Below are 144,179 nucleotides of genomic sequence, written 5' to 3'. Positions count from 1 at the left end.
ACACCTCATTTTCAAACTCAACAGTTGAATCACGCTACTCTAGCAACATCCTTATGTGTGGAAATTCTATTTCCATCATTAGGCAATTTTAAAGCCGTGGCTATCAGTTCAACAGAAACACTATATGTATTTGTATTCAAAATTACTTCAAATCGATCCTCATCATCAACAGTTCGCATGGTTTTATAAAACTCTTGGACAAGCCTAGGGTAGTACTCATTCGCACATTCACATACATCCAACCATCCTTGAAACTCAAAAAGCTCTTTAAATTGAAAGTTTACCTGATTAAAGTTCTCCCATTTGATGAATTTGCAATCCAACAGTGCTTTATCCACTGAACCCGAAAGTTTTTCGATACCCATTTTTCTTTTGGCACCCATCCCTTGCTTCTGTACTGTCTTTTTCATTTCTGGCGTCGATTTAGGGGATTCGACACCCTTGGACGAGTGAGAAGACTCACTAGCTGATTTTGATTTCGGCACGTTTTGCTTTCCTCTCATTTTCTTCCGCAATGCCGCGACAGGAACATCGTCGGAGGCTGACGAGGAAGATGAAGCAGCTGCAACAACAGGGGATTTTCGTTTGGTGCGAGCCATTGAAACAAAAATGAAGTTGGGTAATGGTGGTTCGGTGAGTGAAGAGAGGAAGAGGAAAGGAAACTTGAGATTTTTGGTGAGTTAGGGTATGTTTCGCCGGATAGAGGTATCGGGTATGGTTTGGGAGGTATCGGAAATCGAAACAGAGGAGAGAGAGAAAGCGTGGAGGTTTCGTGTGGCAGAGGGTTTAAGTCCTCTTGAGTCCCGCGCTTTTCATTTTCACTGTACTTTCAACTGAACCAGTTTTCTTACTTTTTATTTTATTTTATTTTTATATTTCAAACAAATTTATCTGTCTCTATATGCACACATAAACATTTCTACATGTCTGACACAATACTGAGAATGTGATATCAAATGTGAAAAGATAAATGCATTGCTGGACATGCAGAAAAATTTCAAGAACAATCACCTTTCGGTTTGAAATTTGAACAGTATAAGATATAGCAAACTAATTTTAGTCACGCAAAATTAGCATACAACTTAGTAAACTAAGTTCACGAGTACACAAACAAGTTAGCTAATATTCTTTAAAGATTTCTTAGCAAACCTTATATCGCAGCAGATCACTCACATATTTAACAAAGTGTAAAACATGAAATTATTATAAATTGGATTTCAAACAACTAGTTCACACATACCAATTTCCCTTCTAATTCTGCAAAATGTTTCTTCATTAAGAGGTTTTGTAAAAATGTCAGCAAGTTGATTCTCAGAGGCAACAAACTCGATTTTGATATTTCCATTTTGAACATGATCTCTAATAAAATGATGTCTGATCTCAATGTGTTTAGTTCTTGAATGTTGGACTGGATTTTTGACCAAGTTTATGGCACTTGTGTTGTCACACCTAATTGGAACAAGATTATATTTTAAACCAAAATCTTCCAATTGTTGTTTCATCCATAAAATTTGAGCAACACAACTACCAGCAGCTATATATTCTGCCTCAGCTGTAGATAAAGCTACTGAAGTTTGTTTCTTACTGTGCCAAGAAACTAGTGCAAGACCAAGAAATTGACAAGTACCTGAAGTACTTTTTCTGTCCAGTCTACTTCCAGCAAAATCAGAGTCACTATAGCCAACAAGATTAAATGATTCGCATTTTGGATACCATAAACCAATTGATTGTGAGCCTATGAGATATCTAAAAATCCTTTTAACTGCACTTAGATGGGATTCTTTTGGACATGATTGAAATCTTGCACACAAGCAAACACTAAAGTGTATGTCTGGCCTAGATGCAGTAAGATACAAAAGAGAGCCAATCATACCTCTATAAAGCTTGGTATCTACTTCTTTACCTTTTTCATCACTGTCCATTTTAATTGTTGAATTCATAGGAGTGCTCATGCTCTTCAAATTTTCCATCTTAAATTTCTTTAGCATATCCTTGATGTACTTTGATTGATTTATGAAGATGCCATCTTTCATTTGTTTAATTTGAAGTCCAAGGAAGAATGTGAGCTCACCCATCATACTCATCTCAAATTCATTCTGCATAATCTTAGAAAATTTCTTGCAAAGAGATTCGTTAGTAGCACCAAAAATTATATCATCAACATAAATTTGCACAATGAGCATATCATTATGATGCTTCTTAACAAAAAGTGTTGTATCCACTTTGCCTCTTTGAAAATCATTTTGTAAAAGAAATTTACTAAGCCTTTCATACCATGCTCTAGGAGCTTGCTTTAAACCATATAAGGCTTTAGTAAGTTTATAAACATGATTTGGATGCTCATGATTTTCAAAGCCTGGAGGTTGTGCAACATACACTTCCTCATCTATATAACCATTTAAAAATGTACTCTTGACATCCATTTGATAAAGCATAAAGTCCTTGAAACATGCAAAGGCACACAACATTCTAATAGCTTCAATTCTAGCAACCGGAGCAAAGGTTTCATCAAAATCAATCCCTTCCTCTTGGTTGTAGCCTTGAGCCACTAGTCTAGCTTTGTTCCTAACAACATTGCCTTTTTCATCCATTTTGTTTCTAAAAACCCATTTAGTGCCAATAATTGAATGATCTTTTGGTCTAGACACTAAATTCCAAACTTTATTTCTCTCAAATTGATTTAGTTCTTCTTGCATAGCAAGAATCCAACTTTCATCATTTTGAGCATCTTCAAAACATTTAGGTTCAATTTGTGAAACAAAAGCAACATTACCAAAATATCTTCTCAATTGTGCTCTAGTCATCATCCTCTGAGATGGATCATCAATAATGTCTTCTTGAGGATGGTTTCTATGGAATCTCCATTCTTTAGGTAAATCTTCATGTTGGGGCTCATTTATTTGTAATTCCTTCAAATTTGGCATTTCTTCATTAATTTGATCTTCATTGGCATTATGGACATCTATTGTAGTTTCTCCTTGAGTTTCCTCATCTTTGTCATCAACTTGTTCCATTTCTTGACTTGATATTATATTTTCTTTTTCAAAAACCTGCTCAATATTATCATCACAAGCATTTTTCCTTCTAATAGAAGGGTTAGTCTCATCAAACAAAACATGAATAATTTCCTCAATAACCAAAGTTCTTCTATTGAACACTCTATAGGCTTTACTTTTTGTTGAATACCCAAGAAAGATTCCTTCATCGGATTTAGCATCAAATTTCTTTAAGTTATCCTTCTTGTTATTTAAAATATAGCACTTACAACCGAATGCTTTGAAATATGAGATACTTGGTTTTCTTCCTTTCCAAAGCTCATAGGGAGTCTTTTTCAAAATTGGTCTAATCAAAACTCTATTCAACACATAGCAAGATGTATTAACACCTTCAGCCCAAAAGTACTTTGGCAAATTATTTTCACTCAACATATTTCTAGTCATTTCTTGCAAAGTCCTATTTTTCCTTTCTACTACCCCATTTTGTTGTGGTGTTCTAGGAGCTGAAAAATTATGATTGATTCCATATTTATTACAATATTTCTCAAACAAATGATTTTCAAATTCAGTTCCATGGTCACTTCTTATAGATGAGATGCAAAAGCCTTTTTCATTTTGAACCATTTTACTAAACGAGGTGAATTTTTCAAAAGTTTCATCTTTGTGAGCAAGGAAAAATGTCCATGTATATCTTGAATAGTCATCAACAATAACTAAAGCATATGATTTTCCACCAAGACTAGTAGGAGTTACAGGTCCAAACAAATCAAGATGAAGCAATTCTAATGGCCTAGTGGTAGACACAATATTCTTAGATTTAAAAGATGCTCTAGTATGCTTTCCTAGTGCACATGCTCTACATTGAAATTCATTTTCATAATTAATCTTAGGAAGACCATTAACAAGTTCCTTCTTAGACAATTTTGAAAGTGTATGCATGCTTGCATGACCTAGTCTTCTATGCCACAAATAACTTGAGTTATCAAGAGATACTAGACATGTACCATGATTAGTTTCAAAATTTTTCATGTCAAGCAAGTAAACATTATTGGATCTATTTGCAATGAACAATGTGTCATTTTCTAAGTTATTGATTGTACATAGGGAAGAAGTAAATTTTACCTCAAAACCTTTATCACAAAGTTGGCTCACACTTAGCAAGTTGTATTTCAGTCCTTCAACGAGCGACACATCTTCAATACAAGGTTTGGTTCCAATTGTGCCATTTCCAATTATTTTTCCTTTTCCTTTATCTCCAAATTTTACATATCCTCCATCTTTCATTGCAATTTCTGAAAACTTGTCCTTTTCACCAGTCATGTGCTTTGAACAACCACTATCTATATACCATTTATCACTTTCCTTCATCCCTTTGCAACAAACCTGAAATTTAATCATTTAGCTTTAGGTACCCAAGCAACTTTGGGTCCTTGGAGGTTAGTGACCTTAGGTAAGGTTCCCTTTGGTACCCATACCTTTTTCACCTTAAAATGACCTTTCCTAAGTGCACAAGAGCTAATCATATGACCTTTTTTATTGCAATAATAACATGTAACATTAAGCAAGGAAGTTGTAGATGCTTTAAAGAAATGATTCTTATATTTGTCATAGTTCATGAAGCCATCAAAACCAATTCCATATTTTTCACTCGAAATTCTTTGGTTTCCAACAAGTACATCTAGAGTTTCTTTTCCTTTTGTAAATTTTGCCAAATCATTTGTCAAAGACTCTACTTTAGTTTCAAGAACTCTATTTTTCTCAATGAGCATTTCACAAGCATCTTTTGAGATTTTCAACTCTAAATCTAGTTCTTTAAACATGGCAATTTGTCCTTTGTAAAATTCATTTTCTTTATACACATTGGACATGGCAATATTTTGTGATCTCAATGATTCAATCTCTAAATTCATTTTAGTGCACTTTCTCTTATAATTTCTATACTCATCATATACTCTAGCAAATTCAAGTTTAAGTTCTTCTACATTAGGAGATTCATAAGAATTTACCTCATTGTCGCTTTCTTCTTCTTTTTGTGAGCTCTCGACTTTCTCTTCAAGTGCCATCATACAAAGAAGAGCAGCCTCTTTGTCACTTGATTCATCATTTGAAGATTCTTCACTGTTGCTCCATACTACTTTCATAGCTTTCTTGCTCCTATCTTCTTTTCCTTTCTTCTTTTTGAGCAATGGACATTTGGGCTTGATATGTCCAGGTTTGTGACACTCATAACATACAATTTCTTCTTTTGAATCTCTGAAGTGTTTATCCTTGGGAGTATACTTTTTCAAGAATTTCTTGTATTTGCTTCCTCCTTTCTTGAAAGCTCTTTTAAATTTTCTTGCAAGCACAGCCATTTCATCATCATCATCACTGGAAGCACTTGAGTTGTCACTAGAGTCAACTTTGAATGCAACTCCTTTCTTCTTATCTTCATCCTTGTTTAACTTGAGAGCAATGCTTTTCTTCTTCTTTTGCTCATTTTCAACTTCATCTTTCTTGTATACCATTTCATGTGCAATGAGAGAGCCAATGAGTTCATCATAGGTGAATGTTTTGAAATCTTTGGTATCTTGGATAACTGTTGTCTTTGCTTCCCAAGACTTTGGAAGTGATCTAAGAATTTTCTTCACAAGTTCAGCTTCCTCAAATCTTTTACCAAGTGCTTTGAGAAGATTTACAAGATCAGTAAACCTTGTACTCATATCCGCAATTGATTCTCCTGGCCTCATTTCAAACAACTCATAATCTCGAATCAGAAGGTTTGCTTTGGACTCTTTAATAACATCAGTTCCTTCATAAGTCACTTCAAGCTTATCCCAAATTTCCTTAGCAGATTGACATCCTGAAACACGATTGTATTCATTTAGGTCAAGTGAGCAATGCAAAATATTAATAGCTTTAGCATTTATAGAGATTTTCTTCCAATCATTGTCATCATATTCATCTTCATGTTTTGGAACTTTTGTAGTTCCAGTACCATTCTTTTGAGGAACATGTGGACCATTTTTAATAATTCTCCATGCATCAATATCTACAGATTGTATGAAATTTCTCATTCTTACTTTCCAAAATGAATAATTAGTGCCATTGAAAAGTGGTGGTCTAGTGATTGAGTAGCCTTCAACTAAAGGTGCAGGTATACCGGCAGTATTACTAGATGAACTAGCCATTATGGATCACTCTAAGGTTGTAATACCCTAAGCAAGAGAGTCGAGCTCTGATACCAATTTGTTGTCCCAAAATAGTCCAAGAGGGGGGTGAATTGGACTTTAACAATTTTTCGGCCCTTGCTTATAGCCTAATGAAAAATTGTGGCTTTGTTCAACTATGTGCTTCTCTATATAAAAAGAAAGTAATATGTGCTTCAACAATGTGTTCCTAAGTTGCAATTCAATTCTCAATCAATGTATATGGCAATATCTAACAAAGCATTCATCAACCAATTTTCTCAAGTCACTCAATATATCCACAAATTTATCAACTCAATCTATTTAACCAACATTCAATATCATGTATATGAGAACAATATTTAAATTGCACAAATGTAAAGAGGTAAAGGTTAGAGAGATCAAACACAATGATTTTTATAGTGGTTCGGCTTAACTAGCCTACATCCACTCTCTCAAAGAACCCTCTTTGAGTCTTCTCTCTACTATTTGCTCTTTTGAAGGCAAGAGACCAAAAGCCCTTACAATTTCTCAACACCAAGCTTTAACCAAGGTAGCTTGACACCTTCACAAGTGCTATCTCAAGCACTCACACTCCCAAGCTTCAATAGGTGCTTGTACAACCTCTCTTAAATGCAATTCAATATTTCAACACTCACTCTTACTCAATACAAATCAAACTATAAAGAAGAGATGAGTTGATTTGCCAATGGAAGCTCAAAATCTTTAAAGCTCTTGAATGAAAGCAATAAATGAAAAATCAATGTTGGAGTTCAAATGTAAGCTTTCATTAAGTGTAAATGAAGTGAAGAAGGTGTATTTATAGTCCCAAATCATTTTAGACCGTTTGAAACCCTTTTGGAACGTTATACACACTGCCCAAGACAAAATAGCCGTTATTTTGTCCTTTTGTGCGAAGTTGAGCAGCTCTGATAAATTAGCAAACTAATGAAATTTTAGGAGCAGTCAGCAAACTGGTTAGTAAACTAATGTTTTTAGCAAACACATTAGCAAACCGAAAATTTTAGCAAACCAGTTAGGAAACTAAGTCAACAGCTGCATGTCTCAACTTGCAATGTAAAATGATTTAGACCTTTAAAAAATGTTTCAATAGTTGTGTTCAAGGTCATGATGAGAAAAAGTAATCAGAAAATAAATTTTCAAATTTGAGCTCCATATGACTAAATTCTCATCTATTCTTTTTCACAAAAAGACCTAAGACTCTAACACTATGCTTTTCATACCTTTTCTTTGAGTCTTGGCTTCCATAGTCTTTTTCTCATTTTGGATTTGTCTTGGAATGCCTTTGAGTATCTTTTCTTCTTAGATGCAACTTCAAAGGTTCTTTATGCATAAGACAAAGAATCTACACATCACTTTAAGGTTAGGTTAGATAGATTCTCTTTGAGTTTTGTTATCATCAAAATCAATGCTCATTTTGAGCTACACGGGGTCAACATTTACAAAAAATTCAAAAAAAATTTGTGGAGTTTAAATATATTTTTAGATTTGATACATAATCTCTAAATTAATTTTTAAAAATCATTAAAATTTATTACCTTGAAAAATAAAAATCCAATTTTAAAAACCCAAAAAATTCAAATTAAATACCAGATTATTTAATACATTAAAATATCATAATTTATCCATAAAATAATTATTTAAAAATTATGTGTGTTACAGGAAAGGGAAGTTGCTTTCTTTTGCAATACGGGTAACTCTTGCGAAGCTTGTACTAAGCACCATTCTTGTTTGTACCATGAATTCTGCATGGATTCTGAGTTCCACATATTTTGAGATAGAACAGATAATCAGGAATTTTATCTAGAGCAGCTTCACTGTGAGATCAAAGGTTTCGTTGGTTAGATGTGATGTAGTATGTTCTCCTAAATCCATTGGAAGTCTGGGATTTCACAAATTAAAATTTGTTAACAATGCTTTTGTGATGAAATTGGCTTTTAACATCTTTTATGGGCAAGAGAGCTTATGGACAAAGGCTTTTCATGGTAAATATGCACAGAATTTGCTGGGCCTATCGTCTTTTCTCCCGGTTCATAGGTTCACATGCATGGAGAGCCATTGCTGCAGTATGGCCCCAAGTCTTTCATAATGTTCGCTGGCTAATAAGAAGAGGAAACATGGTGCACTTCTGGATTGATAAATGGGTTCCAGGTGTACCTCCTTTATCTTCGATGGTGTATCTTTGGATGAACTTCCTCTTCATGATGGTCTTGTTAATCAGTTTACAGACTATAATGGGTTCTGAAATTTATCCCTTATAAGTCAATTTCTAGACCAAGACACAATTGTTAAGATTGTCGCTATCCCTCCTCCTCATCCAGAAGCGATTTGTGATTCTTTAGTCTGGATCCCTTCGAAGGACGGTAAGTTTAGTGTGAAATTCTCTATTGCTTTGATGGAATCTTGCAACGCCCCTGGAGATAATTCACTGTGGGATCTTATATGGTCTTGGGAAGGGCCTAAACGCATTAAATTGTTTTTATGGCTAACTTACTGTAATACCCCTAATTTTTAAATTTATTATTTTGTGGGTAACTATTAATATTTTATTTTTTTTTAATTTTAGGAAATTATTTAAAATTTTTGGAATTTTAGAAATCGGGTTTGATTTTCCGAAAATATAAAACTTTGGCGATTTTTAAAAATTAATTTAAAGACCACGTGGCAAAACTAAAAATATGTTTGAACTCTACAAATTTTTCTGAGTTTTCTAGAATTTTTTTAAAATTTTGGGCATCGTTTTCAGTCCCAAGGGAGAGTAAAAATTCAAAATTTTGTATCTTGAATTGGACCAGACGAATCGAACCGGACTGAATCGGACCGATCGAATCAGACCGGCCTTCTCTTTTTCTTCTTCCTCCTCTCGTGCATGCCCGACGTCTCTCCGCTCTCTCCCGTTTTCTCTCTCCTCTCACCTCCCCTCACCGCGCCGCCGCCACCCCAGCCCTCCCCACTCGCCGGCACACCGCCCTAGTCCCTTCACGCCACCGATCGACACTTCAGGTGGCCGAAAACGACGCGCGAAGTTTCCCCTGCTCGCGCGTGACGTTTTGGCTTTCCGACCAAAATCTGGCAAATCTGGCCACCGTTTGGGCCAGGTCTTGTGCCAAAACACATCTACACCTCGATAGCTTTCCATAGACACTAAGAACATCAAAATCCATATAGTGGTTTACCCAATTTTTGTCTGAAAAGTTTTAGCCCATTTCGACTTTTGGGCTAGATTTCTCACAAACCTTGAACTCCACGAGAAAACCGAGAGTACCGGAGTGCTCCACTCGTCGAGAGTTTCACTATAAATTTCAAAATTTTCTGACACCGTTTTTCGGTGGATCCCATAAAACTTCGTAGTATTTTTCCAAGCACTAAATGAGCTTAGAAAATTTCGTAAAAATTATATACTTACCCCTGTGTTGTGAGCTTCATGTAGGTACCTTCAATTCGCGAAAATTCAACAATTGCCCAGGTCTATAAATTTCCGACCAAACAGACAGGCTACCGAAAAAGTCTTAGAATTGGGTCGAGATTTTGGCTACCCCACTGTTGTCAGATGTCCCGAGCGCGTTCCCGGGGTTGGAATCGGCATAGGTAAACCCGAACCTTACTTTTTCTTAATTATCTAGTGCTTGAATTGGATTAAAAATCCATAGAATATTCGTGGTAGCTTAGAAAATTATAATTCCTTTTGCATTAGCTTAGTAATATTGCTAAGGACAGCAGGGATAAGTTTTAGAATTTTTAGAGCTCATTTGGGTAGTTTTTGCAAAAGGGTTAATTATAATGACTAAACTGTAATTTTTCATATTATGATTGTTGACTGTTTGGATGGGCCCAGGAGGGGCTGTGTGATGTGATTGAGTTGTGGGTGTATGGTTTGTGGATATAGAAGTGCGTTTTAAGCCCTTTTGCAGGTTGGGTAGGTCCTAGGTATAGGGGAGACTCTGCCGGATTTTCGGCACGACTTAGGACATCTTTGGTCTTTTCTCAGTTTGTATTGAGTAAAATGTATTAAATAATTGTAATAAAATTGTCAGGTGAGCCGGGACAGCCTTCCTCCTCTGCCCAGCCGCCACAGTGACTGCGGTTAAGTCTGTGAGTAAAATATTAATTTTAATTATAATTTCAATATTATTATATGTTCAGGTATGCTCATGCATCACTTATATGTATATATCTATGTAGTTAAACACTAGGCACGTTTTATATTGCATTCTTAATTGATGAATTGCCATGGGTGTTGTTTATGGTAATTTGGAGCAGTGTGCGTGCGTTGGCGTGCGTGTGGTATGGTGTTCGATATGGACAAGATGGGTAGACACGGCTTGAGAGATTCACTAGGACCCGATCCTTCGGGGTAGACACGGCTTGAGATCTTCGCTGGGACCCCGTATTTGGTTTATTAAGTGAAAGTCCGGCTTGAGATATTCACTGGTAGAGGTTAGATTAAGGGGGCTGTATAGGGGATCAGCTCCCATATATGTATTGTTTGACATTATCGAGTGTGTGAGTGCTCCAAATTGCCTTTTTGATGTGATTTGTATGAAATTTATGACGATGTTGTATTTCACTCCACATGGTGCATTAGCTGTAGATAGCTATAGAGATTATGGCTAAAATTGATATTTTATTCTCTCAGTCGAACGCTCACTCCTGTTTACCTTATTTTTCTAGGATACAGGAGATTTCTTATTGAGTTCTAACCTGCCTCTCTCCCTCGCAGGTCGTCTATTAATGTCTGTAATGTTTGTATAATTCTGTTAACTCCTAGAATTTCGCATGTGTTAGAAATATTTATTTGATTTGGGTCTGTAATATATTTGCCATGTTGGACCTGTAAACTTATTAAAAGCATGTATGTTGGACTGGATGAGGGAGCCGAGCTCCCATTTATTTTTATGGCATCATGATTATATGGAGGGTGAGCTGAGCTCCCCAGATGATTATATATTGTGTTTACAAGTCGGGCGAGTCAAAAACTCCCCGTTAAATGGTCCATGTTATGGCTGGACTCTGTCCTATTGAATTCTTGAAATTGGACCCAAATGGGCCTTAGAGTTGGGTTGAGGAATAGTTAGGCTTACTACGGGCCTCGGGGGCTTTAGGCTGGCCCAGGTCCTAGTGCCAGTCCGGCCCATAGGTTGGGTCGTGACACTTACCAAGGCAGGATCCTTACCAACATGCAGCGTCGGTCTAGGGGGTTACCAAGGATGCTAGTTGCTTTTCTTGTGTTGATCTAGATGAAGATGTTATACACACTCTCCATGATTGTCCTAGTGTGAAACTCGTCTAGATGGGGCTTATTGAAAATTAAAAGTGGATTGCTTTTCTCAGGGGAGCTGTTTGGATTGGTTTCACTTTAATTTCATAACAAGGTTGATAGGTCGAACTACAACTGGAAAACTGTTTTTGGGTTTGCTTTGTGGATGATATTGAAGTGGAGAAATGCTATCATCTTTTTAGGAGTTGACCCTTCCGCAAATTCTATCTCTTTAATCCTTTCTAAAGTTCAGGAGTGTACGAATATCAGGGGGACGGGTGCTCTTGAATTTTTTCCTCAAGTTCAGCAAGAAGTGCTAGTCCAATGATTTTCTCCTCCATTGAATTGGATTGCACTTAATACGGATGGTAGTGTAATGCAAGATTCTAGGGCTGCTGGTGGTTTGATGAGAGACTCTAATGGAAAATGGATTATTGGCTATGGGTGTAATATTGGTCATTGTGCATTTTCAGTGTAGAGCTTTGGGGAGTTTGGAGGGGCCTTAGTCTCACCTAGGATTTGGGATATAAACAAGTTATTGTTGAAGTTGATGGTCTTACAGCCTGTAATGCTATTCTTGGTCAATCTATGCCTTTCAACTATCATGCGTCTCTTTTTTCTTTAATCTGTGGTTTGCTAAGGCGAAGATGGCGTGTACATCTAAGGCATATTTTTCGTGAAGCTAACAGTTGTGCAGACTAGATGGCTGGCTTTGCTTGCGGTCTTCCTTTTGGTTTCTCTTGTGTTCATTGTCCTTTGTCGGGGCTTTTGCCTTTGATTCGAGGAGATGCTGCTGAAGTTGTTTATCCTAGGAGGATGACTCGTTAGTTTTTGGTGTTTTTCCTTTGTTTCTGAAAAAAATTGAAAATAAAATAGAAATTTAAATATATTTAAAATTGATTTAAAATTAAATTTAATGCAATTTAATCATAAAAATTATATAATTTTTTTTTTAAACTTTTCAATATATAGAATAATTTTTTAACCTTTCAACTATAATCTTAAACAGAGTCTAAGTATAATTACCAAGCTAATCATGATTAGTAATTGCAAATACTAGTCATGGATCCCATATTAATAAAATAAGATTTAATTCTGAATACGAGTGCAATTAATTATTTTTAAAATTTTTAGATTAAATTATCAAAATAACATATTCATCTTTGTGGATTAATTAAGCCTGAATAAAAAAATGAAATAATAAATTTAATAATATGATAATATATATATCACTTGAATTTTTTCGGCCTAAACTTGATTTATCATGAATAAATACACAAAATATATAATGAGATTTACATATTAAAGTATAAGTCTCATATATTTGTATCTTAAATTTATGATAAACTGAGTTTAGACAAAAATTTTCCTATATCACATAAAATATTATAAAATTTTATTTTTTAAACAAAAAAAACTATCCTAATTCTCTTTATGTATAAACACAAGACTTAATCTGAAACAATTTGAATGAATTGAACCTTTCAATTCTACGAACAATTCAAGCCCTAAGTTTCAATTTTCAAATAAATATGACAAAGAAGTAAAATCCCTTTTGTCCTTGAAAGTCTAAATTCTTTTTCCATGGATTGCTGGCTTCCAATAACTTCAAATTTCATAGTCCACTCCTCTAATGGTTCCTTCTTTACCAAATCTTGCTTGAATTTTCAAAAAGCGTAATTCAATGATTTATATATGTCAAACTTAATAATAATAAAAAAAAATTTTCCAATTTCATTATCTACTCCACTAGATGCATGGTTCCTTCTTCACCAAATCTTGGTAGAATTTTCAAAAAGCCTAATTGAATGATTTATATAAGTTAAATTTAATAATAATAAAATATTTTTTATTTAGGAAGGTTATTTAAAAAATAATAATATTTTTATCTAAACATACATGAAAATTAATTAATTTTTCAAGCTTAGGTGGATTGGACCATCTTAACATTGTTTAAAAAGTTATGATTTATTGAAAAAATAAATTAACTAAAAAATGAAAAATTAACTTTTCATATGATCATTAAAAGTTATTCTTAAAGAAAAGTAACTATTAATAATGTCACTAAAGGACGTTTGCAATTGTATAATTGTTTGTATAAAATTAAAAGTATTTATCAATGGTAATTAGATATAACCACTAAAATCCCATTTGGGTTGAAATTAAGAGATAAAAAAAATTTTAAAAATTTATTTTAAATATTATTAAAAAATAATTGGAAAATATATTTTATTAATATTTTAAAATTTTATAATTAATTAAAACATATTAAATTTAATTTTAAATAAAATTTTAACATTCTTTAATTATAATATATAATAAGATGAATTTTTTTAAAGCAATTTTAATAATAATATCAAATAAATTTATTGAGCATGATGGCATTAGGGTTGTTCATCCCCAATTTATTCCTATTTTGTCTTTTGTAAGATTTTTTTTTTAAATTTAGTAATTAAGTTTTCATTGAGAATATAAATTTTAATGTTATTGTATTTTTTTTTAATAAATTACAATATTTTTTAATTCACTAAATTAAATCTACTCTTAAAAGGCTCATTACAAGAGTAAAGCATTGTCAATAACAATTTTCTCCTTCCATAAAAATCAACATATCATTATGTTTTTAATAATTTTATATCTAAACTTGATAATTGTCGATATAAATATTTCTAGAAGAATTGTCAGAAAATTCATAAAGCAATAATAGACTATTTTATAGGAGTGGTTTTGTATTATATATGATTTGACTTGTTTGAATGATTGCATAATGATACCTTAAGTCATTGTGTTTACATTGAAAACGTGTGAGTTGAGGAAAATTATAAAATATTAGTCCTATAGCATATAAAAATAATACCCACTTTCTCATTAAAAATATAAATTTTTTTATTGATAATAATTAATTTAATTAATAAAACTCAATAAGTATATTTATTAGATTAAAAATTTAAGTCTTATCAATTATTTTTCTATTAGATATTTATGTGAATTCTATTAAAATCTCTTAATGAGACTGACGTGTTCCCTAAACTGAAACTGAATTGAAAAATCTTTTTCCACTTAAACTTGTTTCAATGAAAAAAAAAATGTGAGTTCTCTTTATTTATGTAAAATGAATTTCATATATTTAATTCGTATAAAAAATATAAGTAATTTTTTGATATTTTTATTAATTAATAATTATATTTAAATATTTTAATTTACACATATTGCCGTATATGTCAACTTTTAAAGTTCGAAGCAATTATATCCAAATCTCATAATTTTATGAGTTATTTTATTAATTACAATAAAATGCATTGAGTGTAAATTATTTTTTATTTTTTTTGTCATTAATTACTATTTAAGGTATATAAAATTTAAAATTCTTCAAATTGATTTTAAGATTTTAATTATAATTATTTTTAATTTTAAATATTAAAATATATAATATAAATTAAAATATTTTAATATAATTGTCAATTAGGGAAACATTTGATTCCAACTTCATTTACAAGTATGTATTTTAAATGATAAAATTATTAATTGTACAAATACAAAGAAGGAATGGCAGCTTGCTACCTAATAATTCAGAAACCAACAAATCAATGGACGCGTTTTCTTGTCTTAATTATTATATATTATATGGTGGATCATTTGCTTATCTTCTGAGTCGACATCTTTGAATTTTTCTAAATATGAGATATACTCATCTCCATTTATTTATTTATTTATTCATGCAACTTGTTTTTATTTTCATTTCCTAATTACTATTAAATAACCAATTAGGCATCTTTGCCATTGGAATTTGACTATTTTAATTTATTTACTTATTTATTAAAATTAAACAAGAGGGATATTCTTTGAAAATCATATCGAATTGTTTAGAAATTGTTTAATATTATTTTATTTATTAGTTAAAGAAAATTTTACTTAAATAATATATTTATTTTTGAGATTTTAAAATAGAAAATCAGGCTTTTAATTTGCAACACACACGAATTGTTTTCTAAAAAATTGAATTTTATTAAATTAGACATTAAAAATATAAAAAAATGATCGTAAATAAATTTTTTTATTCATTTAGTTTATATGGAACCTTCAATTTAGACATTATACCCTTAAATTTCTTTAAAATTTGAAGAAACTAACAATAAATTTTTAGAATTTGAAGTGCTTGAATAAATGAACATTTCACAATAATAACAATAAGGGTGTTTTGCAATTTAGTTCTTTAGGTATGATAAAAAACTAAAGTTTAATTTTTTTATTTTTAATAAAAATAATTTAGTCTTTAATATATGTTTCTGTTAACATAATATTTCTTCTGTTAAAATTCACTGTTAACCATAAATTGAAGTAATCAACTCAAATTTGAGGGATTAAATTGTTATAAATATTAAAATTATATGATTAAATTGTTATAAAAATTAAAATGTAATGAAGTAAAATGTTATAGTTTTCAATCTATTTATGGTGAATTTTAATAGGATTACACAAAATATACATCGGAAACTAATTTATTTCTTATTAAAAATAGACAAAATATATTATAATTTTTATCATATCTTAATATTTAAGATAACAACAATAATAATAATAATAATAATAATGTTGGATGGTGACTTGAATTTATAATATACCCTAGCATATGTTATTAGCTTACATATGAAGCTTCCAAATTGAGAATTGTGAGGAAGGTGACAAGTTGCTTGCCGATATATGAGCTCATTAAGGTATGATGAGGTTAATAAAAAAAAATAATAAGTTATGATCAGGAAGGTGAAAAATTGATTGTTGGTATGTGTGGCCAAAATTATTGTTGGTATCGTAATAATTTAAGTTATTTTGGTACAAATAATTCCAAGCTCAATAATTAGATATTGTTGATAATTTTCAACATTTTTTATATCAAAGAATTTCACATAAGATCAAAGTATATCATAATTTGGGATTAAAAAAACATGATGGGTAATACCGCAATGAGTCAAATTCAAGTGAATCCATGGATTAGTAAGAAAAAAAAAGAAACTAAAGCCATGAGCTATGTAATAAGGAAAAGGTGGAACCTTAGATGGAGCCACCACATGCAGTACAAGTGATACAAACAGAGCTAGAGGATTGAGGGCTGTCATGATAACACAATTAATTTTACTTTAGCCCCCTTAAAAATAATTAGCTATGTCATTGACAAGTGATAACTAGAACTAAAACTAAAATTAATCCATTCCAATTACACTTTTAGAGGGCAATGTTGGAATCCTCCATCGATTAACTAAAAAAATTGAAAGAAAATACAAGTAAAGGAAAGCCAATTTGATGGAAGCAACTCCAAATTCAAAAATCGAATCTTGCCAACAATCTGCAGCACTCACTGACTCAGAAAATTTCACAACTATGTTTAAACATTTATTGTTAAAAGCACTTTAATGTACAAGCAATGATTACTTAGAAGGAAAGTCGATCTGATAACTCGATCTAATCTCTCAAATTCAAAATATATGTAGGTTCAACTATGTTGAATCCTTGTTGCTTCTTTATAATAAGAGAGAGATATGAAGAGTATTTCACAGGAGAGTCTCTAACAAGTGAGCTCTTTGAATGTATATTTGATATTTTAAGGTTTAAATATTATTCTCTGATTCTTGTTAAGATAGGCTTACGTTGAATCTCTTAAATTTAGTGTTCTCAATTTTACTTATTTATTTTATCATCACATTTATTTAGTTCAAACAAATATTCGATTTGCTAAATTGCTTTAATAATAATAATACAAGGATTAGGGAAGTCAATTTCAGCGCACACAGAATATACATGCAAGAGCTTATACACCTAATCACAGCTATCACTCGCTATAAATAGAGCTGAGCTCAAAGTCCATCTCATCATCGCTTGCCTTGTGCTCGCCACACGCATTCCCCCCACTCTCTCTCTCCCTTCCTCTCTCTCTCTCTCTCTCTCTCTTGAGGTACATGCTATGACAATATTGCATTCTTTCTTCTTTAATTTTCTTTTGTTTTTCATATTTTCCCATGTTAGATAATGATTTGCTAATCATTATCATTTATTTAGATGATTATTTAACCTCCTAACTATTAATTAAGAGTGTTTAAACAAGCTGTTTGTTTAAGATTGTCCTTTTCCTCAAGAAATCTTACCAACAACATTGATGGGTAGCTAGGAATATATTCTTGTAAGCTTTTAAGAAATGAAAATATCCCAATATCTATGCATAGAGATGGAACCTTCATGCCTGTTTAGCTAATGATCATGTATATTATTAATGGTTTTTTTTTTTGGGTTATTGTGAAGGTAGAAAATGAAGATGATCATGAAGATGGAGAAATCATCATGGGCAGTTCTACTCTTAATCATGGTAAGCTGTAGCATATCTATGGCACAACCTAGCCCAGTTACAGAAGCAACTCTGCATGAAATTGCTGCTTCTCTTCAAATGTACGTTGATGAACTTCCAGAGATGCCCAAGCTCTTTGGTTACACCACCAACAAATATGGATCTCCCAACCCAGCCAAACTCACTATTGGCATGTATCAGATCAAATGGGTATGAGTTTCTTCTGGCCCTTCCTTCCCTCTCTCTCTCTCTCTCTCTCCATTCAACTCTGTTAGATGCCATGAGTCTGCCTCAATATCCATTGAGTTTTGAGTTTCAAGTAAAAATTTATATAAAATCAAATAAATCATGTCTCTTTTTATTATCTGTTGTTTATATTTAAAATTTAATGGATTTGCAAGATATATAAACTCAAAAAATTTAATTAATTTTCTTATATTTTTAATATTTATTTAATGTTCTACAGCCTGCCACTTACCTGGAAGCAACTATATAATTGTCTAGCTTAAGTATTCAAGAGCCAAATATAATATTCATTGCGCGTACAATAAGTCATATATAATAATTCTTCAAAAAAAAAAAAGCCATATATAATAATTAACATGTGCAAATCATAATAATAAAATTAATTAAAAAATTAATTTATTGCTCCAGTCCTAATGGACAATAATTACATATCTTACAGACCACTTTATAAAGTATAAGTAAATAAACAATAAAATAATTTATTTTTTCTCTCTCTAATGAAAACAATATTATTTAATTTTTTTTTCCTAATTATTTTTATTAAAAGTATGTTATTTTTAATTTTTAACATTGAATCTTGGGGAGGTAACGTGTCTTGCAGGTCATATTCACTGTGAAAAATGAAAAAAAATGGTAGTTTTAAAATAAAATTAATAGTAAAATTTTATAATTAATTAATTGCAATCATAGGGAGGATTTGTTTTCAAAGTTCTAGAATATATTATGCTATATCAACTACGACACATCAACGACTTCGATAGGGATAATTGCATATATAATTACATAACAGTAAATTAGTTTAATAAAATATTTCATAAGTATATTTATCTAATATTAAAATTCTTTTTTATGGGTATAGAATGATTGATTTGTGTATTAGATCTGCAAGATAATAGAAAAAAAGTTAACTACCACTCTAATATTTAAATTAGTAATGAAAAATAGATTATAAATGAATAAAAATAATTTCATTAGCGTAACTGATAGCGTTTATTTAGATTTTAATGTATTTCTATTAATATTTTGAAACTCTAATTACGGTAGTTATCTCGAAATCCTTATCTTAATCTAAGTCTCCATTAATATACTTAGACGAGTAACTCTTTATTTAAATATCTAAATTTCTTTTCTAAGTACCTTACAATTATTTGAATTGGACTATGAACTTTGACATATGTTATTCGGTTGTTCATTACTCGTTTTCGTGTATTATTAACCTCAATAAATTATTTTATATATATATATATATATATATATATATATATATATATATAAAACACTTGTTTTTAATTATTTTAAAAATATAGTTATTTTGTGTAATTCATTTAAACGACATCGTTTTATTATTTCTTTCAGAAATTTCACCGCGATTTCCCAGCCACAACTGTATTTGCTTACGGAACATCGGCTGCAACCGCCACTGTACCTGGCCCCACTATAGAGGCAATTAAAGGAGTACCTACATCTGTGACGTGGCAAAATTTTCTCCCTCAATCTCACATACTCCCGTGGGATCCAACGGTCCCAACAGCCATCCCTAAGCACGGAGGTGTCCCCACTGTTGTTCATCTCCACGGTGGGGTCCATCCACCAACATCGGACGGTCATGCTTTAGCTTGGTTCACAGCAGGATTTCGTGAGACTGGGCCTACATGGTCTCAACCAACGTATACTTACCCTAACGTGCAACACTCTGGTAATCTCTGGTACCATGATCATGCAGTTGGTCTGACACGTGTCAATCTCCTAGCTGGTTTGATCGCAGCCTATGTAATTCGTGATCCATATCTCGACGCAAAATTAAACCTCCCAATGGGCCCAGAGTTTGATCGTCATTTAATGATCGTCGATCGAAGCTTTTACAAAGATGGTTCGTTGTACATGAATTACACTGGAATCAATCCAACAATACACCCACAATGGCAACCGGAATACTTCGGTGACGCTGTTATTGTCAACGGTAAAGCTTGGCCTTATCTTGACGTCAAACGAAGAAAATACAGATTCCGCATAATCAACGCCGCCAATGCAAGATACTTCCGTTTTTCCTTATCCAACGGCTTATCTTTTATCCAAGTAGGATCAGATGCATCATACCTACCTTATCCAATCTCTACACCCACCATACTCCTAGCTCCTTCGGAGATTGCTGACGTCATCATTGATTTCTCGAAAGCATCTGCCAAAGAATCCGTTTTGACCAATGATGCTCCATACCCGTACCCGACTGGTAATTCGGTTGACGAGCTGAACAGTAAGATCATGAAGTTCATCATTAACCCTAAATCACCGACAACGCCTGATACATCACGAGTCCCACCAAATTTGGTTGAATATCAGACGGCATCAACAGCAGGAGCAGCAGTTACAAGGTACATTGTGATGTACGAGTACCAAAGTCAAACAGGAGCTCCAACCCATTTATACATAAATGGGAAAAGATTTGAAGATCCGGTAACGGAGACGCCAAAATCCGGCAGCACAGAAGTATGGGAAGTGATAAACCTGACCGGCGATAATCACCCATTACACGTCCATCTCGGTACAATTCAAGCAATTAAAGCGCAGGAGCTGGTGGATTTATCTACATTCAGTGCGTGCATGAGTGTTAAGAACGATGCAATTGCATGCAACGTGAGTAAGCACGCAACTGGGAAGGTGATTAATACGCCGGAAAACGAGAAGACTTGGAAGAACACGGTGAAGATTGAACCTGGGTACCAGACGACGGTGGTGGTTAAGTTTAATTTGGTTGACAATGACAAAGCAAAGGCGTATCCTTTTGATGCAAGTGAAGAACCAGGTTATGTATATCACTGCCATGTAAGTTTAGATTCCATCTTAACGCTTTTTTTACTTCTTCTATTACATGATCATGATTCTGATTGATTGATTGATTCATCGATGATGTTCTTTTCATGCAGATTTTGGATCATGAAGATAATGCTATGATACGTCCACTGAAGCTTCTTCCTTGAAAAATACACATATATATATGAGAATTATATATGTGGAAATGTAAATTTATACTATATATCGAGTCATTTCTTTGTCTGTTGTTGTTGTTTTTTTTTTTTCGCATGTTTTGTTTTGTGGGGCTTTAAGTTTCCGTTTCCATGTTATTTTGCCAATTTTTCTTGTTGTAATTAAGGAATAAATTCAAATTTATTAAATGTTAACCTACCGGTATTAGAATAATGGTTTTTAAAATAGCATTTATATCCATATTTATGATTGAGATTGTTTGGTAGCATATTGCTTATACCAATATTTAAAGAATGAGTGAATAATTTATAAAAAGTTACTCTATCTTTTAAAAATTGAGAGAGTATTTTAATTTTGATCAATAAGATAATATCATTATTTTTACATTTAACACTACAATTATTTTTATTAAATACTACTATTTTAAATCATTATATAAACAGCTAGACAACTATTAAAATAATTATCAGCTACTAGAACGGTTAATATTATTGAACAGAACCTTAGAGTCGTAAAGTCTTTTTGTATAAACTTGATTAATTGCTTATTAAGATTTTATTAATTTGACTGATTTAATAAATTAAAAAGCAGATTAATTATATTTTAAAATAATATATATATTATTGATTATTAGAATAAAAATAAGAAAATAAAAAAAATTAATAAAAACAAATAAGACTGAACTAAATTAATTGATGGTTTTTGATGCGGGTCAGAAATACAAGAATAATTAATTTGAGGATTTAATTAACATGTAAAACCAGCTGTAAAATAGAAGAAAGTAACGATGAGGATGGTAGATTATCTATTGAAGAATCTCTAATGATTGAGTTATATATATATATATATATATATACTCAAAAGAAGAAGATTTTTAGTATCAAAGCCATAAATATTGGGATAGTGATGATTAGATATAATATATGTACAATGGAGTAGGCATATATAATTATGAAATTGCACTAAAGAGATGTCTCAATTTTTTATGTAGCTTTGACGCGACTAGCTATTTTATCCTCTGACATATGAAAAGGGGATTTTCGGTCGGTTGAATTGGATTAATGGGGAATAGAATAAGTGGCATGTATGATTTAAATGTTAAATCCTGAATTTCAAAGAATTGGATTAAATCAGTGTGAATCAGTCATATAATTAATAAATTAAAAATTCAGCCAATTTAAAATGGATATTTCAATAAATCAGATCAATCTATTCTAATGTAATAATAATAAAAAAAAAAACAACATTTAGAGAGAGACAATAAGATTGGATCCTCGCACCTCATAGAGCTTTTTTGTGCTAATAGCTATGTAATCTAAATTATTAACTCTTTACCTTAATAGGCTAAATTAATGGTCAGCATTCGGTTCGAACCGAACCGAACTGAATCAAATTAAATTAAATTATAAAAATCGAATTTTAAATTTTAGAAATCGAACTGAATCGAAATGAGTGAGAAATCGAATCGAATCGAATCGCTCTATTTCAGTTCGATTCAGTTTAAACTGATCGGTTTTAATTTTTGATTGATTTTTTAATTTAGATTTGATTTTCAAGTTATTTGGTCTAATTTTGACTTTGATTTGAACCTAATAACCATTAATAAATGAAATTAAACAATTAATATATATAAAATTAAATATAATTCATAAATTTCTCATAAAAATATATTAATTCAAAAATCGATTTGGTTCAATTTGAATATATAAATTACTATTCTATTCGGTTCGGTTTAATTGATTTTTTTCTCTTTAAAATCGACTCAAACCGAAATAACCGAAATTTTTATAATGTAAAATTGAACTGAACCGATTAAATTTTAAAATCAAACCGATTAAACCGCATATATTCGATTCGATTTTTTAATTTTAACTGAATTCTACTCAACTTTAGGCTAACCGATTGGAGGTGATTTTAAAGATTTAGATAATATCTCATCAAAGATTAATTATTAGATGTATCAGGAATATTAAAAAATAATATTTTTTATACATAATAAAATAATTTTACTTAATTATAAAAATACAAAACTCATATTTTCATAATGAAGATGTATGTATACTTAATATATCTAATAATTCCTCATTATTAAGATCATGTATCGGTGAGAATCGAGTTCGCAAATACTCACGTGAATTGTATTGGTCAGGTTTTGATATTTATGACCTTACACATAGATCATAGTCCATTAGGTTAGTCTCCAGGGTTCTTTCCCTCTTTCTCTGCCGGTGTCGCGACTCTCTCTGTTGCTTGCAAGTGGGTTCCACAACACCACCCCGCCCCTGCGCAATTTTCGATGTGGGTTTGTAAATAGTTCATTTTGGTTGTTTCTAAAGCAGATCGAGAATATTTGGTGAGGGTTTTTCATTGTTGTGCTTGCTAGTTCCCTGTCGATGGTGTGCCTTTGTGTGGGTTTGTCCTATTTTAACCTGCATGTCCTTGTGTAAGAGTGAATTGTAATTTAGAGAGAAAGGTGCTTCAATTTGTTGGAAAGGGGAGGAGCCATCCTGAGGATATAAGAGTTGACTGGAGTTCTCCCATCGCCGCCTCTTCTGACTAAATAAGATTGAGATGCCTTTTGAGTTCTATCTTCTTCTTGGCTATTTTCTTCTTCCATGGTTCAGTGGGTACAAATCAGTGGTGCTACCTTGTGGTTGATGGTCAGCAACACAGCGGCGGAAGGTTTGTCTGTAAGAATTCTTCTAGCTTATAAGGGGTATGGGTAGTGTTAGCTGCTGTTTACTGTATTTTAATCTATTGGCCTATTGGGCCAACTTTGTACCACGTTTTCTTATGAATGAAATTGACACCAATCTGTCGGTAAAAAAAAAAAAAATGATGAGGTGACTCGGTAAAATCTCAAAGTCAGATATTACGAATTCATTTAAATCAATGCATATCTTAACAGTTAATTTTTTTTGACAGTTAATTTATTTTAGCTCCTGTTTGATATTGCGATTAAAATTACTGTTTATAAATTATTTTTTTAATTATATTAATTAAAAAATATTAAAAAAATAAAAAATTAAATTTAATTAATTTTAATCATAAAAATATTAAAATAATAAAATAATTTTTTTAAATTATTTTTTTAATAATTTCTAAAATAATATTTTTATTTTAAAAAATAATTTTAAATTCTGAAACTCAATAACAAACAGAATTCATATCATGTATCAGTTTTCATCTTTAATTTAATCAATTTAAATAATTCATTAAATTTATTTTTATTAAATTTCAATTAATATTTAAATTCATAAATTTACAATCTTGAAAATATTTCAATATTATGTAACTAAAATCCATTAGTTTTATTGTTGAATTTAATGATAGTTATTGAAATTTATATAAAATTAATTAAAATGTGTATAATAAATATATAATTAAATATAAATATTTAATTTAATAATATTATATTTATTTTATATAAAATTAAAATTTTAATAATCGCACCTATATTTATATAATACGGCTGCAGAAAAAAATAATATCCAGACTATAGATTGACTCTTGTATCCATCAATTATAATTACTTGAATTCATTTACTTTTTTTTTATTTTTAAAAATTTTAAGAGTTCATTAATAAGAATAATAAAATACATATATTATAATAAAAAAATATAAATATAGATAATTAAAAATATAAGTAAAATAAAATAATCTTCTAAATAGTAATCGGTCATTTTTAATTTTGAACAATAAAAAAAATACAGATTCCGCATAATCAACGCCTTATCTTGAGGAGCAAACGAAGAAAATACAGATTCCGCATAATCAACGCCTCCAATGCAAGATACTTCCGTTTTTCCTTATCCAACGGCTTATCTTTTATCCAAGTAGGATCAGATGCATCATACCTACCTTATCCAATCTCTACACCCACCATACTCCTAGCTCCTTCGGAGATTGCTGACGTCATCATTGATTTCTCGAAAGCATCTGCCAAAGAATCCGTTTTGACCAATGATGCTCCATACCCGTACCCGACTGGTAATTCGGTTGACGAGCTGAACAGTAAGATCATGAAGTTCATCATTAACCCTAAATCACCGACACCGCCTGATACATCACGAGTCCCACCAAATTTGGTTGAATATCAGACGGCATCAACAGCAGGAGCAGCAGTTACAAGGTACATTGTGATGTACGAGTACCAAAGTCAAACCGGAACTCCAACCCATTTATACATAAATGGGAAAAGATTTGAAGATCCGGTAACGGAGACGCCAAAATCCGGCAGCACAGAAGTATGGGAAGTGATAAACCTGACCGGCGATAATCACCCATTACACGTCCATCTCGGTACAATTCAAGCACTTAAAGCGCAGGAGCTGGTGGATTTATCTACATTCAGTGCGTGCATGAGTGTTAAGAACGATGCAATTGCATGCAACGTGAGTAAGCACGCAACTGGGAAGGTGATTAATACGCCGGAAAACGAGAAGACTTGGAAGAACACGGTGAAGATTGAACCTGGGTACCAGACGACGGTGGTGGTTAAGTTTAATTTGGTTGAGAATAACAAAGCAAAGGCGTATCCTTTTGATGCAAGTGAAGAACCAGGTTATGTATATCACTGCCATGTAAGTTTAGATTCCATCTTAACGCTTTTTTTACTTCTTCTATTACATGATCATGATTCTGATTGATTGATTGATTCATCGATGATGTTCTTTTCATGCAGATTTTGGATCATGAAGATAATGCTATGATACGTCCACTGAAGCTTCTTCCTTGAAAAATACACATATATATATGAATTATATATGTGGAAATGTAAATTTATACTATATATCGAGTCATTTCTTTATGTGTTGTTGTTGTTTTTTTTTTTTTGTATGTTTTGTTTTGTGGGGCTTTAAGTTTCCGTTTCCATGTTATTTTGCCCATTTTTCTTGTTGTAATTAAGGAATAAATTCAAATTTATTAAATGTTAACCTACCGGTATTAGAATTCTATTTAGGCCTTATTCAGCTCTATTCCGTAATAGTTTTTAAAATAGCATTTATATCCATATTTATGATTGAGATTGTTTGGTAGCATAATGCTTATACCAGTATTTAAAGAATGAGAAAATAATTTATAAAAAGTTAATCTATCTTTTAAAAATTAAGAGAGTATTTTGACTTTGATCAATAAGATAATATCACTATTTTTACATTTAACAGTATAATTATTTTTATCAAATACTATTATTTTAAATCATTATATAAACAGCTAGATAACTAGACAACTATTAAAATAATTATCAGCTACTAGAATGGCTAATATTATTGAACAAAACTTTAGAGTCGTAAAGTCTTTTTATATAAACTTGATTAATTACTTATTAAGATTTTATTGATTTGACTGATTTAATAAATTAAAAAGCATATTAATTATATTTTAAATTTATATATATATATATATTATTGATTATTAGAATAAAAATAAGAGAATAAAAAAATTAATAAAAACAAATAAGACAGAACTAAATTAATTGATGGTTTTTGATGCGGGTCAGAAATACAAGAATAATTAATTTGAGGATTTAATTGACATGTAACACCAGCTGTGAGGATGGTAGATTATCTATTGAAGAATCTCTAATGATTGAGTTAGTTTTTAACAAAACTGAGAGAATAAAAAATTTCAAAGGGTTATGGCTTTGAGTATATATATATATATATATATATATATATATATATATATACTCAAAAGAAGAAGATTTTTAGTATCAAAGCCATAAATATTGGGATAGTGATGATTAGATATAATATATGTACAATGGAGTAGGCATATATAATTGTGAAATTGCACTAAAGAGATGTCTCAATTTTTTATGTAGCTTTGAAGCGACTAGCTATTTTATCCTCTAACATATGTAAAGGGGATTTTCGGTCGGTTGAATTGGATTAATGGGGAATAGAATAAGTGTCATGTATGATTTAAATGTTAAATCCTGAATTTCAAAGAATTGGATTAAATTACTGTGAACTAATTATATAATTAATAAATTAAAAATTCAGCCAAATTTAAAATGGGCATTTCAATAAATCAAATCAATCTATTCTAATGTAATAAAAAAAAAAAAAAAAGAAAACAACATTTAGAGAGAGACACTAGGATTCGATCCTCGCACCTCATAGAGCTTTTTTGTGCTAATAGCTATGTAATCTAAATTATTAACTCTTTACCTTAATAGGCTAAATTGGGGGTGAGCATTCGGTTCGAACCGAACCGAATCGAATCGAATCGAATTAAATTATAAAATTTGAATTTTAAATTTGAGAAATCGAATCTAATCGAAATGGGTGAAAAATCGAATCGAATCGAATCGTTATATTTCGGTTCGGTTTGGTTTAAACCGATCGATTTTGATTTTTTATTATTTTTTAATTTAAACTTGATTTTTAAGTTATTTTGTCTAATTTTGACTTCGGTTTGAACCTAATAACCATTAATAAATGAAATTAAACAATTAATATATATATATATAATTAAATATAATTCATAAATTTCTCATAAAAATATATCAATTCAAAAATCGATTTGGTTCGATTTGAATATATAAATAACTATTCAGTTCGGTTCGATTTTTTTAAATATATTAATTAAAAAATATTAAAAAAATTAAAAATTAAATTTGATTAGTTTAGTCATAAGAACATTAAAATAACAAAATAGTTTTTTTTAATTATTTTTTTCAATAACATCTAATATTTTTATTTTAAAAAATAATTTTAAACTTTGAAACTCAATGCCAAACAGAATTTTAGAGTTCATATCATGTATCAGTTTTCATCTTTAATTTAATCAATTTAAATAATTAAATTTATTTTTATTAAATTTTAATTAATATTTAAATTCATAAATTTACAATCTTAAAAATATTCCAATATTATGTAACTAAAATCCATTAGTTTTACTGTTGAATTTAATGATAGTTATTGAAATTTATATAAAATTAATTAAAATGTGTATAATAAATATATAATTAAATATAAATATTTAATTTAATAATATTTTAATTAGTAATTTATAAAAAAACTCTTTTTTTAAATAATATATAATTAAAAATTTTATAATCATATAAAATATATTTTAAAATTTTATTTATTTAAATATAATAAAGTTTATATTTAATTAATTGTATAAATATATTCAAATGACACTTATAAAAACTGAATTCAATATCAATATTATTCCATAAATTAAATTTGCCTTGAATTAAATTACATATTATCTAAATCTATCCCAATAAAATTCAATCAAAATTTATTTACATGAAAATATTTGACATGTTACCATTATTATAATATTAGTGATTAATAATTAATAGTTAAAATAATAAAAAATTAACCATTAAAAATCTTAAATTTTAACAATATAATTATAATTTTGAATGTTAACGATTGACTTTAAAAAATTAATCTAACAATTATATTTACCAAAAACCTCAAATAAACCATTAAAAGCCTTAAAAAAAAAGGGTGGTGGGGTTTTTAAACTTTCAACTAAAAAACATAGGTAATTTTTATAGTTGGTCCAAATTTATTTTTCACTTTTACCTTTAATTTTAATTTATTATTAAAAAATTTTTGAATTTTATTTTTTATAAAAACTCCTATGACATGCTATAATAGGTTTTACCTTTTTTTCTTTGATTTTCAAAATACACCGATTATTTCAGTCACTATTTAAATTTAATATAAAAATATTAAAATTATCATAACAATTTATTTCATAAAAAGATGAAAAATTTATCCTTTACCCAAAGGTGTTGAAATTATATTTATAAATGTTACATTATAATATAGAAAAATTTTTTAATTTTAAAACTTATTATTTCAAGTTAAAAGAATTTTTATGAAATAAAATTAAAATTTAAAAATTATTTAATAATAAATTAAAAATAAGAGATAAAAGTAAAATATAAGATGAAAATAAAAAACGGGCTATAAAATTTATTTAAAAAACTTCAAACATGAAACAATGCTTAATGTGAAATTCAATAAAATTTTTGGGGCTAAATAAACAAAACAAAGAAAATTGAGGGGCTGATATGTGTGTTTCAAATTTCTTAATTCAACGGCTTTGAAACTTTTCACCAGTGACAGGCTCAACTTGAGCTGGTCACCTTCTGCAATTATAAAAACTGAAAATCTTTCTCATTTTTCAATTTCTTCTTTCTCTTTCAAATCAAATCTCTACAAATGCTACACCCATCTGAAACCCATGCCTGTGTTCCCACCACCGAGCGCGGCCGAGGAATCTTAATCTGCGGCAATCCCAAATCCAATTCCATCCTCTTCACCAACAACCGATCAGTTCTTATCCTCAACCTCGATAACCCTCTCGACGTCTCCGTATATGGCGACCGTGCTTATCAGGCTACTGTCGCTCGCTACTCCCCTAACGGCGACTGGTACTGTCAGGATCTGGGGGGCTTATAATGATCACGTCTTGAAGAAGGAATTTAAGGTTTTGTCTGGACGGATCGATGATCTTCAGTGGTCTCCTGATGCATTGAGGATTGTTGCTTGTGGAGATGGCAAGGGCAAGTCGCTACTGCGTGCTTTCATGTAAGTGGAAACTGAGATTCTGTAGCTACTAGTTTAACTATGGCATTGTTGTTTATTTATTTTCCGCTTTCTTCTTCTTGAATAGGTGGGATTCAGGCACTAATGTAGGCGAATTTGATGGCCATTCGAGGCGAGTTCTTAGCTGTGCATTTAAGCCAACAAGACCATTTCGTATAGTGACTTGTGGGGGGGATTTTCTGGTGAATTTCTATGAAGGACCGCCATTTAAATGCAGGCTATCTAGCAGGTCTGTTACAACACTTGTTTCTTTTGGAAGTTTAGTTTGCCATGTCTTTCACTTATTACCTTTTGATAATGCACCACATGAAGCATGGGGTTAGAAATCAGTGGTTTTGGGATCGCATTGCCTGACCAGTGTGATGCTGTATTTACATTCACATCTTCTGGTATGCGTCTAGACTCTAGTGTCTATCAGGCTACCTGATCTTCGATCAAGATTAACCGGCCTCTCCAGAGTCTAGGTTGCTCTGATACTACATCTAAGTTGAAATGGTCTGCATTCTACAATTCTGTAGTTACCTCTAGGAATGTATCAATCTGGGGTCTTGCAATCTAGGTTCATGCTAATGTATTCACGTTTAGGTTTAGTTTAGGATGAGGATAAGTTTTTTTTATCTGGCTTACCTCATCTTCCATCCATTTTCTTCACATCAAAACTCTCGGTAATATTACTTGTTTGAAGACTAATAATCTTTCAAGCAGAAAAATGAAAAGACCTTTTTTTTAATGCAATTTTCCCTTGTGAAGCTCCCCTTGGTTTCTGATTGTTGCCAATTGTAAAGCACATGCACAAATAGTTTTCGTCAGTCATCACATAAACAGAGTGTAAAACTCCTTAGCAGACTGCACATCATGCTAGAGAAGAATTCTACAGTTATTTCATCTAGTATTGAAATTCCAGATTTTTGGAGATAAATAAACAAATTTAGAGAGTTATTTGATCCTGTCCTGGAATTCCACATTTATGGAGATGAGATGAAATTTGTTTTCACATGCGCCCGCACACACACACACACACAAAATTGTGAACACACACACGCACGCACACACACACACACAAAATTGTGAACATTTTAAAAATTGAAGATGATGAATCAGACTTTTCATGGAATCAGTTATGCAGTGGTCACTTAAAATATTGAATCTTTTGCATCACATGTTGATGCAATGCTTCTTTCAGAATAAGACAAATACATGTAAATGGGATATTACTGATGCATTGTCATGAAGAGAGTATATATGTGTTAATGAATGTTAGTAATCTCCCAAATGTAAAAGTATGTATGTGTATTTATTGGCATTTATTCGTATGGCGCTTGCTGACCAATATAATTACTATTTACTAGTATAGATAGAACAGGGGTGTATCTTCTCATGATAAAATATGTTTGCTGGCTACATGAGTAACCATGTCTTCTTACAACATAATACCATAGATGACAAGAGATCCATTTTATTTGTGCTTTCAGATTGTTTTCGAGGGCTAAATCATAACTCTGTAGTTGAGATTATGGTCAACCCAGAGCACAAGCACAAAAGATGTTGACACTAGTTTACCGGGCCATCTTTTTAGTTTCTTTCAAAAAGGAACTGCCTCTCTTTTATCCTCTTCATACCTCCCCAAAGACACACACACATACCCTTTCGATTCTTTCCTCTCTCCTTTATTGCCTATGTTTCTCAAATGGAGCCAGCAGCTCAGTTACCAGTATCTTAGATTTTCAAAGCGGTGTATCATCCTATCAGTTTGAAGGCAATCTGGACTTTTTTAATACTTTACAAGAATCTCTTGTGCATTTCTGAATGTTTTCATATTCTCTTCCTCCTCTTTTATCTTTCTGATGCTTTGCTTCACCTATTTGCCTTCCCTTTGCTTGCATCATTTTATACTTCAGAGCATGCATACTATGAATTGACGTAAAACAGATAGATCAAAGGAAAAAAAAATTACTAAGCAAAGAGAAAAATTCTCTAGAACAATGAGAAACAAAGTCTCAAAATTAAAAAAGAGAAACCAATTCTCAATAATTCCTATTAATTCTCAATAATAATCATAATCTGTCACAACCCAAAATTTTGAGCCGTGACTGGCGCATAATTTAAGTATTTTTAAATCATGCAAGCCTTATCAGAGTATCTTAAATAAATATAGTCATTTACTAATCCAAAAAAATTAGACAAAATCCAAATAAACAAAATACTGAATAAACATCATAAATATCCCATAAGTAAACTGCGGAGTCTCTACAGATTTCAAATAAAAACTTAAACTGTTCAATAAACTAAACTAATTATTAGCTTGAGGAAACATGAATTCGGGCATACCATGAGAACAAATCAAAGATTGTTCCTCTTCAGAAAATGGACTGAATATTTGGATCAGCTGCAGAATTCTACTGGTCTGAAACAGATAACAGACAGAGAAAACGTGATTTGAGCTAATGCTCAGTGAATGATAATTATAGCACACAACGGAACAGGAACAGGCAGACGCTTGATTAATTTCACAATAAATTTTCTATTCAATAAAATCATGATCATGCTATCTAATCATTAATAAAAATAATTTCATAAAACATATATATATAAGAAATTCATTCAATAAAATTTTATGGTACAGTACACCAGGGTGATGATACCCAACATCACCAAAGGCCAGATGGTAAGCGCGCTACCAGATATTAGATACCTTTCTCCTCCTTCACAGATATCAATGTCTCAACAATGCAACTTAATACCGTGATAGTCCACACGGCGGGGCTAGATAGCAGATACAGATACTGGGCACAAGTACCAATTTCAAACAGAAAATTAAATTGTACAAATCAATCAAAATCTACAAAAAATTTCAGATAGCAAATAATAACTGATAGTACAATTCTAACAGTTTATTTCAATAATTTCAGAGAGTCAATAAGATCAAATCACTCTAAAAAAAATTCAGTGTAACACATCGATAAATTTTATATTCAGATATCAATCAATATAAAGACATTAAAGGCTTATTCTCGGGATCCTAATGGCTCTAATACTTAGATAATTGATAAAATCAATTATTTAATCAAAATCTGAATAAAATTCAATAATAAAATAAAACTTTAGAACCTCACATGTAAAATAATTGTTAAAATACTGATTTAAAATTCATTTAATAACAATTTTAATGCTAAGGAATTTTAAAAGGGACTAAAACGGTACCATGTACTATAATTACCACTCACTTGGAACCTCCAAGACATTGGTTATTTTCAATGGAAGAGAGATAATTTCAACTGACAGATTGAATATTCGAATCTCCTACACACCCAAAATATAAAAGAAAAATATCAAATAATAATAAAACAAAATAACTTTAGTATATATATATATATATATATATATATATATATATATATATATATATATATATATATATACCGTCCCACCATGCGTCCTTGTCGTCCTACCATCCACTGAAATATATATATATTTCGGTGGATGGTGGAACGACAGGGACATGGAGTTGGTTTCGGTGGATGAACGGGACGCAAAGCCAACTCTTTTGTGTGCGTGTGTGTGTTTGTGTGTGTGTGTGTGTATATATTAATAAAAATCAGCTATTGTCCAACAGTAATCATAATCAACCCAATTCAATACCAATGATCAAAGAAAAAAAATGAATTTCTAGAGTAGTTGTAACAGATCAAGGAAAGAAAATAAAATCAGATTCACCCATTATTGAACAAAGAACGAGAATTTTTACCTTGAAAACAGAATTGAAGATGATGAATAGAGAAGTAAAAATTTAGGTATTCAGGGATTCTCTGAGCAAATCAGATTATAAATCGTATACACACACACACACACACACACACACACACACATACATATATAACAATAAATAAAAGATGATGAAAATACATGTCGAGAGTATTTGGTATAAAATGAGGTGATATATATATATATATATATATATATATTAGATAATTATATTAAATTATTATTAGCTAATTAAAATAAATAAATAAATAGATAAAATATTAGGTTTCCACATACTTCCTCCCTTAAAAGAAATTCGATTCCCGAATTTAAACAGATAAAATTCTAACCTGAAGAATCAAATAAGTGAGAATATTTGGCTAGCACTTCAGATTCTGTCTCCCATGTGACCTCACTACTTGAGTGATTATGCCACAAGACTTTGACCAAAGCCATGTCTTTAGACCGGAGTTTTCTAATTTGTCGATCTAAAATCTTTACTGGTTGCTCTTCATATGACATATCATCCTTAAATTGTATGGTCTGAGGTTGCAAAACATGAGATGGATCTGGTACATACTTCCTAAGTATAGAAATATGAAAAACTGGATGTACATGTGCAAAACCAGGTGGAAGGGCTAAACGGTAAGCAACTGCTCCTATTCTCTCCAAAATTTCAAATGGACCAAAAAAATGAGGGCTAAGCTTCCCTTTCTTCCCAAACCTCATGATTTATTTCATAGGTGAAACTCTCAGAAATACATGATCACTAACCATAAACTCTACATCTTTACGCTTAGGGTCAGCATAACTTCTCTGTCGACTTTGAGCAGTCAAAATTCTATCATGAATTAGTCGAACCTTCTCTGAAGTTAACTGTATCAACTCTGGTCTAGTAAGCCTTCTTTCTCCAACTTCATCCCAACAAATGGGTGACCTACACCTTTGACCATATAATGCCTCGTATGGAGCCATCTCTATACTTGCCTGATAATTATTATTATAAGCAAACTCCACTAAAGCCAAATGATGATCTCAACAGCCATCAAAATCCATAACACATGCACGAAGCATGTCCTTTAACGTCTGTATGGTCCTTTCTGACTGTCCATCTGTCTGAGGGTGAAAAGCAGTACTAAATTCTACTCATGTTCCTAAAGCTTCTTGGAATTTCTTTCAAAATCGAGAAGTAAACTGAGTACCACGATCAGAGACAATGGAAATTGAAACACCATGAAGACTAACAATCTTGTTTATATACAACTGTGCAAGTTTAGCAAAGTCATATGTAGTCTTCACAGGAAGGAAATGAGTAGATTTTATCAATCTGTCCACTATCACTCAGATTGCATTGTAACCACCTCGTGTACTAGGTAAACCCACAACAAAGTCCATAGCAATGTGCTCCCACTTCCACTCTGATGTTCTGCCTTAACCTGTTGACAAGTCAAACATTTAGCAACAAAGTCTGCAACATCCCTCTTCATGCCACCCCACCAATAATGCTCCCTTAAATCACGATACATCTTAGTTGAACCTGGGTGTACTGTGTAAGCAGAATGGTGTGCCTCGTCCATGATTTCTCTTCTCAACTCATCAATATTGGGGACACAAAGTCTAGTGCCATAACGAAGAACTCCATCATCATTTTTGTATTGAGTTTGAGGAAGCTAATAAATATGTGGCTGACCTCCTTAGCAGAATTCAATATCATAAGGATCATATCATGGTAGCTCAATCATTTATCGAGTTTTTACAAAATCAAATTTTATACAAAACCTTTACATCCAGAATTAGTCCATCAGATCCATCCACTTCTAACCAAAATCATCACCTTGAATTACAAAAACAGGAATTCGAAGGCCTAAAAGGGATTCTAGTGTAAAATTACCATTGGTCCCACTGGTCAATGTGAAAAATTATCACCACAGTGAAGTCCTTTTTACTTCACTTGGTGCCAATAGGTCCTTAGAACATTTCCAAACCCGTTGTCTTTCGAAGAAATTCAGGCAACAAGTTCTCAACGATCTTTCTCAAGAGATCCGCGAGCAGATATTACAAAATATCATCCAGTCCAGAATCAAAGAACAGCTAGATGTCCTCCAAAAATGTCTCAATTTTACAAAAAGCAATCAGTAAGGTCACAATGGATGGTAATGGGAATGGGAGTACCATTCAAAATCCCGTTTTCATTGCACTCAGGAACATCCTAACCGATATCCTCTGTGCTATCTAAATTGTGAACACAGCCTATATTTCAGCATCCCCCGCTTCAAAACAACTCAGATGTCTGGAACTCGATATCTAGATGCCAGAGAACTATTCAAATGGGATATGTTAGCTGGAGTCTGCGTCACAAAATCTGATTGTGAAATGACAAGGTTTTTGGGAAATAGAGTTCTTCAAGAAGTCAGAAGACTATTATTATGCCAAAAACCAGTCAACATACAAATCATTTCAACACCTCCAGAAGTATTAGCAAATGGAGAGCTGCAACAAGCGATCCATTACTTCTACCTGGATGCAAAACTTCCTCCTCTCTATCATCTTCGAGATTGGCCATGCAATCATGAGGATCACTTCGTCCAACTCAACAAATGGCGAGCAAAGACAGTCGTCGATAACTAGCAAAAATACCGATATCTAGAATATGTGCTAGTCCATACGGGTACATATTCTCGGATATATGTCCACTATGAATATTTGCCAAGTCCAAAACCCTTTCATATTGAAACACAGTACGAAAATTACATGGTTCAATATGGAAGTTATTACGACTTACCTTCTGTTTAATCAGATGATGAAACGAGTGACTATGAGGAGATATGGCACAACCTACAAAACATGATGGAAGGCTGACACGAATGGTCCCAGCTCCACTCCATAAAAAAAAAAAAAAAAAACCAGGAAAAGAAATTTATGGCTGCAAAATTATCCATTTTGCTTTTCATTCTCTTTATTTTTCATTCTGTTTTTAATTTTACTCTTGTAATTTTGCACTTTTACTTTTCTTTTTTATAAAAAATCTGACAGGGTACTGTTCACCTGTCACTATGCACTTTTACTGTACACATGTGAAGACAACAGGCAGAACTGTTCAAACATTGTTCAAGCACTATTCACCCGACAGGAAGAACTGTTTAGACACTGTTCAAGTATTGTTCACACGTGAAAAAAGTAAGTGGCAGATACTGTTCAAGATTCCAAAAAATTATAAAACTGCCCCTGGTCACTTCTATATAAGAAGACACCTATCCAAGGCAAAAGGGAGCTTCTTAAACCCAAGACTCTTCAATACAAGCTTCTCTCTTTTCAAGCTTCTTCCTTTCAAGCTTCTTAAGCCGAGAGAATCCGAAGTAGGTCCTGAAGAAGTTTCACCCCGAGGTGAAGAAAAGAGCAAGAAGGTCGATTCACTTTCTATCCTACCCACCTCTAGCTCACCTACAAACCTACAAACACTGTAACTCCCTTGTAGTAGATCTTAGGAAGCTCATGTGCTGAGTAACCTTTGTAAGTCCTACTCGGAATTACATCTGCAAAACCTTTGTACAAATCTTACAAAATTTATAAGATTTTGAAGTAAGTTTTCTTCAATTTCTTTTACAAAAATTTTAAATTTATTTTGCATGCATATGGTCGGTTCAACCACCTATCTTGCATAAATATACGTATATATATTCATAACGGACTGGCTCTGCCGCCTATTAAATATATATATGTATTCCGTTATGAATATATTCCGTGAAGAAAGGAGTTTCACCCCGAGGTGAAGATGTAATTCCGGGTAGGACTTATAAAGGTTGCTCAGCACATAAGCTTCCTAAGATCTACTACAAGGAAGTTATAGTGTTTGTAGGTTTGTAGGTGAGGTAGAGGTAGGGCAGGATGGGAAGTGAATCGACCTTCTTGCTCCTTTCTTCACCTCGGGGTGAAACTCCTTCAGGACCTACTTTGGATTTTCTCGGCTTAAGAAGTTTGAAAAGGGAGAAGCTTGTATTGAAGAGGCTTGGGTTTAAGAAGCTCCCTCTTTTGCCTTGGATAGGTGTTTCCTTATATAGAAGTGGCCAAGGCGCTTTGTAATTTTGGAATCTTGAATAAAGATTCACACTTACTTTTTCACGCGTGAACAAGATTTAAATGATTCTTCCCGGGTGAACGAGGCTCGATAGCTTTTGAAAGCTTCTTCCTGTTGTCTTCACATGTGAACAGTAAAAGTGAATAGTGACAGGTGAACAGTACATTGTCAGATTTTTTGTAAGAAAGAAAAGTAAAAGTGCAAAATTACAAGAGTAAAATTAAAAGCAGAATGGAAAATAAAGAGAATGAAAAGCAAAATGGATAATTTTGCTGCCATAAATTTCTTTTGCCGGTCTTTTCTCTTTTTTTTTTTTTTTTCAATGGAGTGGAGGTGGGACCACTCGTGTCAACCTTCCATCATGTTTTGTAAGTTGCGCCATGTTTCCTCATCGTCACTCGTTTCATCATCTAAGGAGACAGAAGGTAAGTCGTAATAACTTTCATATTGAACCATGTAATTTTCGTACTGTGTTTCAATATGAAAGGGTTTTGGACTTGGCAAATGTTCATAGTTGACATATATCCGAGAATATGTACTCGTATGGACTAGCGTATACTCTGGATATCTGTATTTTTGCCATTTATCGATGACTGTCTTTGCTCGCCATTTGTTGAGTTGGACGAAGTGATCCTCGTGATTGTATGGCCAATCTGGAAGATGATAGAGAGGAGGAAGTTTTGTATCCAGGTAGAAGTAATGGATCGCTTGTTGCAGCTCTCCATTTGCTAATACTTCTAGAGGTGTTGAAATGATTTGTATGTTGACTAGTCGGTTTTTGGCGTAATAATAGTCTTCTGACTTATTGAATGATTCTATTTTCCAAAAACCTTGTCATTTTACAATCAGATCTTGTGACTCGGAATCCAGCTAACATACCCCATTTGAATAGTTCTTTGGCATCTAGATATCGAGTTCTAAACATCTGAGTTGTTTTAAAGTGGGGGATGCTAAAATCTAGGCTGTGTTCACAATCTGGATAGCATAGAGTATATCAGTTAGAATGTTCCTAAGTGTAATGAAAACGGGGTTTTGAATGGTACTCCCATGACCATCCATTGTGACCTTGTTAATTGCTTTTTGTAAAATTGAGACATTTTTGGAGGACATTCAGCTGTTCTTTGGTTTTGGACTGGATGATGTTTTGTAATATCTGCTCGCGGATCTCTTGAATAAGACCGTTGGAAACTTGTTGCCTGAATTTCTTCGAAAGACAACGGGTTTGGAAATGTTCTAAGGACCTATTGGCACCAAGTGAAGCAAAAAGGACTTCACTGTAGTGATAATTTTTCACATTGACCAGTGGGGCCAATGGTAATTTTACACTAAAATCCAGTGGGATCTTAGGCCTTCAGTCCTTCGCTTTTGAATTTTTACACTAGAATCCAGTGGGGATCCTAGGCCTTCGAATTCCTGTTTTTGTAATTCAAGGTGATGATTTTGGTTAGAAGTGGATGGATCTGATGGACTAATTCTGGATGTAATGGTTTTGTATAAAATTTGGTTTTGTAAAAACTCGATGAATGATTGAGCTACCATGATATGATCCTCATGATATTGAATTCTGCTAAGGAGGTCAGCCACATATTTATTAGCTTCCTCAAACTCAATAAAAAGTGCATTGAGAGCTGTTACTCCCAACCGTTTCTTTTGTATTAAAGTTCAAAGATTGTTTAATAAACATTGGTGCCTTTCCGTGGGAACATATGTAGTTCTGGCTACATTAATTCTGAATTTTTGAGCAGGAGTTTTGGAGAGGACTATCGGTCTAAAGTGGACTAAATCATCATTGTTGGATGATTCTGCCATCTGCAAAAACTCACAAGGGTTGGTTTGTAATAAGCAGTAATCAAAAAATTGATTTTTGAAAACAAGCTCGTTTAAAGAAATTTCTTTTTGTAAATGCTGTCTTGTTTCCTGTTTCAAAACATTTATTTGATTATCAAAAATGGAATAAACCTTTATGATATTCAAATTCTTTGTTTTGGGTTTTTCAACAAAAGGAAAAACAAGATTTTGATTCTTTGTTTTAAAAGAAATACTATCATAGTTGACTCTATAGGGAGTAATCAAATTGATGAATGGCGTCCTTAAAATGACATTATGACTGATATCTTTTATTAAAACAAATGAAGTTTTTAGAAGAAGATTTGAATTAGCTATTGAAGCCTCTGTTTTGTAATTAATCTTAATTTTGGAATTATTTGCAGCTGAAAGTTTTTCAGTAGTATTTTTTTTGGAATTTTTCTGGAACAATGCCTTCTTTAATACAATTTAAAAAATCTGTACCTGTATCAAATAAGGCAATATACGATTTTGAAATCTTTTGAAAAAACTATCGAAATTCTAATCAAATATTTTCTGGAAGAAATCTCATTAAGAATGAAGAGAAAATCTTTTGTAGGTTTTTCAAGATTTTGAATTTCTAAAATATTTTTTTCATCTTCTTCTTCGAGTTCTTCATTGATTTGTTTTGAAAGTAATTTTTGAATTGTTTCTGAGTCCTATGCCTTTTTTCTTTAAGCTCATTAAGCTCAACCTTAACAGCTTTTATTTCTTCCTAGAGGCTTTGGACTGAAACAGTTGATTGTTTTGAAGTCTTCTTTCTACCCAATATGGCCGTAAGGTCATGTGTTTTTTGCAATAGAGGGCAGAATAAAAGGTTTTTGTATTGGTTGTTCTTCAAAGGTTTTTAAAAGTTTTTCTAAAAATTCCTTTTGTAGTTGAGAATCTTCAACCTGTGTAAGGATTTCTAAGAGTAACTTCTGGTCTTTAGAAAAAACATTGATTTTTAATTTTGGTTTTGTAAACAGTTCAGTTTCTGTATCAGAACTCGAACTGGATGATGAACTTGTGATCAATTCATCAATTTGTAATCCTTCTTCATTTTCCGTGAGTTCAGAAGAACTGGACTCACCTTTGGTTTCAACTAAAAGAATAGTTATTTTATTAATAACTTCTTCTAATTGTAACTCATGAAGTTTTCTGTTTAACTTGCAAAAATTTGTAGTGTGGCCTTTCTTTCCATATTTGTAGCAAGTTAAATCTTTGAATCTTGTTTTGGATTGAGGACTAGTTTTACTAGTATTTTTTGAAGGTTTTTTGTAATAGGAATCTTTTTCTGATTTTGGAGAGTTTTTGTATTTTTGAGATGATTTTTGGTAAAGTTTTCTGCTACAACTTCCTCCACAATCTGGAGTAGGATTCTTGATTCCTATTTCAAATTGTTTGTAGAAAGATCCTAACTCTTGGCGAGTTTTTCTCATTTCCCATTTCAGATATTTTTGTAATTTCAAATCCTGACAAATCTTTAAACCTTCTTTTTGAGTGAGACTGACTAGTTCACCATAGATTAATTTATCATACGGGATTTGATTTCCAAATGCTTCCTTGATTTTGTTCCTAACTTTTTCTTCTAGAAGGGTCAGAAGTCCAGTAAGGAATTTTTCTTTCCAAAAGGGCTTATTAGAATCTTCTCTAAGCATTACTCTAGTAAGAAAGGTGTTTTTGTAATACTGAAAATTACTTAATTTTTTGCATCTAAGGTTTGAAAGGAGTTCGGCATTCTTATCCTTAAGATGAGATGGGTCACCTATGAAATGTAAGAAAATTGTTATAATCAAGGTGGCTACTGCATCTGGGATTGATTGGCCTAACTCATCAAGAATTGGCACGCTATCTTCTTAAGTTTGTATGGATTCTAGAATCTCAGATTTTTGTAGGTTCGTGAGATGATAATCCCACCATCCTTTGAGTTGTCCTGAGAATCCTGCAATGAGGAGTTCAGCAATAGCTCTGTCTGGGGTTCTAGTTTGGGTTTTGTAAGCATTTGCTGCCATGGTCATTTGCTAGAGCAAATTCAAGATGTTGTATTCAGACATACTATCTATGTTCCATTCACAGACAGTAGAGGCATTGAATTTAGACTGGGTCAGAATTTCAGATTTATTTTCTATGCCTAGGTCTGGAGCTATTATTGGGAGGGGTGTTGCTACCCGCGGCCAATAAAGTCTATTGATTTGTAGAGGTTTGAAGACTGAATTTCTTCAGCTTGCATAAGCTGGTTTTCTTGGCTTTGGTCATCTGAATCTTCCTCAATCATATTGACACTTCTTTGGGAGGTTTGAGGTGTTTCAGGTGCTACTGGAGTAGAAGTTGAAGCTTGTAGCCTAGTCTTCATGTCTCTCAAAGCTTGGATAAATTCAGAATTGTTGTTGTTTTGTAAATCTTTTTGACTGTTTTTGAAAACTTGGAATGGTTTGAAGATTGAGTTTTTCAGTTTTGTATCCGGCTTAGTTTCAATTTGGGAAACTGTAGCTTGTTGGTTTTGTTTCATTTTTTGTAATTGCTTACCTATGGTATGCAAATGGGCATTTGTAAAATTATTCTGTAGAACAATGTTTTTTATATTCACAGAATCATTTTCATTTGGAATTTTGTAAGGGGTTGCTTCTACTGTATGTTCTAAGTGGAGAATTTTTACTTTCCTAAGAGGAGGATGTTCAGACTGTATTTTTCTACCATATGAAATTTTCCATTCAAGAACTTTATTTTTAACAGTGATAGGGTTAACAGACAGCTTTTCCTCTGTTTTCTTTAGAAGAGCTTTTAGAGCCGCAATGAACTCTGATTGATTATCTTCTAACTCCTGTTGTTTAGGTTTTGAAATTCGGGAAGGTTTTGAAAATGGATCTGATTTTTTGAAATTTTTTGGAATTTTGGAAAATGAATATGAAATGTTATGCTGTTTAGCATACATCTCAAACCAATCAAAAAAAAGAATATGAACTTTGTGTTGGTATATAAAGTCATGATATTCCTTTTGAATTTCTTTCCTTTGATCATTGAAATTTTTGAAAATCACATTTGCTTTTTATGATTTTTAGGAGAATAAAAATAATCATGCAAATATTGTTTGTCCACTTCAAATTCTTTTTCAAGCACATTAAGTTCATGGTTTACATTTTCTGTAATGGCTGAAAAGGTAGGAAAAGTAGGTTCTGACTCTGTTCGGGTTTCAACCGGAACAGACTCTTTTTGTAAATTTGTATAAACTGGATGTGGAACATTCATAGAGTAATCTACGTTTTGTAAAGTGGATCTAGGTATTTCTGAAGTAGAAAACCTAGAAGAGCTAGGTAAGTCTGAGGTAGAATACCTAGGCTGAATATTTTGTATTCCAATTGGTTTTGTAACAGACAAACTAATGACAGAAGGTATACAAGACACTCTTCCTATGTCTACAATACTAGATGTTGAGGAATCATCTGAAAACCTAAGGCTGACTCTTCCATCGTCATACTGGGTTATTTGCTTCAGTTGAACGTTTGGCTCAACTATTTTTGAAGATTCTGGTTCTACTGCACCTTCTAAAACCCATTCTTCTGGCAGGGTTATGTCCTTCCATTGGATAGATCTAGGGATTACAGTGTTGGATTTTGTAAGATCAGTTTGTAAAAGCAAAGTTTCTCCTCTTTTACTCTGAAACTTATGTTTTGTAGCAAAAGCAGAAACCATAGCTTTGTAATGGATTTTGTAAATCAGTGCGAGAGGAATAGATCCTTCAAGCATTTTGTAATTGTGAGTTTTGATTTGTAAAACAAGGGATTTTTTAATATTACTGTCGTTTAACGAAACAGTAAAATTTGGATAGCAATCAAAAGATATTGGTCCACTGCACAAACTATGCTCGACTAAACTAAGCAAGGAGTCCTGGAAGTTTATGAACCTAGTATCTCTGAGAACTGCTAGGATTGAGGTGTTCAATCCTTCTTTTGTAAGTGGTTTAATTCCAACTTGGACTAAACCTATATGAATGTATTTGTATTGTTTTTCACTGTGTTTTTGTAAGGATTTTTAAAACAGAAGAGAAATCGTCTCAAAGGGTTTTGTAATCTGAAGATCTCTTTCTTCAGTTTTGATTGTGAAATCAGTTTTGAAAAAATTGAGTTTTGTAGTATGATAAATCTGATCCTTTTGTACTTTTGGAATTTTCCAATTATCTATACATTTTTCAAAATTTTCGATTATTATTTTTGACTATTAACTATCTTTCTCTACTCAGAGGACGAAGTAGAAGAGTTTGAAGAAGAAACTGTCCTACAGAAAATTGTATTCATGCTTAAAGAATGTTTATAGGTTGATCTTTTGAGTTAAGTGAGGTAATTGCCAAAGGAATCACTGCCCTAAACACGCCCTCTCGGCTACAAAGACGGGACTTACAACCCAGGCCTGTTTACACCTCTAAAGAAGTCGTCTTATCACCTTAAGATCATCTTACCAACCTCTCAAAAATGTTTAAATGTAAATCCGAACCTTTCAACAATTTTACCTATCTCCTTTGCCTAAGATTAAAATCACGTTGGTCAAAGATGTATTTGAGACTTTTGTGGTCAGTGAAGATTTCACAAGTCTCACCATACAGATAGTGCCTCCAGATTTTAAAAGCAAAAATTATTGTAACCATTTCCAAATCATGAGTTGGATAATTCTGCTCGTGCCTTTTCAACTGACGAGAAGCATATGCAACAACCCGTCCATGCTGCATCAAAACATATCCTAAACCAATCCTAGAATCATCACAATACACTGCATAACCCCCTGATCCAGACAGAAGGGCTAACACTGGTGCTGTATTTAAACGAGTCTTAAGCTCCTGAAAACTTTTTTCACAAGCCTCAGACCACTGAAATTTCACATTATTCTGAATCAACTTAGTTAAAGGTGCTGCAATACGAGATTTCACAAGTCTTGAACAAACCGTTTATAATACCCTGCTAAACCCAAGAAACTACGAATCTCTGACACAGTTGTGGGTCTAGGCCAATGAAGCACTGCCTCAACTTTCTTCTTATCAACACACACCCCATCCTTAGATACTGTATGGCCTAGGAAAGTCACACTATCTAACTAGAACTCACATTTTGAGAACTTGGCATATAGCTTGTGTTCCTGTAAGGTCTGAAGGACAATTCTTAAATGCTGCCCATGCTCCTCTTTACTCTTTGAGTACACTAAAATATCATCGATGAACACTATAACAAATTGATCTAAGAAAGGCTTGAAAACTCTATTCATGAGATCCATAAAAGCAGCTGGAGCATTGGTAAGACCAAAAGACATTACAAGAAATTCATAGTGTCTATACCTAGTCCTAAAGGCCGTCTTGAGTATGTCTTCTTTCTTGACCCTCAATTGATGATACCCAGATCGAAGATCAATCTTGATAAAATACTTTGCACCTTGAAGTTGGTCAAACAGGCCATCTATGCATGGAAGATGATACTTATTACGCACAGTCACCTTATTCAACTGCCTATAATCAATGCACATTCTCAAAAATCCATCATTCTTCTACACAAATAACACAGGAGCACCCCATGGAGAAACACTAGGGCGAATAAACCCCTTATCTAATAGGTCCTGTAGCTGCTCCTTCAACTCCTTAAGTTCTGTGGGTGCCATACGATAAGGTGGCATAGATATGGGCTCAGTTCCAAGAACTAAGTCTATACCAAACTCTACCTTTCACTCTGGGAGTAAACCTGATAAATCTTATGAAAACACGTCAGGAAACTGCTTAACCACTGCAACATTCTCCAAACCTGCACCTTTTACCTGAATGTCTCTAACATAAGCTAGATACCCCTTACACCTCTTTCGCAATAATCGGCTAGTACTCACTACTAGAGGCTATGCTGCGATCTCTCTGAAATTGAAATTCTGTCTCCCTAAGAATTTTAAAGAGTACAACTGTATTATGATAATCCAATGAAACGTGATAAGTGGCTAACTAATCCATGCCTAAAATCACATCAAACTCAAACATATCCAAAAAAACAAGATCTGCAGCTAATTCCCTATCTCCAATGTGAACTGTACATCCCCTATACACCATATTAGTGTCTATTGCATTCTCCATAGGTGTTGATACAGATAAAGGATACTCTAACAAAGTAGGTGGTGTACTAAATCTCATGGAAAAGTATGGAGAAATAAAGGAATGAGTGGAACCGATATCAAATAGTACTCTAGCATCAAATTAACAAATAGAAAGTATACCTGTCACTACTACATTAGATGCCTGAGCATCCTGCTAAGTCAAAGCAAAAACCCTAGCTTGATCTCTACCACCAGATGTCTGTCCCTGAGTTTGAGCAAATCCTCTACCACCAGAACCTCTACCACCCTGACCACGACCACCAAAACCCTGACTTCTACCACTGTACTGTGAAACTAGCTGAACCTGAGAGGGAGCATAATGTGCTAGCCTGACCAGCAACCTAAGTTGTCCCACTAGTAGGACAGTCTTGTCTACGGTGTCCCCGCTTTCCACAACCAAAGCATGCTTCAGTGACCCAATGACAAGTGCCCTTATGCAGCTTACCACAATGCTGACAAGGAGTGGAAATAGGCCCAGTGCTAATCTGACTATACTGAGCATTCCCTGCATGAGTCTTCTGCTTATGTCCCTAACCAACTCCAGATTGATGTGCCCTATTGCCAACTGTAGACTGAGAACCCTGCTTATTACCCTGATAAGAACTCTGATGACTCTGTCCTCTGTTAAACTGATTACCTTGACTATCTTTCTTAAACCTCTTGTGTTGCTCATGAGCCCAACGTTCATCATCATACATCTCCATCTGTCTAGTCCGATCAACCACCTCCTCATATTTACGTATTCGTAAAAGAGCTACACGATCAATTAGCCTGTCTCGTAAGCCCCTTTCAAACCTGCAAGCCTTCTTTTCCTCATTTGGAATCAAGTGTTTACCAAAACGGGATAATTTAGTAAACTTCATCTCATACTCTGTAACTGTCATGTTGCCTTGCTTCAAGGTTTCAAACTCCAAAGCTTTAGCCTCTTGAACACTAGGAGGGAGAAATCGCTCTGAGAATAGAGAGTGAAACTCAGGACAGAGGATAGAACCTTCGAGTCGCCCATTCTTCTTAGAGAGATACCACTCACGAGCAACTCCCTTAAGCTGATTTCCTGCCAACATCACCATCCTAGCACTACTGCAACCCATAGTGTCATAACACCTCTCCATGTCATCTAGAAAATCTAAGGGATCAGCTAATGCATCCTCTCCAGTGAACTCCTTTGGTTTTAGCTTGAGAAAGTCTGTAGAGTCAAGGAATCAAGCCCTATCCTGAGCTGGTGCTGAAATAGGGCCAACCACTGGTTGCTGTGGTTGAGTTGTAAGGCACTCAGTTATAGTATTAACAGCATGATTCACTGCATGCGATCCCGCTACCAGATCTGCCACAGTAACCTGACCAGCTCTAGGTGCTTGAGTTGCAGTAGCTAATTGGAATGGTTGTACCCCAGTCTTAGCCATAGGCGTCTGCTCAGATGTCTGATTAATAGTTTGGATCAAGGTTTGCACCATTAAGACCCTTGGCCCTAGTTCTCCTCTTACGTCTAACAGACCCAGGCACCTATTCATTTTAATAAACAAGCACTAAATCTGAAAATGTGAGCCAAATTAAGATAGGAAAAAAAGTACGAAGGACGCAGACATCTAAAGTAATGATAAACTGAAAAGACATTAAGGATCCTATGCTCCGCAAGTTTACTAGAGCTCAACCGAGCTTTGATACCAACTTTGTCACGACCCAAAATTCTGAGCCGCGACCGGCGCATAATTTAAATATTCTTAAATCATGCAAGCCTTATCAGAGTATCTCGAATAAATATATTGTCGCTTACTAATCCCAAAAAATTAGACAAAATCCAAATAAACAAAATACTAAATAAACATCATAAATATCCCATAAGTAAACTGCGGAGTCTCTACAGATTTCAAATAAAAACTTAAACTGTTTAGTAAATTAAACTAATTATTAGCCAAGGAAATATAAATTCGGGCATACTATGAGAACAAATCAAAGATTGTCCCTCTTCAGAAAATGGACTGAATATTTGGATCAGTTGCAGAATTCTACTGATCTGAAACAGATAACAGACAGAGAAAACATGATTTGAGCTAATGCTCAGTGAATAATAATTATAGCACACAACGGAGCAGGAACAGGCAGACGCTTGATTAATTTTACAATAAATTTTCTATTTAATAAAATCATGCTCATGCTATCAAATCATTAATAAAAATAATTTTATAAAACATATATATATAAAAGAAATTCATTCAATAAAATTTTATGGTACAATACACCAGGATGATGATACCCCACATCATCAAAGGCCAGATGGTAATTGCGCTACCAGATATTAAATACCTTTCTCCTCTTTCACAGATATCAATGCATATGATACTAATGCAAATCATAAAGTGTAATGATGCATGACTCAACAATGCAATCTAATATTGTAATAGTCCACACGGCGGGGCCAGATAGCAGATACAGATACTGGGCACTGGTACCAATTTCAAACAGAAAATTAAATTGTACAAATCAATCAAAATCCACGAAAAATTTCAGATAGCAAATAATAACTGATAGTGCAATTCTAACAGTTTATTTCAATAATTTTAGAGAGTCAATAAGATCAAATCACTCTCAAATAAATTCAGTGTAACAAATCGATAAATTTTATATTCAGATATCAATCAATATAAAGACATTAAAGGCCTGTTCCCAGGATCCTAATGGCTCTAATGCAGAGATAAATGACAAAATCAATTATTTAATCAAAATCGGAATAAAATTCAATAATAAAATAAAACTCTAGAACCTCACATGTAAAATAATTATTAAAATACTGATTTAAAATTTCATTTAATAACAATTTTAATGCTAAGGAATTTTAAAAGGTACTAAAACGGTGTCATGTACTATAATTACCACTCACCTGGAACCTCCATGACAATGATTATTTTCAATGGAAGAGAGATAATTTCAACTGATAGATTGAATATTCGAATCTTCTACACACCCAAAATATAAAAGAAAAATATCAAATAATAATAAAACGAAATAACTTTAATATATATATATATATATATATATATATATATATATATATATATATATATATACATCCACCGAAACCAACTCCACGTCCCTGTTGTTCCACCATCCACCGAAATATATATATACACACCCAAAATATAAAAGAAAAATATCAAATAATAATAAAACGAAATAACTTTAATATATATATATATATATATATATATACATCCACCGAAACCAACTAACCAACTCCACGTCCCTGTTGTTCCACCATCCACCGAAATATATATATATATATATATATACATCCACCGAAACCAACTCACCAACTCCACGTCCCTGTTGTTCCACCATCCACCGAAATATATATATATATCCACGTCCCTGTTGTTCCACCATCCATATATATATATTTCGGTGGATGGTGGAACAACAGGGACGTGGATATATATATATATTTCGGTGGATGGTGGAACAACAGGGACGTGGAGTTGGTGAGTATATATTTCGGTGGATGGTGGAACAACAGGGACGTGGATATATATATATATTTCGGTGGATGGTGGAACAACAGGGACGTGGAGTTGGTGAGTTGGTTTCGGTGGATGTATATATATATATATATATATATATATATATACACACACACACACACAGACAAAAGAGTTGGCTCGTGGATGGTGGAACAATATATATATATATATATATATATTTTTGGATGTATATATATATATATATATATATATATATATACACACACACACACATATAAAAGAGTTGGCTCTGCGTCCCTGCATATATATATATATATATATATATATATATATATATATATATATATATATATATATATATATTTCGGTGGATGGTGGAACAACAGGGATGTGGAGTTGGTGAGTTGGTTTCGGTGGATGTATATATATATATATATATATATATATATATATATATATATATTTTTCGGTGTATGGTGTAGTTGGTTTCGGTTGATGTATATATATATATATATACACACACACACACACACACAGACAAAAGAGTTGGCTCAAGCGTCCCATTCATCCACCGAAATATATATATGGGACGTGGAGTTGGTTTCGATGGATGAACGGGACGCAGAGCCAACTCTTTTGTGTATATATATATATATATATATATATATATATGGTGGGACGACAGGGATGTGGAGTTGATTTCGGTGGATGAACGGGACGCAGAGCCAACTCTTGTGTGTGTGTATATATATATATATATATATATATATATATATATATATATATATATTTCAAATATCGGTAAAGAGGAAACCTTTTATATATTTTCTTCTTTTTTTTTAATAAAAATCAGCTATTGTCCAACAGTAATCATGATCAACCCAATTCAATACCAATGATCAAAGAAAAAAAATGAATTTCTAGAGTAGTTGTAACAGATCAAGGAAAGAAAATAAAATCAGATTCACCCATTATTAAACAAAGAACGAGAATTTTTACCTTGAAAACAAAATCGAAGGTGATGAATAGAGAAGTAAAAATTTAGAGATTCTCTGCGCATATCAGATTATAAATCGTAAATTTTTATATATATATGCATACAACTCAACTCAACTCAACTCAACTAAGCCTTTATCCCAAAAATTTGGGGTCGGCTATATGGATTCGCTTTCTTCACTCTGAACGATTTTGGGTTAAATCCTCAGAAATGTGTAATGCTTCTAGGTCATGTTGTACTACTCTCCTCCAAGTCAATTTAGGTCTACCCCTTTTTTTCTTTCTATCTTCTAACCTAATGTGCTCTACTTGTCTAACTGGAGCCCCCGTATAGCCGACCGTATAGGTATGTCTACGCTTCACATGACCAAACCACCTCAATCTCTCTTCTCTCAACTTATCTTCAATTGGCACCACTCCTACCTTTTCTCTAATACTCTCATTACGGACTTTATCTAGTCTAGTATAGCCACTCATCCACCTTAACAATCTCATTTCTGCAACTCTTATCTTAGATGCATACGACTCTTTCAGTGCCCAACACTCACTACCATATAACATAGCCGGTCGTATGGCTGTACGGTAAAATTTTCCTTTCAATTTATTGGGAATCTTACGATCACATAAAACTCCCGTGGCACGTCTCCACTTCAACCATCCGGCTTTAATCCTATGAATAACATCCTCCTCACATCCCCCATCTACTTGAAGGACTGAGCCTAGATATTTAAAGTGATTACTTTGGGGCAGTATCACTTCATTCAAACTAACTCCTTCCCTGTCACCAGTTTGGCCTTCACTGAACTTGCAATGCATGTATTCTGTCTTCGTTCTACTTAACTTAAAACCCTTTGACTCTAGAGTACTTCTCCAAAGTTCTAGCTTTCTATTGACTCCTTCTCGTGTCTCATCTATCAGAACAATATCATCCGCAAACATCATGCACCAAGGAATACTCTCTTGTATATGTTTCGTCAGTTCATCTAAAACTAATGTAAAAAGGTAAGGGCTTATGGTTGATCCTTGGTGTAATCCAATTGAGATAGGAAAATCACTTGTGTCCCCTCCCACTGTACGCACAATAGTAGTTGCTCCTTCATACATATCTTTCAATACTTGTATGTACCTAATAGATACCCTCTTTTGTTCTAACACATTCCATAAGACCTCTCTTGGAACACTATCGTAAGCCTTATCCAAATCAATAAAAACCATATGTAGATCTTTCTTCACATCTCTATATTTCTACATCAAGCTTCTAATGAAAAAGATCGCTTCCATAGTTGAACGACCGAGCATGAAACCAAATTAATTGAGAGAAATAGAAGTATCATGACGTAGTCGATGCTCCACAACTCTCTCCCACAACTTCATAGTATGGCTCATGAGTTTAATTCCCCTATAGTTTAAGCAACTTTGTATGTCTCCCTTATTTTTAAAAATAGGTACGAAAATACTCTTCCTCCATTCATCAGGCATTTTCTTTGAGTTTAGAATCTTATTAAATAATTTAGTTAACCATGCCACTCCCATATCTCCCAAATACTTCCACACTTCAATTGGTATTTCATCGGGTCCACAGGCTTTACCCACTTTCATTCTCTTAAGTGTTTCCTTTACTTCTAAAGATCTAATCCTTCTAGTATAATTCACATGCTTTTCTATTGTTCTATAATCTATATTCACGCTATTACCATTTTGACTATTATTAAAGAGATCATTAAAATAATTTCTCCATCTTTCTTTAATGTCCTCATCTTTCACCAACACTTTTCCTTCTTTATCCTTAATGCACCTAACTTGATTGAGATCTTGACATTTCCTTTCTCTCCTCCTTGCTAATCTATAAATATTTTTCTCCCCTTCTTTAATTCCAAGTTTGTCATATAATTTTTCAAAGGCCTGTGCTCTTGCTTGACTAACTGCTTTTTTTGCCTCTTTCTTTGCTATCTTATACTGTTCATATGCCTTATTATTATCACATTTAGGTAATTTCTTATACCATTCCCTTTTTCTCTTCACTGCCTTTTGTACTTCCTCATTCCACCACCATCTCTTTTTTGAGGGTGGTCCATGTCCTTTAGACTCTCCAAGTACTTTTCTAGCTACTTCTCTAATCTTTGATGCCATCTGTATCCACGTATCATTGGCCTCCATATCCAGCTTCCATACTTCGGACTCGAGAAGTTCATTTTTGAACTTCACTTGCTTTACTCCTTTGAACTCCCACCACTTTGTTCGAGCTACACTATTTCTTCTGACCTTACTTGAATTGTTCCTAAACTTGACATCCAAGACCACCAACCGATGTTGACTTGTTAAAGCCTCTCCTGGAATGACCTTGCAATCCTTGCATAGAGCTCTATTTGTCTTCCTAGTTAAGAGGAAGTCGATTTGGCTTCTATGTTGCCCACTTTTGAAAGTCACTAAATGTGACTCTCTTTATATAAAGTAGGTATTTGCTAGTATTAGGTCGTATGCCATAGCAAAATCCAGGATGCTTTTTCCCTCCTCATTTCGACTGCCAAAACCAAAACCTCCATGAACATTCTCATAACCTTGTCTATCACTTTCTACATGCCCATTCAAATCTCTACCAATGAAAACATTCTCTTCATTCGGTATGCTTTGCATTAAATCATCCATATCTTCCCAAAACCATAGTTATCAAAGGCTCAAGGCGCACCGAGGCGCCAAGGTGTCTTGGAGCCTAGGCGCAAGGCGCAAGGCGCAGGCGCGCGCCCGAGAGAGCCGAGGCGCAAAAATAAAAAATATATATTAAAAATAAAAAAAATTATAATTATGCTATCACACCTCAAGTAACATAAAACTATATAATAATAACTAACAAATATGCAAGTAATAATTAGTTTATAATCCAAAAGAGATAAAAATAAACTACTAAAAATTAAAGTTTAATAAACTAGTAAACTACTAAATGTTCAATCCCCATCAATAGAAATATCAAAATCCTCTTCATCTTCTTCATCTTCTTCATCATCTTCATTATCCTCCTCATACTCATCTTCCAAATTAACATCTTCATCATCATCATTTTCTTCCTCGTCTTCAAGAAGTGAAGAAGTACGAGTGGATGATACTTTTCTTTTTTGCTGTGATGTAGATGCAACATTTTTCCCTTTGCTTAATCTAGTGTTGTAGGCATTCTCTTCAGCTCCAGTAGCTGCAGCAACCACATTCCATGTCAAATCATCATCTTCAAAAACAAGTTCATCTCTATCAATCTCTTCCTCCATTTGACCCATCAACCATTCATTACTATCATCAATGTCTTTCAATGAGATGGGGTCAATGCGGTCACGTGCATCATATCTACGCTTTAATGACCGATTGTACTTGACAAACACCAAATCATTCAAGCGATTTTGAGCTAGTCTATTTCTTTTTTTACTGTGAATCTGCAAAATATAACAATTTTAATAAGTATAATTTTTGAAAGAACAAATGAAAGGTATAATTCTAAAGGGAGATGTTTTGTCACTTACATGCTCAAAGATGCTCCAATTACGCTCACAACCAGATGCACTACAAGTGAGGCTAAGCACTTTAACAGCAAAATTTCTCAAATTTAGAGTTGTTGCTCCATAAGTTAGCCACTATGTAGCTAATGAAAAAATAATGCATATTAATTATTATTCAAAAATATTGCAATATGAGATTACATGCTTATGGATAAAATTATATTACTTGGAGATACTTTCTTTCGATTCCTAATTGTCATATCCATCCCAAAGATACCTTCAGCATTTTGATAAAAAGGCAATTGTGCCATTATTTTGTCTTGCTCTTCTTTGCTTGGAATCAACCTTGCTACAACTTGGAATAAACCGGTAACAACCTCAACATCTTCATTAATTTTCTCATTTGAATAAAAAAATTCAGGATTCAAATAATATCCAGCTGCGTGCAAAGGTCGATGGAGTTGGCTTTCCCATCGTTTATCAATAATCTCAAAAATTGTCTTGTATTTTTCTTCATTTTCATCAAATGACTTTGCAATTGCTTCTTTAGCCCTATCCATCGCCTCATAAATATATCCCATTGCAGGCATTTTCTCACCATCAACTAATCTAAGCACACGAACTAATGGACCAAATATCTTTAAGATATAAACAATATTAGTCCAAAAAGTAGGCATCATGACAATACTGTATACTTTTTTACCTGACAGTTCTTTTGCCCACTTACTTTTGGTCCATTCCTCTGAGGTAAACATCTTTCTCAAATTCGCCTTGTTCTTACGTATACGTTGAAGGGTGAGAAAAGCAGTTGCAAATCTTGTGACAGCTGGCCTAATTAGCTCTCTTTCACCAGTAAAGTGCCGCAACATGTTCACCACACCCGGACGAATGTAAATATATCCATTCAATGTCACTGCCCTTTTAATTGTGTTGTGAATTTTGGGAATTTTTCCAATATCTTCTAGCATCAAATCTAGGCAATGAGCAGCACAGGGAGTCCAATACAAATGAGGGCACTTTGTTTCTAACAACTTCCCTAAAAACAAAACAAATATGGTAACAAGTAGCATAAATATTAAATACATTATTTACTTACAATTAAATTAAACTATCTAATAATAGTAAGAATAAAAACTCTTAATTACCTGCAAGCACACAATTGCTAGCATTATCTGTCACAACTTGAACCACATTAGCCTCTCCAACACGCTCTACAAATCTATTAAGCAGGTCATACATCTTATCACCAGTTTTTGAGTACTCTGAAGCATCAACAGATTCCATGAAAACAGTTCCCTTTGGAGAATTCACCAAGAAATTAATCAAAGTCCTTTGTTTCTTATCAGTCCAACCATCTGCCATTATAGAACAACCATATTTTGCCCATTCTTCTTCATAGGACTTCAATGAATTCTTCACCTCAGCAACTTCTTCATTCAATAAGGGAACCCGCACCTCATGAAAACTAGGTGCTTTCATACCAATCCCAAATTGTCCAATAAACTCCACCATAACTTGAAAACTTGGATAATTGACAGCATTAAAAGGAATTGCCGCATCATACATCCATCGAGCTATATCCTTACATGCTTTTTTTCTCAATTCCTTTTTACATGCCTCATTAATAGTGGTTTGCTTCAGCTTTGAATTTTTTCTATCCTGTACCGCCTTTGCAGCACTTTTGGCAAAATATAAATCTATTGGACCCTTTGTCCTTGCCTTCTTTTGAACCTTACTATTTCCTTTTGAGCCTCTAAGAATTATCCCAACATCATCTTCATCTTCGTCATCTCCAAGAATTTCAACATCCTCATAATCAGGCAATTTATCTAAGGTCTTTGCTGAAGCCTTTTGCTGCATATACTCTTGTAGCTCTTCACGCACATGTGTTGGACACTTCTTACACATTGTAGCATTTCGAAATCCTCCAACTAATGCTGTGTAGCTCGAAATATCCCTCCTTTTGTAACTTTGCTACAAAAGTTACAAGCAACATCATTTCTATTGTTTGGATTCACCAAGTGGACATATTTCCATGTGGGATCTTTGTTGCTATTGTCAGTTTTAGCAGCGGTAGATGCCTCCGATTCCATCTTTGCAAAAATAAAATAAAATGATAAGAAAATTAATAATTTAACAAGTAACAACAAGCCAACAATAATATACATACATACCAATTTATAGTACCATAATCCAATTATAATAATAGAAATTAACAATTTATGATAACACAAACTCAATTACAATATTTCTAATAATTTCTAAGAAGACCTAATAACAATTAGCAATAAGAAAATAAAGTCATAAAACATTTTTAATCCAATAATAAAACTAAAAGCTAATAAGAGTAATTGAATTAGCATATTATTAGCATCTCAAGTTGTCAAGTCTCAAGTCTCAACATATTTTCACATATTCACAATAAATAATATGTCAAAATCACAAATTTATACTAAAAAGAAAAGGAAAAGAAAAACATTGCAGGGTAAGGATTGGCAGCCAAAAAAAAAAAAAGATGCAGAAGAAGAATGTAGTGCAGAAACAGTGCAAGAAAGAGAGAGAGAGCATGGCAGCCAAAAAAAAAATGCAGAAAACAAAGTGCAGTGCAGAAACACTGCTGGAGAGAGAGAGAGAGCATGGCAGTCCAAAAAAAAAAAAAAAGAGAAGAAGTGCAGCGCAGAAACACTACAGCAGGGAGAGAGAGAGAGAGCATGGCAATCAAAAAAAAAAAAAAGAGAAGCAGAAACAGAAAGTGCAAGGTCTGAAACACTACAAAGAGGAGAGAGAGAGAGAGCATGGCACCAAAAAAAAAAAAAAAGGAAGCAGAAATGTAAAGTGCAATGCAGAAGAGAGAGCATGGCAGTCCAAAAAAAAAAAAAAGGGAAACAAAAAGTGCAGTGCAGAAGAGAGAGCATGGCAGTCCAAAAAAAAAAAAAAAAGGAAGCAGAAAGTGTAGTGCAGAAACACTACAGGGAGAGAGAGGGAGAGCATGGCAGTCCAAAAAAAAAAAAAAGAAGCAGAAAAAGAATACCCAGCACAGGAGAGAGAGAGAGAGAGAGAGAGAGAAGAAGAAGAAGAAGAAGAAGAAAAGAAGAAGAAAAAATACATACCAGGTTTGTTTGAGATCTCTCCCTTCACTCCTCTTCTTCTTCTTCTTCTTCTTTTTTTCTTTTTGCTGGCTGTTGGCTGCTGGACAAGTTAAAAAAAAAAAACCCTAGCAGCCCACCATTTTATAATGTGCCTTGCCTCATTGGGGTGCGCCTCGGTGCGCCTCGCGCCTCGGTGCGCCTCGATGCGCCTCAGTGAGGTCTTGCGCCTCAGCTGCCCCGAGGCCCCTAGGGCTGCGCCCGGTGCGCCTTGCGCCTGAGGCACTGCCCAAAACCTTTGTTTACTCTCACTGTCTAGTCCTATTTGTGGGGCATAAGCATTAACTATATTTATTGTTTCTCTTTCTAGTACTAGCTTTACTAGTATAATTCTATCTCCTACTCTTTTCACAGCTATTACTGCGTCTTTCAATGTCCTGTCTATGATTATGCCCACTCCGTTCTTGTTTCTCTCCTTTCTGGTAAACCACAGTTTGTACCCTGAATTACCCACTTCCTTACTTTTCTCTCCTACCCATTTAGTCTCCTGAATGCAAGCAATATTCACCCTTCTTCTTTCCAAGGTATCCACAAGCTCCATTAATTTTCCTGTAAGTGATCCAACATTCCAAGTACCAACCCTGATCCTCCTCCTATCCTGCTCCTTCCTAATTGGTCTCCTTCTATGATATCTTCTATTGTTTTCTATGTCTATCTTGTGTTCAGTTCGACTATTTATTCTACTATCTGTCCTATGGACTAACTTCTTTACCCACACCCGTCCATGATGTGGGAACCCTTGCTCACTTAGCACCACACCCGGGAGCGGGCATGGCACGTCGCTTTCGGTGAATGCCCTACACCCTTACATATTTCTCACTACACCCGGGCTCCGATGTAGCGCGTCTTTAGTAGAGGACGCCCCAACGTTTATATCATTTGAATCCATATTATAGGGTGTGACGAAATTTTTACGCTGGTTGTCACCTACCGCAACCCTCCTCCTTTATCCGGGCTTGGGACCGGCTAAGCGCAAACTACTTAGGCAGAGTTTTTATATATATATATACATATATAATAATAAATAAAAGATGATGAAAAATACCTGTTGAGAGTATTTGGTATAAAAGGAGGTGATAAATAGGCTTTGAGAACAAAGTTTAGTAGAAAGAGATTATTAGGGTATATATATTTTAAGAGTTCCATTAGGTGTAGAATGGGATAAGAGTTATCATTGAACTGGGTTATTCAGATTACAGATATATATTTAATTTCAAAAATAATATATCTATAAAAATAAATAAGCAGGCCATCCAATAAAATATATTTTTTTAGATAATTATATTAAATTATTGTTAGCTAATTAAAATAAATAAATAAATAAAATATTGGGTTTCCACATAATCAAAAGCTGCCGAATAATAGAATTTCTAGTTCTATATATAGTGTTGTTTTGCAATCCTAATCATAAGTGAATTAGGAACCCTAATTTAACTCTAATTCGGAATACTAAATACGATAAACTAGGAAATAATAATAATAAACGTAATAATTATAGAATCCCTAAAGAATAAAACTCTAAACTTCCTAATTTTGCAATAAATAAAATTCCTAAACTCTGTCTAGTGTCTTCGTCCAATGCTGCTTCACCCAGTGCCAGTACTGACTGACAATAGGACTAAATTATTTTTTAGGTTCTGACCATTTCTGCTGGTAAGTCAGCGAAAGTGTGGGAGATCTGTGATGATGGTAATGGGGAATTGAAGAAAACATTGGCATGTTCTGGCTCAGGTGGAGTTGATGACATGCTAGTTGGTTGCCTTTGGCAGAATGATTATCTTGTCACTGTGTCCCTTGGTGGCACAATTAGCATCTTCTTTGCAAGTGATCTCAAAAAAAGTCCACGACAAATATCTGGACATATGAAGAATGCTACATCATTAGCTGTGCTTAAAAATGTCCAAAAAACTATATTGTCCAGTAGTTATGATGGTTTGATAGTTAAATGAATTCAAGGCATTGGATACAGCTGCTGTTGAAGAAGAAATTGTCACATCTGGATTTGATAATAAGGTGACTGACATGCATATATTCTTCAATTCTACTTTGAAATAACTATATTTACTTTTTGTTTCCATTTCTAATCAATTATAGAGTTAAGAAAGTGAAAGAGAACATGCTTGTTACAATCTTTTTTCTTCCTTATTTAATTATGTAAGCAGAATATATCTTGATTGTGGCTTCTCTTTCATTATTTGATACTTAGCTTATGAACAAATAATATGCATCTAAAGCTATCATTGAATTTCCAAGGAGAAGTATTTCCCCAGCAAATATTTTTAAATCCTCGAGTTCAAATATATACAGTATAAAACTGACAAAAGAAGACAGTTAGACTCCACTGGTAACTGAACTTTTATCTGGAAAGTAATTTGGAGAAAGTTTTAAAGTGTCTTTAAATAGTATTGGTGAGATTTTTCTTCCAATGTAAGTTGCTGCTTATTGCTGAAATTATAAAATATCCTCAGTAAGTCACTCATTTATGTAATTTCTTGGCTTATAAAATTGACAATCAATGGAAGATCTACAAAATATGATGATGAAATTACTTGGTATGGATGATTTGTCAAATCATTTGTTAGTCCAGATTCTGTTAAGTCACAAATGGATTATTATTATTATTATTATTATTATTATTATTATTGTTTCTTCTTTTGTGACTTTAACAAATAATTAGATAAAATTCTACTTAGGTTTGATTAATTAAACATGACTTTTTCCTGAGGCACCATCATTTTTTGGAAAAAAAAAAGTCATATATATGATGGTTCTGCTCGTAATGCTTTTCTTTCTTCCCTTTCCCTGTGCCTGGATTTGTAGAGTTCGTTTTCAAGGGGATCAATGTGGAGATGCAAATTCCATTGACATTAGCAGTCAACCAAAAGACTTGAGTCTTGCCCTTCTCAATCCTGGCCTTGCTTTGGTCACAATTGATTCAGGTGTTGTCATGCTCCGTGGTACAAAAATAGTGTCAACAATCAATCTTGGTTTTTCTGTGACAGCATCTGCAATTGCACATGATGGAAGTGAAGCAATCATAGGTGGGCATGATGGCAAATTGCATGTATATTCTATAACAGGTGACACTCTTAAGGAAGAAGCAGTACTTGAGAAACATCATGGGGCTGTCAGTGTCATACGTTACTCTCCAGATGTTTCAATTTTTGCAGCTGGTGATGCAAATAGAGAAGCTGTTGTTTGGGACCGAGTCTCCCGAGAGGTACCTTGTTCTCCTAATTTAATTTGACAATTTTGTTGCCGTAAAACTGTTTATTTATGGCATTTGATTAGTTTAGCAGAAGTGACAAATGTGCAAACCTATGTCTGTTGTGTGTGCGTCTGTGAAATAACATTATATTTATTTTAAGAGTGATACGACTGATTGCATCACCAACTTGGCTCACAACTTTGCTGATCTAGTAAGTTACGAGAAGGCCTTAAAATTTTCTAGCACTTTGCCTGGAGGTAAGAAACTTACCTACACTGGGTGTATATAGGTAGCTCTCACAAAAGAGTGGGCTTCATGCAATGAGATCCATTTCTATTAGTGATGGTGTATGTACACATGATAAGCTTAGTCATGTAGTTAAGCCTAGTCACATGATAAGTCTGTTAGAAGTATAACTAAAATTAGATTATCCAGTTGACTGCTCATACCATTTTCAACATGAAGTAAACATGCCCTTAGAACAGTGAGAATAGGTACAGTCAAGTATTTAAAACCTGATTAGTTGGACCTGGTTAACAAGGAGTTGCTTTGTTAACTGATCTAGTTGACTGCTCAAACACTTGTGAGTGGTCAAAGCCTGATTAAAATTAGCTGATCCACTAATCCAACTGCAACCTGGCCTTCCAGATTAAAATGAATTTGACCTGCTTTCGGAAATGTTGAAAGTGCAAGTTGCCTGTTAGATGCTTGACCCCTGTTTCAGAAGAAGTCCACAATAGCCTCCTCGCCACCAAGCCACCTAAAGAATTTTGATGTAAACTGTTAGTCTCAAAGTCTCTACTCTCTGACAAGTGCAAAGGATATTCAAGTCCTGAATATCATTTCATCATTTTATAAACATTCTCTTATTTTTGGTTGACATTTTGTTTGTTGTTATGGAAAGTCAATCAATATATTATTTCTCTGTATATTCTGTATTCTGTATTCCTATTTAGGATTTCTTATTTAGAATTTCTTCCCAATTAGTAGAACACAATTATAGGAATCAATTATATATATATACCTATGTACAGATTAATTGAAATTAAGGAAAATCATCTCTTTCTACATGGTATCAGAGCAGGTCATCAATTTAGGGTGACTATTTGTTCTCACCACCCAGCTCAGGAGAGACCTTGGCCGCCGACCGGCCGTTTCGACCTTGATCAACATCGCCGGTGTTGCCTCAACCCCCTCATTCCACCACTGTGTGCTGTTGCCTGATCCAGTACACCATTAAAGGACTTCTGAGGTTTGGCTCTCAGATCCTATTTCGGTATTTGCTTGATTTGTGATTTTGGGTTATTTTGCTGCTATAAGCACTTTGGATTAGCGTTTCGGTTAGTTTTTTTTGTTTCAACAAATGGCAGACAATAAGAATGTTATTTCTGATGTGATTCCGGTGATGACTAAGATCACGGAACACAAACTTAATGGTTCGAATTACTTGGAGTGGAGTAAGACTGTTAGGGTCTATTTGCGTAGCATTGATAAGGATGATCACCTTACTAAAGATCCACCCACTGATGATACACGACAAACTTGGCTAGGGGAGGATGCTCAGTTGTTTTTGGAGTTTCGAAACTCGATTCACAGTAAGATAATTAGTTTAATTAATCACTGTGAATTTGTTAAGGAATTGATGGATTACTTAGATTTTTTGTATTCTGGTAAAGGGAATATCTCCCATATTTATGATATTTGTAAGGCATTCTACCGTGCTAAGAAAGAGGATAAGTCTCTCACGGCTTATTTTATGGATTTTAAACGGGTATATGAGGAACTTAATGTATTGTTGCCTTTTAGTCCTGATGTGAAAGTTCAAAGAGCCCAACGGAGCAACTAGTCGTTATGAGTTTTCTTGCGTGCCTTCTTTGAGTATGAGATCGCTAAATCTCGATTCTCTCGATCGAGATTTCCTCTTTGCATGAAACGTTCACACGGGTCCTTCGTGCAGAGTACCCAATCTTCACAAATCAAGAGTGCTCTTATTAGCCGTAATCCAAATGGACAACAGGGTAATAGAAGAGGAATTAGAGGAGGAATTACAGGCAACAGAAATAATCAATGTAATGAAGAGGTTAGTTCTAATCAGGACTCAAGAGGAATCATTTGTTATTATTGCCATGAGCCTGGCCATACAAAATATAATTGTCCGCAACTTCAGAGGAAAAATCAGCGATCACTGATGGCAAATATGGCAGCAGAGAATTCTACAGTTTCTTCGTCTGAGAAAATTATTTTGGTATCTGCAGAGGATTTTGCACAATTTTCCCAGTATCAGGCATCTCTAAAGCCTACCAGTTCCCGTCACTGCGATTGCTGAGTCAGGTAAATCCACTACATGCCTTGTGCCTTCCTCATCCAAATGGGTTATTGATTCTGGTGCGACAGATCACATGACAGGTAATTCTAGTCTTCTATCTGCTTTTCAGTTTAATCTCACTTCCTCTACTGTTATTTTAGTTGATGGTTCTACTTCTTGTATCATAGGTTCTGGAACTGCGAACCCGACTTCGTCAATTTCTTTGTCTTCTGTTTTGTGTCTACCAAAATTCTCTTTTAATCTACTTTTTGTTAGTAAACTTACTCGTACCTTAAATTGTTCTGTTTCCTTTTTTCCTTACCAGTGTTTGTTTCAGGATCTTACGACGAAGCAGATTATTGGTAGAGGACGCGAGTCAGGTGGTCTCTACATTCTGGAAAATCATGTACCGCGGTCGCTTATTTACTCCAGTACCTTAACATCTCTTGAACCTCATTGTAGATTGGGTCATCCTTCTTTGTCTACCATGAAGAAGCTGTGTCCTCAATTTCAGTCTTTATCAGTAGTAGAATATGAGTCGTGCCAGTTTGCAAAACATCATCGTTTGCCTTCTGTGTCTAGAGTCAATAAACGGGCTTCATCCCCTTTTGAGTTAGCTCATTCTGATGTTTGGGATCCTTGTTCTGATATTTCTAAAACTGGATTTCGTTATTTTGTTACTTTTGTTGATGATTACTCTCGTGTTACCTGGTTATATTTAATGAAGAATCGTTCTGAGTTGTTTTCTATCTTTTGTGCCTTTTGTAATGAAATCAAAACTCAATTTAATATTTCTGTACGCATATTAAGAAGTGACAATGCCAAAGAATACTTTTCAGCACAATTTCAGTCTTATATGACACAAAATGGCATTCTTCATCAGTCTTCCTGTGTGGATACCCCATCCCAAAATGGCGTGGCCGAAAGAAAAAATCGGCATCTTCTTGAGGTAACTCGTGCTCTTCTTTTTCAGATGAAAGTTCCTAAACACTTTTGGGCGGATGCAGTTTCTACAGCATGTTTTTTTATCAATCGTATGCCGTCTTCTGTCTTTAATGGGGATATTCCTTATACTGCTTTGTTTCTTACAAAATCTTTATTTCCTATTGAACCTCGTATTTTTTATTGTACCTGTTTTGTACATGATGTTCATCCACAGGTTACTAAATTAGATCCAAAATCTCTCAAATGTGTCTTCCTTGGGTACTCCCGGCTCCAAAAAGAGTACCGTTGTTTCTCTCCTACTCTTAATCGTTATCTTGTTTCTGCAGATATCACATTTTTTGAGTTCACTCCATTTTTTCCTCAATCATTTGTGTATGAGAGTCAGGGGGAGGAGGATGATCTCTTAATATATACTGTCCAACCAATGTCTGGTCCTCTCCTACAGCCTGTTTCTTCTGTCTCTAGACCTACTCGACCTCCCATTGTTCATGTTTATTGCAGAAGATTGGAGATTCCTGACTCAGATCCTCCACCAGCTACTTCGTTGGGAGATTCTGTACCTCATACTAATCATGATTCTGATCTAGACTTACCCATTGCTCTTCGTAAAGGTAAACGTTCATGTACTTACCCTATCTCTTCTTTTATTTCTTATAATCAATTGTCTTCTTGTTCTCGGTGTTTTGTTACTTATTTAAACTCTGTTCCTATCCCTAATACTGTTGGTGAGGCACTGTCTCATCATGGCTGGTGTGATGCTATGAAAGAGGAAATGGAGGCTTTAGATGCTAATGGTACATAGGAACTGTTGACTTTGCCCACTGGTAAGAAAGCTATTGGTTGCAAATGGGTATTTACAGTAAAGGTAAATCCTGATGGTTCTGTGGCTAGGTTAAAAGCACGCCTTGTAGCAAAAGGATATGCTCAGACATATGGGTTTGATTACTCTAACACTTTTTCTCTTGTAGCTAAACTTACTTCTATTCGCTTGTTCATCTGTTTAGTAGCTACATATGATTGGCCCCTGTATCAATTGGATATCAAGAATGCTTTCCTTCATGGTGATCTTCAGGAGGAGGTGTATATGGAGCAACCACCTGGGTTTGTTGCTCAGGGGGAGTTGGGTAAAATTTGTAGGTTTCGAAAGTCTCTTTATGGCTTGAAACAAAGTCCTAGGGCATGGTTTGGGAGATTCAGTGAAGCAGTACAAGAATTTGGTATGCAAAAGAGTAAGTGTGATCACTCAGTATTTTATTGGCAATCTGAGGCTGATCTAATTCTCCTGGTAGTCTATGTGGATGACATTGTCATCACTGGGAGTGACTCTGCAGGTATTTCATCTCTTAAAACCTTCCTCCAAACCCAGTTTCAGACCAAAGACTTGGGATTGTTAAAGTATTTCTTGGGTATCGAAGTTATGAGAAGTAAGAAGGGTATTTTCTTGTCTCAAAGAAAATATGTCCTCGATCTATTGACAGAGACAGGAAAATTAGGTGCTAAGCCTTGTAGTGCACCAATGACTCCAACTTTACAACTGTTAGCAGGGGATAGTGAGTTGTTTGAAGATCCAGAGAGATACAGGAGATTGGTAGGAAAATTGAACTACCTTACAGTCACTCGTCCTGACATTGCTTATGCCGTTAGTGTGGTAAGTCAGTTTATGTCTTCCCCAACTGTTGCTCATTGGGAAGCCTTGGAACAAATCTTGTGGTATCTGAAGGGCGCTCCAGGAAGAGGTTTGCTATATGGTAATTATAGGCATTTGAATGTTGAATGTTTTTAAGATGCTGACTGGGCTGGATCTAAGGTTGACAGGAGGTCTACTACTGGATATTGCGTTTTTGTTGCAGGAAATTTGGTGTCTTGGAGAAGTAAGAAGCAGAGTGTAGTTTCTCGATCTAGTGCTGAATTCGAATACAGAGCCATGGCACAATCAGTATGTGAGGTAATGTGGATACTTCAATTACTAGATGAGACAGGTTTTAAGACCTCTCTGCTTGCAAAATTGTGGTGTGATAATCAAGCTGTTCTCCATATTGCTTCTAATCCGATGTTTCATGAGCGGACCAAACATATTGAGATTGATTGTCACTTTATTCGTGAAAAGATTCAACAACAGATCATCTCAACAGGACACATCAAAACTGGAGAGTAGTTAGGAGATATTTTCACAAAAGCTCTGAATGGAGCTAGGATTGACTACATTTGTAATAAGTTGGACATGATTAACATCTATGCTCCAACTTGAGGGGGAGTGTTATGGAAAGTCAATCACTATATTATTTCTCTGTATATTCTGTATTTTGTATTCCTATTTAGGATTTCTTCCTAATTAGTAGAACACAATTATAGGAATCAATTGTATATATATATCCATGTACAGATTAATTGAAATTAAGGAGAATCATCTCTTTCTATAGTTTAATAGGGATGCAACCAGATACTCCTAGGTGAACCATATCATAACTATTAGACACTAGTGTAGACAAACCATATCATAACTATTAGACACTAGCGTATCCATAATGTATGCATTGGTGCTATTATTCTTACACTTAAACATCAAGTTTGCTATTACCTAATTCTAGTCTTGTCGTGTACTGTGTCCTTGTTCTGTGAGGAGATAGATGAGTTTATTACACAAGGGTTTGATTTATTCTACCAGGCAAAGCCCGACTGGTATATTACATTGAACCAAGCATTGATCCTTGATTTGAAATACTCCTATGATTGTATAATGTCAGATCCCCCTTGTGCCTGGTCATCAGTTTATTGTTTTATTTAAGAATGTGTACCTTGCTTTATTTAAGAATGGCAACAACAGTAGATTTCCTCTTATTTACTTTTTTAAGTATTCTAGTTTGTTACCTCATAATCTTATTAGTTATATTTTTCACAACTTAAGAACATGTTATACCATACTGCCCGCATAAATTGCCTTGCTTGGTCTCCTGATAGCAGCGTGGCTGCTACTGGATCAATTGCCAAGCCTGCATCTAGTCGGATGACCATAAAGGGAGCTCATTTGGGTGGGGTATATGGATTGGCTTTCACTGATGAGCTAAGTTTGGTAAGCTCTGGTGAGGATGCTTGTGTTCGCGTTTGGAGATTAAGCCCACAGTGATGCTCATTAATGGAGGTCATCGTGAAGATGCTAGGCTAAAAAACTATCAAGGTTTGGTGAGGATTCTGGATTGGTTTTCGACTTTTATTTTTTGTTAAGTTGTGTTGCATTGAGGTTGGAGAGAGTTTAAGGAATAGGCATATTCATGAAGATTAGAGTCTGCCCTTTGTTGTTGTCATATAATGTTGGAAGTGGCCATCTACAAACAACAGTTTGATTGAGAGTTTGTGATCTATTCTCTTTTGTAGCTTGGAGTTTGAATAGTTTTCACTTGGCAGGTGATCGAAGTAGGGGAATGTCTGTCATATTGTCTTTTATTGCCACTGTTATTTTGCACGCTTGTCTTTGTCAGATTGGAGTCTGCAGAAATCCTGGAAAATAAGCTGTAGAAAATAGTATGCATCAAAGAAACAGACCTTGAGCACAGATGAAAGTTGTTGAAGTGGCCAAGTGAGCTTTTTCCTTCGGTTGTAAGAGGATTGTTGCTACAGAATGTTGTGATATTAGGTAATTTCCCCTCAGTTACAGTCTGTAAGCGATGAGTAGGGGTGTGCAAACGGTTGGTTCGGTTCGGTTTTAAACCGATCAAATCGAAATTTATAAAATTTCATATTTTTAACATTAAATCTAAATAATAAAAACATAAAAACAAAAAAAATTAGAAATCAAAACTCAAAAATCTTTAGGTTCGGTTTGGTTTTCTTTGATTTCAGTTCGATTCAATTTGATTCGATTTTTTTATTTCCTATATATATTAATAATTTCGGTTCGGTTCGATTTTTTTGATTTTTTTATGAAAATAATCGAACCGAACCGATTTACCGAAATTATCAAAATTATAAACCGAACCGAACCTATTAAATTTTAAAACCGAACCGATTGAACTAAATTAATCGGTTCGGTTCGATTTTTCGGTTTAAACCGAAAACTGCACACCCCTAGTGATGAGAGTTGTCCATGGATTTTAGTTGTTTTTTGTAGCTGGTCTAGGGATGGCCGTGGTCCGGCAGTTCCGGTTCAGTGGTTTAAGTTAATCGGATCAAATCACAGGGTCTTTGGTTGGGTTTGATTATTATATTTTTTAATGTTGTAATTATTATAAAAAAAATTAAACATTTTTTTCTGTTTACAAGTTTGTTTCTTATTATTAATTAATTATAGATTATAGATTAATTTTGCAAAACTAATAAGTTAATAAAGTGACCTTAAGAGATAACATAAATAAAATATTATTAAAAATTTATAAACCTTTAAACTCAAATTTAATAAAAAAATAAAGTAAAATAAAAAAAAAAATCAATGCTTTAGCCATTGAACAACCGTTAGTATGCTCAATTTATCTTCTCACAAGCACTAACAATGACAACCTCATAATACCGCTCCTGTTTATCCCCTCCCATGCATGCCCTATGGGCCCGTTTGTTTGGAATTGTTGTTGAGGATAATAATTTTTTTTAATATATTAGTGTTTTAATTATTAAAATATTGAAATAGTAAAATGGTTTTTTAATTATTTTTTAATAATATTTAAAATAATGTTTTTTTAAAAAAAATAATTCTGATCTTAAAATCTCAATGTTAAACATCTCAATGTTAAACATAGTTAGGGTTAGGTTGTTGATGGGCTTGGTTCGAAATTGTTTGTTGGCTTTTATTGTTTTATTTTTTAAAATTTTGTGGGTTTAATGTTTGAAGGCTGTTGTTTATGTTTTTTTTTATTATTATTTTATATTAGCTTTACAAGTTTAATTAAAGAAAAAATTAATTAAAAGACTTAATTAAACTCAAAAGTGAAAAAAAAAATAATGTTTAAAGTTTAAATTAGACTAAAAATATAAAAATTTAATTAAATCTTTTTTTTAAATTATGAAAATAATTTCAAAACAAATATCTTCAAACAAAAAATGGGGGATTCATTGTTTCCCTACTCCCAATAGAAAAATCAAAATAGGCAGCTTGACTTGAGAGCAGCATGATGAGTGGCTAAGCAAGCTTTTGGCTAAGATGGACCACCTCCTAATCGTTGGCTTCATGCCTACTCCAAGCCCTATTTGTCTACCACTTCATGGAGCCTTGGATTTGCTTTTATTTTATTTTATTTTATTTTTTAATTGTCTCCAATATGATTGAACCTCAATTGAAAATTATGCTTGTTAAATAATCAGTTCTTTTTTATATAATTAGCATATAAGTTATAATTGTTTAATAAATTTTTATATGATTTGGTTTAGACCAATAATTTCACACTCTAAAGTAGTTAATTAGAGTTGAGATATGAGACATGTTTTATTCTCAATTTCTATATATTATTTTACTATCAAATTCTCAATTTTTTTTTAAATTATCAAATTTATGAAAAGTTTACAATTTTATATATTTTTTAAATTTTTATTGAAGTATTGAATCTCTTATATCTATTTATTTTTTATTTAATTTATTTTTAAATTGCTAAATACAAGATTTGACCTCTAATCTTTATTGAAAATGCCACTTGATACCCTACTTTAAGTTATAACACTCTAATTTTATAAAAGTGTAACTATTTAATCATCAACCCTTCATCTTTAATTTGATCTTGATCTCATTTGACACGTAACTTTATAAAAAACATAATTATTTAACTCTTGTGATTGATTACTTGCATGCACTTTGATGTAGACATTAATATTTCTTTTTTTTTTACAGTAAAGTGAAACACATGCACACACAGAGTATAAGAGTTACTGTATCAACACTCGCATCCAAGCAATTACTGACTGGGAGGAGCCTTAGCACATGCCTATAAACCCATACACACGCACGTCCACAATCGATGTGGGAGCCCGAAAGCTTTGTCCAAGGCACGCCTACATGGGACCTCAACCAGACCACACCGATTCACCCACAAACAGCAACAAGATCTTTTGATATTTTTTGACATTAAAATGAAATACACGCACACACGAGAGCATAAGAGTTATTATAGCAACACTCACATCTAAGCAATTACTGACTGGGAGGGGCCTTAGCATATGCCTATAAACTCACATACACGTTCACAACCAATGTAGACATTAATGTTAACTTGTATTAATTTTATTGAATAATATGAACATTAAAATTACCATGGTTAATAGCAGTACATTAAAGACTTTTTCTCTTTTGATGAAATCTGACAAAATAGGATGTCAAATAACTTTTTTATTGAATAAATTGTGTGAAAAAAATCAATAATGGTATTGGGGTCAACAAGGGACAGGATTTCTGCTCTTTATTATTATCTTTGGAGAAGAAAAATAATAAATCATGACTTTTTGTTCCCTTACTTGCGTCCAAGCCAAAGACTTTACATCAAAAGAGGAAAAAAGAAAAATTATTAATTATACTCATATGAAATTTTTTCTTTATAAATTTTTTCAAAAATTAAGATTTATTTACCTCTCAAAATTATATATATATATATATATATCAGAATTTTTTTTATGCTACACTTATTATATAAAAAATATTATATTTTATAATTATAATAATTAATATTTTTTATACTAAGTATTTTTTTTAAAATATTTTCATCTAAATTTTCATGATTAAATTATTAAAAATATTAGATATATCTAATTAATATTTATTTAATTGCTTTTTATTTATTATTTTTAAATTTTTTAATAATTCATTTAATTATAAAAATTTAAAAATTATATATCTTAAAATTAATAAAATAATTTAAAATTATATTTATAAAATATAATTAATTTAATTTCATTTTTTTTTACTTTCTATATATCACATACATATAATTTTGATTTTTTTTTTCTTTACACTACCTTTATATACTTTTCTGATTAAACTTATTACTAATAAAGATAATATTTGAATATATTATATTTCTTTAATATATTAAGAAGATATAAAAAATATGATATTTTAAAATAATAAAAATAATTATATAATTTAACCAACTTAAATTATTTTATATTTTTAGTAAATATTTTTATTATATTATTATATTTTGTATCCTTTTTATTATAAAATTTTTATTAAAAAAATTGAGAATTAAAAATTTTAAACTCTGTTTTTCATTTCTCAAAAATTAAAAATTTATTTTTTTAGTTTTTAAATTTTAGAAAACTACTTATAAATTTGTGTTCTCTCTCCTACTATATGAATAATCTAGACTATTTATAAAAAAAAAAAAAAAATTAGTATAATTATAAAAGAAAATTCTTATATTCCATCAATTTTTCATAAAAAAAAATCAAATCATTAAACACCAAACAGTAAATTATCCATAATTATAGACATCAAAATCAAGTATTATCATATTTTAATATTGGTAGTTTTATATATATATATATATATATATATATATATTTTGTAATTTTTTTAATTAAAGCGTTTTTCAATCACAGAACCCTGAAATTTTTAATTTCAATAAATTATTGCAAAATTAAAAATTAAGAAGTGCAATAAAAAATAATAAAATGTATAAAATCTCTTTAAAAAATGGAAATTAAAAAAAAAAAAAAAAGGTAAAAGCTGTGTGCTGAGAGATATGAGAGAATCCCACTTAAAAACAATAACCATAAAATGAAAACCATTATATATGGTTTTTGAAAACTCGATTCGTTTCTTTAAAACAGTTATGGAAAAGGATAAAAAAGAAACGGCAACAATTTTAGTCGTTTCATTTTTTTCTTTTCAAAATAAAACAGAAAATAAAAAATAACAATATTCCCCAACATAACCTTAGTCTACATAAAAAGTAATTAATAAAACTAAAATATCGATCAATTAATAATAAATTTAAAATATTATTTTATTTCATTTATTAAAATAATAAAATATAATTAAAATTATTTATGTCACACGTAAAAGTATGAGCAATTTCTTAAAAATGAAAGTATATTAATTAATAATATCATAATTAAAATGAACTGATTTTAATTTTTAAATGAAAGTATATTTTTCTGTTTTATTTTTCTTTTCATATATATATATATATATATATATATATATATATATATGGTAATTTCTTGGGATATAAATGTAGGTTTATGCTAATAATTATTTTGTTAATTTATTTTATGGATATATTTTTTAATAATTTTTGTAACATTAAATTTATATGTTCTATTATAATTGGTCAATTTAATTTTAAATATATATATATTAACAATTTAAATACTAAAACTTAAAAATTAAAATTCATATATATATATATAAGCAAGTAGATATTCTCAAATCACTATCACGTGGCACTTTATATGAAAAGTGAATTTAAATTTTTCATGTTACTATACGCGTCACTCTCTATAAAGAGTGAGTATTTTCTCTAATACAAATTATTTAATTCTCTTTTTTTTTTAATTTATCCTTTAATGATAATATTATTTACATTATTACTTTAATTTTTATATTTTAAATGATTATTTTAAAAAATAATTGCTTATCCAAATTCAAGAATTTTGTGATTAAATGAGTTATTTAAACATTTATTATATTGCTTTTTTATAATTTCATTTTACAATTAATTTGTACTTAAATTTTATATTTTATTTTCAGTTAATAAAAATATTTTTTGTATTAAAAAAATTATTATAATATATTTCCTATTGATGAACATTATATCATTTTTACCATTTCAAACATGCATTCACTTTTAGAAGAGAGTTTTGCATCATTATTATAATATTATCTTCTAAAATATCTCTTTTTATTAAACATATTTACACATAATTAGTGTATAATTTACAATGTATTATTTAAATAATTTCATATTGTTAAACTTAAAAATATTATTTCACTATTTATTCAACTCTTAAAATTTTTTAATCAACTTTAAGTGTTTCAAACTAAAAAATAATAATAAAATGTATTATTTGATAATGCAATATTTAAAATGAATTGATTTATTTTTTTAATGAAAGTTTTTTTATTTTATTTTACCTTTTATTTATAATATTTTCTTATAATTATTTAGGGTATTAATGTAAGTTTATGCCTATAATTATTTCTTTTAACATTTTATTTATTCCTAATTCATTTTATAGATATACCTTAATTGAATAGGCATTAAACTCAATGTGAGCTAATGATAATTATGTTAAATTAAATAAAAAATAGCTCAAGATCTGCCCAAAAATCAAATATTCTCCTATGCTTTTATCAAATTTCCTTACTTATAATTACAATTAATAAAAAAAAAATTCTTTATATATTTAGCATAATAAGTTTCCATAATTATATTTAAGTTACAATTAATAAAAATTTCTCTAATATTAATAAGTTAAAATCTCCAACTAAACAGAATCAATGATCCACGTTATATTTTAAATTATCAAAAGTCCATCATAATTGTAAGAAATAAAAACAAAAATAAAATCTCCATCATAATTGTAAGAAATAAAAAAAAAAATAAAATCTCGCTAAAGAAAGACAATACCCTAATATTTGGGAGAGAACATCAAATACATATCTTAAGAAATAAACCAAGATTTATTCTAAAAGAACACATTTTATAATTTTATTAAATATGAAAGATCAACATACATTTTTTTAAATATAATATTTTATTAATAAAATCAGAAAAAATGTAACATATTAGGTTCATTCTAAATTCACACTAACAAGCTTCCTTAATATATCAAATCTCAAACTCAAAATGTAAAGTGAAAATACCTAAAATAATATCAGAAAAAATAACATTACATAATAAACTCGGAGGCTCAGACCAATAAGTAAAATTAGCATGTAAGGTAGCTATCTTAGTAAGAGAGTGAGCAGCGACATTAACTTGTCTCTGAATTCAAGTCAAGATTCAATCAGACCCATGTGATAATAACTGTATACAATAAAAAATAATTTAATCAAACTCAAAGGGATCCTGCTACAAAAAATAAATAACATCGATGACACCCTTTGGAGCCATTTCAATATCTACACAGCTAACATAATAATTACTCAATAAAAAAAGAGTTTCCCAAGAAGCAAAGGACCCAATAATAATAAAAATGAAAATAGAAACACCGAAACTCCCAAAATAAATTACTCATCCGAATCTGGAAGAATAGCACCTCCATTTTATAATTTATTGAAAACAGACCAAAAAAAAATATTATATGATTCTGGGAATCAGCACTATCATAATATCATTTAAATTGCTGACATGATGCATGAAAAAATTATTTTTTTATTAACATAGTCCACAAAAATTTTATTTAAAAAAATAATTAAAAAAAAATCTCTTCAATACCCAAATCCTCGAAATCTCAAATCAATGGCTTTGTCCACCTTTCAACGGCCTCAATTATTTAATTTCTGCATATCCCGCAACTGAAGGTTGGATCTTCTTCTCCTTCTTCATGATATAGGTTTTCTTGAATTTTCTGCAAACTTCTAACTTCCTTTAAAATAAATTATTAAAAAAAATTCTTTTAAATTAAAAAGTTTAAATTCTTCCATTTCAAACAAGGATAATGTTAGAAAATTGAATCAATGGTAGCAAACAAATTTTGTTTTACTTATTAAGGAAAGAAAATATAAACAATAAATTATTTACTAAAAAAATAATAAGTCATTAAATTTTCACTATAACTTTAAATATATAATTATAAAAATATATTATTCAGTCATTATGTTTAATTTCTGTTAAACTCTTTAGTCTCTTTATCAAATTTTCTTTTAGTTAATAAATTTTAATGTCAGATAAATTATTATTTAATTTTTTTATTTTAGTAAAATTAATTAATTTATCTCTATATTTTGAAAAATATACTACTATTTAGTCTTATTATAACAAAACTAATTAATTAGTTCTTATATTTTAAAAAACACATTCTTAAAAAACAAATAAAATTTTTGCTATTATAAACTAAATCTAAATTTGTATATTTTAAAAATTATTTAAATATTTTCAGTTAATGTCATGGATATTATATTTGTATTTTCTCTATTGAGAAATAATTTTTTTATATTATTGTCTTAATTATTTAGAGATATAAGGGAAATTATTAACCTTTTTACGCATATAATTTTTACTATTTTTATTAAAAGATGAAAAAAGAAAGAGAATAAAGGAAAGAAATATATGATGTAGAAAAGAAGAAATATAGAGTGAGAAATAAAGAAAAAGAGTCGAGATATTTTGAGTATAAAAAATTAATAGAGAAATTAATGAAAAAATTAAACAATTTAATGAAATAAAAATAGAATAACTAAGCATTTAATTCTGTTAAAATATAGTAATTAAATAATAAATTTTATTTTAAAATATAATTATATATATATTCTAAATTTTATTAATTATTTATATAAAATATATATTATATTTTTTTATTAATTCAATTAAAATATATAATTTGATAAATATTTTTAGTTTCAGTTAAATTTTATTTTATTTTTCTTGATATTAATTTAATTTGATTAATATGTCAAATTTAATTAAAAAAATAAATTTAATTGCATGTCTCTGAAATTCTTTCCAAAGAAATAAAATTGTAAACAGCATTAGTGGAGTTGTAGGCAATCTCACGTGGCGATTGAAAGCCCACAAAAAAAGGACAGTTTCATAGATATTTTTTATTAATGTGTTTTGGACAAGCATGCAAGGAAATCTTCGGACCAAATCCACCATTCATGGTCCTCAAAATTTGATGCCTTTTTGACCAAATTATATGTCTATTATTTGATATTTATAATTAAGTTTTATTGTTTCATTTTTTAAAACACCTTTAAATTATAATTATTAAATAATTATTATAAGAAAAAATGATATTTATTAATTTATTTAAAAAAATTATAAAAATTGACAATATTTATTAAATAATTATCGTTATTGTGCACAATTGGAGGGAGAGACATCTTGTTTGTTCTCTCTCTTTAGTTTTCTTAGAGAGAAAAAATTCCTCTCTTTAGTAATAGGTTAAGGACTGTAATTTTTATGCATTTTAATGGAATCTATTTTCAATAAAAAAAAATAATAATAATGGAAGGAGAGTGAGAGGGAGAGATGTATACACTCGATTAGGGATGACAATGATTTGAGTATTATATAATCGTGTTTAGATTGAGTTCGGATTTGAAAAATAATACTCGTGATGAATTTAGAATCAAATTCGGATTTTGCATATTTGGTATTCATTACCCAAACTCATTTATATAAATATTAATTAAATATAAAATATATATTTTTATAATAATATTTATAATATTTTTTATTTTTTATTTTATATAAAATGAAATTTAAATATTTTATGAAATTATTAATTTTTTAAAATATAAATTATTAATCAAAATAATTTTTTATGTAAAATATTAATAAAAATATATAAAATTAAATGGGTTAGAATTTTTTTTGAATAATAATAATCAGATTTGAGATGAATTCGGGTAATTGAAAATAAATTTTAATCGAATTTGAGATGAATTCGAATTTTAATAATAGTGATTGGGTTTAGGTTTGAGTATGGTAATTTTGCGATTATTCTAATAAGATCTATTAGATCCCTCATTTCTTCTTGAAGATCTTTATCAAAATAGTACGTTCAAGTTTCTCGAATGGATCAATCTTTGGATCAATGCTCTCTTTAGAGCTCATCAACTGAACAATACGTAACCTTAGAAATTTCACCCCATTAATTCCTAGTTTCCTATTTCTTTACAATTTACATTAATTAATATTATTTTTATTTTAATTGGAAATTTCAATCTTTTTCAAGCAAATGTCAAGTAGGCGAAGATAATGCTCATAATTACATTTTTTAAAGGAGAATAAACCGTCGTTTTACACCAGATTTAAGGCCAAATCATGCGATTGATTCTTTACCCCTTTTCCTTTTTAAGGAGTGTTTCTTCAGTGAGTTGCCAAACCATCATTTTTCATGCACCTTCACCATTGAATATTTTTCGTAATTTATAAAAATTATCGATTTTTATTAAAAAAATATAAAGTTATATAGTTATTCATTTTATTTATTATTTTATGATAAATTAATGTGTAATGCTTTAATAACTAATTAAAAAACAAATCTATATATCTGATTAAATAATAACTTAAATTTTGCTTGAAAATTATTTATTAATAAATTTTAATATAATAATATTAACATTATATTTTTTTATATGTGAAAATACTTATAAAGAAATGAGAGTTATATAGAGAATGTATAAATTTAAATATAAAATTTTAATTTAATAATTGATAAATTTATTTTCATATGAGTTTAAATTTTTTATAAATATATCTTTTTATTTATAAAGGAGTATAATTTTTTAATATTTTAATTTATACAATAATTTTCTTAGAAAGTGAATAATTTTTGAAAAGATGATAATATTATAATAAATTGTATTTAAAAATATAATATTCTACTTAAAATTATTATTATTATTTAATTTTTTATTTGATATATTAAATTAAATTCATACGTGAGAATTTGCCGGCACATTTATCGGGCATGATGTGGTGCCAACTCACGCTAGATTATTTTCCTTCCTGCTAAGGAGATTTTTCAAGGATAAGATGTAAATAATTTATCCTCATCCTGATTAATAAGTCTATAAATAAGCACAGCTTGCTCTTCCCCTCTGCACTCACTCTTCCGCCATACTGCTACTCTCTTTCTCTCTCTCTCTAATCTTTGTGTTTGAAGATGAGAGGCAGCGGATTGCGATTGCCATTGTTGATATGGGTGGTTAGTTTACTGTGCGCGGAGTATGCAATGGCGGCGACGATACATTTTGATACTGGAGGACTGAGCCGAGAAAGTTTTCCGAAGAATTTCGTATTCGGAACGGCGACGTCGGCTTATCAAGTCGAAGGAATGGCAGATAAGGACGGTCGTGGACCTAGCATTTGGGATGCCTTCGTTAAAATCCCTGGTAAATGATTATAAAATAATTTGTTGGCATTTATTTTTACTTATGCAAAATTTTTATTTTTTGAAATTTAATTAAAATGTTAATTTTTTTACATTTATTTCTGTTTATTTATGTAATATTAAAATATTAAAAATCTGCACGTAATTATGTAATTTTAGTCTAATTTATATTTTTTTAAATATATTTTTTAAATTAAAAAAAATAAATTTCATACTTTTGAATGTGAGAATTAATAAAAAAATAATAATTAAATTAAATTCCTAGAAATTTAAGCGGAAATTTGCTTTTTCATGAGAAAATAACTAAAATAATAATAATGATTATTATTATTATTATTATTTCATGTAACATGACATGTGATTATCACGTGGGGACAGGGATTGTTGCCAATAATGCCACGGGAGAGGTATCAGTGGACCAGTATCACCGCTACAAAGTATGTCCTTATTTTTGTCTTAACTTTTGTCTATGAGTATTTCTTTTATATTTTAATATTTTTACTATTTTACATTTTCATGGTCCATAAACAGGCGATATTTAGTTTTAAAATCCAAATTAGACTGATTTAATTAAAATATAAAATTGGATTAATTGGATCAAAATCAAACAATTCAATTCGGTTTTGGGTTAGAATCCTTTTTTTTTTAAAATTAAAAATATTTTGGAAAAAATCTAGGTAGCTGAATTTGATCAAAGTGATTGAACTAGAGTCCAAGGAGTGAGTGAACTAGAGTCCAAGGGGACCCTGCGATCTTAATTCACCGAATCAAAACTGGTCCAGACTGGGACTGCGACCACCCTACCATGGACATGCCCTTCAATTTTGTGCCCTCTACCATGGACTTATTATTATTTACTTTTTTTTACCAGAATATGAACTCAAGACCCCAAAAGTTTAGAAATTATTGTAATATGGAAAAGAAATGAGAGAAAGGCATTAAATTAATAGCTAACTTATGAGTGTTGGTCTTATAGCATAAGATAATATTTTTTTTTAAAGAAATTTTGTCAATGATGCAATATATGGAACAAGAGCAATCATATATTATCTATACACTTTTGATATATATATATATATATACACACACACACACTGAATTAAGTCTGCTTTCCATCTAAATTTGGGATAGAGAATTTGACGAGTACATAGATTAAAGATTCGAACTATAATCAATAAATGAAGACAAACTTACTTGTTAATTGATTCAATTAAAGGGGTGTTTGGTATGAGATTAATAAGGTAATTATTATCTTGTAATTTTTACTCAATTAATGTTATTTGGATTTAGGTTGACTTTTCCCATATTTATTTATAGAGATTTAGTGTTAACTCTTGATTTTTTAAACTTCTATCATACACATCCTATACCCTTGATTTTCCTGTCAGTCACTGCATAGTAATTTTACCTGTATACCAATATTCAGATTAGTATCGCTACGTACCTGAATAAGGGTGGATGCCCATTGTCCACAAAATGCAGATGCCTAAGTCATATTATTATTAAATTTTAGTATTCTTTGTGACTAAATGCAATAATCTTCTGGCCATTTACGCTTTGTTTACAATGTTGATGTTGGAGATAATAAGGTTTTGAGTCGCTAATTCCCTAATGTTATTATAACTAAAAGGGGAAATATTGCTCTTTAATCCTTAGTTCTGGTGTGGATGGTTTGCCTTCAACCGAACCGGGGAGGTAAACCTAATACAGTGTGCGAAAGCTGATCTGCAATGCCACTTTACTGCAATACCAAAAAAATAAAAAATAGAAAAAGGGAAAAAATATAAATAACCATTGGTTATGTGTGTTGCTAGACAGTAATGAAAAGTGATGGATTATTTATGGGTCACATTTCTTCTAATGTTACAGGAAGATGTAGATATCATGAAAAATTTGAACTTTGATGCATACCGGTTCTCAATTTCTTGGTCCAGAATTTTCCCAGGTAAAAAGTTATTTTTCCTTGATTTCTTTGTTGCCTTTTTTTTCTTCCCTCTCACCCCCACCCCCCCGCTTCCTCCCTCTTTCAAATATATATCTGTAAAATGTTTGCTGGCCTGGTCTAATCTCTGAATCACTGTTGATGTAGATGGCACTGGGAAAGTAAATTGGAAGGGTGTTGCATACTACAATAGATTGATCAACTACATGCTCAAAAGAGGTTGAATTTTGAATGAAAATAAAAGAAAAAAAAATCTGACAGTATTTCAATTTCCATCTCTTGATTTTAACATATATATTGCCAAAGAGTGACATAATTTCATGTTTTTGCAGGGATTACTCCTTATGCAAATCTTTATCACTATGATCTTCCTCTGGCACTTGAGAATAAGTATAAAGGACTATTGAGTCGCCAAGTAGTGTAAGTATTCTATGTTTTCTTGTCAAGTTTTTACCAATAATCTTTTATTTGATGAGTGATTATTTCAATGCTAGCTGTGTCACTGAGCAACCATCTGTAGTTAGATTGAGAGAGAAATGTTTCCAATTCTGCAGGAAAGACTTTGCTGATTATGCAGATTTTTGTTTCAAGACCTTTGGGGATCGAGTAAAGAACTGGATGACATTCAATGAACCTAGAGTTGTGGCTGCACTTGGATATGATAATGGGTTTTTTGCTCCTGGAAGATGCTCCAAAGCATTTGGAAATTGTACAGCTGGCAATTCAGCAACTGAGCCTTATATTGTTGCTCATAATCTCATTTTATCTCATGCAGCTGCAGTTCAAAGATATCGTGAAAAGTATCAAGTTAGCACCTCTTCAGTTGTTTTTAAATTCAATTCCTTCGAATTTGTAATAGATTGTGTTTACTAATAAATGAGTAAATTGCAGGAAAAGCAGAAGGGGAGGATAGGAATTCTCTTAGATTTTGTTTGGTATGAACCTCTTACCAGATCAAAAGCTGACAACTATGCAGCTCAAAGAGCAAGAGACTTTCATGTTGGATGGTAAAAATTCTTTATGCCATAATACTTGAAACCGCATTCTTACTTCTTTTTTGGGGAGCTAAGGACTGCAGTTGCATGCTTTTCTTCAGGATTAAAAGTCACGTGAACTGCAATAACTGTGATTTTGGCCTTGTGCAGGTTTATTCATCCCATTGTTTATGGTGAGTATCCAAGAACGATGCAAGATATTGTGGGTAACAGGCTACCAAAGTTCACTAAAGAAGAGGTTAAAATAGTGAAGGGCTCAATTGATTTTGTGGGTATCAACCAGTATACCAGTTACTACATGTATGATCCGCATCAGCCAAAACCAAAGTACTTGGGCTATCAGCAAGACTGGAATAGTGGATTTGCTTGTAAGAATATTCTGACACCAAGCTCTCCAAAAAGAAAAAAAAAAAGAAAAAACCTTGTGCATATATTCCTTTTATCACTAAGTATGGTTTCTTTTGAACTTTGTAGATCAAAAGAATGGAGTGCCAATCGGTCCAAGGGTAATTTGTTATCATGATATTGATCTTTGACAATTAATGCAAGACTCACATGATTTTGATTTCATACTAATTTATTTATTGAATACTTATAGGCAAATTCTTATTGGCTCTACAATGTACCATGGGGCATGTACAAGGCTTTGATTTACATAAAAGAGCGCTATGGAAACCCTACAGTGATATTATCTGAAAATGGTATCCTTTAGTACCTATTTATCTTCTTTTTAGTTAGATCTACATCAGGTTTTTCATGTAGTTTTCTTTGTCCCACAGCAGTTTGGGATAAAGAAATTTTGCTAAATAAAAGGATTTAGGCAATCCTCCTTTTTTGAGCTAGTTTTGGAGTTGAGTTAGGTCCAGTTCATTTTCTCTACAGTTTCTTTACTCCTAAATCTCATACAGGCATGGATGATCCGGGTATCGTCACACTTCCCAAGGGATTGCATGATACTACTAGGATCAACTTCTACAAGGGCTATTTGACTCAGTTGAAGAAGGCAGTTGATGATGGAGCCAATGTGGTTGGGTATTTTGCTTGGTCATTGCTTGACAACTTTGAATGGAGATTAGGCTATACTTCAAGGTTCGGCATTGTCTATGTTGATTTCACCAACCTAAAGAGGTATCCCAAAATGTCTGCCTACTGGTTCAAGCAACTGCTTACCAAGGAAAAACATTAGCCGGTCACCAGTCGGTATCTTTTGGAATTTCAGTTTGCTTAGAGAATAATAATGGTTTTGTATTGAAGTAATCAATCCTTAATGAATTTGAATTTGACTGTTTGAGACTCCTATGTTGTGTTCAGCTTGTATGTGGTATTAGTTGTTTCAGAGGGCTTACCTAGTCAACAAAATTAAAATTAATTCAGTTATATGATTTAATAAAGCATGTTAGCAATCAAGTGATCTTTCTTTAGTTACTTTTCTTAAGGTACTTATGATTCATGAAATCAACCAAAATATTGGCACGATACTCTCTTCATTACCGATAAACTTATATATACTCGAGCATATACACCCATCCAATTTATAAATAATTTATCATTTCCCCATAAGACCAAGCATAAAAAACAAGACATTTCTTAGCCTTTGATCCTTGATGCTTCATTCTTGTATGTTTCCACTGCTTTTATATGCATATGGTGGCCAACCTATTAGAGTTTTCAACTAAACACCTCTCCAATCTCTAATTTCAAATTTGTTCAGGTTTTCACATTTTAATGTTTCTTTTCCACTCTGTTCCAGCATCTCAAAGAAAAGAGTATCTAGAGAACTAAATGATTATCAGAAATGGATAATAAATTATAATCTGTAGAGAATGAAAGATTACACACGAGAAAAGAAATTCAAGATAGTGTTCTGCTTCTTCTCTGTACTCCTGCTATTACTTCTCTTTGATTTTTCATTTTTAGCTCTACCTTTCCCATCAGAAATCTTTCTAGGCTTAGAATTCACACTTTCCTGAGATTCCTTGGTAACATATAACACATCTGAATTTTCTACCTCAGTAACCCCTGAAGCTTGTTCTTCAATGCTCTCCCTCTGATGCAAGTCAATCTCATTCTCATTTCGTTTTCTTTTCTTGGAAATTTTAGGAGTTGAACACAATATATTAAAATTGTCATCATCTACTGCAAATGCAACTTCTTCAGTACTGCTCTTTATCATAAATGGGTTGTTAGGTATCTTCACTGAAATATCCTCAGGCATCATTTTGTTTTCTGTTCTTTCATGAATTTCTCGTGGCAAAATAAATTTCCGAAGTGTGAGAGCTTCATTTATATACTTCCTTTCAGTTACAACTGGATCCTGCTTGATCACTATTCCTGCAATCATATAAAAATATGCAAATCTGATTTCAGTTTTGACAATCTTGCAAAATGCAAATCTCATCAGTATAATGACCATTTCGCATACCATGGAAGTGAAAAATAGAATCAAGTAAAGAAAGCTAGAAGTCTAAAGCATCTCAGACTAAATCAGGAGTTGCAAATGTACATTTCAGCAGAATTTTGCCCAAAAAATTGCCTCTAACAAAATTTAAGTAATTGCATCTGTTTGCAATAATCCATGGATTGATGAATCAAACAACTAACCTGCAATATCCTTCTCTCCTGTTGTGTGAGAAGAAAGGCCCAGAAAGCAGCTCTTTTCTCTGGATACCACAGTGGATTCAAGTTTCTGGAGATTTTGGATGACAATGGGATCTATATGACATTCAGAACATGGAAAGAAATCAAAGGCTTCCATGTTCATTGGATTCAATTTTCCTTCAGCAACTGCAGTTGCTACTGAAGGAGGAAGTTCTCTGATATCATTCAAAATTAGTTAAGGCAAAAAATTTCACACCACAGACACATACACACCCCAAGTGCAGACTTATTGCTTTACTCAGAACACCCTGATCTGATACCACTAGATTGGCAACATTCATACTATATTTGTAGTATTTAAGGTGCTGATATAAGTGTTTAAAAGCAAAAGTTCATGATCCGTTCATGGAGTGTATGCTGAAACTAGGTGTTAAAGCTCCCTGACACTAGGAGATGCATTCATGGGTAGCTTTGCAATAGATGCTACAGACTTTTAGAAAGAGACTAGCGAACAGAAATAGGATACGGTCCAAGAAAATCAAGCTTCTCATCCAAAGAATCTTGAAGATCTTGTGAAAGAGGTTTCATGTGTTTTAGTTTCTTGATGTTGGCATCATATCTGCATAGAACATTTAAAAACAATAAGTCAGTAAGTAGGTGCACAAACTAACTTGATTTCATAGATTACAAACATAAGATCAGGAATATTATATAACTTAATTTCACAATTTACACACATTCGGGCATGCTGGAAAACAGCAAGAGCTTCTTTGAAAGACTTGCAGTAATCTTCAGGCATTTGATTGAGCTTCTCCAACTTCAGAACTGATAAAACCTGCAAGCACGCCACCCAATATGAATTTGTTGATAAAAAGTTCCATGATCACATGAAATATGAATCTGCAACACCACTTAAAATTTCTATAAAGTACACATGGCATGCAAGAAAAGTTTGTTAGAAGAACACGAGCAGAAGTCTATGCCAGCAGAAGTGTCATTGTCTGATCACATACTAAACTTGACCAACAAGTAGAACTTTCACATCATGTTACTGCCTATTTTGTGTTGTGTTGTAGAGTATCCATATTTCATACTAAACTTTCACATCATCTTTGATTCCCATCAATGCTGAAGAAAGGATCAATCCATTTGAGAATGCTATTGTGCAGAAAGCCATTACCCATTTACACATGCCAAGAAGCCTGGAGCATGTTTTCATAGTTTTATGTACTTTATTCAGAACTTAAAATGTGATCAATGCTACAATTATCTCAAAAATCAGTATACTTACACGGTCCAAGTTTCGATACTTTGAAACGTAGGAATGAGCCCTCACAATCCCAATCCCAGGAACAGATGGAAGGAAATCACAACCAGCTAAGACACACATGCCTGTAAAAATGTGAAAAACATGAGCAATTTTACAATCCAAACTTACACATGCAACAGAGTTATAGGCTTATGGCTCTCTATCTCATCACATATGAAAACCTGATGGTGGATACTTCTCTGTTATCATGGAGTATAAAATCAGAATCCACAATCAAAGTTGGTGAAATAAGGGGATTTCCCAGCAGGAAAGTAGTAGGAATATTATCCTCACAACGTACAGATTCTCTCTTATGGTTTCTTCTTTACTTTCTTAGTTCAATCACTGTTTTGTTTTTATGTGCACTATTTACTTCTGGTTGTAATTGCATTTTTATTTTCAAACTTGTGATAACATACTTATTTTGTCAAAAAATTAGTCATAGAAGACTCACCCGTAAACAACTCCCTATTAAAATATTGGAATGAAGGTTTGCAAGCCACAGCATCAAACACCTTATCTAAAACTATCTCTTCGCCGTTGCCATATCGATCCATCTTAAAAATGGTCTGTTAGCAAACAAAGCAAATCAAGAGAAGACGATACCAATAGTTTTGAAAAATGAGTAAAAAAAATAACATGGAGTGATCAGGAGAACAGTAGACCTCCATCTTGAACTAATCAAAGTTTCGTGGAAGTTCTTACAGCTTGGCAACCATATGCCAATAGATCACTATCCTCTGTTATAACTGCTACTATACCACCCTCTTCTGCTTCAAGACTTGATAAATATGCTAACTGTGCATCAGCTTCATATGGAGCTACCACAAATTCCACATTTTCTGATCTCAATATCTGAAAGATGACAAGGGGACATAAGCTGCGGCAGAAGTACATGACAAACAGTTCTCTGATTTTGCAGGTTATAAATACAGAACTTCTAGAGCTAGAAGTAACAGATAACAAGGGGATGTTACAGCAATTATATACCTGAATCAGTTTACTTGCCATGAGTGGGGTGATACTCACTGCTCTCTACAAATTACAGCAAAATAGTAAATGTTAATTGATAACTGTTGACATTGTTGGAAAAGTAGCCAAAAGCAGAATCAGATTATATTAAAAATTTAAACAGACCAGTTAAAGATTTCAGCAAGAACTTTTTGATGACTAGAGTTTAGTGTAAAACTTGCTTTGCAATTCCCAGAATCAAATCAAATAGGAAATAAAATTTGACCATAAGAAATCAGTAACAGTTGGGAGAATATATGAACTAAGACAAATAATGTAGAAATTCAGGGGTGAAGAGAGATGGTCCAAGTTACCAAAAGTTTCATAGAGTTCAGTTGGTAAAATTGGAAGAAAAAAAAAAAAGAAAGAAGAAAAAGAAGAAGAAATTATAATCCAATCAAACCCGAAAATTAAAATAAATTAATTTGCAAAAATAATAATAATTAAATTCATTTTGCTTATCCCCGAGAAAATTGCTACATAGAACACAAAGCAAGATTTGCTAGTAGACAACTGGACATGACACCCAAAATGTGAAATTCCCATACCTGGAAGAGTTCACTGGCAGCATTAACATTCCCTTCCTTAAGCTTTTCCATGGCCAAATCACGATTAGATTCTCTTCTCCTAATCAAGCCAAAAGAAAAACCCCACAAACAAACCTCAAATCCCATTCCCAAAAATCCAAATGGGTAATCAATAAAAAACATATTACACAATATCACATAAGCAAATTTCCTATGAAAAGTGAAGAATAGTTAAAGATGACGACCTGTGTCTCTCATGTTCAGTTGCAGCTTTACAAGGAATACTTGCACCATCAAAAACAACAACTGGGGTAATCTTGTAGTGTCTAAGAAGATTGATTCTGTGCATGAAGTAGTCTAAATATCGCAGCTTTTTATCGCTATCTAAATCTAGACATATCTCCATACTACATGAATAAGCTGCAACAATTTTCACCAACCCCAAAAAAGAAAAATTCAATTCTCCTTTCACCCAGAAAATATATTAAAAAATGCTGAAAGAATAAGGAATGCTACCTCCTTTGTGAAGCCATGAATACGCATCAATACCCACCTGTAAAATATATAAATTGAATCATATAAGCAATATATATATATATATATATATATATATATATATATATATATATATATATATATATATATATATATATATATACACACACACAAGGGACAGATGATAGATTTATTACTCGTTTTCCAGCGTATTTCTTGATGTGAATGGGTTCAATGTAGGATTTCATGAACTTGAGAAGATCTTTGATACCCATTTGCTGCTAGCTAGCTGCTGCTGCTTCTTCTTCTCTCTTTATTTGTTAGATAATTGGGGTTTTGGTCTATTGAATTCTATAATGCTATTGAGAGAGAGAGAGAGAGAGAGAGAGAGAGAGAGAGAGAGATAGAAAATGGCGGGAAGATTAGCAAATGTCAAAATATGGAGGCAAAGGGAAAATAAAATTGACCACGTGGGAAGCACGTGTGCTTTGGAATTTTCCCTTATGTGAAAGCTCCCGCGCCTTTTTATTTTTTAAACTTTTTTACTTTTTACCCGCGATTTGTTTTTTTCTTTTTTAAATCCATCCAAAGAAAGAAAATCAAAATTAACTCCAATTTGAGAGACTCAATTTACAATGGGGTAAATATATATATATATATATATATAATTATTTGAGATAAAGATCTTGTGCTAAATATAAAATTTTTGATAAATCTCTTCTTATTGAGTTAGCTTTTGAATAAAATTAGATTCGATCCATTTTATCTAAAGATAGTATTTTCTTTCTATTTTTTTTTTAACATTAATTACTTTTATTTATACACATAAGAAATTTACATTCAACATATGTTTAACAAGTCTTTCAATTGAGACAACTATATTATTCTGCAAAAAAAGCTTTCCATAGCCATCAAAGAGATAAGCATTTCATGGGGCAGGTCTCAAATACAAGGGTAAGTGGTTCATATGATCTGGTTCTGAATCCCAAACTGCGAATGCACTTGAACATTTCATCCATTTCTTCGTCATTTCAGGGAAATGGCGATCAATAACATCTTTCATTGTCTCTGTACTGTTAAGCCAATCTAACCCTTTTTGTGTATAAGTTTTGGAGTTGAAATTTGTAGTGAAGAAACGATCCGCCTCTAGTCTCCTAACAAGTGAAAAAGAAAAAAAATTAAGTACGTGTTTGGCAAGCTGTATATAGTATAAATTATTTTTTGCTCCTTATATTATGCTATAATTAACACTTAATACCTATATTTAAAAAAAAAAAATTAAAAAAAAAAGTTTTTAAATTTTAATTTTGTCATACAATTTTGCTTCTTTGTCTATTTTTATCAAATTAAACCCCTAATTACAGGACTCAAAGGTAATTAAAACTCATGAATAAATCATAAAAGTGTATGTAAGATATTAGGGTATTATCACTCTTTATTAATAACAAAACATTGAGAAAAATAAATTCAATGACGAAAATGCATAACAAAATCAACATAAAAGGGTGTTTTATAGGGATGACAACGGATAAAATATCAAGTAAAATTATTGTACCCAAATTTAAATTGATTAATTATTATTTTCAATATCTAAACCTAATAAAAAAACTTGATTAAAATTCATCATAAATTACCATAACCCATCTCAAATTTTATTGTCATTATATGAATAATATCTGAATTCATTTAACTTTATATATTTCAATTAATAATGTATATAAAAAATATTTATTTTAATAATTTATATTTTAAATTTAACAATTCTATAAAATATTTAAATTACATTTATATAAAATATAATTTTTAAAATTTTATAAATATTATTATAAAAATATATTTTATATTTAATTAATTATTCATGTAAATGATTTCGAATGCGAGTATTATTTCCTAATTAAACCAAAACCATATTGAAATGAAGTAGCAAAAAAATAACTAGCTCATTGAGATCCCTAACATTGTTCATCTATATTTTTCAAAATGCATGGACCCAATAATTAATTTTGCAACTATATTTCATTAATTATGTTGAATTATGTTGCATGCACAATGGTAAAAAAAATAATCAATCAAATTCAGAAAGTGTAATGGATTGGAGATTACCTTGATGCAACAAGTAAGAAGATAAAAAATGCAGTCTCACTTATGGCAAAGCCTTTAATTTTCTTTTCAGCATGTAGACCAACAAGCAAATCAAGCTTTTCAACATCATTTCCATAAACTTGATGAAGAGCTTCTATAACCTCTTCATCATCTGTCAAATCTTCCCACTTGCTAATAGGAATCATCAATAAGTTCCTTCTGAATTCATTATACCTTGCAACTTCTCTCTCCCTATCTCTGTAGACTAATCAACCAAAACCCATAGTTTTGTTTAGATTATGAGGACAATTGGAAAAAAAATTATTATTTAGTCTATGCATCTTAACGAAATTAATTATATAGTCCCTTTATTTTTTAGTCCGTTAATTATTTAGTACCTTTGTTATTTTCAAATTTTTTTTCCCAACTCAATCATTAGTCCATGTAATTTGAATAATATGACTATTTATTCTTGATGATTTTAAATTCATCAACTATTCAATCAATATCTGCAACTATTCTCTCCCATTTGACTAGACTAACAAAAAGTCAACGGAAGGGATTAAACAATTCACGGATTAAAAATAGAATAACTAAATAATATATTTTTTAAAATATAGGGCCAAAATAGTTAGTTTTGTTATAATGAAAAGAATAAATAATAATTTTTCCTAAATAAAAGGATTAAGTAACTATTTGACATTGAGGTTAGAAAGTCAAAACTACTTTTTATGGAAAAAAAACATAATTTTAGATACCGTTGAAAAAACTATTTTGTTATTTTAATATTTTTATTACTAACACTTATTAAATTTAATTTTAAATTACCATTTAATACTCTCTAAACAATATATTTGAAAAAATATTTTTATCAACAACAGCTCTGACAGTAATACTAAACAGATCCTAAGTGTGAAAGACACTACTTACTTTCCATTGCAGCCATATCAACCAGATCTGGTCTATCTTCTCCATTGATATCATGAGCAATAAGATTTCTCATCCATGAAGGATAGTTCCATAATGTGACAGCTCCACTTGCTTGATGACCCATTGATACCAACATTTTCTCCATTCCAATTTTTGATAATCTTTTCTCCCCTTCCTTTCCCACCATTTCCCTCATAGGCACTCTAGGGAAAAAAGAAAAAAGAAACCTAGTGAATTGATTTCATTTTCTCAAATAAGCTTTCAAAAATATTTCAGTCATCACTATCAGGGCAACATCACCTCAAAAGTGCTTGTTTGCTAGCTAAGAGATAGGGTGGCTGAGTTATTGTTCAAGCCAAATTCAAACTATTATAGTTTATTGAGTTCTTACAATAGTTGAACTCGAAATTTCATAGTATTAGAGATAGCTCTAATATCATCGAGCTAAAACTTTTCAATCCAAATCTCAATATTTCTCTCCTAAGTTCATTGAATAAAAAAATGTAACAATAAAAGAAAAGAAATGGTGCCTTAAAGATGAAAACTAATTCAATGCAACTGTTGTATGTACAACGAATATACTGTGATAGATGATTATGATAAGAACCACATGGGACCTACCACGATCAATGATCATAATACAGTCGTTGTACATACAATGGTTACATTTCAAAATTTTCCCTTAAAGATAGAGATAAAGAAGATTACTCTTCTAATACTGGAGGGCATTCAAATTCTGAAGAAGTGGAATTGATATCCCTTATAATGAGAGTATCAGGTAAAAGAGAATGCATTCTATAGACACTTGCAAACTCTTCAGTCAGTGAATAGGGAACTCCATGATCTCTTGGCCTTTTAAGACCAACCAATCCACTAAGCAAAGGTCCTCCAATGTGTCCAAACAAATCCTTAACTTTCTTCCCCAGAAATCCATACCTGTATCAAATTTTCAACATGTTTCAGCTTTAAATTTCAATGAACATGAAAAGTAACTGGAATATGCAGCTCCAGATAATTCAAATGAAAGCAAATTTATACTCTTTTTACCAGTTGATCCTCATGCCTGCAAGAAGAGTATCAGTTTTCAGAAGTTCTACAGTCCAATCAATGGTGTGAATTTTAGCAATTAGAGCTGAAGTCACCAATCTTGCATGCCGATAGAGTTCCTCATCATCAAAATCAGGATGATTTTCCTAAAATTATAAAGAAATTGAACAGATTATCAGCTAATCGATTTATCAATGCCACTTCTAGAAAGTGCATACATCCACTAAACATTAACAATCTATAAGCTTTAATTCAGTAGTATAGTTAGAGTTGTTTTCAAAACTATGAAGTTTCAAATTCAAGTCAATAAATAAAATATAAGCCTAATCATACCAAAAAGCCAAATATTTTTGCTCTTTTATGATTTGATCCAATTGTTTCAATTTTGACACAAAAATAAAAACCTTCAAAGATTGAAAAAATTTCATCTAATTATAAAATTAAATTTATAGGAAACCGATATGGCATTTTTTATTATTAAATATATTCTATTAGGCCTTGCATAGCACCAATTCATTCATGAAAATTTAGTAGTGAAATTGGAGAAATGAAATAGAGAAATATTTTATACTTACTTGAAGCATATCACATACTGCATTATGTTCTTTGACAAATAAGGCTTGTAATAGGGAGAAGCCTGCCCAGCAATTCCTAACATCACCTGAGATTGGAATCCCATTCACATCATGTTCAAGGAGCCCATCTGCTGCGATCTTTAACTTCCCATCTTTGAATGTTCTCACTCTTCTCATTCCATCCTCATTATTTCCATAAACTACACTTCCATCCCTAGTTGATTAGAACAAGTCATGGTTAAAAAAAAAAAAAAATCTTATTTAAACAAATTGAAGCATAATTAATGTTAGATAAAATCCCTATTTTGATTCTTCTATTTTGAAAAATGAATTAGTTAGTCTCTGTATTTTTGTACATTTATCATTTTGTCTCTATTGGTCAATATATATAACGGAAAGAGTAATTACCGTTACAGGGACTAAATAGTTTAAGAGTTAGAAAATAAAAAGAATGCATAATTATATTTTTTGAAATTATAGAGATTTAATAAAATTCAAATTAATGCTTAAAGTAATAAAAAAATAAAGAGTAAAGAAATAAAAATATATGAACTAATTAATATATATTTTTAAAATAAAAAAATGAATAATTAATATTGATAAAATATATAAACTAAACAGTATTTTTTTTTCCATAATTTTATGATGGACCTACCACCAAGGAGTTCTTGTATTCAGGCATCCAGCCTTTAAAGAAGGTGAATTTGTGGCAACTTTCTTTGTTTTGTAGAATTTGAAGGACTTCAATGGACACCCATTTGCAAATTCATTAGGTGCTCTAATTTCCACCTGTGGAAATAATCATGAAACATTAGTTTTTTCAAGTTTGAGTATACTAACTCCTATTTCCACCCATCACTTCAACTTTATTTAGTAAAAGCTTTTTTATTTTAAATGTTAAAATAAAATATAATAGAGACATAAATACATTTTTGGGATAAGTACACTTTAATATCCATTGAGTTGTTTTTTTTTTAAGGGCCTATATTATCATGTCATTAGCATTTCATAACAAAATTACTAAACGATGTCAATATATGTTAACGTGGCAAGTCTACTTGTGCTCTTAAACTGTCATGGTAAGTGGACCCTACCTACTTGACAGTATAATTATGTCATCTGTTTAGTACCAAGCCAGGAAGAATGAGGAAAAAAATTATATGCTGACATTTATTATGATTATACAACTAAATAAGTAGAGCTCACTTGCCATGCTGAGTTAATAATTTTATTTTGAAATGCCAACAGTATAATAATATAGGCCCTTAAAAAAAAAAAAAAACCTCAAACGCTTATTAATAAAACGGTAAATCACAAAATACTAAAATATACTTTATTTCTATATTTTTATTATGCATAGTAAATATAATATATAATGTAATTAATAATATACCTGTTGGGTATCCTCCATATGATCAATCCAGTCATGAATCATGAATTGGATCCAGGAGCAAGCTATCATGTTGAATTGCTTCCCGTTGTCTATGAACTTCTTTCTTGCCAAAAGCTTGTTGGCTACAATTGTTGGATGAGGATCCAGCAACTGCATATCATTACACACTACCATGTTAATAGGAGATCTTTACATGATATTTAGTAATTACTTTTTTCAAAAAAAAAAAGCCTTTTTATAATTTAATTTAGCTATTTTAATTTTAATTAATTTCAGTTAATTAATTATAATTTTTTTCAACTAAACTCAACTAAACTTTTATCCAAAATTTTATTAGGGTTGGCTATATGAATTCTCTTTCTCCACTCTAAACGATTTTGGGTTAAATCATTGAAAATGTGTAATACTTCTAAGTCATGTTGTACTATTATTCTCCAAGTCAGTTTAGGTCTACCCCTTCTTTTCTTTCTATTCTCTAACCCAATGTGCTCTGCTTGTCTAACTGAAGCCTCCGTATGTCTACACTTCACATGATCAAACCACTTCAATCTCCCTTCTCTCAACTTATCCTCAATTGGTACTACTCCTACCTTTTCTCTAATACTCTCATTACAGACTTTATCTAGTTTACTGTGGCCTCTCATTCACCTTAACATTCTCATTTCCGCAACTCTTATCTTAGACACATACGACTCATTCATTGCCCAATACTCACTACCATATAACATGGCCGGTCATATGACTGTACGATAAAATTTTCCTTTCAACTTATTGGGAATCTTGCGATCACATAAAACTCTCGTGGCACGTCTCCAATTCAACCATCCGGTTTTAATTCTATGACTAACATACTCCTCACATCCCCCATATACTTGAAGGAGTGAGCCAAGATATTTAAAGTGATTACTTTGGGGCAATACCAGTCCATCCAAATAAACTCCTTCCGTATCACCAGTTCGGCCTTCACTGAACTGGCAATATATGTATTCTGTCTTCGTTCTACTTAACTTAAAGCCCTTTGACTTTAGAGTACTTCTTCAAAGCTCTAGCTTTCTATTAACTCCTTCTCGCATCTCATCTATTAGAACTATATCATTGTAAACATCATGCACCAAGGAATACTCTCTTGTATATGTTTCGTCAATTCATCTAGAACTAATATAAAAAAGTAAGAACTTATAACTAAACCTTTATGTAATTCAACTGAGATAGGAAAATCTCTTGTATCCCCTTTCACTGTGTACACAATAGTAGTTGCTCCTTCATACATATCTTTCAATACTTGTATGTACCTAATAGATACTCTCTTTTGTTCTAACACTCTCCATAAGACATCACTTAGAACACTATCATAAGCCTTCTCCAAATCGATAAAAACCATATGTAGATCTTTCTTTATATCTCTATATTTCTCCATCAAACTTCTAATAAGAAAGATCGCTTCCATAGTTGAACGATCGGGCATGAAGCCAAATTGATTGGGAGAGATAGAACTGTCATGACATAGTCGATGTTCCACAACTCTCTCCCATAACTTCACAGTATGGCTCATGAGTTTAATTCCTCTATAGTTTGAGCAACTCTGTATGCCTTCCTTATTTTTAAAAATAGGTACTAAAATATTGCTCATCCATTCATCATACATTTTCTTTGAGTTTAGAATCTTTTTAAACAATTTAGTTAATCATGCCACTCTCATATCTCCCAAATACTTTCACACTTCAATTAGCATTCCATCGGATCCATAGGCTTTACCCACTTTCATTCTCTTAAGTGCTTTTACTTCTAAATATCTAATCCTTCTAGTATAATTCACATTCTTTTCTATTGCTCTAGAGTCTATATTCATGCTATTACCACTTTGACTATTATTAAAGAGATCATTAAAATAATTTCTCCATTTTTCTTTAATATTCTTATCTTTCACCAACACTTTTCCTCATTTATTCTTAATGCACCTAACTTGATTGAGATCATGACATTTCTTTTCTCTCCTCCTTGCTAATATATAAATATCTTTATCCCCTTCTTTAGTTCTAAGTTTCTCATATAACTTTTCAAAGGCATGCGCTCTTGCTTGACTAACTGCCTTTTTCACCTCTTTCTTTGTTATCTTGTACTGTTCATACGCCTCATTATTATTACATTTAGGTAATTTCTTATACTATTCTCTTTTTCTCTTCACTACCTTTTGTACTTCTTCATTTCACCACCATCTCTCTTTTATGGGTGGTCCATGTCCTCTAGACTCTTCAAGTACTTTTCTAGCTACTTCTTTAATCTTTACGCCATTTGTATCGACATACTATTAGCCTCCACATCCAGCTTCCATACTTCGGACTTGAGAGGCTCATTTTTTAATTTCACTTGCTTTACTCCTTTGAACTCTCACCATTTTGTTCGAGCTACATTATTTCTTATAGCCTTACTTGAATTGTTCCTAAACTTGATATCAAAGACCACTAATCGATGTTGACTTATTAAAGCCTCTCCCGGAATGACTTTGCAATTCTTGCATATAGCTCTATTTGTCTTCCTGATTAAGAGAAAGTCAGTTTAGCTTCTATGTTGCCCACTTTTGAAAGTCACTAAATGTGACTCCCTTTTTATAAAGTAGGTAGTTGCTAGTATTAGGTTGTACGCCATAGCAAAATTTATGATGCTTTTTTCCTCCTCATTTCGGCTACCAAAACCTCTATGAACATTCTCATAACCTTGCTTATCACTTTCTACATGTCCATTCAAATCTCCACTGATGAAAACATTCTCTTCATTCGGTATGCTTTGCATTAGATAATCCATATCTTCCCAAAATCTTTGTTTACTCTCATTATCTAATCCTATTTGTGGAGCATAAACGCTAACTACATTTATTGTTTCTTCGTCTAGTAATAGCTTTACAAATATAATTCTATCTCCTACTCTTTTCACAGCTATTACGGCATCTTTCAATGTCCTGTCTATGATTATGCCCACTCCGTTCTTGTTCCTCTCCTTTCCAGTAAACTACAGTTTGTATCTTGAATTTCTCACTTTCTTGCTTTTCTCTCCTACCCATTTAGTATCCTGAATGCAAGCAACATTCACCCTTCTCCTTTCCAAGGTATCCATAATCTCTATTAATTTTCTTGTAAGTGATCCAACATTCCAAGTACCAATCCTGATTCTCCTCCTATCTTGTTCCTTCCTAATTGATCTCCTTCTATGATACCTTCTATTGTTCTCTATGCCTATCTTATGTTATGTTTCACTTTCTATTATACTATTTGTCCTATAGATTAACTTCTTTACCCACATGTGGGAACCATGATGTAGGAACTTATTTAACACCACACCCGGCGCCAAAGATGCCGCTTCGCGCCAAACAACGCCCTACACCCTTATATATTTCTCACTACACTCGAGCTTCGATGTAGCACGTTGTAAGTAGAAGACGCCCCCAATGTTTATATCATAAGAATCCATATCATGAGTTGTGATGAAATTTTACGTTGGTTGTCACCTACCGTAACCCTGCTCCTTTATCCGGGGCTTGGGACCGATTAAGCACAAATTACTTAGGCAAAGTTTAATTATAATTTTATTCAATTAACCAAATTCTGTTAAGGGTCAAACCAGCAATTCAAAAGGAAAAGTATATGGTTTAATGCTTTTTCACTTATGATTTTAATATATTTTTCATTTTAATATTATTTCTTTTTATTTGACTTTACTGTTAAAGCTACTATTAAGAAAAATATTTTTATAAATATATTAATCAGAAAATATTAAAAATTAATTAAAAGATAAATTTAGTATGTTTTAGATATAAGAATATAATTTTTTTATAACATTAAAATAATTTTTTTTTTTTTTTATGAAAAAAGCTTTTTCAACCTTGAATTTCAATGTCAAATGAATCTATATTTATATGGTGGACATGATATTATAAATAAATTATACTATTATTATTATTATTATTATTATTATTATAATAATAAAAATTGGAGTATACATTTTTTTCCTAAAGCACATAAAAATAGTGTTAATAATAATAATAATAATAATAATAATAATAATAATAATAATAATAATAATAATAATATTTATTATTATTATTATTAGAGATCAACCGTCAAAATTATGCCATGTAAATTGATATAAAATAAATAAATTTAGTTTCATTCTTCACTTTTATAATTATAGTCAAATTTTTCCATCAATTTTGGTATAATTTTAAAGGTTTATATTACAATTATAACTAAAGTTTAACTTTTAAGAGATCAATTGTCAAAATTTAAGAGATCAATTGTCAAAATTTGAAGAGATCAAAATAGCTGATAGTTACTAAAACAGTTAACAGCTGCTAAAGTAACTAATATTGCTGAACAGAATCAAAATTTGAATTTTTTTTTTTATCATTAAGCCTCTTTTTTAAGTCAATTAATTGAACCATGAGTACTTTTAACTAGTATAAAAATTATATAAAAATTAAAAAAAAGGGAAAGTTATATGAAAATGATAAAAAAAATCTCCAAAATGTCTAAGCATCAACTTAACTATTAGATATATTTTAGAACATTTCCAAAATTCTTAAAAGCTAAGCATGCACTCCCTAAATTGAAGTTGACAATACATTTCTAGCTTCCTCTCAATAATTGCATTGCACAAATGAAACTTTGCTCTTTTTTCTTATGCTAGTTGTTAAGAAGGACATCTAAGGCATCTATTCATTGTCGGTGGATTGTGCATCTTCAACTTTACTCATTCATATTGCAAATTATAGCATATATTTGATATGCTAAAAGCAATATACTTACTGGTTATTTACGAAAAAAAAAAACAGTTAAACTTGCATTTAAGAAAATAAAATTCATAATTTTATAAATAAAAATATACGTGTCCCGAATGCACCTCAATAATTTATCTATATTGAAAGATAAATATTTTAAAATAAATAAAAATTAGGTAAAAAATTAATTAATAATGAAAGAAGATAAAATTAAAAGGAGTGTGAAAATTACCCCATAAGGAGAAGAAGACGGAGGCATATTCCGGCCACAAAATGTTCCTTGACTGCCAATTGTGTCATCGGTGGGATGGTTGCACTTCCCATCAGCCGTTCGATATGAAAACTGCTTGGTGTCATATTTAAGACCGTTGATTCCTCCAACATGTAATAGATTATAACGTTGGTGTAGATGTCTTCTGATCGCCAAGTAAATGATTCCCAATATCACTGGTAGCCTATGCCATACTCCAAGCTTGTCCACAAAATGTATAGCCTACGTATATATAATAAAAAAACAAAATATCTTATATAGTGGGCTCCATGATAATAATTAAAATCCCAATTTATAATTATAAAATATAAATATATATTTATCTTCAAACTCTTAAAATAACTCTAAAATTATTTATTTTAAATGATTCGAAAATATTTAGATTATATATATTCTAATTTATTATGGAAAAAAAAGATTAAAAAAAAAAAAGGAGATGAAAGTATAAGAGATTTATTCTTAAAGCTAATATCCATTTGCATATCAAAATAAACAAAAGAAAGGGAGAGAAAAAGAGAGATACTGACAGAGAAGAGTATGGAGTCAAAGAGAGACATATTGGAAATGAGATTCCACAGCTGAGGATGGATGATGAAGGAAGAGAAAACAGAGAAAGCCATGGATTAAGTATAACCTATTTCTAGCCAAGATATATGGATAGATAAAGAAGCTTTTAGCTCCTTATATATGCAAGGAGACAAGGTAACGTTGAAATTATAGAGAGAGAGAGAGAAAGAGAGAGAAATAATTGACACTTGCTAGCTTTTTGTTAAAGTTGGTTTTGGGTTAGAATTGTCAATTTTGGTTCAAGGTTTAACTGGGAATTAGGATTGAATGTTGAATTTTGGAGCTGATTTTAATTGTCATATCAATAGCAGTTTGGTTTGATTTTTATTAAATCAAATGATTTGTTTAAAAAGTTTTTTCTATTTTAAATAAAAAAATTAGATTTAATTAAAATTAAACTAATTGATTTTAATTTAATTTAATATTGATTTTATTGATTTTAATTCAAATTAAATCGATTTGATTTTAATTTCAAATTGGATCTTGACTTATTAGCTACTATTATTTTTTTTATTACTTCGCTTTTGAATTTTTTTAAAAAAAGTTGTCTCTTAAGATTCTATTTATTTTGAGAAAATATTTTTTTTTTATATTTTTGAGTGTTTAAATTATTCAAGAAAATGAGTTAATGAAAAATATTTTTTTGATTAAAATGAAAATTAAACAATTTTTTAAAAAAATAACTTTCTTTTTTCAAAAATATTTCATATAAAATAAATTTATATTTTTTAATTATAGATATATTTTTAAAATTTTTAATTATTATATTAATATATGAGTTAGTTCTAATTAAAATAGGTTAAAAATTCTATGTCAATACTACTCTCTCTTTCTCTTCCTCTCTCTCTATATATAAAACAGCAAAAAAATATTATAAAATAATTCATATTCATTGATTTATAAAAAAAATATTTAATCAGAATGTAATATATAATAAAATTATATAAATATAAAATTTACAAATAATATATAATTATATACAAAGTATATAAAATAAATTATATATACGAGCAAAAATTAAATAGATAAATATATTATTTAAAAAATTAATAATTAATATAATATATGAGGCTCAAGTTTAATTATAAAATTAATATAATTAATAAAATGATTAAAATTTATAATAATAATTTTTTTAATTTTAAAATGGTACATTATTAACAGTTTAAAAAATATTAATATGTGTACAAATAAAAAAATATAATGATTTTTTAATTTTTAATACTATAATCTTATTTATGTATAAAAAAAATTATACTTGGAATATAAAATTATTATTTTATTTAAATAATTTATATTTAAATATAAACTTAAATTGGTATTTTAATTTAAAAACAATATAATTTTTACACGAATGCAAGCATTACATTATTTAATAAAATTTTTATTTATTTAAATTCAACAACTTTTTTTTGTTAAAATTTCACATTTACTTTTAGAAAAATAATTATAAAAAATTTAATTAAAAAATATGTTATAAGTTAGTTTCACAAAGCGTTTTGTTGTTGATCAAATAATTTTCTATAAGTTTTTTCAATATAATCATTCCAATTAAAAATAATAATATATTAATATTAGTGTTTTTTATTTTATTAGTATTAATTTTTTATTTTTTATGTATATTATTAGCAATTTAAAAAATATTAATATGTGTATATATAAAAAATATAATATTTTTTAAATTTTAATACTATAATCTTATTCTAACATGATAAATAGTGAATATGTATAAAAAAAAATCATATTTTGAATATAGAAATTTTATTTTAATTAAATAATTTATATTTAAATATAAACTTAAATTGATATTTTGATTTAAAAATAATCTAATTTTTATAAGAATACAAGTATTATATTATTTAATAAAATTTTTATTTATTTAAATTTAATAATTTTTTTTTGAAATTTAACGTTTATTTTTAGAAAAATAATTATAAAAAAATTAATTCAAAAATACGTTGTAAGTTAGTTTTACAAAGCATTTTATAGTAGATTAAATAATTTTCTATAAGTTTTTTCAATATAATCATTTCAAATAAAAGTAAAAATATACTAGTCTCAGTCTTTTTTATTCTATTAGCATTATTTTTATATTTTTTTATATAAAAACAAAATTTTAATTATTAATTTATTATTTATAAATAATTTATTATTATTAATATATTTATTAATGTTATTTTTAAAATTGTTCTCTATATCATAAGAAAATATTAAACTATATAAAATATTATATATCAAAACACTTACAATGATAAAATTAAATTATAATAATAAAATTTTCATAATAAATTTCATTAAATTAATTTCTTATTTTTATTTATATACTTTTATTTTCATTAACTTAATCTAAAAATAATAAGCACATATATAACATAAATATCATAAAAAATAAAAAAAAAATATTATATTATCATAATAATATTTAATAATTATAATAATAGTGTATCATATAAAAAGTTAGTAAAAAATTATATATAATAATATTAAATTATAATACATACAACAAGGATAAAAAATGCATAACGTGCATTTAAAAAATAATTAGCATACATAAAACACATATCATTAATTTAATATTATAATTAAATATTTTATTAAAAAATAATTTTCATATAAAATATTTTTTATATATAAAATATTTTTTATGAAATAAATTAAACTTAAATAAAAGAAGATATATAAAAATATATTTAAAAAAATAAATATAAGAAAAAAAAAATCTCATCCGTGCTGTTCATTAAAGATGCGAAGGTGTTGGCCAAATTAATTCATTGTGGGTCCCAGGCGGCTGCCTATTGTGGATTTTGATCAATGTTTGTTGTTACACATTTATTAGGTTTGCATTTAATTTTGGATAGAAAGAAATTAGAAGAGAAAAAAAATTTTATTTAATTTCTTTAAATTCTAAATAAAAGAGGAAAATTAAAAAAAAATAAAAAGAAATTCCATTTCCTAACTTATTATAATTAATTAAAAATATTTTTCTCTAAATTAATGAAAAATATCAGAAATGAGTATTATTTATATTAAAATACTTAAATTTTCTTGTATAATAATAATAATAATAATAAAGTATCATAATTATTTTCTTTATTTTCTTTTAGGAGATAAATTGTATTTGTGTTGTTTTGTTAGATTATTAAAATAGGAGTCGAAGTAAATTATTTTTTTATTCTATTTAATTTTTTGTTACAAATTATTCAGTAAAAAAAAAACATAGTCTTAATTTGCAAAAATTAACTCGAAAAATACCTTTAATCATAAATAAAAAAATTAATAATTTTTTATTAATATAAAATTAATTGTGATCTGTAGGAGATCTGTCATTTTTAATTAATATAAAGTCAATTGTGTTAATTGTCAAAAATTAATTATCTTCAATTAATTAAATATAAAGTTAATTGTTAATTACGAGAGACTCCCTCGTTAGTTTATAAACTAAAATTTTATTTCCTAAAACTTGTAAACGAATAATTTTAGTAATGATTTGCATATAAAATAAAAGCACATATAACCCATTATTCAATTCTATGAATTATTCAATTATTTTTTGAATATTGAGAGTAATAAAAAAATCAACATTGTTGACTGGTCTGCAGTTAATTGAAAATTCTTATCTAAACTTGATTTATCATGATTTAATATATATATATATATATATATATATATATATTTAATAGATGAATCTCATCATACATATATTTTGGATTCATGATAAACTGAGTTTAGATAAAAAAAAATTTATGCATAACAGGTGATTAATGAAAAGCCTATAAACTCGCAAGAATTTTTTTTATTATAAATTTTAAAGAGGAGAGAATAATAAATATTCATTGTTTGATTAGTGATTAATGTGGTATTTTTTCTATGTTATTTTGAAAATTATGTATAATTTTTTTAATCAAAATAAAAAGTAACTATGAACAAAGTAAAATTTAAACATTTAAATTCAGTTTATTTGACGAATTTTTTTTTTAATTTTTCATATTTTTTAATGTTTAGAACACTCATAAAAATTAGTCAATAGAAAATATTTTCCTGATAAAAGGAAAACTAAATAATTTTTAAGGAAAATGATTTCATTTTTTTTTTAAAAGAGAATGTCATTTTCCATTTTTTAGATTTTAATAGCTTTATTAAAGCCGAAAATCTTTTCAAAATAGGAAGTAATTTTTCTAACTTTTATAATCTTATTAAAATGTAAAAATATTTATGTATATAACAAGAAAATAAATTATTTTTTGTCAGTCAGAACATATGAATTCTTTTATTAATATTTTTGAAGTTTTTTATTAATTTAATTTCTTATAAGTTTATTTAAAAAATATTTCATGTAAAATAAATTTATATTTTTTTATTTATAGATATATTTCTAAAATTTTTAATTAGTGCATTAATATATAAATTAGTTCTAATTAAAATTAAATTTATAAATCCTATGCAAATACTACTTTATATATGTCACGACCCAACCTATGGGCAGAACCGGCACTAGGACCTGGGCCAGCCTAAAGCCCCCGAGGCCCGTAGTAAACCTAACTATTCCTCAACCCAACTCTAAGAACCATTTTGGCCCAATTTCAATAATTCAACCGGACAGAGTTTAGCCATAAAATATACCATTTAATGGGAAGTTTTTGACTCGCCCGACCTACAAACACAATATATAATAAATTGGGAAGCTTAGCTCACCCTCCACATAATCAAAATGTCATAACTCAAATGGGAGCTCAGCTCCTTCATCCAATACCATCATGTATAATTGCATACAGTTAATAATTTTACAGGTCCAACATAACTTTTATAATACAGGCCCAAAATAAAAATAAGTGCTTCTTACAGATGTAGAGTATAAAATTTAACTCAATTGTACAAAATACATTAAATACTATTAATGGACTTGCGAAGAAGAAGAGCAGGTTAGCCACAACAAATAATCTCTCTGTAGCCTGAAAAAATAGATGAACAGGAGTGAGCGTTCGACTCAGAGAGTAAAATATCAATTTTAACCATAATCTCTATAGCTATCTAAAGCTAATGCACTCTGTGAAGTGAAATGCAATATCGTTATAATTTTCATATCATAATAGCAAAAAGGCAATTTGGAGCACTCACACACCCAATACTGTCAAACAATACATATACGGGAGTTGATCCCCTATCAAAGGAAAACTAAATAATTTTTAAGGAAAATGATTTTATTTTTTTTAAAAGATAAAATTATTTTTCATTTTTTAGATTTTAATAGCTTTATTAAAGTCATTTCATCTTTTCAAAATAGGAAGTAATTTTTCTAACTTTTATAATCTTATTAAAATGTAAAAATATTTATATATATAACAAGAAAATGAATTATTTTTTGTCGGTCATAACATATGAATTCTTTTACTAATGTTTTTGAAGTTTTTTATTAATTTTATTTCTTCTAAGTTTATTTAAAAAATATTTCATGTAAAATAAATTTATATTTTTTTAATTATAGATATATATCTAAAATTTTTAATTAGTGCATTAATATATAAATTAGTTCTAATTAAAATTAAATTTATAAATCCTATGCAAATACTACTTATATATATATATATATATATATATATATATATATATATATATATATATATATATATATATATATATATATATATATATATATATGAAAATTCATACTCATTGATTTATAAAAAAAAAATTATTACTGTGTAATATATAATAAAATTATATAAATATAAAATTTTTAAATAATATATAATGTTATACAAAACATATAAAATGAATTATATATATGAACAAAATTAAATAGATAAATATATTATTTAAAAAATTAATAATTAATATAATACGTTAGGCTTGAGTTTAATTATAAAATTAATATAATTAATAGAATGGTTAAAATTTATAATAATAATTTTTTTAAATTTTAAAATGGTACATTATTAACAGTTTAAAAAATGTTAATGTATGTACATATAAAAAATATAATGATTTTTTAGATAAAAAGAAAATTTTAGATATTAATTTATTATTCATAAATAATTTATTAGTGTTAATGTATTTATTAATTTTATTTTTAAAATTTTTCTCTATCACAACCTGATCCCACGGGTCATACCGGCACCATAACTTGAGTCAGTATAAGGCCTCCAAAACCCATAGTAAGCCTAATTATTCTCTAGCCTAATTTCAAGAAATCAATTAGGCAGAGTCTGACCATAAACTGGACTACCCAACGGGGAGTTTTTGGCTCACCCGATTTGTAATCACAAAATAAAATCATTTTAGAAGCTCAGCTTACCATTATAATCATCAACAATTCAATATGATTACTAAGAGCTCGGCTCCCTCATCCACACAGAACCAATAAGTTACAGATTTCAAATAATAACATATTACAGTCCCAAGTCAAATGAAATATCCTCTAACACATGCGGAGTTTTAGAATTTTCAAATTTACAACACAGACATAGATAGAACATCTAATAAACCCGTGAGATAGAAAGTAGGTTATACATAAGAAAGAGTCCTCCTATGGCCTAAAAAAATGGATGAATAGGGGTGAGCGTTCGCCATAAGACAATAATCACCACATATACACCTACTCACACACACAGCTCCAAATCGCCATAAGACAATAATCACAGCAATATCATCAAGAACAAATGCAATATAAAGCCTGCCTTATATTACTACATACATATATGTATAAGTGATGCATAACATGCTTTGAACCTAATAACATTAAAATTATAAATAAAACCAATATATATTCATAAATTAATCGAAAGTCACTGTGGTGGTTGGGCGGAGGAGGAAGGCTGACCTGGCTCATATAAACATTATATCAAAAATTTTATCAATATTTAGTTAAAATAAAATTTTAAAAAATTAAGGGACAATCCTAAATTTTGCCGAAAATCTGACAAAATTTTCTCTATATCTAGGACCTATCCAACATGTAAAAAGATCCAAATAACACTTTTAAATATTAAATTCCTACAACCACATCTCATCAACATCATATTGTCCCTTCTGGACTCTCCAAAACAGTAAAAAATCATATAGTTACACATAAAATAATTATTTAAAATTTTGGGGTGTTACATTCTCCATATCATAAGAAAATGTAAAACTATGTAAAATATTATATATAAAAACACTTACAATTATAAAATTAAATTATAATAATAAAATTTTCATAATAAATTTTACAAAATAATTTCTTATTTTTATTTATATACTTTTATTTTCATTAACTTAATCTAAAAATAATAAGTGCACATATAACATGCATGTCATAAAAAATTATTATATTATCATTAATAATATTTAATATATTATAATAATAGTATATCATTAAAAATTAATAAAAAATTATATATAATAATATTAAATTACTATATATACAATAAGTATAAAAAATATACAATACATATTTAAAAAATAATTATTATATATAAACGCATATCATTAGTTTAACATTATAACTAAGTATTTTATTAGAAAATAATTTTCATATAAAATATTTTTTTATATAAATTATTTTTTATGAAATAAATGGAGCTTAAATAAAAGCAGATACGTATAAATATATTTTTAAAAAAATAAATATAAGAAAAAAAAAATTCTCATCCTTGCTGTTCATTAAAGATGTGAAGGTGTTGGCCAAATTAATTCATAGTGAATCCCGTACTGCTGTCTATTGTGGATTTTGATCAATGTCGGTTGGTACGCATTTATTATGTCTGCATTTAATTTTGGATGGAAAGAAGTTAGAAGAGAAAAAAAAAATAATTTAATTTCTTTAAATTTTAAATAAAAGAGAAAAAAAATGAAAAGAAATTTATTTCTTAACTCATTATAATTAATTAAAAATATTTTTTTCTAAATTAATGAGAAATGATAAGAAATAAGTAGTGTTTATATTAAAATACTTAAATATCCTTATATAATATAATAATATAAGAAAAAAGAATAATAATTATTTTTTCTATTTTTTTGGAGAGAAATTGTAATTGTGTTGTTTTATTAGATTATTAAAATAGGAGACGAAGTAAATTATATTTTTATTTATCTTATTTAATTTTCTGTTATAAATCATTCAGTAAAAAAAAAAACTTAGTCTTAATTTACAAAAATTAACTCGAAAAATACCTTTAATCATAATTAAAAAAATTAATAATTTTTTATTAATATAAAATTAATTGTTATCCATAGGAGATATGTCATTTTCAATTAATATAAAGTCAATTGTGTTAATTGTCAAAAATTAATTATCTTAAATTAATTAAATAAAATGTTAATTGTTAATTATGAGAGACTACCTCATTAGTTTATAAACTAAAATTTTAATTTCCAAAACCTTGTAAACGAATAATTTTAGTAATGATTTGCATATAAAACAAAATTACATATAACCATTATTCAATTCTATGAATTATTCAATTATTTTTTGAATATTGAGAGTAATAAAAAAAATCATCATTATTATGACTGAAGATATAAACATATAAAACTTATATATTTAATAAATAAGTTTCACCATATATATATATATATATATTCTATTTTTGGTAAATTGGATTTATGTAAGAAAAATTCATATGTGGAATAAGGTGATTAATGAAAAAACTATAAACTTTTAAGGATTTTTTTTTAATTTTTAATTTTAAAGAGGAGAGAATAATAAATATTCATTGTTTAATTAGTGATTAATGTGGTATTTTTTTCCTATGTTATTTTGAAAATTATGTATAATTTTTTTAACCAAAATAAAAAGCTAAAATTTAAACATTTAGACTTCGTTTGTTTGATAAAAAATATTTTTCTAAATAATATTTTTTAACGTTAGGGACACTCATGAAAATAAGTAAATAGAAAAAATTTTTCTAATCAATAAAAAATTAATTAATTTTTAAGAAAATTGATTTTCTTTTTTAAAAAACAAGTTATTTTTTATTTTTTAGATTTTAATAATTTTATTAAATTATATATATATATATATATATACATATCATTGATTTAACATTGTAATCAAATAACGAAAAATATTTTGAAAATAACATATAATAATTATATATAAAAAAATTAAAATGAATCTCTTTTATATTTTTGGACATTTCAAATGCAATATCGATATTTATTTTCTCAAAAGGTAACTTTATACTCTTATTATACTCTTATTATCAATGATATAAATTTATTATTGATATTTTTCAATATATAATTGATTTAGTGAATAATATTAAAGAGAATTTGAAGGTAAATTAGATAAGTTGATTGAATATTAAGAAGACATATTTTTAAATACAAATTAATATATTCAATTTTTTATAAAATATTATATTTATTATTTTAATATATTAATATTAAATTATAAAATATTATTAATTGCACACTTAATTTAATATTTTAATGTACTTATAATAAAAAAATAATTTAATATACTAACATTAATGTTAAAAAATTATTAATTACATAAAATAATTTCAATATTTGTTAAATAATATTTATGATAAATGTATGTCAAACTTTAGACCTTTAATTATTTTCTTAAAAAATTAAAAAATTCGTGTTGATAAAGAATTATTTTTGTTAATAAAACAAAATTTATTAAAAAAGTTTAAATTAACTATAATATAATTAACTATTTAAATATAAAGTTTAAATTAAAAAATTATTTTATTAATAAAACAAAATTTAGAGAATTATAACTATGTTGTAAATTACTCTCATATATATATATATATATATATATATATATATATATATATATATATATTAAATATTTAAATATAAAGTTTAATGAATGAAATTTTTTTATTAAAATAAAATTTCAAAAACTTAATTGTTTTATAATAAAAATATAGTTAATGGATCTTTTATTAATTTTTCTATAATCATCGATAAGTTAGACAAGAAATGAGTAGTTGAACCAATATATCTAAGTAATAAAAAGTAATTAATTATTTTTTTAAATATAAAAATTAAATTATTAATTTTGTAAAACCTTAAAAATTATATTATAATTTACCTTAAAAATTTTAAAACACACTAAAATTAAAAGAAAATTTTATCGACTTGTCCATTACCTTAAATAATAGCATCCTCGTGATATAATAATATTGTTTTATTTTTTATTTAACTATTTTATTAATTTTATTTTTAAATAATTTTAAATATATATTAATTATACATCCATTAAAAAGAAAAATAATTGAATAAAAAAAAAGAACACAAATAAAAAAAATAATTATGTACTTTTAAATAATTTTATCTTGTATTTTATTGACATGCATATGAAAATGCCATTAAAAATAATATTTTCAAGAATATTGACTTAGCTGAAGGATTTGCTCATCTTGTTAACAATTCAAGCTGTAAATTAGTTATGAAAATCACTTCTTTATTCAATTTAATTAAATTTAAATGAAGTCCTAATTAGCGTCTGGATTAGCCGGTAGAGCTGCTGTGTAACGGAGCAGGAGCTCCAACGCAACACACAAACTCTCTGTATTTGCCGACTGAAAGTTTGCAACTTTACTGAGATCCAAAGATGATTGTAACGGCGAAGCTAAGATTGATGAAAACCATGTGTTTTGCTTCAGCTTTCAAGAGCTTCCGCTTTCCATTGCTAAGGGAATTGGGAATGGGTAACTTTCAATCTCCAACCCTATTATTTACTTGTTCTTTCCATTCTTCTTCGAGAGCAACTTCCGCTCACACACATAAAGATGCAAGCTTGATATCTAAATTCAATTCTGCTTCTTTTAGGGACGTTGATGATGCCCTAGCTTCCTTTAATCACATCATTCTTATGCATCCTCTGCCTTCTATTGTTGAATTTGGTCGATTTTTATCTGCTCTTGTCAGAATGAAACAATACCAAACGGTCATTTGCTTGTCCAGAACAATTGAGTCGCTAGGAATCTCACACAATTTTTATTCTCTTGCCATCTTGATTAATTGCTTCTGCCGCTTACATCTAGTGGATTTCGGGTTCTCAATTTTCGGAAAAATACTCAAATTTGGATTGGAGGCCGACATTGTGACATTTAACACCTTAATTAACGGCCTCTGTGTAGAGGGTAAAATCAATAGAGCAGTAGACTTTTTCAATGACATGGTTGCAGGAGGTTACCAACCTAATGTTTGTACTTACACTGTGATAGTAAGTGGTCTTTGTAAATTTGGGAAAACAAATGTGGCTATTTGGTTGCTAAAAGAAATGATTGAGAGAGGTTGTGAGCCAAATGCTGTGACTTACACTGCAATTATCGATGCCCTTTGCAAGGATAAGCTAGTTGCTGAGGCTGTAAGCCTCTTCTCTCAAATGAGGGATAAGCGCATTTCGCCTGATGTTATCACTTACACCTGCTTAATTCATGGTCTTTGCAATTTAGGCAAATGGAATCAAGCTCGAGCCTTGTTGAAAGAAATGGTGGGGCATAACATATCACCAAACATTTTTACCTTCAATATATTGATTGACTCTCTTTGTAAGGAGGGACTGGTTTCAAATGCTCAAAGTATAATCAAGATAATGATTCAATCAGGTGTGGAGCCTAATGCTGTCAGTTACAATTCACTGATGGACGGATATTGTTTGCGTAGCCAATTGGATGAAGCTATAAAAATTTTTGATTTGATGGTACACAATGGAATAGTTGATGCTTTTAGCTACAACATCTTGATTAATGGATATTGCAAGAGCAAAAGGATAGATGAAGCAATGCAACTTTTTGATGAAATGCCTCAAAAAGGTTTTCTTCCTGACACTGTTACTTATACTACTCTTATACAAGGCTTGTGGAATGCAGGGAAGGCCAGGACTGCACTCGTTCTTTTCAACAACATGTGTTCTCATGGTCAGCAGCCAGATATAATAACTTTCTCAACTTTGCTTGAGGGCTTGTGCAAACAGGGGGATCTTGATGAGGCACTTACATTATTTAAAGAAATGGAAAAGAGTCAATTGAAGCCTAATCATGTGAGTTATACCATTTTGATTGATGGCATGTGCAAAGCTGGGAAGCTTCATGATGCTAAGGAATTTTTTTCTAGGCTTTTTGAAAAAGGCTTGCAGCCTAATGTTTATACATATGGTATAATAATTAAAGGCCTTTGCATAGAGGGATTGCTAGTTGAAGCATACAAGGTGTTTAGAGGAATGAAAGATGGTGGATGTTCACCGAATGGTTGCTGTTATAATGTAATTATTCAAGGATTTCTCAGACATGGAGATGTACCAAAAGCATCACAACTTATTGAAGAAATGGTTGGTAAGGGATTCACTGCAGATGCCACGACCGCCAAATTGGTAATGCATTTATTGCCCAATGACGATCTCATTCTTAGAAAACTGCAAAATCAGACTGAAGGTTCTAAAGGTGTAAATGTGAAGTGAGATATTATCAATCAATGCCTGGTCAATAGATGTAAGACGTCTTTGTTATGTTGTGTGTTATTGGTATGTAATTCTCTTTCAATATGTTTACAATTACAATTTATCCAGTTAGTTGCTTTAGTTTTTATACAAGAAACTGTTTATTAGTTGTAATATCATTATCCTTTTAATAGCTGTATATGCTTAACATTAATGAATATGTTCTATTGATACGTTGTTCTGAAAGAGGGAGGTAATGTTAATTTCCTATATACAGTTAGTATGGCAAAGATGGTTGTTTTTGGCGCAGGAAAATGGACAGAACAAATATTGGGTAAGTATATGTACAACTAAAGATTTGTTATAGTGCCTATGCTAACGTCTTTACCTTTCTCTACTAAGAATGCAACACTTATTGCATTATGTGCTATTTCCCTTACTAGTGCATTACACCAGTTTGCTAAACCTTGTGTTCTTTTGGTCAGCTACTAGCTCTGCTCGGTGATTTGTGTGTAAAGTAGTAGCAGGGATGAGGTGAAAAAAGGCATGTTGGTATTTCTTCCCTTTTTATCCTTGAAAGATAATTACAATTTTATAGAGTATAAAATTTATTATACCACCATGAATTAGAAAAATCAAAGCTAAATAAAATTTTATTTTAAGTGGATTAGTAAAAAGTAATTTGTTACTTAAAAATTTTAATATATTAATGCCTTTTAATTTAAGAACTAATGAATCTCTAAATCACATGAAATCAATTAATTAGCTTTAACTTTATGGGATATGAAATCAATTAAAATCTAGTAGGGATGAGGTGAAAATTGGCATATCCTAATAGTAGGGATGAGTTGAAAAAATGCATGTTGGTGTTCCTTCCCTTTTTTTCCCTTGAAAGATAATTACAATTTTATAGAAAAGTTAACATGAAAGAAAAAGTTTATAAAATTTTATTTAATAAAATTTATTATACGACCATGAATTAGAAAAATCAAAGATAAATAAAATTTTATTTTAGGTGGATTATTAATTCACATTTTATTACTTAAAAATTTTAATATATTAATGCCTTTTAATTTTTCTTTTCATTATTTACGCACATACAGAAATATTAAGATTTATTATGCTAACACTAATCCTTGATCAGGGCGAAACTAATGAATCTTTAAATCACATGAAATCAATTAATTACCTTTAACTTTATGGAAATGAATTGTCTTCCATTTTATAAATATACATTTCATTGAAGTATTTTCAGAATTAAATTAAATTAAATTAAAATAGACATAGAAATTGTTGAGAGAGAGAGAGAGAGAGAGAGAGAGAGAGAGAAGCAGTTGGTGAAGCTCTACTTATTTACAGAGATCGAAGATGATGATAACGGCGAGGCCAAGTTTTATGAAAACCATGTGTTTAGCTTCAGGTTTCAGGAGCTTCCACTTTCCAATGCTATTGGATTTGGGAATCGGTAACTTTCATTCTGCAAGCCTATTATTTACTTACTCTTTCCATTCTTCTCCTAGATCAACTTCCACTCACACACAAAGATGCAAGCTTGATATCTAAATTCAATTCTGCTTCTTTTATGGACGTTGATGATGTCCTAACTTCCTTTAATCACATCATTCTTATGCATCCTCTGCCTTCTATTGTTCATTTTTCTCGATTTTTATCTGCTATTGTCAGAATGAAACAATACTACACTGTTCTTTCCTTGTCCAGAACAATTGAGTCCCTAGGAATCTCACACAATGTTCATTCTCTTAATATCTTGATTAACTGCTTCTGCCGCTTGCACCTTGTGGATTTTGGCTTCTCAATTTTTGGGAAAATCCTCAAAATTGGAATGGACCCCGACATTGTGACATTTAACACCTTAATTAACGGCCTCTGTATAGAGGGTAAAATCAATGGAGCAGTAGACTTTTTCAATGACATGGTTGCAAGAGGTTGTCAACCTAATGTTTGTACTTACACCGTGATAGTAAGTGGTCTTTGTAAATTTGGAAAAACAAACGTGGCTATTTGGTTGCTAAAAGAAATGATTGAGAGAGGAGCCAGATGTTGTAACTTACACTGCAATCATCGATGCCCTTTGCAAGGATAAGCTACTTGCTGAGGCAGTAAACCTCCTATCTCAAATGAGGGATAAAGGCATTTCACCTAATATTATAACCTACAACTTCATAATTCATGGTCTTTGCAATTTAGGAAAGTGGAAACAAGCTTCAGCCTTTTTGAAGGAAATGGTGGGGCATAACATATCTCCAGACATTTTCTCCTTCAGTATATTGATTGACTCTCTTTGTAAGGAGAGACTGGTTTCAAATGCTCAAAGCATAATCAAGATAATGATTCAAGCAGGTGTGGAGCCTGATGCTGTCAGTTACAATTCACTGATGGACGGATATTGTCTGCCTAGCCAGTTGGATGAAGCTATACAAATTTTTGATTTGATGGTACACAATGGAATAGTTGATGCTTTTAGCTACAACATCTTGATTAATGGATGCTGCAAGAGCAAAAGGATAGATGAAGCAACACAACTTTTTGATGAAATGCCTCAAAAAGGTTTTCTTCCTAACACTATTACTTATACTACTCTTATACAAGGCTTGTGGAACGCAGGGAAGCCCGGGATTGCACACGTTCTTTTCAAGAACATGTTTTCTCATGGTAATCAGCCAGATATTATAACTTTCTCAACTTTTCTTGATGGCTTGTGCAAACAGGGGAATAGTGGTGAGGAACTCATGCTATTTAAAGCGATGGAACAAAGTCTGTTGAAGCTTGGTCATATGTGCTATAACATTTTGATAAATGGTTTGTGCAGAGCTGGGAAGCTTAAGGATGCCAAGGAATTTTTTTCTAGGCTTTTTGAAAAAGGCTTGCAGCCTGATGTTTATACATATGGTACAATAATTAAAGGACTTTGCAAAGAGGGATTGCTAGATGAAGCATACAAGGTGTTTAGAGGGATGGAAGATGGTGGATGTTCACCAAATGGTTGCTGTTATAATGTGATTATTCAAGGGTTTCTCAGGCATGGAGATGTACCAAAAGCATCACAACTTATTGAAGAAATGGTTGGCAAGGTATTTTCTGCAGATGCCACGACCACTAAATTGGTAATACGTTTATCCTGCAATGGTGATCCCATTTTGAGAAAACTATGAAATCAATCTAAAGGTTTTAAAGGTGTAAATGTGAAGTGAGATGTTATCAATCAATGCCTGATCAACTGATGCAGGAAGTCTTTGTAATGCTGTATGCTATAGGTACTTGATTCTATTTCAATATGTGTACTATTACAATTTTGTCTAGTTAGTTGCGTTTGCTTTTTCAAATGAAACTGTTTATTAGTAGTAATATCATTATCATTTTAATAGGCTGTATATGCTCATTAACATCAATGAATTTGTTCTATTGATACATTGTTCTGAAAAAGCAAGGTAAAGCCAATTTCCTATGTACAGTGAGTATAGTGAAGATGGTTGTATTTGGCATAGGAAAATGGACAAAACAACTATTGGGTAAGCATATGAACGACTTAAGATTTCTTACGGTGCCTCTTTTGATGTCTATCCTTTCTCTACGAAGAATGCAACTCCTAATACATTATGTGCTATTTCGGTTGTCAATGCATTTTGTAAATTGTTTCAATTTTGGAGAATCATTTCTCAATGTACTATGATGACATTAAATTTCAAACTTTTGTTAACTTCCTAAATGCAAAATACTCGCAAACTCACTAGATATGTCCTTTTATATGTGGGAATTGTAATAGTATTTGGAATCTCCTAGCAATAAGTGTGTCATTCTCTGTGAATTTACATATTTATCACCCTTCTTCTGTAAAGGAAATCAGTGTATGTGGTTGTTTTTAACTTGCAAGCATCATGTGATTGTGATTCCATAAGCACAATTCATGACGTGCCTATTCCCTAATTTGCTCCTTACGCATTATTCTTGACTTGGTATTGCAACTGCAAAATATAGCAAGTAGTTTGGCAAGAAGAAAAAGAAATGGATAACTAAAAACATTAATAGAATATTATGTGTGCGTTGTTAAATTCAATGGAAGGGGGAAAAGGAGAGTTTTGCTTACTATTTCATGAAAGTGAACCTTCCAGAACTGTCTGAATGGATTATGCATGAACCAGGGTAGTAGATATTTCTATTACAAGTGTTAGTGATATATATCCAACAGGTCAGTAATGATATGTTTATGAAATTATAGTTGGATTTGATGAAGGTCATCGAGGTGATGAGGAGATGGTTTCCCATTTTAACTTGGTCTGGTCTAACATTGACTACCTAATGCAACAGCTATGTGCTTTTGTTTGGGACTGCTAGTCTTATCATTTTTAATGGTTTTACCTGCACATTAATGGAGGTCTCTGATAAGTGCAGAGATGAAAATAGAGGGAGAAACTCAAAGAAAGATGGCCAAGGGTTTGAGAAGGAAAATCAGTTGCAGCAATTCTTGGTTCACAGCTAAGCAGAGAGGGAGATTCTGTTGTGAATGGAGCTTGCACGTGGGCAGAAGCTGAGAAGGCAGATGGCTGGTGAATTCTGGTTGTTTTCTTTTCTATTCTCAAGTCCTTTGTATTGAACTGCTGCACTTCTTTGACTGAGAAAGTTGAATGAAAATCTGAATTGAATTTTTTATTTAAAAACTTTGTTACAATCGTGGTGTGTAAGGTATAGGCACAGAAAAGATCCCTATTAGCTTATTTACTTCAAAAGTTCTAAAAAACATGTAAAAATTTTTAAATATATGAAAATTGATATTTATTTATAAGGTTATTCGTGAAATAATTATTTTAAATTGTTTAGTTATTTTTCCTTATTTATGCATCACTAAGCGTTATGCTTAACACGTTGGTTCTTACCACGCATAGGTACTGGAGAGCAGCAGCAGCAATAGGGCCTAGACCGGACTTGGACCAGATCTGCTACAGTGTGGGTTGTCACCTCATCAGTCATTTTGGTAGAGCTCATGTACATATTAGATTTTGCATTTTGGTATTGTATGTAATTAAATAGATGTAAAGGATATGAATTGTAAATATTATACTTGACTTTATATGAATGAAACAAAGTATTTTATTTTCTTGAAAATTGATACGAGCATGAGAAGTGATATGATGAGTTAATAGATGAAATTGATATAAATTGTTTTAACAGGTAGCATTAAACCCACCATGCACTAATAGAACAGAGGGGATTTGAAATGGGATAATAAAAAAAAAAATATACAAGTGAGATAATAAAAATTAAATAGATATTAAATTAATTTTGTAAACGATAAGATAGGATAGGGTGCTCCGGTACTGAATGTTGTACGCCTTGCTCAGCTACACTGTAGAAGGGAGAGGGATGTTACAGTAACTCAAGATATAAATATACGAAAAATATATATTTAATAAATAATATATATATGAAGTATTTAAATATAAAGTTTAATGAAGGAAATTTTTTTTATTAAAATAAAATGTCAAAAACTTAATTGTTTTATAATAAAAATATAGTTAATGGATCTTTTATTAATTTTTCTATAATCATCGATAAATTAGACAAGAAATGAGTAGTTGAACCAATATATCCACGGAATAAAAAGTAATTAACTAATTTATTTTTTTTTAAATAGAAAAACTAAATTATTAATTTTGTAAAACCTTAAAAATTATATTATAATTTACCTTAAAAATTTTAAAACACACTAAAATTAAAAGAAAATTTTCTTGACTTGTCCATTACCTTAAATAATAGCATCATCGTGGTATAATAATATTGTTTTATTTTTTTTTTTAATATTTTATTAATTTTATTTTTAAATAATTTTAAATATATATTAATTATACATCCATTAAAAAGAAAAATGATTGAATAAAAATATAAAAAACACAAATAAAAAATAATTATACATTTCTAAATAATTTTATCTTTTATTTCATTAACATATGTCCAAAAATACTATTAAAAATAATATTTTTAAGAATATTAGAAAACTTTTCACAAAGCCTCTTTTCTCAATAGCATTTTATCAAATAAATATAATTTTTATAAATAATTTTGGATGGACATTAGATTTGTAAATATTTTTTTTTACATATTTTTAATAATTAATTCACATTAAAACAGAAATTTTTGTATAAATATATGTTAGTTATCAAATTCACTTAAATTTTGACTTAGCTGAGGGATTTGCTCATCTTGTTAACAATTCAAGCTGTAAATTAGTTATCAAAATCACTTCTTTATTCAATTTAATTAAATTTAAATGAAGTCCTAATTAGCGTCTGGATTAGCCGGTAGAGCTGCTGTATAACGGAGCAGGAGCTCCAACGCAACACACAAACTCTCTCTATTTGCCGACTGAAAGTTTGCAACTTTACTGAGATCCAAAGATGATTGTAACGGCGAAGCTAAGATTGATGAAAACCATGTGTTTTGCTTCAGCTTTCAGGAGCTTCCGCTTTCCATTGCTAAGGGAATTGGGAATGGGTAACTTTCAATCTCCAACCCTATTATTTACTTGTTCTTTCCATTCTTCTTCGAGAGCAACTTCCGCTCACACGCATAAAGATGCAAGCTTGATATCTAAATTCAATTCTGCTTCTTTTAGGGACGTTGATGATGCCCTAGCTTCCTTTAATCACATCATTCTTATGCATCCTCTGCCTTCTATTGTTGAATTTGGTCGATTTTTATCTGCTCTTGTCAGAATGAAACAATACCAAACGGTCATTTGCTTGTCCAGAACAATTGAGTCGCTAGGAATCTCACACAATGTTTATTCTCTTGCCATCTTGATTAATTGCTTCTGCCGCTTACATCTAGTGGATTTCGGGTTCTCAATTTTCGGAAAAATACTCAAATTTGGATTGGAGCCCGACATTGTGACATTTAACACCTTAATTAACGGCCTCTGTCTAGAGGGTAAAATCAATAGAGCAGTAGACTTTGTCAATGACATGGTTGCAGGAGGTTATCAACCTAATGTTTGTACTTACACTGTGATAGTAAGTGGTCTTTGTAAATTTGGGAAAACAAATGTGGCTATTTGGTTGCTAAAAGAAATGATTGAGAGAGGTTGTGAGCCCAACGCTGTGACTTACACTGCAATTATCGATGCCCTTTGCAAGGATAAGCTAGTTGCTGAGGCTGTAAGCCTCTTCTCTCAAATGAGGGATAAACGCATTTCACCTAATGTTATCACTTACACCTGCTTAATTCATGGTCTTTGCAATTTAGGCAAATGGAGTCAAGCTCGAGCCTTGTTGAAAGAAATGGTGGGGCATAACATATCACCAAACATTTTTACCTTCAATATATTGATTGACTCTCTTTGTAAGGAGGGACTGGTTTCAAATGCTCAAAGTATAATCAAGATAATGATTCAATCAGGTGTGGAGCCTAATGCTGTCAGTTACAATTCACTGATGGACGGATATTGTCTGCGTAGCCAATTGGATGAAGCTATACAAATTTTTGATTTGATGGTACACAATGGAATAGTTGATGCTTTTAGCTACAGCATCTTGATTAATGGATATTGCAAGAGCAAAAGGATAGATGAAGCAATGCAACTTTTTGGTGAAATGCCTCAAAAAGGTTTTCTTCCTGACACTATTACTTATACTACTCTTATACAAGGCTTGTGGAATGCAGGGAAGGCGAGGACTGCACACGTTCTTTTCAACAACATGTGTTCTCATGGTCATCAGCCAGATATAATAATTTTCTCAACTTTGCTTGAGGGCTTGTGCAAACAGGGGGATCTTGATGAGGCACTTACATTATTTAAAGCAATGGAAAAGAGTCAATTGAAGCCTAATCATGTGAGTTATACCATTTTGATTGATGGAGTGTGCAAAGCTGGGAAGCTTCATGATGCTAAGGAATTTTTTTCTAGGCTTTTTGAAAAAGGTTTGCAGCCTAATGTTTATACATATAGTATAATAATTAAAGGACTTTGCAAAAAGGGATTGCTGGATGAAGCATACAAGGTGTTTAGAGGAATGGAAGATAGTGGATGTTTACCGGATGGTTGCTGTTATAATGTGATTATTCAAGGGTTTCTCAGGCACGCAGATGTGCCAAAAGCATCAAAACTTATTGAAGAAATGGTTGGCAAGGGATTTTCTGCGGATGCCACGACCACCAAATTGGTATTGTGTTTATCCCGCAATGGCCATCCCATTTTGAGAAAACTACGAAATCAATCTAAAGGTTTTAAAGGTGTAAATGTGAAGTGAGATGTTATCAATCAATGCCTGATCAACTGATGCAGGAAGTCTTTGTTATGCTGTATATTATAGGTACTTGATTCTATTTCAATATGTGTACTATTACAATTTTGTCTAGTTAGTTGTATTTGCTTTTTTAAATGAAACTCTCTATTAGTAGTAATATCATTATCATTTTAACAGGCTGTATATGCTCATTAACATCAATGAATCTGTTCTATTGATACACTGTTCAGAAAAAGCAAGGTAAAGCCAATTTCCTATATACAGTGAGTATAGTGAAGATGGTTGTATTTGGCATAGGAAAATGGACAAAACAACTATTGGGTAAGCATATGAACGACTTAAGATTTCTTACTGCTTTCTCTTTTGATGTCTTTCCCTTTCTCTACGGAGAATGCAACTCCTATTACATTATGTGCTATTTCCATTGTCAACGCATTTTGTAAATTGTTTCAGTTTTGGAAAATCGTTTCTCAGCGCACTATGATGACATTAAATTTCAAACTTCTGTTAACTTCCTAAAAGAAAAATACTCGCAAAACTCACTATATATGTCCTTTTATTTGGAGGAATTGTAATAGTATTTGGAATCTCCTAGCAATAGGTGCTTAATTCTCTGTGAGTTTACATATTTATGAACCTTCTTCTGTATAAGAAATCAGTGCATATGGTTGTTTTTAACTTGCAAGCATCATGTGATTGTGATTCCATAAGCACAACTCATAATGTGCCTATTCCCTAATTTGCTCCTTACACATTATTCTTGACTTGGTGTTGCAACTGCAAAATGTAGCAAGTAGTTTGGCAAGAAGAAAAAAAAAAGGGATAACTAAAAACATCTATAGAATATTATGTGTGCATTGTTAAATTTAATGGAAGGGGAAAAAAAGGATAGTTTTGCTTGCTATTTCGTGAAAGTGAACCTTCGCGAACTGTCTGAATGGATTATGCATTAACCAGGGTGGTAGATATTTCTATTACAAGTGTTAGTGATATATATCCAACAGGCTAGGAATGATATGTTTCTGAAATTATAGTTCGATTTGATGAAGTTCATTGAGGTGATGAGGAGATGGTCTCCCATTTTAACTTGGTCTGGGTCTGCCATTGAGTACCCAATGGAACAGGCTATGTGCTTTTGTTTGGGACTGCTAGTCTTATCATTTTATTGGTATTATTACCCACACATTAATGGAGGTCTCTGATAAGGGCAGAGATGAAAATGGATGGAGAAACTTGAAGAAATATGGCCAAGAGTTCGAGAAGGAAAATCAGTTGCAGCAATTTCGGGTTCATAGCTGAGCAGAGAGGGAAATTCTTTTGTGAATGGAGCTTGCACGTGGGCAGAAGCAGAGGAGGCAGAAGCTTGAGGGAGTGGTTCTTTCTACTCTTTTCCAGCCTATAAGGTCGGGGGGCCAGTTTGTACTTGCTTAGGTGATTCTGCTCCCGGTTACTTCTGCTTGTTTTCTTTTCTATACTCATGAACGTTCTCATGTCCTTTGTGGTGTGTTGGGAACAAATATTACAGAGCTTCTCATGAATGTTCTCATGTCCTTCGTGGTGTATTGGGAATAAGTATTACAGAGCTTGTCTTACTGTATCAGTCTCTGCATAAATTATATGCAGAATGAGTTAATTAACTCTATTAATTTTCCTTGCTAACGATTGAACTCATTTAAAATTTCATCATTTTTAGCATCTTTGCAGAAACTTTTTGCTTCAAGCAAGCAATATTGTTTGGATTGATATAAACTATAACTACATTTCTGGTACCATAGAAATCGCATGTGCAAAGCTCTATTACACAACCTTCTTTAGAATCTGTATCCTAAGTTTGAGGTACAGTCTCTCGGGGCTGGAGACACTAGAAGGCTATATAGGTAAAGACACTTTTTTTTTTTCTTTTTTAAATCCATAGCTGCAAAAATTTTCAAGATAGGATCAAAATTTAAATTTTTATATGAATATATCTAAGTTATCTGATTCAAACAAAGTTAGTAAATTATTTAAAACTAATTAATTGTATAATAATAAATATTATCTCTCTTAATATAAATTTATAAATTTAATTAACTTTTTTTTAATTATATCTATTAATATAACTAAAAAATTAAAATAATAATTTTTTTAACTTTCATGTGCATCTTTGTAAGAGTCGTATGCATCTAAAATAAGAGAGTGATGAGAAGAGAATGTAAGGTGGATGGTGGCCATACTGGACTAGATAAAAAGAAATGAGAGTATTATAGAAAAAGTAGGAGTGGTGGATTTGAAGTATAGAGTGAAGAAAGGAGGAGAGAGTGAGGTGGTTTGGTGAGAGAAAGAGTAGACGACAGCTTAACTAGAGAGAAGACACACATTAGAGTTAGAGGATAGAAAGAAAAAATGAGTAAACCTAAATTGACTTGGAGGTACAACATGATGACATACATTATGAGCATTACATATTTTAAAGGATTTAACCCAAAATCGTTCGAAGAGAATCCATATAGAATAGCGAAAAATTTTTGGATAAAGGCTTTGGAGGAGAGTTTTGTTGAGTTCATGTGCATCTTTGTAATGACATTCTTAATTTTTTGGGCAATGTTTTCTACATTGCTTTGTGGTTTTGCTCCTTCTCCTTAGCTTCTTCAAGAACAATGGTTGCATTTCTAAGCATCTAGTGAAACAATGAAAGCAAAGTCCACTTGCATTTCTGAACAACTTCAGTCAGTATAATAATTTTAAGTTGTTTTGAGCTTAATTTTACTCATTATCCTTTGATTTTGAGGGTTATTTTGTTACTCCTTTAGCTTTAATTTATATTATAAAAATATTTAGAATATAATTTAATATTATTTAAAGTCCCTTTAATCATATTTTATTGGATACTTCGGTTAAAAATTAATATGAAAATACCTAGATGGATTAAATATAATAAAAAATAATTTAAAATCTTATCTATCAAAAAATAAAGAAAAAATTAGATGAAATGAAAGATTATCCATAATATTTCAATCACAATTAGAGACTCTGATATTTCCATGAGAGGCGTGTCAAAGTCAATTTCTAACTATGATACCCGATAGAATCTAGTCAAAGAGATTTCAAATGGTGTCAGACCCAACCTATGGGCCTAAAGCCTCCGAGGCCCGTAGTAAGCCTAACTATTCATTAATCCCATCTCTAAGGCCCATTTGGGCCCAATTTCAAGAAATCAACTGACAGAGTCCCCATAAATGGACCTTCCAACGGGAGTTTTGACTCACCCAACCTGTAAACACAATAAATAATCAAGGAGCTCACCACCCTCCACATACTCATATCAGCATAAAAATAAATGGGAGCTCAGCTCCCTCATCCAACCCATCAAACATGCATAAAATTATGCATCTATAGGTCCAACGTGATAATAATATTACAGACCCAAACCAGATAAATACTTATAACACATGCGAAAATTCTAGGAGTTAATAAAATTACACAAATATTAATAGACAACCTGCGAAGGAGAAAAACAGGTTAACCACAAAAAAATCCTCAAAAATATTGAACAGAGTGAGCGTTGAGTAAAATATCAATTTTAACCATAATCTCTATAATTATCTAAAACTAATGCACTGTGGAGTGAAATGCAACATCGCAATAAATTCACATCATAACAGCAAAAAGGTAATTTGTAGCACTCACACACACAGTAATAACAATCATAATATATGGGAGCTGATCCCCAATACAGCTCTCTTAAATCCAAAAGAACCGACTTTCGCTTAATAAATCAAATCGGTGTCCCAGAACTCAAGCCGTGACTACCCCGAAGGATCGGGTCCCAGCGAAGATCTCAAGCCGTGACTACCCGTCCTATCCATAGCCAACACCACATCACACGCACGCCAACGCACACACTGCTCCAAATTATCACAACACATCCATGGCACTTTAACAGTTGTGAATGTAACATAAAACGTGCCTAGAGTTTAACTACATAGATATATACATATAAGTGATGCATGGGCATGCTTGAACATATATCGAAATTACAATTAAAATTAATATTTTACTCAGCACTTGACAAAGGAAGAAGGTCATCCTCATCCGACAATTACATTATAATTATTTAATAAATTTGACTCAATACAAATAGAGAAAAGACCAAATACGTCCTAAGTCGTGCCAAAAATCTGACAGAGTCTCCCCTATACCTAGGACCTACCCAGCCTGCAAAAGGGCTCAAAACACACTTCTATATTCACAATCCATATATCCACAACTCAATCACATCACACAGCCTCCGCCCATCAAATCAATCATCCATCACAATATGTAAAATTTCAATTTAGTCCTTATAATTGATCATTTTTGCAAAAACCAAACACGCTCTAAAAATTCTAAAACTTTGTCCTTAGCAATATTACTAGGCTATTGCAAAAAGAATCACAATTTTCTGAGCTACCACGAATATTTTATGAATTTTTAATCCTATTTAAACACTAGAAAATTACAAGAAAGCAAGGTTCGGGTTTACCTTTGCTGATTCCGACTTCGGGGACGCGCTCGGAACGTCTGACAATGGTGGGGTAGCCAAAACCTCAATTCAATTCAGAGACTTTTTCCGATAGCCGGTCTGTCTGGCCGGAAATTCACAGATCCGGACAACTGTCGAATTTCCGCGAATTGAAGATGCCTACACGAAGCCCATAACACGGGGGTTAGTACATAAATTTTTCAGAATTTTCTAAGCTCATTAAATGCTCGGAAAAACACTGCGAAGTTCCGTGGGACTCACCAAAAAACGGTGTCGGAAAAATTCGAAATTTATATCGCCGCGAAGCTCTCGACGAGTGGAGTGCTTTGGTACTCTCAGTTTTCTCGTAGGGTTCACGGTTTGCGAGAAATCTAGCCCAAAAGTTAAAATGGGCTAAAACTTCCCGGGCAAAAATTGGACAAACCGCTCGATGGATTTCGGTGTTTTTGGTGTCTATGGAAAGCTCTCGACGAGTAGATGGATTTAGACACAAGACTCGGTCTGATTGGTAGCCGGATCCGTCGGATTTTGGCCGGGAAGACGAAAAGTCGCGCGCGCATAAGGGGCCGTTCGCGCGCGTTTTCCGGCGTGGGCCGTGGGAAAGGTAGGCAGCGAGCCGGGTGGTTGGGGAGGCAGCGGCGCGGCAAGGGGAGGAGGGAGGAGAGAGAAAACGGGAGAGGAAGAGAGGAGGAGAAACGCGCACGGGAGAGGAAGAAAAAGGAAGAAGAAGGCCGGTCCGATTCGATCGGTCCGATCCGGTCTGGTTCGATTCGGCTGGTTCGATTTAGAATACAAAATTTTAAATTTTTACTCTGCCTTGGGACCGAAAATGAGGTCCAAAAATTTCACAAAAATTTCAGAAAACTCAGAAAAATTTGTAGACTCCAAATATATTTTTAGTTTTGCCACGTGGTTTTTAAATTAATTTTTAAAAATCATCAAAGTTTATATTTTCGGAAAATCGAACCCGACTTTTAAAATCCGAAAAATCTCAAATAATTTCTTAAAATTTAAGTAAGATTAAAATATCAATAATACTCATAAAATAATAAAATTTAAAATTTTGGGGTATTACAAATGGTATTAAATTTAAGTTTTAAGTATTTTTGTGATACAAATTAAAGTTAATGAAACGATAATAAAATAACATTAAAATTAAGGGACGGTGAATACTAATTTATAATTTTTTCAAAGTATTCAATTTTGAACTAATTGTTTAAACTTTTCAATTTTAAAGAATTTTTAATTAAAATTAAAATTTAATTAAATAATTAACAACATATGTGTTTATGAATACTTAACAAAACTCTTAACACAAAACTTAATTGTTTTTACATTAAAAATACAATTAATGGGTATTTTATTAATTTTTCTATAATTAATGATAAATTAGTCAAGAAATGAATAGATGGATCAATCTATAAATGAAATAAAAAGTGATTAAATAACTTATTTATTTTTTATCCATTATCTTCAATGACCTCGTGATATAATAATATTGTTTTATTTTTAATTTAATTATTTTATTAATTTTATTTTTAAATATCCGAATAAAAATAAAAAAAGAAATACAAATAAAAAATTAATTATGCACTTTTAAATAGTCTGTATTTCACCTCTTTTTTCAATGGCATTTTGTTAAATAAATACTATTTTTATAAATAATTTTAGATACATATTAAATTTGTAAATACTTTTTTACATATTTTTAATAATTAATCCAAATTAAAACTTAAATTTTTATATGAATATATCTTATCAAATTCGACTTAAATTTTGGTTTTGTTGAAGGATTTGCTCAACTAGTTAATAATTTGAAGCAGTAAATTATTAAAAACTAATTAATTGTATATTAATAAATATTCTACTTATTAATATAAATTCATAAATTTAATTAGATATTTCTTTTGTTATTTTTAAACTAAAATTTCACCTTACATTAGATTATATTTATATATAACTTTTAAATTTTATAAATAAAAATTTCAATTTTAATTATTTTCAATAAATATTTTTTACTTTCAATATTTATAAATAAAATATAAAAAATAAAGTTTTAGAAATTCGTAATTATATTTTTAGTATTTTTAGAGCAGCTGGATAACGGGGCAGCAACTCCAGCGCAAACACACAAACTCTCTCTGTCTGCCGACTGAAAGTTTGCAGCTTTACTGAGATGAAAGATGATTGTAACGGCGAAGCTAAGATTCATGAAAACCATGTGTTTAGCTTCAGCTTTCAGGAGCTTCCACTTTCCACTGCTATGGGATTTGGGAATCGGTAACTTTCATTATCCAACCCTATTGTTTACTTGCTCTTTCCATTATTCTTCTAGATCAACTTCCACTCACACGCATAAAGATGCAAACTTGATATCTAAATTCAATTATGCTTTTTTTAGGGACGTTAATGATGCCCTAGCTTCCTTTAATCACGTCATTCTTATGCATCCTCTGCCTTCTATTGTTGAATTTGGTCGATTTTTATCTGCTCTTGTCAGAATGAAACAATACCACACTGTTTTTTCTTTGTCCAGAAAAATTGAGTCCCTAGGAATCTCACACAATGTTCATTCTCTTAACATCTTGATTAACTGCTGCTGCCGTTTACACCTTGTCGAATTTGGCTTCTCAGTTTTGGGGAAAATCCTCAAAATTGGATTGGAGCCCAACATTGTGACATTTAACACCTTAATTAACGGCCTCTGTGTAGAGGGTAAAATCAATCTAGCAGTAGACTTTTTCAATGATATGGTTGCAGGAGGTTATCAACCTGATGTTTGTTCTTACAATGTGATAGTAAGTGGTTTTTGTAGATTTGGGAAAACAAATGTGGCTATTTGGTTGCTAAAGGAAATGATTGAGAGAGGTTGTGAGCCAGATGCTGTGACTTACACTGCTATCATCGATGCCCTTTGCAAGGATAAGCTAGTTGCTGAGGCAGTAAACCTCTTCTCTCACATGAAGAATAAAGCCATTTCACCTAATGTTATCACTTACACCTGCTTAATTCATGGTCTTTGCAATTTAGGCAAATGGAATCAAGCTCGAGCCTTGTTGAAAGAAATGGTGGGGCAAAACATATCACCAGACATTTTTACCTTCAATATATTGATTGACTCTCTTTGTAAGGAAGGATTGGTTTCAAATGCTCAAAGTATAATCAAGATAATGATTCAAGCAGATGTGGAGCCCGATGTTGTCACTTATAATTCGTTGATGGACGGATATTGTCATGTAGCCAAATGGATAAAGCTAGAAAAATATTTGATTTGATGGTACAAAATGGAATAGTCAATGCTTTTAGCTATGGCATCTTAATTAATGGATATTGTAAGAGCAAGCGAATAGATGAAGCAATGCAACTTTTTGATGAAATGCCTCAAAAAGGTTTTCTTCCTGACACTTTTACTTACACTACTCTCATACAAGGCTTGTGGAACGCAGGGAAGCCCAGGGCTGCACAAGAGCTATTCAAGAACATGTGTTATCATGGTTATCGGCCAAATATAATAACTTTCTCAATTTTGCTTGATGGCTTGTGCAAACAAGGGGATCTTGATGAGGCACTTACATTATTTGAAGCAATGGAAAGGAGTCAATTGAAGCCGAATCATGTGAGTTATACCATCTTGATTGATGGCATGTGCAAAGCTGGGAAGCTTCATGATGCCAAGGAATTTTTTTCTAGGCTTTTTGAAAAAGGCTTGCAGCCTAATGTTTATACATATGGTATAATAATTAAAGGCCTTTGCATAGAGGGATTGCTAGTTGAAGCATACAAGGTGTTTAGAGGAATGAAAGATGGTGGATGTTCACCGAATGGTTGCTGTTATAATGTAATTATTCAAGGATTTCTCAGACATGGAGATGTACCAAAAGCATCACAACTTATTGAAGAAATGATTGGTAAGGGATTCACTGCAGATGCCACGACCGCCAAATTGGTAATGCATTTATTGCCCAATGACGATCTCATTCTTAGAAAACTGCAAAATCAGACTGAAGGTTCTAAAGGTGTAAATGTGAAGTGAGATATTATCAATCAATGCCTGGTCAATAGATGTAAGACGTCTTTGTTATGTTGTGTGTTATTGGTATGAAATTCTCTTTCAATATGATTACAATTACAATTTATCCAGTTAGTTGCTTTAGCTTTTATACAAGAAACTGTTTATTAGTTGTAAACATTAATGAATATGTTCTATTGATACGTTGTTCTGAAAGAGGGAGGTAATGTTAATTTCCTATATACAGTTAGTATAGCGAAGATGGTTGTTTTTGGTGCAGGAAAATGGACAGAACAAATATTGGGTAAGTATATGTACAACTAAAGATTTGTTATAGTGCCTATGCTAACGTCTTTACCTTTCTCTACTGAGAATGCAACACTTATTGCATTATGTGCTATTTCCCTTACTAGTGCATTACACCAGTTTGCTAAACCATGTGTTCTTTTGGTCAGCTACTAGCTCTGCTCGGTGATTTGTGTGTAAACTAGTAGTAGGGATGAGGTGAAAAAAGGCATGTTGGTGTTTCTTCCCTTTTTATCCTTGAAAGATAATTACAATTTTATAGAGTATAAAATTTATTATACCACCATGAATTAGAAAAATCAAAGCTAAATAAAATTTTATTTTAGGTGGATTAGTAATTCATATTTTATTATTTAAAAATTTTAATATATTAATACTTTTTATTTTTTCTTTTAAGAATATACTCACATACAGAAAAATTAAGACTTATTATACTAACATTAATCCTTGATCAGGAGGAAACTAATGAATCTTTAAATCACATGAAATCAATTAATGACCTTTAACTTTATGGAATTGAATTGTCTTCCATTTTATAAATATACATTTCACTGAAGTATTTTCAGAATTAAATTAAAATTGAAATTAGAAATTGTTAAGAGAGAGAGAGAGAGAGAGAAGCAGTTGGTGAAGCTGTACTTATTTACAGAGATCGAAGATGATGATAACGGCGAGGCCAAGTTTTATGAAAACCCCGTGTTTAGCTTCAGCTTTCAGGAGCTTCCACTTTCCAATGCTATGGGATTTGGGAATCGGTAACTTTCATTCTGCATGCCTATTATTTACTTACTCTTTCCATTCTTCTTCTAGATCAACTTCCACTCACACACATAAAGATGCAAGCTTGATATCTAAATTCAATTCTGCTTCTTTTAGGGACGTTGATGATGTCCTAGCTTCCTTTAATCACATCATTCTTATGCATCCTCTGCCTTCTATTGTTCATTTTTCTCGATTTTTATCTGCTCTTGTCAGAATGAAACAATACCACACTGTTCTTTCCTTGTCCAGAACAATTGAGTCCCTAGGAATCTCACACAATGTTCATTCTCTTAATATCTTGATTAACTGCTTCTGCCGCTTGCACCTTGTGGATTTTGGCTTCTCAATTTTTGGGAAAATCCTCAAAATTGGAATGGACCCTGACATTGTGACATTTAACACCTTAATTAACGGCCTCTGTATAGAGGGTAAAATCAATGGAGCAGTAGACTTTTTCAATGACATGGTTGCAAGAGGTTGTCAACCTAATGTTTGTACTTACACCGTGATAGTAAGTGGTCTTTGTAAATTTGGAAAAACAAATGTGGCTATTTGGTTGCTAAAAGAAATGATTGAGAGAGGAGCCAGATGTTGTAACTTACACTGCAATCATCGATGCCCTTTGCAAGGATAAGCTAGTTGCTGAGGCAGTAAACCTCCTATCTCAAATGAGGGATAAAGGCATTTCACCTAATATTATAACCTACAACTGCATAATTCATGGTCTTTGCAATTTAGGAAAGTGGAAACAAGCTTCAGCCTTTTTGAAGGAAATGGTGGGGCATAACATATCTCCAGACATTTTCTCCTTCAGTATATTGATTGACTCTCTTTGTAAGGAGGGACTGGTTTCAAATGCTCAAAGCATAATCAAGATAATGATTCAAGCAGGTGTGGAGCCTGATGCTGTCAGTTACAATTCACTGATGGACGGATATTGTCTGCCTAGCCAATTGGATGAAGCTATACAAATTTTTGATTTGATGGTACACAATGGAATAGTTGATGCTTTTAGCTACAACATCTTGATTAGTGGATACTGCAAGAGCAAAAGGATAGATGAAGCAACGCAACTTTTTGATGAAATGCCTCAAAAAGGTTTTCTTCCTGACACTATTACTTATACTACTCTTATACAAGGCTTGTGGAATGCAGGGAAGCCCGGGATTGCACACGTTCTTTTCAAGAACATGTTTTCTCATGGTAATCAGCCAGGTATAATAACTTTCTCAACTTTTCTTGATGGCTTGTGCAAACAGGGGAATATTGGTGAGGAACTCATGCTATTTAAAGCGATGGAACAAAGTCTGTTGAAGCTTGGTCATATGTGCTATAACATTTTGATAAATGGTTTGTGCAGAGCTGGGAAGCTTAAGGATGCCAAGGAATTTTTTTCTAGGCTTTTTGAAAAAGGCTTGCAGCCTGATGTTTATACATATGGTACAATAATTAAAGGACTTTGCAAAGAGGGATTGCTAGATGAAGCATACAAGGTGTTTAGAGGGATGGAAGATGGTGGATGTTCACCAAATGATTGCTGTTATAATGTGATTATTCAAGGGTTTCTCAGGCATGGAGATGTACCAAAAGCATCACAACTTATTGAAGAAACGGTTGGCAAGGGATTTTCTGCAGATGCCACGACCACTAAATTGGTAATACGTTTATCCTGCAATGGTGATCCCATTTTGAGAAAACTACGAAGTCAATCTAAAGGTTTTAAAGGTGTAAATGTGAAGTGAGATGTTATCAATCAATGCCTGATCAACTGATGCAGGAAGTCTTTGTAATGCTGTATGCTATAGGTACTTGATTCTATTTCAATATGTGTACTATTACAATTTTGTCTGGTTAGTTGTATTTGCTTTTTTAAATGAAACTCTCTATTAGTAGTAATATCATTATCATTTTAATAGGCTGTATATGCTCATTAACATCAATGAATTTGTTCTATTGATACATTGTTCTGAAAAAGCAAGGTAAAGCCAATTTCCTATATACAAGGAGTATAGTGAAGATGGTTGTATTTGGCATAGGAAAATGGACAAAACAACTATTGGGTAAGCATATGAACGACTTAAGATTTCTTACGGTGCCTCTTTTGATGTCTATCCTTTCTCTACGAAGAATGCAACTCCTAATACATTACTTGCTATTTCGGTTGTCAATGCATTTTGTAAATTGTTTCAATTTTGGAGAATCATTTCTCAAAGTACTATGATGACATTAAATTTCAAACTTTTGTTAACTTCCTAAATGCAAAATACTCGCAAACTCACTAGATATGTCCGTTTATATGTAGGAATTGTAATAGTATTTGGAATCTCCTAGCAATAGGTGTGTCATTCTCTGTGAATTTACATATTTATCACCCTTCTTCTGTTAAGGAACTGTCTGAATGGATTATGCATGAACCAGGGTAGTAGATATTTCTATTACAAGTGTTCGTGATATATATCCAACAGGTTAGTTATGATACGTTTATGAAATTATAGTTGGATTTGATGAAGGTCATCGAGGTGATGAGGAGATGGTTTCCCATTTTAACTTGGTCTAGTCTAACATTGACTACCTAATGCAACAGTTATGTGCTTTTGTTTGGGACTGCTAGTCTTATCATTTTTAATGGTTTTACCTGCATATTAATGGAGGTCTCTGATAAGTGCAGAGATGAAAATAGAGGGAGAAACTCAAAGAAAGATGGCCAAGGGTTTGAGAAGGAAAATCAGTTGCAGCAATTCTTGGTTCACAGCTAAGCAGAGAGGGAGATTCTGTTATGAATGGAGCTTGCACGTGGGCAGAAGCTGAGAAGGCAGATGGCTGGTGAATTCTGGTTGTTTTCTTTTCTATTCTCAAGTCCTTTGTATTGAACTGCTGCACTTCTTTGACTGAGAAAGTTGAATGAAAATCTGAATTGAATTTTTTATTTAAAAACTTTGTTACAATTGTAGTGTGTTGGGAATCAAATATCACAGAGCTTGCCTTACTGTTTTTTGCAGAATGACTTAATTAACTCTATTAATTTTCCTTGCTAGTGATTGAACTCATTTAAAATTTGATCATCTTTGGCATCTTTGTAGAAACTTTTTGCTTCAACCAATCAATATTGTTTGGATTGATATAAACTATAAATACATTTCTGGTACTATAGAAATTGCATGTGCAAAGCTCTGTTACAGAGTCTTCTTTAGAATCCATATCCTAAATAGGATATAGAAGACTAAGTTGGAAAAGATACTTTTTTGTTGCATATCCATAGCTGCAAAACTTTTGAAGATGGATAGAAACTTAAATTTTTATATGAATATATTTAAGTTATTTGATTCAGCTGAAGCAACGACTCAACTAATTCAATTACAATTAGTAAATTATTAGAAACTAATTAAGTATACTCAACTCAACTAAGCCTTTATCCAAAAAATTTGGGATCGGCTATATGGATTCACTTTCTCCACTCTAAACTATTTTGGGTTAAATCCTTAAATCCTCAAAAATGTGTAATGCTTCTAGGTCATGTTGTACTACTCTACTCCAAGTCAATTTAGGTCTACCCCTTTTTTTCTTTCTATCCTCTAACCTAATGTGCTCGCTTGTCTAACTGGAGCCTTCGTATGTCTACGCTTCACATGACCAAACCACCAAACTAATTAAGTATATACTAATAAATATTCCATCCATTACTATAAATTTATAAATTTAGTTAACTTTTTTAATTATATCTATTAACATAAGTAAAAATATTTTATTAACTAATTTTTTATTTTTAAAATTAAAATTTTAACTTTCATTAGATTATATATATCTCAGTAATGACATGTTTAACTTTTTTTTTTTTGTGTGTAAACTTTATCATTCTTAATTTTGTGTAAACTGTTTAAGGCAATAGAATAATGGATGTGGTTTTTGCTCCTTTTGGGCAATGTTTTCTACACTGCTTTTGTGGTTATTGTTCCTTTTCCTTTGCAACTTCAACAACAATGGTTGCATTTCTAAGCACTTAAGAGAAAAAGCAAAACCTACTTGCATTTCTGAACAAGTTCATTCAATATAATAATTTTAAGTTCTTTTGGGGGTTAATTTCATTCATTGTCCCTTAATTTTGAGAATTGTTTCATTATCGTGCCTTAATTTAAACTTGTATTACAAAAATATTAAAACTATAATTTAATATCACCCAAAGTCCCTCTAACCACATTTTATGGGTACTTTGGTCAAAAACTAATATGGATATACATAGATGGATTAGATATAATAAAAAATAATTTAAGATTTTATCTGTCCAAAAATAATAAAAAAATTAGATGAATTAAAAGAGTTATCCATAATATTTCAACCACAATTAGAGATCCTAATATTTCTACGTGGTAGAGAGAGAAATATTTTTTATCATTAGTAATCCAACTAGGCAAGTCAAAATCAATTTCTGACTGTAGTACCCAACAGAATCTAATCAGAAGGATTTTAAATAGTGTTAAATTAAAATTTGAGTATTCTTGCGACACAAATTGAAGTTGAGGGTCAATGATGAAATAACTTCAAAATTAAGAGACGGTGGATACCAATTTATAATTTTTTTCAAGTATTTAATTCTAAACCAATTATCTAAACATCTCAATTTTAGAGAAATTTTAATTAAAATTGAAATTTAATTAACTAATTAACAACATATGTGTTTATGAATACTTAACAGAACACTTTTGAACATGAAACTTATTGTTTGTTTTTTTTTTTACTGAATACAAAACTTATTTTAGATGAACTGGTTGCTTTTTTTTTCTCTACCCTTTATTTGCAAGTATTTTTGAATAATCAACAAAAGGACAAAAAAAAAAAACTACTAATCATATTTTTGGGATTAATTTCATCCATTTTCAGTCAAGTAATTGTATCAGTGGCATCCATGAACTTCAATTTGTATGATAAAAATCTCTAAATTTTAATTTGAGTATCACTAAAATTCTTGTAATATGTTATTGCTAGTTTACAAGTTAACTTATTATTAAATTTCACTCATCATCCCTCAATTAGATAAGTGTACCATAAATGTTTTTTAAACTTTAAATTGTATTACAAAAATCTCTACACTTAGTTTAATATATAAATAATTTTAATACAAAACATATTTAACAATAATAATAATTTAAGATTAGATAAATTAATTTGCTAATATATTATTAACTTTTTTCCTAATTATATTAAATTAAAATTAATGAAATTAAGATAAATTGGATTTGAATCCTTTACACATTAACATAATTAAATTAAACAGTAATAATAAAAATGATATTATTATTTTTTTCTTTAAGAAAAAATTAATAATTATTATATAATTTTTATTAAGATAAATTGAACAAATAAATAAGTCAAAAAATATATTAACAAACATATTAGACTATTTTTAAATATATAATTTTTATTTTAAATAAATGGAAAATAAATAAATAAAAATTTATAATTTTAAACTAACCATAAAAATTTGAAAGAAAAATTACATAATCATAGTTAATAATTTATTGTGAATATTTTTACAAAAATGTCAAAGAAAATATATTAAAGTGAATTTAGAAATTTTTGTAATGCAAATTAAAATTGAGGAACGATTGCAATACATTCATCCAAGTTGAAGGATGGTAAGTGAAATATGAGCATAAGTTAATTATAAATCGGCGATAGCAAGTTACGATGATTTTAATGATATTCATATTAAAATTTAGAGATTTTTTTTTTTATATAAATTAAAATTTATAGACATTGCAAATAAAACCCCACAAATTAAGGGATAATAAATGAAATTAACCCTAATTTTTGAAAGTTATCGGTTTCGAAATCAAAACACTCTCCACAAAATTCTCTTCATGTTCCTTGGCTCCCTTTTACTATCATTTTCGGAAAATTATTGGATAATCCGGTGCACCTAATCACTTCATGATCTAATGCACCAAACCAATAGGAACACAGATTATGGCAATAAATAATGGGTCAATGATTTATAAAAGGAAATAAAGTAATTCAAATGTTCCTCGTATTCTCTTCCTTTTACTATCATTTTCAGGAAATTATTGGATATTCCCAGTGTACTAGATCACATTCATGATCCGATGCACTAGACCAATAGGAACACAATATATAACAGTAAGTAATGAGTCAGTAATATATAAAAAGAAATAAAATAATTCAATTATTTTATTAACATCATTGGTCTTAAAAGGTTCCTTTGCACATATTAAAAACAACAAATTAAAAAAATGAGCAATAATAATTGGAACTTACCAAACGTGAAGAACAATATATCATTCAGATTTTTCTTGTCTAAACTCAGTCCATCATAAACTCAAGACACAAGATATACGGTAAGACTCACTTATTAAATACATGAATCTTATATATTTATGTTTTAGGTTTATAATGAATTAAGTTTATGCAAGAATTTTCCGAATCATTAACTCCCCACTCAGCATATAAGCTGCAAGTCTAAACACATATGCAAATTACTCTAGAAAACAAATGAAGAATTCACATATCAAGCAATGAATATTGACACACTATTCCTTCAACTTGAACTTAGACATGTGAGTCAAATTTTCTTCCAAACAAAATTATGTTGTTTTCTAATATTTCTTCAGCATCAAAGAGAGTTGGAATCATTATCTTCTTCATAAAAGATAAGGATTGCCAAAGAAGAAGAAGAAAAATAAGTGAATATCGACATGCTATTCCTTCAAAGGAGAAGAAGTAGAAGAAGAAGAACTAGATAGGGCTTATTTGGCAAAGCCAATATTCCTCCCTTCCCACTTTTATATATAGCATAGAATATAGATAAATAAAAGTATAGTATAGATAGATAACATGAATACTATATCTAGTTTAATTATTATTAATGATTTTTTATATTTATTTATTATTTCATATAATTATGAAGAATTTGTTGATATAAAATAAATTAATTTATAATTAGTAAAATTTAAAAGCATAATATAGTTCAAATAAAAAATAAATTAAAATAAGCTACCATCTGATAATTAAGAAGAAGCTCATATTTTAGAGGACTTATTTGGCATTGCTGTTGAAGCTGTTATTGAGAAAAATGCTTTTTTAAATATATTAAAAAGAGAGTATTAAAAATAATTTAAAATTAAATTTGATAAGTTTTAGTCATAAAAATATTAAAATAACAAAATAAGTTTTTTCAAATTGTTTTTTTCAAGAACATAATTTTTTTTTTCAGAAAAATAGCTTTAGCCATCCAACCTCAGTGCCAAATAGGCATAAAGTTGATACAAATTACAACTAATTAATAGTATATTAACTTTGCAATTTTGATGGGCTTATCAAACAAGTTAATTCAGTTTTTTAAATATCTATCAATTATCGGCTGCATTCAATGACTGAACTAAATACCTTTTAAGAATTTTTTTGTTTTAAATAAAAATTATTTATTTAATTTTAAAGAAAACTATAAAATCAAATAATAAAAATAAATAATCATATTTAATTAATTTCAATATAAACAAAAACAATGGTCCAAGAAAAATATTTGTGACAATTTTAAAAGTTAGTTCTCCTATTTCATTATTCTAAAGATAATGTAGGTTAATAAGTGGCATAACTTAGTAGTATTTGAGTCATCTTTAGTATTGTAGGGTACTGAGTTTCACTCTCAATCATAGTGAAGCTAATTGTGACAAAAAAAAAAAAAAGAAGATAATGCAGGTTTGCGTTTTTAGGCAAGACAATATTAATAAATGCCTTAACGTACATAAATGGATAGAAAAAATTTAAGAGAAGATGCAATGCTTGTGGGAAAATGGTTTATAAAAACACCATCTTAAGCTTTTGAAGAAAAGAAACCTAGCAACTTACAAGAAAAGGAATAAGAGCTTTCATTGCTTCTGTCACTGCTACTACTTCTCCCTCTTCTTCTTTTTCTTGTTTGCAATGTAAAGGAATTTGGGTCCGAGACACCTATGTGAATCAGCCCAGATCCATGTCTTTATCATTTTATAAAATATTAATTAAAAAAAAAAAGAAAAAGTGCATAAAGAGATGCAACTCCTCATGCTCAAAGGTTGACCAAAATTCAATAACATAAAAGCCAATGGTTCTTATAGTCTTAATGATAAGAAACTTACAAAAGTTAGACAGTATATAGAAGACCATATATACAAAACACAAAAGGCATTTTTTTTCTCTACTTTAAAAGCTTAGAAGAATTGCCCGTGCATTGTGTGCATTTTGGCTTTAGAGTTTTATCTTCAAACATTCTCAATTTCAACAAATTGTGGAGCAATTTGATTATGCAAACAAGATGTGCATCTAGACTGTGAAATAAATTAAGTAGTTCATTATAAACATGTAATTATATGGTAGACTAGTGAAGTAATTTTTTTTTTTTTCCGAAAGATAAGATGATATGGGTCTCCAACAAACATGTAATTACAAATATGGGTCTCCAACAAACAAACATAGCAGAAACTTTAGGCCCATAAGACACCTAAAGTACAAAGTCTAGCACCTAAAATAGTAAAGCCTTGGGAATCAAAGAAGAAGAAACAAAATCCTTCTCAGCTCCATTTGCCTACCTCCCTATATTGAAGCTAGACTACCAACTGGGGAGAAAAGAAAGTTGTCCTTCATAGCAGTAGCTTATTTTGAGCTAATGAAACCTTCGGACAACATCATTTGAAATCAAACCCAACTGGCATAGAATCTCGAACCCAAAAGTAGAGTTACCTATCATGGCTATAGGACGGTGACACTAGTAGAGCTCACCGGCTTCTCATTCTCATTTAGCATTAGGCTTTAGCCATCCATTCATTAAGGAGGCTACGTGACCGTTAAGATGCTTAGTGTTTCACTCGCAAAGAGAACCCTCCCACTAGGCACAAATAGCACCAGACATAGAAACTAAACATAGCTAAACTAAAATCACACTGCAGATTTTCTCCAAGGTCCCTCTCCATAGACTTTTAAAACTTGCAACACACAACCACAAAAAAGTATTTACACTCAATTTGGAGGTATAAAGGGTAAACTAATTATCTAGGTCTGGAAGCCGCAAATGTCAACAAAGCAAGAGACTATGCCCAAAAGAAGAAAACAAGTGAATAATTAAGTTTTCTCTCTCTAGAAAAGAAGCTCGAAGTGAAGAATTAATTTCTCTCTCTAGAAAAGAAGCTTTCAACTTTTCTTTCTTCATGTTGCCTTCTTTTGACTAATGGCACATTCAAATATAGGGTAGCCGATAAACAATAGTTTTCTTTGGGACATAAAACATCCAAATGTAGCAATGAAAGTTTAGTTGCCAATCTTTCATACAAAGAGGTATTTTAAATGAGATTTATTCAAAAGGTACTTGAAAGAGTTTTGACTAGAAGTTCATATGTGGCCATAAGCCAGCAGCCAAATCCTAGTGTGCTGGCAAGCTTCTCTCTATTTTTTTAGAAAGAGTTTCTCTCTTCTTTTTTTACTTAGTCCCTAGGGCTTTCTACCTTTCTTCTTACCAAACCTTACTCGAAAGTGGGTTTTCTCCTCTCCCCCCCCCCCTCTCTTTTGGTACAGATTGTACATATAGATTTTTGTTTTCTCTTTATTGTAGGTCTAATACAATGGAGAGAGTTCTTGGTTGACTTGCTTAGCTCTTTAATGGGTTGCATGCTTTATTTAGGTTTTAGAGGTGGCTGAGACGAGTTAAAGCATTTGTTATAAGAAGAGGAGATACCCCTAGGGGTTGCAAGAGCTAGCCAAGTGAGAGCTAGCGCCCTCTGGCTATACGAGATTAAGAGGCCAATTTAGGCTTTGCCTCTTCCCTATTCTTCCTCTTTCACTGTTCCTCATTGGGTGTGAATGTTTGCTTAGTTTCCATGCTTATTTTTCACCAGACTTTAATGGTGTGAATGTTCCTTCCTTGAGTGTTAATGTTTTTTTGGTTCCCATGCCTATTCTTCACCAAACTTTAATGGTTTCCTAGCTTTGATCTTGTGCCAAGTGAGGCTTGGTAGTGATAGTTTATCTTCTTAGCTTGCTTGTTTTGCCACCTACTCAAAAGACCTCCATGACTGGAAGCAACGCTAATTACTGTTGTCATCAGATCCTTTATTTTCGAGCTGTTCCACTTTCTCGGTTTGAAAGATGCGTTGTTGGAACTAGATTGGAATGCCAAGTCCTTGTGTTTTGGGCTCCATTCTTTGTGCTGTTTAGTAAGGGTTTGGCCTTCAATTTGTAATGGGCCTGGATCCTTATTGTAATAACTGGATTTCCTTGTCTTTTGGCTATTATGTTTGTATCTCTTAGCCTTCTAATGCCTTTTAATAAACCCAAGATCTTCAAGAAAAAAAAAATGAAGTTCATATGAATGCTTAAACTAGAGTCTCACACACGCTTAACACTAGAAGGTGTCTATATTTTGATGAACCATGATGATCTTGTTAAAATGTCAAAAGCTCTGAGAGGAAATGTGTGAGTGTCATATTTGAGTCCATCTCTGTCTTAATTGGTGCGCCAAACTTGGAATTCATATTACTTACTCCCAAAGGCTTATTTTATGGTCTTTAGAATTAAAGAAAAACACAATTTTATAATTTAATTATAATCTTTTAAATTTTTTTTCTAATTTAAAAAAAAATAACCTTATCTCCCATTTATTATTATTATGGCGTGAACATTTTTTTAGACAAGTCTGGATTCATCTTGCAATTAGAATTGGTAATTTTAGTCCACCAATACCTAAAGCCTTTGCCCCGCTTTGAATATTATAATTTTAAAATAAATTTTACAATAAATGTCGACACCATATTTTGGCCGACCTCCAGAATCAATAAACTGATCTCCACTACTAAATCTCCCTTTGCCAGTCAATTATATTTCCGATCTCTCCTTGCCAGTTAACCACATTTCCGATCTCTCTTCACAAAGAATTGAATCAATGCTAAGTCCTCATATCAGTTAAAGCCTTACCGGTCTCTCAAATCACTCACCGATCTCTCAAGCCAATTATCAAATTTCCTGACCATTCAACTACATTCCCGATCTCTCTTGTCAAACAAAATTGAACCAACACTAGATCTTTACGTCACCAGTTTTATTACCGACCTCCCCTTTAAAAGTTTAGGAATAATCAAGTTAAAGTTCCACTCCGGTTTAATAATGATCCCGATCTTAAATGTTCAAGCCAAATTTCCAATTTTAATCAAGTCCGTTTAGTGTTGGTTCCCTGCCGATTTCATGCTCATTGTGTTTTTCGACCTCTTACACTTAGATTAATAATCACTTTTAGTTATTTTAATATGCTCAGACAATCAAGTGTTTAAATAATTTAGAGATTTTCCGATCACATTCATTCACTGGACAAAAAGAAGACTTCATTTCATATTAAAGTTTGTACAAGTCATTCGGCTGGAGGATCACCCCCAGCCTGATCTACATTTTGCTCATTTTCTCTCTCACCCTCAGCCTCTTCCTCACTATCCTCACCTTCACCCTCGGGAGCCAGGTCTGCCATCCAGGAGAAGTCCTCCTCGGGGTAACGCTTCTTAAGTTCGGTCAAGAGATCCCTGTGAGCGTTCACATAAGCAGCGGCCACTCCTGTCACCATCTCTTCTTCTTTCGCCTTAAGCTCCTCAGTAAGGTGAGCGATGTGAGCAGCTTCATCGGTCCGAAGTGCTTGAACTTCCTCCAGAACACGGGTTCGCTCGGCCAGAACACGAGACTGTTCGGCCAGCTTGTCCTCATAGAACTTCATCCGCCCCTCAAGTTGAGATATGTAATCCTGAGCGGATGAGAGTTGGGATCGGAGAGAAGACACCTCGTGACCCCTCTTCTCGACTTCCTTACCCAGGCGATGAGCTTTCTCCCGAACAATGTGCTGGTTCACCAGGCACTCCACGTTCAGGCTCATGGATCGGGTCAGGATGTCATCAAGGTTGTCCGGGGACAGCCTATCCCGGTCCTCCCGAAGGCAGATGGTGGATCCCCATACCTTGGCAAAACCTGGGTTATCCCGAACAGTCCGGTTCTTCTCCAGCGAGTGGATCAGAACTTGAGAGCCTCGAGAAAGGGGCCTCACAGAAGGTTGAGAAGGACCCCCTTCTGCGCACGGAGCAACTGGAGGAGGTGGAGGCGGCTCTTCTCGGCGAGGAGGGGATCGGACAGCTTCTACGATCGGCGGTCCCGAAGGTTGAGGCGGGCCTTCTTGTATTTTCCTGGGCTCATGCCTGGGAGTCTGCATTTCCTCAGCTCGCTTCATCTCCCGTACCTTCCGGGAAATCTCTCTCTTTCGTTTTCGGCTCTCCTTCGAGGCTTCACCGCTAGTCATACCTGCACAAAAGAGAGGTCAGTGAGATCGCTAAGGTCCAAAGATCTGAGATGTAGAAAATACCGATGCCGAGGTCAGAGAGCTGAAGCCCGCGATCTTGGCCGGTAACCAGCTGTATAGTCCAATGGTGCAGCTCGGCCGTCACTGCATCTAAACAAGAAAACTTCTCTCGGCCCTCTTGATCCTTCAGCTCCATCACTATTAATCCTTCTTCTCTATTCAGGGTGATACGCTTCGGGAGTAAGGGGCCCTGGTGCCGCCAGCTGCGAGGAAAACCCTCAAGGTCGTTCGGTATTTTGCTCCTCAAGATAAAGAAACGGTTCTTCCAATTCTTCAGGGAGGAAGGCAGGTCAGTAAAAAGCCCACAATGGGGTTTCGCCTGGAAGAACCAATACTCGTCGTCCTTTCGATGAGTCAGTCGATGTAGTTCGGCGAATACCTTAGCTGTAGGTCTGATCCCTTTGGCTCGGCAAAGGCCCCTGAAGGCTACCAGGATCCGCCAGGAGTTCGGGTGAACCTGGGCTATGCACACTTGGTGATATTTTAGGACTTCTTTGAAGAAGTCATCGAGAGGGAACCGCAGCCCGGCTTTTAATTGTTCCTCGTACACCATGGTCATATCGGCTTCCTCAAAGAAGTGATCGGCACGAAGATCGCCGTGACACCGGATGAGCTCGTACGAATCAGGCTCGATGTTGTACTCCTGGCTGAACGACTGCAGGTCAGTTTCTTGCAAGATTGATGGCAGTTCGTCCATGGGGAGATTCTCTCTCCCTGAAGAAGGCGCATGCCTTGATGAGGCGGTTCGCCCCCGAACTGGAACGGAGACCCTGGGAGGTTCAGGTCGCGCGCTTGGCCCGACCACCTCTACTTCATCAGATGACCACGAGAACTGGATGGAAGGAGGGCTCGTCGCTCTCTGACCTTCGGCGCCGCTCATTTTCAAAGGAAATAAAGAATTTAAACTAAAAGAAAGATCGAAACCCTTACCGGAGCTTGATCGGAGTCGGAAGAGCTTGAGAAAATGAGAGAATTTTGAAGTTGTTCGCGAGAGACTAAAAATAGCATAAGAGAGCAACTGGCTAACCCCACCCCTATTTATACTCGTCCGAGCATTTAATGCTCACGATGTTCCAGGCAATGCATCGGTTAGCGAGACTCGCCAGCTGTTCTGACACATCTCACGAATATTCCAAAAATTCCATAAAGAGATCGGCTAACTAGAGATCGGCATATTAAGATAAATATTTTGAATTGCGGATCAGTTAAGGGTTGTTCAGTTAGGAACCAGATCGGATAAACACATCAGAGATCAGAAAATAATCAATAAGATGATAATTGACAAAATAAAATTTTTATTTCCAAAAGATCGGATTACATCATTTGGGCGATCTCTAGGGATCGGATTATAGTAAAGGTCTAATTACATCATTTGGGCGATCTCTAGAGATTGGATTATATTGAAAGTAAAAATACATCATTTGGGCGATCTCTAGAGACCGGTGGAGCATCCCATCTAAAGGCCTATGTCAAAGCCTAGTCTCGTGGCTGAGTCAAAAGATGTGTTTGACCAGGAGACCGGCTGTTGACATCGGATAGATGTACAGCTCAGATGGGGTGACTATGACTCTCATGAAGATGAGAGATGTCGTCATCGATGTTACCGCTCGAAACCGAGCCGCTGTCGGAACACCCAGTGCGGAGAGGAGCCAGATGAACGCCAAGGGGCAGTCACCGGTGTTAAGGGGAATATTAGCAGTCTTCTCGCCCGAAATCAGTTCGCCGTTTGTATCGGTCGAACGATTCGAGGTCAATAAGATAGAGGTCCTCGATCCAAATTGGTAAGTTAGTCCGGTCCTCTCACGGTCATTAAGTGCAGTCATCATAATTTCCCGTTCACCGGGATCGTAAATTTTCAGTCGGGGAATAAAGTGGTCCATCGAAAAGGGATCAAAAGCTACAAACGTGGCCGGAACTACTGCCAGAGCAGTTAGAACAGGAAAGCAAGGAGCAAGAGAGGAAAATTGAATAAGGAAAGTGTCTTCTGTCAGGGTTATATATAGGGGAAAATCAGGCATTTATTGCTAAGCAGAAAACGAAGCGGACGCTTCGGGAATCGAGGGGAATTAATGCTTTGACCGGACCGGGCCCGATTAAGGGAAGGATCGGAATGATAGAGATCGGAAGAGGGGAGACCGGTAGGAAAGATCGAAAAAGGAGCGTGGTAAGAAGATCAGAAAAGAGGAGAGATCGGAAGGCAAAGAGAATAAGACAAATCCCAATAACTGTCGTCAGAATCAAAGCCGAGGTAGTTAAAGCGTTGCAGACGAAATCTCCACTACACGCCTAAGAATCGCCCACAAATGCTGACAGGTGCCAGAGTATGTCATGACAGTCCTGTACATCCCAATCTCCACCATTGATCTCACTTGCAAGGACGAGCCCAGAGCCTTTGGATCAAAGAAGAAGACGACAAGACCGGCACCTTTTATTCCTAGCCATCGGATCGCCCCAGACAAGAGAATTTATGACCGTTGGATTAGAAGAGGGAAAGGACAAATATTCTGAGGGAGATCTCTACCGTCCGTTCTGATTCTCTTTAATTCCTGAGCCTCAGATCATGTCCTTTGAAATCCTGACCCTCCATCTTCCTCAAAATAGATCTTGACCCTTCAGATGGAGCGCCCGATTCCTATAAATACCTGCATGAAAACTGTTAGGAAAAATATCGAAGAGGTGGTAACTATAGCGGAAGAACTCTGAAAATTAATTCAGCTCGTTACTCTGCTATTGGAAAGACTTTTGAAACTAGTTTTCTGAAGTATTTTCTTGCAAAAGGGGATTTTTGAATACTGAAACTCCATTTTCAGGCCGTTCATTATCCCGTAACACTCTCGCTATCTATCTTTGTCATCTTTATTTTCACTCCATTTTAGCAAAGTATCCTTCATTTCACGGTGAACTTTAGCCATCGGGCCATCAGCTCGCCGTCCTATCACGTCTGGTGATTTCGTAGTCGGTTCAATAGATTTGGCTCCCTACAGGTAAGTGTTTATATCGTAGCTTTATCGAGTGCTCTTTTTTATTTCACGTATTTCTATTGCTTTTACGTTTATAATTTTTACCGAGTTTACATTTCGCGAAGAAAGCTATCCCCGAGTTCATTTCCGTGTTGATCAGTTCATTCTTTTGTCATTCCTTGTTACCTCTAAATGCAAGAGTTCTAGCCCCGAGCAGCATGCAAGCAGTTGGATAAACTGTAAGCAACTGTATCTTAAGCGCTCCTTTAAATAATAAAAGGTCTGAACAATAAGTCAGGGAAATGGATAAGTTGAATTACTGGGCTAGTATAAAAGGCAATTGGGTAAAACACCATAAGGCGGAATAAAACCGAATCTCAGTTAAAATAAACAAAATAGATCGAGTACTGCCCGTCAAAAGGTATTGGCACGGCAACCACATAGGAGGTCTGTAAAGTTCGGTTTAATGTCCCCTGTCTAATTCCGAGGTGCCAAAGAGTTAAAAGGAACCTTCTTTCTGGTCCTCGGTATCTTCAAATGTCAAAACCCTTAACCTTAGGCTCTCACAATATGTAAGATTTTAAGAGGTCGGAAAAGTCCTTATTTGACCCCCGTTCAAGTAAAAAGAGATCGAAGGAGAGTTCTTATCCGGTCTCAATCCAAAATTTTAATAAATACTTAATAGAGATCGGAGGAGAGTTCTTATCCGGTCTCAATTCAAAATTTTAATAAATACTTAATAGAGATCGGAGGAGAGTTCTTATCCGTTCTCAATTCAAAATTTTAATAAATACTTAATAGAGATCGGAGGAGAGTTCTTATCCGGTCTCAATTCAAAATTTTAATAAATATCTAACAGAGATCGGAGGAGAGTTCTTATCCGGTCTCAATTCAAAATTTTAATAAATACTTAATAGAGATCGGAGGAGAGTTCTTATCCGGTCTCAATTCAAAATTTTAATTAATACTTAATAGAGATCGGAGGACAGTTCTTATCCGGTCTCAATTCAAAATTTTAATAAATATCTAACAGGGATCGAAGGAGAGTTCTTATTTGGTCTCAATTCAAAATTTTAATAAATACTTAATAGAGATCGGATGAGAGTTCTTATCCGGTCTCAATTCAAAATTTTAATAAATATTTAACGGGGATCGGAAGAGAGTTCTTATCCGGTCTCAATTCAAAATTTTAATAGATACTTAATAGAGATTGGAGGAGAGTTCTTATCCAATCCCC

The 144,179-nt window shown here is 31.6% G+C and overlaps 12 protein-coding genes and 1 pseudogene across 22 annotated transcripts; 10 read left to right on the top strand and 3 right to left on the bottom strand.

The window, feature by feature from the left end:
• The first annotated feature begins 17,314 nt into the window (after nucleotides 1-17,314).
• LOC131175324 (multicopper oxidase LPR1 homolog 1-like) lies at nucleotides 17,315-20,999 on the top strand. The gene is made up of 4 exons (XM_058139058.1): nucleotides 17,315-17,388; nucleotides 17,733-17,985; nucleotides 19,378-20,844; nucleotides 20,946-20,999. The coding sequence occupies exons 2-4, from the start codon at nucleotides 17,740-17,742 to the stop codon at nucleotides 20,997-20,999; spliced, it is 1,767 nt and encodes a 588-aa protein (XP_057995041.1). The 5' UTR covers nucleotides 17,315-17,388; nucleotides 17,733-17,739.
• Nucleotides 21,000-23,621: 2,622 nt separating this feature from the next.
• LOC131175323 (multicopper oxidase LPR1 homolog 4-like) lies at nucleotides 23,622-25,963 on the top strand. The gene is made up of 3 exons (XM_058139057.1): nucleotides 23,622-23,696; nucleotides 24,721-25,590; nucleotides 25,692-25,963. Exons 1-3 carry the CDS (start codon nucleotides 23,622-23,624, stop codon nucleotides 25,743-25,745), a joined length of 999 nt encoding a protein of 332 aa, XP_057995040.1. The 3' UTR covers nucleotides 25,746-25,963.
• A 3,396-nt stretch (nucleotides 25,964-29,359) lies between these two features.
• Nucleotides 29,360-30,016, top strand: LOC131175322 (actin-interacting protein 1-2-like). Its single transcript, XM_058139056.1, has 3 exons — nucleotides 29,360-29,571; nucleotides 29,657-29,818; nucleotides 29,902-30,016. Exons 1-3 carry the CDS (start codon nucleotides 29,360-29,362, stop codon nucleotides 30,014-30,016), a joined length of 489 nt encoding a protein of 162 aa, XP_057995039.1.
• LOC110636773 (actin-interacting protein 1-2-like) lies at nucleotides 29,757-66,459 on the top strand. 3 transcript variants are annotated; one of them, XM_058138924.1, is made up of 4 exons: nucleotides 29,757-29,818; nucleotides 31,062-31,321; nucleotides 58,081-59,666; nucleotides 65,863-66,459. In XM_058138924.1, the coding sequence occupies exons 3-4, from the start codon at nucleotides 59,208-59,210 to the stop codon at nucleotides 65,902-65,904; spliced, it is 501 nt and encodes a 166-aa protein (XP_057994907.1). In that variant the 5' UTR covers nucleotides 29,757-29,818; nucleotides 31,062-31,321; nucleotides 58,081-59,207; the 3' UTR covers nucleotides 65,905-66,459. The 3 variants fall into 3 exon arrangements, with proteins under 3 accessions (XP_057994907.1, XP_057994908.1, XP_057994906.1); XM_058138925.1 differs by having other exon boundaries at nucleotides 65,866-66,458; XM_058138923.1 differs by lacking the exon at nucleotides 31,062-31,321.
• Nucleotides 52,634-56,664, bottom strand: LOC110658586 (uncharacterized). 2 transcript variants are annotated; one of them, XR_009145394.1, is made up of 5 exons: nucleotides 56,411-56,664; nucleotides 54,446-55,393; nucleotides 53,527-54,336; nucleotides 53,325-53,443; nucleotides 52,634-53,237 (listed from the first exon to the last, which is right to left on the bottom strand). XR_009145394.1 is itself a non-coding variant. In XM_058138922.1 (3 exons), exons 1-3 carry the CDS (start codon nucleotides 55,206-55,208, stop codon nucleotides 53,436-53,438), a joined length of 1,581 nt encoding a protein of 526 aa, XP_057994905.1. In that variant the 5' UTR covers nucleotides 55,209-55,249; the 3' UTR covers nucleotides 52,634-53,435. The 2 variants fall into 2 exon arrangements, 1 of the variants encoding a protein (XP_057994905.1); XM_058138922.1 differs by lacking the exon at nucleotides 56,411-56,664 and having other exon boundaries at nucleotides 52,634-53,443; nucleotides 54,446-55,249.
• Nucleotides 66,460-76,555: 10,096 nt separating the features above from the next.
• On the top strand, nucleotides 76,556-81,118 carry LOC110651020 (beta-glucosidase 44). The gene is made up of 11 exons (XM_021806205.2): nucleotides 76,556-76,885; nucleotides 77,263-77,321; nucleotides 78,754-78,829; nucleotides 78,974-79,045; nucleotides 79,159-79,246; nucleotides 79,381-79,633; nucleotides 79,718-79,833; nucleotides 79,972-80,189; nucleotides 80,296-80,327; nucleotides 80,420-80,522; nucleotides 80,730-81,118. The coding sequence occupies exons 1-11, from the start codon at nucleotides 76,657-76,659 to the stop codon at nucleotides 81,005-81,007; spliced, it is 1,524 nt and encodes a 507-aa protein (XP_021661897.2). The 5' UTR covers nucleotides 76,556-76,656; the 3' UTR covers nucleotides 81,008-81,118.
• Nucleotides 81,119-81,590: 472 nt separating this feature from the next.
• Nucleotides 81,591-86,354, bottom strand: LOC131175398 (exonuclease 1-like; annotated as a pseudogene).
• A 257-nt stretch (nucleotides 86,355-86,611) lies between these two features.
• Nucleotides 86,612-97,538, bottom strand: LOC110651018 (alpha-dioxygenase 2). Of its 2 annotated transcripts, XM_058140062.1 has the most exons (10): nucleotides 97,358-97,538; nucleotides 96,792-97,052; nucleotides 91,789-91,938; nucleotides 91,051-91,184; nucleotides 90,396-90,609; nucleotides 89,821-89,966; nucleotides 89,482-89,709; nucleotides 88,774-88,976; nucleotides 87,865-88,108; nucleotides 86,612-86,915 (listed from the first exon to the last, which is right to left on the bottom strand). In XM_058140062.1, the coding sequence occupies exons 1-10, from the start codon at nucleotides 97,448-97,450 to the stop codon at nucleotides 86,690-86,692; spliced, it is 1,899 nt and encodes a 632-aa protein (XP_057996045.1). In that variant the 5' UTR covers nucleotides 97,451-97,538; the 3' UTR covers nucleotides 86,612-86,689. The 2 variants fall into 2 exon arrangements, with proteins under 2 accessions (XP_057996045.1, XP_057996046.1); XM_058140063.1 differs by lacking the exon at nucleotides 91,789-91,938 and having other exon boundaries at nucleotides 97,358-97,537.
• A 10,279-nt stretch (nucleotides 97,539-107,817) lies between these two features.
• On the top strand, nucleotides 107,818-109,904 carry LOC131175547 (putative pentatricopeptide repeat-containing protein At1g12700, mitochondrial). The gene has a single exon (XM_058140149.1). It carries the CDS (start codon nucleotides 107,947-107,949, stop codon nucleotides 109,795-109,797), a length of 1,851 nt encoding a protein of 616 aa, XP_057996132.1. The 5' UTR covers nucleotides 107,818-107,946; the 3' UTR covers nucleotides 109,798-109,904.
• A 1,190-nt stretch (nucleotides 109,905-111,094) lies between these two features.
• LOC131175578 (pentatricopeptide repeat-containing protein At3g22470, mitochondrial-like) lies at nucleotides 111,095-114,874 on the top strand. The gene is made up of 2 exons (XM_058140220.1): nucleotides 111,095-114,351; nucleotides 114,678-114,874. The coding sequence occupies exon 1, from the start codon at nucleotides 111,915-111,917 to the stop codon at nucleotides 112,947-112,949; it is 1,035 nt and encodes a 344-aa protein (XP_057996203.1). The 5' UTR covers nucleotides 111,095-111,914; the 3' UTR covers nucleotides 112,950-114,351; nucleotides 114,678-114,874.
• Nucleotides 114,875-115,992: 1,118 nt separating this feature from the next.
• LOC110651213 (putative pentatricopeptide repeat-containing protein At1g12700, mitochondrial) lies at nucleotides 115,993-119,741 on the top strand. Of its 7 annotated transcripts, XM_021806476.2 has the most exons (3): nucleotides 115,993-118,100; nucleotides 118,212-118,274; nucleotides 119,246-119,741. In XM_021806476.2, exon 1 carries the CDS (start codon nucleotides 116,187-116,189, stop codon nucleotides 118,035-118,037), a length of 1,851 nt encoding a protein of 616 aa, XP_021662168.2. In that variant the 5' UTR covers nucleotides 115,993-116,186; the 3' UTR covers nucleotides 118,038-118,100; nucleotides 118,212-118,274; nucleotides 119,246-119,741. The 7 variants fall into 7 exon arrangements, with proteins under 7 accessions (XP_021662168.2, XP_057995312.1, XP_057995311.1 ...); XM_058139329.1 differs by having other exon boundaries at nucleotides 115,993-116,283; nucleotides 116,405-119,741; XM_058139328.1 differs by lacking the exon at nucleotides 118,212-118,274.
• A 4,941-nt stretch (nucleotides 119,742-124,682) lies between these two features.
• On the top strand, nucleotides 124,683-126,760 carry LOC110651212 (pentatricopeptide repeat-containing protein At1g62930, chloroplastic). The gene is given in 3 exon segments (XM_058139330.1): nucleotides 124,683-124,815; nucleotides 125,388-125,769; nucleotides 125,772-126,760. Coding segments are annotated over 2 exon segments (1,176 nt in total). The 5' UTR covers nucleotides 124,683-124,815; nucleotides 125,388-125,390; the 3' UTR covers nucleotides 126,569-126,760.
• Nucleotides 126,761-126,805: 45 nt separating this feature from the next.
• On the top strand, nucleotides 126,806-129,354 carry LOC131175321 (pentatricopeptide repeat-containing protein At3g22470, mitochondrial-like). The gene is made up of 2 exons (XM_058139055.1): nucleotides 126,806-126,848; nucleotides 128,192-129,354. Exons 1-2 carry the CDS (start codon nucleotides 126,806-126,808, stop codon nucleotides 129,352-129,354), a joined length of 1,206 nt encoding a protein of 401 aa, XP_057995038.1.
• Nucleotides 129,355-144,179: the final 14,825 nt, after the last annotated feature.

The sequence above is a fragment of the Hevea brasiliensis genome, chromosome 17 (assembly GCF_030052815.1).
Source record: "Hevea brasiliensis isolate MT/VB/25A 57/8 chromosome 17, ASM3005281v1, whole genome shotgun sequence".
In the NCBI taxonomy this organism is placed as follows: Eukaryota; Viridiplantae; Streptophyta; class Magnoliopsida; order Malpighiales; family Euphorbiaceae; genus Hevea; species Hevea brasiliensis.
The sequence above is the reverse complement of the archived record's forward strand: the minus strand, read 5'-3'. Positions and strand labels throughout refer to the sequence as shown.

What these genes read in the sequence shown, in the direction of transcription:
- LOC131175324 (XM_058139058.1), top strand. Translation starts at nt 17,740, where the DNA reads ATGAAGATGATCATGAAGATGGAGAAATCATCATGGGCAGTTCTACTC. An exon ending in GCATGTATCAGATCAAATGG is followed by an intron (nt 17,986 to 19,377) that starts GTATGAGTTTCT and finishes TATTTCTTTCAG; the next exon opens with AAATTTCACCGCGATTTCCC. An exon ending in GTTATGTATATCACTGCCAT is followed by an intron (nt 20,845 to 20,945) that starts GTAAGTTTAGAT and finishes CTTTTCATGCAG; the next exon opens with ATTTTGGATCATGAAGATAA.
- LOC131175323 (XM_058139057.1), top strand. Translation starts at nt 23,622, where the DNA reads ATGGTTCAGTGGGTACAAATCAGTGGTGCTACCTTGTGGTTGATGGTC. An exon ending in CAGCGGCGGAAGGTTTGTCT is followed by an intron (nt 23,697 to 24,720) that starts GTAAGAATTCTT and finishes AAAAAAATACAG; the next exon opens with ATTCCGCATAATCAACGCCT. An exon ending in GTTATGTATATCACTGCCAT is followed by an intron (nt 25,591 to 25,691) that starts GTAAGTTTAGAT and finishes CTTTTCATGCAG; the next exon opens with ATTTTGGATCATGAAGATAA.
- LOC131175322 (XM_058139056.1), top strand. Translation starts at nt 29,360, where the DNA reads ATGGCGACCGTGCTTATCAGGCTACTGTCGCTCGCTACTCCCCTAACG. An exon ending in TCGCTACTGCGTGCTTTCAT is followed by an intron (nt 29,572 to 29,656) that starts GTAAGTGGAAAC and finishes CTTCTTGAATAG; the next exon opens with GTGGGATTCAGGCACTAATG. An exon ending in AAATGCAGGCTATCTAGCAG is followed by an intron (nt 29,819 to 29,901) that starts GTCTGTTACAAC and finishes CACCACATGAAG; the next exon opens with CATGGGGTTAGAAATCAGTG.
- LOC110658586 (XM_058138922.1), bottom strand. Translation starts at nt 55,208, where the DNA reads ATGTGTAAGAAGTGTCCAACACATGTGCGTGAAGAGCTACAAGAGTAT. An exon ending in TAGCAATTGTGTGCTTGCAG is followed by an intron (nt 54,337 to 54,445) that starts GTAATTAAGAGT and finishes TTTTGTTTTTAG; the next exon opens with GGAAGTTGTTAGAAACAAAG.
- LOC110636773 (XM_058138923.1), top strand. Translation starts at nt 59,208, where the DNA reads ATGATGGTTCTGCTCGTAATGCTTTTCTTTCTTCCCTTTCCCTGTGCC. An exon ending in GGGACCGAGTCTCCCGAGAG is followed by an intron (nt 59,667 to 65,862) that starts GTACCTTGTTCT and finishes GTCTCCTGATAG; the next exon opens with CAGCGTGGCTGCTACTGGAT.
- LOC110651020 (XM_021806205.2), top strand. Translation starts at nt 76,657, where the DNA reads ATGAGAGGCAGCGGATTGCGATTGCCATTGTTGATATGGGTGGTTAGT. An exon ending in ACCAGTATCACCGCTACAAA is followed by an intron (nt 77,322 to 78,753) that starts GTATGTCCTTAT and finishes CTAATGTTACAG; the next exon opens with GAAGATGTAGATATCATGAA. An exon ending in CTATTGAGTCGCCAAGTAGT is followed by an intron (nt 79,247 to 79,380) that starts GTAAGTATTCTA and finishes CCAATTCTGCAG; the next exon opens with GAAAGACTTTGCTGATTATG.
- LOC110651018 (XM_058140062.1), bottom strand. Translation starts at nt 97,450, where the DNA reads ATGGCTTTCTCTGTTTTCTCTTCCTTCATCATCCATCCTCAGCTGTGG. An exon ending in CGTCTTCTTCTCCTTATGGG is followed by an intron (nt 91,939 to 96,791) that starts GTAATTTTCACA and finishes AATGATATGCAG; the next exon opens with TTGCTGGATCCTCATCCAAC. An exon ending in TTCTTACTTGTTGCATCAAG is followed by an intron (nt 86,916 to 87,864) that starts GTAATCTCCAAT and finishes TTCACTTGTTAG; the next exon opens with GAGACTAGAGGCGGATCGTT.
- LOC131175547 (XM_058140149.1), top strand. Translation starts at nt 107,947, where the DNA reads ATGATTGTAACGGCGAAGCTAAGATTGATGAAAACCATGTGTTTTGCT.
- LOC131175578 (XM_058140220.1), top strand. Translation starts at nt 111,915, where the DNA reads ATGAGGGATAAAGGCATTTCACCTAATATTATAACCTACAACTTCATA.
- LOC110651213 (XM_058139328.1), top strand. Translation starts at nt 116,187, where the DNA reads ATGATTGTAACGGCGAAGCTAAGATTGATGAAAACCATGTGTTTTGCT.
- LOC131175321 (XM_058139055.1), top strand. Translation starts at nt 126,806, where the DNA reads ATGGTTGTTTTTGGTGCAGGAAAATGGACAGAACAAATATTGG. An exon ending in ATGGACAGAACAAATATTGG is followed by an intron (nt 126,849 to 128,191) that starts GTAAGTATATGT and finishes AATGATTGAGAG; the next exon opens with AGGAGCCAGATGTTGTAACT.